The sequence below is a fragment of the Medicago truncatula genome, chromosome 2 (assembly GCF_003473485.1).
Source record: "Medicago truncatula cultivar Jemalong A17 chromosome 2, MtrunA17r5.0-ANR, whole genome shotgun sequence".
Classification (NCBI taxonomy): Eukaryota; Viridiplantae; Streptophyta; class Magnoliopsida; order Fabales; family Fabaceae; genus Medicago; species Medicago truncatula.
This window is the reverse complement of record NC_053043.1, coordinates 35,367,088-35,503,470: the sequence shown is the minus strand read 5'-3', so window position 1 is coordinate 35,503,470 and position 136,383 is coordinate 35,367,088. Positions and strand designations below refer to the sequence as shown.

At 32.9% G+C, this 136,383-nt stretch overlaps 10 protein-coding genes across 13 annotated transcripts; 3 read left to right on the top strand and 7 right to left on the bottom strand.

Annotated features, from left to right (window-relative positions):
* Positions 1-17,784: 17,784 nt before the first annotated feature.
* On the bottom strand, positions 17,785-19,464 carry LOC25487034 (serine/threonine-protein kinase WAG1). Its single transcript, XM_024775879.2, has one exon. The coding sequence runs from the start codon at positions 19,393-19,395 to the stop codon at positions 17,962-17,964; it is 1,434 nt and encodes a 477-aa protein (XP_024631647.1). The 5' UTR covers positions 19,396-19,464; the 3' UTR covers positions 17,785-17,961.
* A 19,110-nt stretch (positions 19,465-38,574) lies between these two features.
* On the bottom strand, positions 38,575-44,533 carry LOC25487033 (kinesin-like protein KIN-14Q). The gene is given in 16 exon segments (XM_013608883.3): positions 38,575-38,971; positions 38,974-39,669; positions 40,041-40,166; positions 40,345-40,508; positions 40,624-40,661; positions 41,022-41,396; positions 41,663-41,948; positions 42,047-42,322; positions 42,422-42,521; positions 42,628-42,704; positions 42,902-43,112; positions 43,200-43,261; positions 43,360-43,698; positions 43,790-43,870; positions 43,977-44,060; positions 44,200-44,533. Coding segments are annotated over 16 exon segments (3,102 nt in total). The 5' UTR covers positions 44,294-44,533; the 3' UTR covers positions 38,575-38,878.
* A 5,400-nt stretch (positions 44,534-49,933) lies between these two features.
* LOC11428353 (translation initiation factor IF-2, chloroplastic) lies at positions 49,934-57,694 on the bottom strand. The gene is made up of 12 exons (XM_003595952.4): positions 55,848-57,694; positions 55,714-55,746; positions 55,510-55,623; positions 55,019-55,168; positions 54,665-54,763; positions 54,504-54,566; positions 54,239-54,394; positions 54,050-54,115; positions 53,598-53,834; positions 52,283-52,558; positions 51,941-52,129; positions 49,934-50,459 (listed from the first exon to the last, which is right to left on the bottom strand). Exons 1-12 carry the CDS (start codon positions 57,372-57,374, stop codon positions 50,304-50,306), a joined length of 3,066 nt encoding a protein of 1,021 aa, XP_003596000.2. The 5' UTR covers positions 57,375-57,694; the 3' UTR covers positions 49,934-50,303.
* Positions 57,695-72,843: 15,149 nt separating this feature from the next.
* Positions 72,844-81,107, top strand: LOC11425451 (uncharacterized). 3 transcript variants are annotated; one of them, XM_039830651.1, is made up of 8 exons: positions 72,844-73,035; positions 73,102-73,294; positions 73,459-73,579; positions 75,748-76,085; positions 76,201-77,871; positions 77,974-78,262; positions 79,789-80,039; positions 80,757-81,107. In XM_039830651.1, exons 1-8 carry the CDS (start codon positions 72,971-72,973, stop codon positions 80,826-80,828), a joined length of 3,000 nt encoding a protein of 999 aa, XP_039686585.1. In that variant the 5' UTR covers positions 72,844-72,970; the 3' UTR covers positions 80,829-81,107. The 3 variants fall into 3 exon arrangements, with proteins under 3 accessions (XP_039686585.1, XP_024632064.2, XP_003596003.3); XM_024776296.2 differs by having other exon boundaries at positions 72,846-73,035; positions 76,201-78,262; XM_003595955.4 differs by having other exon boundaries at positions 72,847-73,035; positions 75,751-76,085; positions 76,201-78,262.
* Positions 81,108-84,906: 3,799 nt separating this feature from the next.
* Positions 84,907-88,629, bottom strand: LOC11421947 (uncharacterized). The gene is made up of 7 exons (XM_003595956.4): positions 88,475-88,629; positions 86,733-86,845; positions 86,531-86,593; positions 86,331-86,378; positions 85,989-86,042; positions 85,254-85,308; positions 84,907-85,150 (listed from the first exon to the last, which is right to left on the bottom strand). Exons 2-7 carry the CDS (start codon positions 86,820-86,822, stop codon positions 85,107-85,109), a joined length of 354 nt encoding a protein of 117 aa, XP_003596004.1. The 5' UTR covers positions 86,823-86,845; positions 88,475-88,629; the 3' UTR covers positions 84,907-85,106.
* Positions 88,630-91,251: 2,622 nt separating this feature from the next.
* Positions 91,252-97,256, bottom strand: LOC11425452 (uncharacterized). Its single transcript, XM_003595958.4, has 9 exons — positions 96,048-97,256; positions 95,204-95,333; positions 93,801-94,294; positions 93,290-93,370; positions 93,040-93,144; positions 92,700-92,813; positions 92,509-92,592; positions 92,357-92,428; positions 91,252-91,980 (listed from the first exon to the last, which is right to left on the bottom strand). Exons 1-9 carry the CDS (start codon positions 96,372-96,374, stop codon positions 91,708-91,710), a joined length of 1,680 nt encoding a protein of 559 aa, XP_003596006.2. The 5' UTR covers positions 96,375-97,256; the 3' UTR covers positions 91,252-91,707.
* A 7,863-nt stretch (positions 97,257-105,119) lies between these two features.
* Positions 105,120-108,713, bottom strand: LOC11418644 (cold-responsive protein kinase 1). Its single transcript, XM_003595960.4, has 7 exons — positions 108,574-108,713; positions 107,830-107,976; positions 107,274-107,389; positions 106,972-107,182; positions 106,536-106,779; positions 106,312-106,462; positions 105,120-105,861 (listed from the first exon to the last, which is right to left on the bottom strand). The coding sequence occupies exons 2-7, from the start codon at positions 107,897-107,899 to the stop codon at positions 105,481-105,483; spliced, it is 1,173 nt and encodes a 390-aa protein (XP_003596008.1). The 5' UTR covers positions 107,900-107,976; positions 108,574-108,713; the 3' UTR covers positions 105,120-105,480.
* Positions 108,714-112,277: 3,564 nt separating this feature from the next.
* Positions 112,278-114,794, bottom strand: LOC11440760 (cold-responsive protein kinase 1). 2 transcript variants are annotated; one of them, XM_003595961.4, is made up of 6 exons: positions 114,503-114,794; positions 114,049-114,155; positions 113,747-113,957; positions 113,407-113,644; positions 113,185-113,335; positions 112,278-112,962 (listed from the first exon to the last, which is right to left on the bottom strand). In XM_003595961.4, the coding sequence occupies exons 1-6, from the start codon at positions 114,570-114,572 to the stop codon at positions 112,594-112,596; spliced, it is 1,146 nt and encodes a 381-aa protein (XP_003596009.2). In that variant the 5' UTR covers positions 114,573-114,794; the 3' UTR covers positions 112,278-112,593. The 2 variants fall into 2 exon arrangements, with proteins under 2 accessions (XP_003596009.2, XP_024631932.1); XM_024776164.2 differs by lacking the exon at positions 114,049-114,155.
* Positions 114,795-121,447: 6,653 nt separating this feature from the next.
* On the top strand, positions 121,448-130,164 carry LOC11438247 (renalase). Its single transcript, XM_003595930.4, has 9 exons — positions 121,448-121,649; positions 121,748-121,847; positions 122,611-122,791; positions 123,549-123,621; positions 123,711-123,890; positions 126,812-126,909; positions 127,569-127,657; positions 127,749-127,922; positions 129,570-130,164. The coding sequence occupies exons 1-9, from the start codon at positions 121,463-121,465 to the stop codon at positions 129,742-129,744; spliced, it is 1,257 nt and encodes a 418-aa protein (XP_003595978.3). The 5' UTR covers positions 121,448-121,462; the 3' UTR covers positions 129,745-130,164.
* A 573-nt stretch (positions 130,165-130,737) lies between these two features.
* LOC11446770 (photosystem II 10 kDa polypeptide, chloroplastic) lies at positions 130,738-133,026 on the top strand. Its single transcript, XM_003595933.3, has 5 exons — positions 130,738-130,952; positions 131,071-131,129; positions 131,848-131,903; positions 132,320-132,372; positions 132,790-133,026. The coding sequence occupies exons 1-5, from the start codon at positions 130,805-130,807 to the stop codon at positions 132,882-132,884; spliced, it is 411 nt and encodes a 136-aa protein (XP_003595981.1). The 5' UTR covers positions 130,738-130,804; the 3' UTR covers positions 132,885-133,026.
* Positions 133,027-136,383: the final 3,357 nt, after the last annotated feature.

Genomic DNA, 136,383 nt, shown 5'->3' with positions numbered 1-136,383 from the left:
GATTGTTATATCGACAAACATTGACAACAATAGTCTCCGTGTAGTGGTGCTAGATTTGATGTCAACATACATCAAGTCAAACCTTTTTTTTTTAGGGAACATCAAGTCAAACTATTTTCCTTAAAAATATACTATTTTCTAAATGTTAAGAATAATAATAATAATAATAATAATAATAATAATAATAATAACAATAATAATAATAATAATAATAATAATATATTATTATTATTACTATTATTATTATTATTATTTCTCCCCGTGAGCTTAACTCAATTGGTAAGGTAAATGCAAAATATATGCAAGGGCCAAGGTTCGAACTTTGAACACCAATAAAAAAACAAATATATATATATATATATATATATATATATATATATATATATATAATTGTTTGTTTTTGTAGCCCCTTTCTACTTTTATCGGTACAATATCTTACCTCTATATTATCTTAGTATTGTTTAGCCCCACACGAATTGTTATGTTTGTTGTCGACTGCAAGGTTGTTGTATCTGTTTATTTTTATTTGTGTCTAAATGGGCATCCCTTTGGTTTTTAAAATCGTGTATGTATCGTTGTGTAATATGTAACACCCTTGAACCCCCACCATTAATATTTAGGCTAAAATGCATCTTTGACCCCCAAGTTTGAAAATAGCACTTTTGCCCCCTTAAATTTCACCCTCTTTGCAAATCCATGGTCCCCTTTGATTTTGACTCAGTCAAAATTGATGTGGATGGCATGTCACATGTTGACTGTGGAATTTTTTAATTTTAAAATAAAATAAAAGCTACATAACTAATTGAAAAATGAAAAGAAAACCCATAAATCATCATATTAAACCCAGAAACACACATTCAGACTAGAAATACCAATTACAAAACAAAATCCAAGCTACTTCAAATCTTAACTCATAAAAATAATTCTCAGATTGGTCCCTGACTCTATTAGTTGTTTTGTATTTTAAGTCATTAACGTATCAAATAAGATCGAAAAGACATTATGTCATTAACCACTAAATAATATCCAAAAGACATTGAGTCATTAACACTCAAAATACAAAACAATTAATAGAGTCAGGGGGACTAATCTGAGAAACATTTGACAAAGACAGCGACCATTTTGAGTTATTAATAGAGTCAATGACCAATTTGAGAATTTGGTACAAAGGCAGAGACCAATTTCGAGATTTACTCATAAATAAGGGGTATATTTGAAAAAAAAAATAGTACGTAATAAATACATTTAGTAATTTGCAGTGAGACTTATATTAAAGGACAAATATTTTGTTGTAAGTAGTCTTATAACTACAAAGACAGGGAGTATTTCTTATACTATTAATCTAGTTATACACCTCTCTAAAACTTTCTTTGGACTACGTCACTTATTAGCTAATTAGGCAACCAAAATCAATTTATTATCCAACAGTTTGTTAATTACATATATCTTTCGCTAGCCAGTTTGGTGCATATGATATGTTAGAGGCATAATCCTCTATAGATACAAATGCAAATGTTCAAAATGCATAATCCTCATGACATTCCTAAATTCTCTATACATACAATTGCCAAGTGTCCTACTTTAAGAAAACATATCAAAGGGAAGTTTTTGGTTCTACAAATCACATGAAACGCTTGACTATACCTATTAATTAACATTAAAATAGAATGAGATTTCCTTTTATTTGAAACCGTTGACTATGATACTAAGAATTTTTTTCTGTCTTGAAACCGTGTAAAGACCACAATAAACTACCATTGAGTGCATTTTAATTTTAGTAACTTTTCAATTTGTAGGGTCAATGAAAATATGCTTGCTACTTGTGCTATAAATAATTTTTCGCCCTCAATAATGTTTTATCATTCACTTCCACTCAATCATTCTTATCAAATTTCTAAATGGCTCCCAGCTATGACTCTCTTATTAACATTAACGACAATAAGAGTAGATGGTGTTTTTTTTTTTGTTGCAAGAATCGTCAATAAGTTGAGGTCTCACTATGTTGAATCTCATGTCATATTTCTTTTCCTTTGTCATTTTGAATCCAAATGAAGTGTCTGACTCATGTAAATAGACACAAAGTTAAACAAATTTTAAGTCTTATGTCCCCCAAATTATGTGTTTAATATTCTATATTTCTTTTCTTAGTTTTGTGATGCATACTCATATATTTATGGAGGATGAATATCCATGAAACATGAGTGGCAGTTATGAGGGTTGGTTTGATGAAGATATTAAATCTTTTCCATCGCTAACACATTTTACAGAAAAACAATAAACATATGCTCTATATTATTTATCAAGCCATTTGAGTTTGTCACAAAATATAAAATTAGGAAAATAGAAGGAAAACTAATAGAAGAAATAAGAACAAAACTTTGATAACACATTTATGTCTTTCAAATGACGAAGACATTTCAAAAAGAGTGAAAGAATATTTACACATTAGTCATATCACTTCTCATACTTTGCGATATTTTTGATTGAAAAAGTCAATGTGACATAGCAAGTGGAATGTTAATTAAACTGGGGCATATAATTGATGTTGTTGTTTGAGAAATGTTGGAGAAATAGAAGGCAAGAGCGCCTGCATACAACGACCCCTTTCCTTTTTTTCATTCACGCTTTGTTGTCGATAATGTAGCACCATTTTTTGATAACTTCAAATTCTTCTTTTTCGTTCCACTTGATCTTCTTCTGCTCTCTTCTTCAATTCCTTCACTCGTCTCAATCTCTCATCCCTTCCACTTGATATAGGAGATATTGAACCTATAATTTCCTCATATGGGATAGAAATAGGATATTCAAGATAAAAAAGCATAGTATATATACTTGCTCTTATGATGATTCCAAAATTTGAATGTGAATTTGTAAGTATCATTTACAAAGCATATTGACTTTTAAATATTATTTGATATATTCAAGAGAAAAAAAGCATAGCATATATACTTGCTCATAAAATGATTCCAAAATTTTAATGTGAACTTGTAAGTATCATTTTACAAAGCATATTGACTTTTAAATATTATTTTTAAGAATAATACAACAATCTTGCATTATGTTATTGTGTTGACCACTTGAAACCGTGTAAGAAACATACTTAGATTTAACAGAAGATTAATGAGAGAATTTTAACTACAGAAGATTAAGAGAGAATTTTAACTAAGAACGTAACTAACATAGAGCTTTCAATGATAAGAAAACTTCAATTTAACTATAAGGAAAACTTTGTTTTTGTAGTTTTATAAAATCTTTAAGACATTCTTTTTGCCAAAATAGTCTTTTAAAACACAAATACAATACACCCAAAGTAAAGTTGGACACAAAGGATAAAACAATTTCTCTGAAATAACGGTTCACATAATTGTAAAAATGAAAGTAAAATGGGCCAAAATGCAAATTTAATTTGAGTACCTGTAAGTAAAAAATTAAGAAATACTTTTAACCTACCTCAAGTCTAATGAGGACGTAGGGCTATCAAGTAAGTACCATATGAGCACAAAAAAAAAAAAAAACTATAGAAGAGTCATTCATCTCTATTTCAAATTAAAGTACTTTAAACATATAAACCCTTAAAACACACATACACAGACACAAAAACACACTTATTGTCTTCATTTACTAATCAAATCATATTTTTTGTTATATTTAACCATATATTAAAAAGGTATAAAAAATGCACCAACATTAACAATGACAGTAGTAAACAAAAGAGAATTAAAAAATGATCACGTATATTAACAAATGACCCAAAAAAACTTCTTAAAAAAAAAAACAAATAACCCAAAAAGAGACAAAAATTAAAAAACAAAAATGCAATTAGAGTAAATTGAAAAATGATAAAGATAGGGATGAGTTGTTACTTCTTTTTGTTTTTATGTAAATAAATCTTGATGTTAATATTTTTGTGTGAATCAATTTTTTACTATTCTAATTTCAATCACAAAAAATGAGTAATTGACAGTTGAAAATAATTGAACAATTGAAATAGATGGTAATTGAAGTGAGATGCACGTTGTTGAAGAATAGTCACTATCAATGTTTACAAATTTATAGTTAAGATAATATGAGATCCTTTAGAACCGTTGTTATATGAGTCCCTCTCATAACATTGAAGTATACATATTACTTTCAATCTGCACATTTTTGTTTCCTGTTGTAATATCCTCCCTCCTCGTTCCTATATGTCGCTTCTAAGAAGAAAAGAAACTGCAAGGTACCAAACAGTTCATCTCTTTGTATAAATCTCCACCATCGTCTCTCAATACCCTTGATTTCAAGTTGTCTCTCCTTACACAAATGTTGTGGATTGTTTTATGAGGCTTGTGACATTCCTTACAAAGTAACCAGAGTCAATAGCAAAAACAAAATATGAAAATTTGATGACATAATAGAAAAAAATGAAGGATATATTTGAACAAACAACCAATTTTTTTTTATCATTACACTGAAAATGAAATGAAAAAAAGAAGAAAACGAAAGCATACGCCAGGGAACTGTTGACAGCTTTTTTCTTTGAGGGATAGGTTGTATCCTTGCAAATGTTACCCCCAACATCGGCTTGGTGCCGAGGGTTGGCCGACACGGTCTCCTTTATTTCTAGCCACCATTAGCCACGTCTCATTTGCATGCTTCAAGGTTGTCGCTGTCCAAGGACCCCAAGTAGTTCCCTTCTTTTTTTTTTTCTATCTTTTCCCATGTTTCCTTTTTGAGTTATGGATTGAGCAAAAATCAGTATGAAAAGTATAAATATCATGCAGTTGTGTTTTAAGTTGTAACAATAGACTATATAATATATTTCATGGAAAAGACTTTGAATTATATAGTAGAAAATGGTAATTATTCACAAAAACGAAATGGTTACAACGATAGAAAGTTTTACCAAAACACTCAAATCTTTTGAACATATCATACCCAACTTTGAAAAATAGTATTATTATTAACTACAAAGACCACCAAAAACAAAACACAAAAGTCTGTTGCAAATTTGCAATCACATTAGAAGAGATAGTAATAGGCACAAATCAAATACATTGAATTTGAAAAAGAAAATCTAACTCACAGAGGGATATTAAATTAAAGATTAATTTAATTTTGATATTGGCATACACCACGATAGGTAGTCCCTTACTTTTTCTATTGATTAAGTTATTATGTACACTGAATTACATATATGGTTAGGATGTATTACCAATTTAATTCACCAAATGATATAATTTGGCTTCACCAAACCAGCCCCCAAAAAATATTGGTTGATTCCTGGCATCCAAAGAACTTGATTTCACTCTTTTAGCCATGGAACTGAAAATACAACAGAAACTAAAAAAATACGACCGAAATAGGAAATAATTAATCAAGAGCAGACCATTATACAAAAATGTGGCACCAATGCTCCCCATTTCCTAAAAAAATAAAAATTGAATCAATAGAAAAAGTAATATTAATTCTCTATCTCCTTGTTCAAGCCATCCCTCTAGAATCTATATTCCCTCTCATATCTTCCTATCAACGTTGCAGATTTCTAAATTTCACTATGCAATTACATTTTATTTCTGAAATATATTGTAACCAACTTTAACATCCAACCACTTTACTTAGTTCTAATTTTTTTTTCTTCGTAAAGTAGTTACAATAGGAGGAGGGTAAGATGGAAAAGAAAATAGGTCACAACAAAAAGGTGGTTTGCCTTTGTATCTTTTTAAAACAATCTATTGGTTTAGTTAATTCCTCATTTGATTTTATCTAATAGTATCAGACGGTGTTAGTGCATATTTGATCAATGCATAAATTTTCCTTTTGGGATCTAACCAATCAATCATACACTAACTTAATGATGAAGAGTATAAGTGATACTTCTCAAATCTTCTAGTTATGAATTTATATTGAAAGTTTTGAGTTGAAAACATATTCTATTATATGTACCTTTGTCTATCTTGTTGCTTATGCAATTATATGTATGTGCGGGTTTAATATATCTTACTGATATTTGTATCAAATCAAATACCAATTAAATATATTCCTCTTATAAGAATAAGAAAACGAAATTGAATTGGAATGAAAAACAAACCTTATACTCTTGTTGTAGTTGATATCCAATGAAAGCACTCACCCTGAAAACACTCTGCGAAAGGGAATTGAAGGAAAATTAAATTAACAAATTATGAATCAAGATAATGAAAAGGAGGAAAGTTTCTGTTGCTACTGTGTTTTTGTTGACGGTTTTTTACTGACAAAATAATCAATGAATAGCGAGAGAAGGAATGAGAGAAGACAAATATTGGAAGAAAACATGATACATATTTATTTCAAATGTAGAGTAAAAACTCAAACCTAAAAAAAAAGTGTAGAGGAAACTGTCAGTTTCGGAAGTTAAAAGAAGTTATTTAAATTTAAAAAACAAAAACCACCAAGGGTATTATTTGAAAGTAAAATAAGCTACACCAAACGTAAAGTATTGCCTTTATTAATAGGTATAGATAACTTACTAAATGTCACCTATTTTTCCTACCCTAATATAATAAAGTAAATATTCATATAGTTTGCTAAAATAATATAACATAAAATAAGACATCAACTAAATAATTAGGAATGAGGATTTGACCATATAATGAAAAAAAAAATTGAAAATATTTTTTCTTAAGAGAGAAATAATATCATCACTTAATAAATCATATCGATAATATATTTTTACGTCGAATCATCATAAAATATGGTAGCATAAAAATAAAAATAAGATAAAATATTGGGATCACATAAATCCTTTAGGAACGATGAACGACTGCTACTGTCAACATGGGGAATCTACGCACCTAGCTATTTCGAGTAACATTAGGATAAAATCAGTCATGTTGAATCGAGATATGCATCCAACAAAACAATGCTAAAACTAAAGAACCCAGATCTTCAATCCAGAAACCAAATTCAAGATATTTAGATCAAATCAGAGAGACGAAACAAAGCTGCCACCCATCTTTATCTCCACGAAACAAAACGAAAAACAAACTCCAATAAACATAAAAAAAAAAAAATTAGCAAAAATCAGATTGAGAAACACACGATGTTACATAACCACCACAAAATACTAACTCATAACTGCTTCAGTGTCAGAGCAGTACAAGACAACGATGATGTTGAACAAAATAAGGACCACAACTGACACGGAACAAATAAATGATTCAGTACAAATATATTTATATGGTGATCATTAATAAACATACGGGACATCATATTTGTCATCATTGCGGAAAAACTACTAACATATTTAAAAATTCATGAGATAAATAATTTTCATCGATAAATAAAACAATTTAAGATTGATAAATAATAGTCTATCACCCGTGCATTGCACGGGTTAACACACTAGTATAATTAGAAAATAGATGAAGATAAGATATGATAGTGACATGATAAACATTTATCCGAACATATGTTTGGTGTACATATGATAAGAAAGATGATAGCATTATTTTATCATATCATATGTTTGATACACACTTGTTATTGACGTGATAAAAATTTAACAAACCGCATATCCATCTCCACCACCACCGTTTGATTCCAGCGTATCTCTATAAGACAAAACATTGAAATAAATTTTCTCAATCGATTGGGAACAAACAAATTATGAGAAAATTAAAATTGGGAATGCATATTATTTCAAATTTTTTATAAGAAATTACAATAAATTCCTGGAATTGGACGAGAAAATTGAAATTCCTAGAGTCGTGCAGGAAAGTATATATTATGGATACTAACGAAAAGACGAATACTCATGTGTCCGTCTTTTCGCTCTTTATAGTGCACTAACATTTGAAAATTATGAATGGTGTTTTTTTATTATGAAATTTTGATTTTGATTAAAAATATAAATATAAATGTTTGTTGCTTTTTTTTTTTAATGACACATAGAAAAAGTTGTTTAAGGGTATAAGTGAGATAATGAAAAAGTAAGTACAAATATACTCATCTAGTTTGTTATATTTTGTAAATGATAAAGGAAAAAAAACTTACATATATATATATTCATACCGTGTTTGTTACATTTTTTAATATTTAAATTTATTCTTATCTATTTCTTACATATGTTATTTGAATTGAAATTTGAGGGCATTTTTTAAAAGAGAAAAAGTTTGCACAAAAGTGTTGAAAGGGATTACTTTATATATATATATATATATATATATATATATATATATATATATATATATATATATATAGTATAGATATATATAATAAGAAATTGCTGAAATCAATTCACATACAATGATGGGATAGATATATTGTGAGATGCATATCTCTATGAAACAAAAAAAAAAATTGAAACAAAAAATTATGTGTGTTGCGGTTAAAGAAAATTGATCAAGAACAAGAAATTGATTGGGAACAAGAAACAATTTTTTAGTTGGAATTGATATCAAATGCGAAGAAAATCGTGCAAAAGAAAAAAAAACAGAAAAAAGAACAAAACATAAAGAAATGTAGAAATATGGAGTCGAAGAGGTCTTGTGAGTAATACATGATATTTGATAACATTAAGCTAAAAATTATGGATAAAAGTTACTACAATAGGATTAGAAATAGGTTTAAACTGTTTTTTCTATTAGTACACCAAACAGTAGGTTAAATCAGAATATGACTAGGTATTAAACCCGTGCGTTGCACGGGTTTCATTAAAATATGATTAAATATTATGGTACAATCTTAATTTTTTGTTGTTGTTATTATATAAGAAAAGGTGGATAGCATGTGGTTTAATCTTTGGTTGTTTTTTCTTTTTCCATCTTTTAGTTATGTTCTTGTAAATTATGCATCAACTTCTCACTTTTAATCTCTTATATATCTTACTTAAGTTGTCTCATATTCATTAAAAAATCAATTTTTGTGGTGACAAATTTTATTTTACGTTCTCTAATTATGTCCCTAAATAGTTGAAGCCATTTTGTTAATGAATTGTATAGAGATGATTGGTATAATTAAAAATACTATTACTATACTTTGGTTAATTTAAAAAAAAAAAAAAAGTGTTGAAGTCATTGTCTTAATGAATTATCGTGACATGTAAAAGTTAGTTTTAGATTTTGAATAGTGGCTTTACTTAAGGTACTCAACAAAGTTTCGGTTACAATATTTAGGTTTAATTGTAGTTTGAATCCCTTATTTGTACCAAGTTTTAGTCCCTTAATTTTAAAATCATTCAATTTGGTCTCACCTTTCGATTATTGGATTTAAGTCCGCAATATAGAATTGTTACCTTCATATTATTGGATTTAAATCCGCGCTATAGAATTGTCAAATGATGTGACATGTGATCTAATAATGTCAAGAAATTGCAAGAATATCCTCAAAGAAGTCAGACAATTATCAACTATTGATGAATTATGTTAGAAAATGTAAACCATACATTCAACGTAGATAGTTTAACATAAATTTCAATTCATTACTTCAACCATTAACCAAATTTAAAATAAACACAATTTAAATTTAACTTCAATAAAAAAGACGATAATTTTTTGGTCAAACCTTCCTCAATTTGAATATTACATTAAAAATAGACAATCATAGAAACAACCTTGAGCCACAACATTCGGTTATAGAATCACTCCCAGTTAACGACGGTAGCATACATCCTATTAGGAGGATTTTTGACTGTGAACAAAATAACGTCACCAACTTTTAGGCCTTTTTCAAGAACAAAGTCGTACCATCCTCTCCCTATGTATTTATGATGCATGCTTTTTGACGTAGTGTGAACATCACAATCATAAGATTTACCGGTTTCATCATCAAAAAGGAGAATTTTAGATTAATTGATATACAAACCATTCTCAGCTACTCGTCGAGGAAAATGCTACAATAGATTTGTCAAAAAATCATACGAATTATAATTAATCAACAACAACTTAACAACATGAAAACAACAAAAAATGCTTCGTAAATGCCACTAACCAAAACATTGTTTCCATCCAAAATAGAAGTAGTAACATTATACTTCCAATAATGAACATCGACATTTTGAACATTCTCTAAATCAGTACCATTGTCTTCAACTCCAATCTCATTCATATTTCCTTCAATCCTAAATGATAAATAACAGAAACAAATATATCGTATTTTTCAGCCATTAAAAATAAAAAAGAACCAAAGAAAGGCCCATCCATTAAAGGCACAAACAAAAAAGTTATGCAAGAATCCACTTATCTATACTTTTTTAGTTTTTTTGCATAAAAAAATTATACTTAATAAACGATTTTTTAAATAAATTTTATCTATATTATAAACAATTTTAACTACTATCTTAATTCCAGTTTAACTAACAATGTATAGTTTAGATAGATAGGTAGATAGATAATGATGTGTTAAGAGGAATAATAATGAATATCTATGGAGTGAAATATACAACTATATCATAGACTGTGGAAAAAAAAAAACAGAAATGACCAAAAAAAATAGATATAATTTCGTTGAAGTAATTCCAAATATAAACAAAAAATTCCGTGATAAATATAACCTTCCAACATACTACTAAATCAGCAAAAATAGTTCAACATAAAAATCAAAAGATTAGTGATACATCGTCTAACAAAGATAATAAAGAGAAAAACTTCAATATCACCTTTTCACATAAGAAATGTTGTTTCAATCAAACTCTCCTTTTTCCAAAACCCTACAAAGAAAGGATATCCATTAGATAACAAAATATTAGAAGGAAATGCACATGAAGTTGGAGGAGAAAAATGAAAACTATCAAAAAAATGAAATTGAAGGAATGGAAGAGAAAAAATAAGTTACAAATATATATACATAGAAGCTTCGTAAAATTTTCCTAATAAACTATAAATGGAATTTTCTTTATAGGCAAAAAATGGATAGAGTAGGAATAATTTTGAAATGTATCCGATCATTTTAATTAAATGGACATATGATGCATTTATTATGAAAGTTGCTTCACATGAAATTGATGAATTGTTCTTGCAACCGATGACAATGTCAAAAATCAAGAATAGATATAGTTAAGAAAAGAAAATGTTTTAATAGAATGAGAAAGGGTGGGAGTTTTATTATTAGTATATTATAGATAGATAGATAGATAAAGATTTGAGAGATGATAGAAAGTTTTTTTTAGAGTGTCACATCATCACAAAGCTTGCATGAGAACAACTCAAGTTTTTTTTTACAAAGATATAATGTTAATCTGTATATATACACAACTCAAACTAATAGAAATTAATAATTTCATTTTACAATTCATCTTTCTATATGGTATCAGTCTGAAACGGTTCAACTCCCCCTCTTCTAATTTAGGACGTCGCTCCTAACCCTAGCTACCATCTTGCCATCCATGGCTATCGACATCTCCCACTTCATCACCAACCTCTATGAGCCATCCAAACAATTTGTCTGCATCATTCTTAACAGTGTAACCAAACTTCTTCCCACCAATATATCAAACAAATTTTATACCAACTATATCAAACAAACTAAGACTAGTGTACAACAAAGTTTATACCATGCAAACAATTCAATTTCAAGAACTAAAGTAATTGACGATGAAGGAATAACAAAATATAGTAATAAGTTATATTAACCACTAAAGTCTTACCAAGAGACAGAAATCTGACAATATGAAGGACTTTATTTGTGCTTGCTTACCTATCGTGACAAAGAATGGTAAGACTTCTTCATGTGCAATAGATAAAATCCACTCTGATTGAAATCTCACACTCACATGTGCACCAAGGGGTTGTACATATATAAGACCTATATATAATATAATTAATAATTAACGTAACAGTTTTTAATTATTATTATTATTATTGAATTGAAAGGCTGAGAGTTTTAAAAGGATACACTTATTAAAACCAAATATACAAATGAAAAGTCATGAATGAATAAGAATAAAAAGTTATCTTTACAATTTTCATAACAAAACCGTTAATGAGTAACTTTCCAAAGAAAAAGGTAGTAAATGTTGATTTATGTTCAACTTAAGTGGAGAATTAAGACAAATACATGAGGAAATTGACAGTTACTACAAAGCTCAATTGGCAAGTTACATAATAAATATAAGAATGAATATATGTAAATATTTAGTAAATAGATGAAAAAAGAAAAGAGAGAGCCACATGGTGAATGCTTATAGAAAATAAGTTAGAAAAGGGGCATTTGTGAGGTGACATGTAAGCAAAGTGTAGCTTAGAAGGTATATAACCCGTGCGTTGCACGGGTTTGATCAAAATACTGCTTTCAATTTGCCCAAGAACCGTACCTAAACAATATTTTTAATTTGATCCATCCATTTTCCCACATTATCCATCCCACCTTGAAATATAATATTGTTTCTAATATTTTAAATGCACCATATTATTGCCAATCAAACCAATTGCTTAAATTTCTTTATGTGACTTTGCTATAACAAAGCTCTAAAATGTTCTCTCTAATTGTTATGCATAGAACAACAAAATTAAAAGAAAAACAACATCAATCTTGTTAAAAAAATAAAGTGCTCTCTCTAAAAATAAAACACAACATCAATCTTTTTAAGAAAATAATGTGCTCTTTCAATGTACAATGATGATACAAAATTGAAGAGTATCATCCAAGAGTTGATTGAAGAAAGTGATAATGATGATCCAATGCCAAAACAATATCACCGAAATTTATACACAGAAGGTTAGGACAATAGCCCTTAATTAAAATTATAACCAACCAATTTTCAACAAAAGTGTAGAAAATTATTTATCGTGAAATTGATATCAATAGAAGGCATGGTGGAAACATCTCGGGATTGAGTGAAAATGAATGTGGTGTAATTCGTGGTTATAAAGGGTGAATGGAAATTAAAAAAAAAATACACTTTAAATTTTTCCATTTTGTAGATTTAAGGAATGATAAGAGATACATCCAATGATGATGGTGTAAGAAATTATGGAACGTTTGAATAGTTTGTTGGGTGCATAAACCGTCACTATTAGATTCTTAGAACATGGCTATAGAAAAACAATGATGTTTCTGTTCATTAACGTAACATCTTTGTTATTTTTTTGTTTAGAGTGAGATCATAACCCATTGTATTCTAATGCATTGTATGATTGATTTAGCATTATTGTGAAGAAAAATAATGTGATAAGATACGTAATAGATTAGTTTATTAGATATAATAATTAGAGAATAGAAATTAAGCCTTTTTTAGAGGTGCCATATAGGCACAATCCTAGCATTAGAGTGAGTCAAGTTTAGTTTACAAAGAGAATAAGATATAGATAGATAAATAGATGCTCCAAAGATGTGACACCTATCTTGTTCCTCAGCTCCTAAAACTTGTCATTCTTCACAAACTTTGTTGGAACGTCTACTTAGCGGTTTCAGTCTCCCTTTATTTACTTGATCTCTAATACAGTGATTCCTTGTCTCATTGTGTTTATGGTAAAATGTCACAATATTTTTTTCGATAGGTAAAATTTCATAGTGTTTAATTTAAATTTAACAATTAGATTGGAGAAAAATATGTCAACTTATAATTTTTTTCTTGATTTACATTGTATTTCAAATGGTTGAAGTAAAAAATAATATTTTTTAATATGGTTCCTAATTTTCACATATTCTTTTCCCATAACCTATAATATATTAAAATAGACCTTCGAAATTATTTGTTTACAACTCATCAATTATACGCTACATAATTATCTCACATCCTCTTTTAATCCAACACTACACTCAAAAAAAATCATTCCCCAACACTTCTTTTAATTCATTTCTCATTCTCTTTTTCTTTTCTTTACTAACTCTTCCTCACATTTTCTACTCTCTATGACTTTTTTAATGGAGGATAAATAATAACTACAAATATATTAAGAAAAGATGATAAATTTTGTAACTGAAAATTACTTGCATTGTTTCAATTATAAGATTAGATAGAATAAGAAAGGGTGAGAAGTTATGCTATATGGGAGAATATTTTTTTAGAGGTGACGCATATGGATAATCATAGCTTAAGAATAATGAGTCAAATTTAATTTATGGGAAAATCTTTAAGGTACCATATCATCATAATACTAGATCAAGAGTAACTCAAACTTACTTTATAATATAAATATAGAAGACAAATATATAATTGATATAAACACTTATACATTCAACCTTAACCTCATACTTTCAAATATATAAAATCCATATAAACTTTATTAAATTAAATCTAAAAATATTGCTAATAAATTTATTAAACCTTAATTAAAAGAAAACAACTAAATGACAATAAAGTCATTTAATTATCCTTAATAAAGTAATAATAAAAATTTCTCAAAAGAATGTGAGTATAGTTAGACAATTTCATAAGATGCACCTAAATTTACTCTTAATTGTAGGAAATTCAATTGATGGAAAGTATGAAGGGCAGCTAATTCCATGGTCAAGGGTTAAATTTCCATGTAAATGATCAAAACATGATTTTGACTCTCCATTTTACGAAGATGAAGAACATTCCATTAGAATTTTGAATAGATATGTGCTTCTACAATTAGTTACCTAGGACTTGAATAGATGTGTGCTTCTACAATTAGTTACCTAAGATACTTGATCTTATAAAAACCTATTCAAGTAAAAATATGATAAGAGTATTTTCACTTATTACAAAGACATTGATACTTGATCAAATTAAACTAACACCTATGGATAAAGATTCTTACTTTATCTTGTTCGACCCTTTAGGATTTTTGGTGTTGAGAGTTTTGAGTTTCTTGTAAGATCCAACCAAATCCTCCTCCATTTATGGCAATTAGTTGAGAAGGAAAAAACTCTAATAGTTATAGCAACAACCACATGTTGGCTTGGAATAAAAATGAATAAAAAAATATTCATTTTTTATGCATTTTTAATATGTTTCCTTCCACATATTTAGTGAACTCTTGATCTCATAACAATGTTAAATAAAAAATAATAATGAAAAAAATACTTTAATTTCAATGAAAAAAAATACAATCACCATTACATATATGAAGTGTCTTCTCAACAAAACTCTATCTTTTCCCAAAACCCGTGTATTTGAAATAAAAAAAAAAAAAATTATCCATTAGAGAATACGAAAAATTATAGAAATAGAAACGCACACACACAAAGCTTGAAGAGAAAATCAAAACTATCAAAAAATAAAAAGGATAACATAAGCAACATATATATAAGCTTAGAAAAAAATGAAGAGGATTAATTAAGAATATGAATAATTTTAAAATGTAACCCCTCGATATTAATAAAATGGATTATAATAATCTTGGTAAAAGGGAGTTACAATACAATTGGCCAGCCGCATATAATAAGTGTTATCAATTATTAATCAAAAATTAAGGAAATGATTTTTTTTGGGTTGTAAATGGGAGTTACAAATGTCAGCCGCATACATGTATTTGTATATATGTGTAACTGACAATATTAGGAGACACATAAATAAATAATAAATATAAATGATGAATGGAAATGGAAAGAAGAAGAAAAAAAGTTAGAAAGAAGGTATTGGTGAGGTGACACATAAGCAAAGTATAGCTTATAATGAGAGAATGCATGTAAGGAAATAGTTAGAAAGAGGGATATTGGTGAAGTGACACATAGGAAAAATGTAGCTTAGAATACATATATATATATATATATATATATATATATATATATAGATAGATATATATATATATATATATATATATAGATAGATAGATAGTTTTATCACATCGTCTTCCTACAATGTGCACCAAACAAACACTCCTTAGAATTTCCACTTGTCACGATCATCTCTCAATCTGAAATCTCTTGCACGCAACTCTCGAGCTCTTCCTTCTCTCATTGCTCTTGCCAAGCTTAATCATGTTAACCTAAATCTCAATTAAATTCATTGTCGAATCATAAAACAATTAATTGATCTTCATTCATTCATATAATAAAAGAAAAACATGCATTATACAAACTTATAGAAAGCCTTATTGAATACACACCTGGATGTCATCTTTTATATTATATTGATCATAACTCACCATTAAAATGTCATTTAAAAAAAATGAAAGAAAGCATTTTATTTTTGGGGGAGAAATTGAAAGAAAGCATATCATTTTAATTAATTAATCAGCAATGTATTTGAACATCAACATACACATCATCAGGCACGAATCTAGTGTGGGAGCAATGGGGTCAAGCGACCCCACTTGCCTTCAAATGTGTATTGTATTTTTAACCCAAAATTATATATATATATATATATATATATATATATATATATATATATATATATATTTTAGTTTGACCCCTCTTTATACAGTAATATTGTCTTCACATTGTTTATTTATTACACTACAAAAAATTACAAAACTAAGAAGGATCCTATGAGTGTTCTAAGAGCACTAGTTAAGAAATCAAAAGAAGTATCCTCAAAAAAAAAATCAAAAGAAGTAGTTTTTCTATAAAAAGTTGTTATAATTATTATATCAGATACAAATAACGCTTATTTTTAAGATAAAATTTTCTTTTATGAAATCTTTAACCAATTATCTCAGCATTCGTTGGCAATACCATAAAACTACTATTATAATATAAACTATTCTTATTTTTTTGAAAAAGGTTGTGACTGAACGCTACGTTGGTGGTGAAAAAATAATTAATTATGGTTATATTTTTTATACTCTAGAAATGGACTATTTTTTATTTTTTTTTTAAATCAATATTTTAAGGCAATTATAAATATAACTTGTATAATTTTTGCACGTTTACGCATTTATAAAATTTTATATAAATTTTTATGGATCCGTCACTGCACATCATGACACTCGATATATATGTTTGTTGGTAGCGACCCTGTATATATGTTTATCTCTCTTACTATGTATTTCAAAAATCTAATAATAATCTTAGTATTATTTTGATGTTCAAAAATTGTTTCTCATATTTTACTACATATTTGTTTGTGGGATAAAATTAAATTTTTAATAGCAATTAAAAATTAAGAGAAAATTACATTCACATCCCCCGAGGTTTATGAAAATAACACTAACACCTCCTCTAGTTTTGAAACTTACATTAACCTCCTTTAAGTTTTTTTGAAATAGACAAACACCTCTCTTGCATTAACACTTAATTTTTCAGTTAACTTTTTTTTAGTATATTCAATTAACTGTTAATGGGGGAAACCTCCCTTGTTGAACTTGAATTCATTCAAGAAACCAAATTCTAATTCAAATGAGTATCAGATCAAACATTCAATAAAGGTATTCCAAACATTCAAGAAATCATTGGTTATGGCTTTTTAATTTCACACCGATTCTAGGCAACCCCATTTCATTCTCATTTTGCTCTTATTATAATCTAATTATATGTGATTATATGATTATGCTCTCTCCAATCTAATCATCAATTTAATTTGTCACTAATCCTTTATACCTTTAGTTCCAGTTCTTTAATGCTTACTTTCTTAATTGAAATTATATAAGTCTGATCTGGACAAACATTCCAAGGCAACTTTGAATCCGAAAAATAGAAAAACATGAAAGAACATCCCAAGCAAGCAAAGATTTCTGCCAAAAGTTGAAATAGCGAGAGAGGGATCAAGCATTGGCGGGTTTGGGAATGAGAGGAATAGCAGCACCCTGAGTAACGGGTTGTTTTTTGCGGAAGTTGTTAACTTACACCCACTTATTTTTTAAAATAATTATTTTAGCAACATGTATGTGAAGATGTATTTATCCACTTTTTAGTTATATCTTTGCTAAAATATTTCTTAAAAAAAACAAATGGGTGTAAAAGCAAAGATGAATTAGCTAGATTGTATCAATATTGTGATTCATCATTCATATACAAACTGTGAATCTGTATGGTACGTGAAAAACTACACACCCAAAATTGAAAATTATAGTCACACTATGAACTATCCTATGTTGAATGTACCGGATCTGCAAATCCATTCAAAATGTAAACTAAACAATTGCTCAATTGCATTTACCTAACCTTACTATTATTAACGTAACAATAATGATTATTATTACTATAGTTTGAAAGTAAATCAAATCTAGCTCCTTTATTTCTCAATGCACATCCAAGCCTCTTCCACCACCCTTTCCTAATTTTCTTACTTGTTACAATCAAATCTGATTTTTTCCTCCTCAATAGTCCCTTTACCTCCGGTGGCTTATAGGTCCTAATCAAAGGCCACTTAATCCCATCAAAAAAGGGGTGTCGTTTCACGTCGGTCGCGCCTCTGACGCACCCTAACCTCTTTTTAGGATCCTTCACTAACAACTTCTCTATTAAATCTCTCGCTTCTACCATCCCTACCTCTTCATTCTCCGCTACGTGGAACTTCACATCATTGTTAGATGCTATATTGCGTAGCGTGCCCTCTTTACTACATCCTTTAAATGGTGTCATTCCGTACAACAACTCGTAAATAAACACCCCAAAAGCCCACCAATCCACGCCATTACCGTGACCATTACCCGAAACAAGCTCCGGTGCTAAATACTCATGTGTCCCAACACACGATCTTGAAAATGCCGTAGTTGGTTCTGCAACAAAATCAGCAACGACTTTCTCTCGAGAATCGCGAGATCTTGATCCGTTACAACCGAAACAACCGTAAGTGGGACCCGCATAGTGTTTGTTAACTTTGCAACATTCGAAAGTAGGTGTCACGTCAGCTTTAAAGCAAAGGTCAAAATCTGAAAGCATGACGTGTCCATCTTCGCGTAGAAGTACATTCTCAGGTTTCAAGTCACGGTATACCACGCCAAGCGCGTGAAGATACTCGAGAGCAACAAGAATCTCGGCAGCGAAAAACCTCGCCGCCGAAATTGTGAGTCGGTTCCCCGGCTGTTTACGTAGAAGAGCGTGGAGATCACCGCCGGGACAATAGTCAATAAGGAGGCACGTGTAGTGAGAAACATCGATCCGCGCATAGAGCGTCGGTAAAAAAGGATGATCCAGCGCGTGAAGAATCTCCGCCTCCGTTTCCGCGTGAGAGAATTTCTTAGGAGTAAGAAGGTCTTTATCAACAACCTTAAGTGCAAAATTTGCACCGTCGTAGTCACGGAGGCGACATAGAAACACACGGCCGAGGTCACCGGAGCCAAGGTGGCGGATAAGCTTTAAATGACGGAGATGAAGTCTCCCATCAGAGGAGAGATTGGTGGCTGCTTTTATTGCTGTCCAGTTGGAGTCTGAGCTTCGGTGAGGACGGCGGATGACAGCGGATGAGACGGTGTCTCCGGCGGTGGAGGCGGTGGAGAGACGGTCGTTGAAACTAAGAGCAAGGCTGCTTGTTCGGGCTAAGCTGGTGCGTGCTGAGGAGGTGAAGGTGCGTTCAGTGGTGGTGCTGGTGAAGCTGAGGTCGAGGTCGGAATCAGGGGGTGGGAATAGAAATGTTGGTTCTTCCATGAAGATTTTGTGTTATTATGAGAATGATGTTGTTTATGAGATTACTACGTTGGTGTTTGGTTTTGGTTTTTAGTATATAAAGGAATAGGAAGAGAGTGAAGGTGGGTCAGAAGGTTCAATAAGTTGACTCAGCTGGATTATTGATGGAGACAGTAGATAGATAGATAGATGCAGAGGTTAGTTAGGTTGACCAATATCATATTATAATTACTAGTTTGAGTTATTAAATTATTATTACTAATACTATTATAATCTTTTCATTATGTCGTTACCTTACCCTTTTTTTTTTTTTTTTTATTTGAATATATATGTATGAATGAAAATTATAGTACATTAGTAAATAGTACTATTGCATGCATAATGTGATTACTTGTTTTGATCAAACTAGTTATGTGATTTTGATAACTTATTGTTACTATAGCTAGCTACCTAGTTGAAGGCCATGGAAAATAAGAGATGCTGAATTATTTCTATAGGTTCTGCTAAATTATACAGCACTAGGGGTTGATTATTAATAGTGGGTGGTAGATAAGAAAGTTGGTACTCCAAATGTAATTTAGCTTATGGTTAAATGAGTGCTTAATTGTCTTGTAAGCATAACTCAATTAATAGTTATAAAGATAATTATAAGTAAGGGTCGGCGTTTAAATTCTGGTCTCTCCATTTTTCACATGTTAGTGCTGTGATTTTAATAGGAGATGATTATGAATAAATTATGTTAATGGCCTATTTTGACCTTAACTTAAGATTCTTGTTGATGACTTGAGTTGAGCCATCTACGTTGATTAACCTCCATTATATCTAATCAAACAATCCTAATTAACCATTTGAGAAGTGTCCTTCAATAGTAGACTGTTTATTAACAATCAAACTCAATTAACTTGTCCATTATTAAGTAGTATTATTTTGTACAATAACGTAGAAAATGAACGAGAAAAATGGGTGGTGATGATGGTCCCATGTGATATATAAGGTGGGGGCAATATACAAGAGTTTAAGGTCTTAATTAAGGGTTGGGACCTACGTGGGAGGAAAGGGATTAGTGATGCTGTCTGCCACGTGGTCAACATTGGTCCTACATTGTCGCAAATGCACAATTCATATTCCAATTTTTTTCCTCATTTCCTAATATAGTATTACTTTTTAGAGTGGGCTATAATACATAGTTCATTAATAAATAATGGACCTCACCTTCCTTAGGCAGCAATAGTATTAAAAATGCTGCAAATAATAATGGAGGCTATACAAAAAATTATGAACCTCCATCTTTTGTGATAAGAAAGAAGTGCTTTTCTTTAATGAGGGTGGTGTTAAATTTAAGAAATGTTAATATTTAATTAATTGCAAACAAAATTGAATTGAAGGGATGGGTGATGCTCTCTTGCCTGACTTGCACATTACAGTCAACTCCAATTTATTTAGGGAATCTCATACCCTCTAAAATTGTCGAAAAAAACAAATCAAATATCTTACAATTAATGTATTTACACAATATTGCAAAAATCTTATGAATTTAATGAGGAAACTATATGCAAAAAAAAAAAAAAAAAAAAAAAAAAAAAACATATCAGATTCAGCAATTAGATTGAAGTGTATATATTCCAATATTTTAGAAATCACGAGGGATATTTACATTTTGGTTGTTATGGGAGTGATGGTTGGTCGAACTGTTTCAACTTGGTTCATAAGTTGATAAAAAAAAATATTGGTTCATATATAAGACTAATTTTTTTTTTTTTGTCAAGTAGTCTAATGGCTAGAGCTCACACAATTTAATTGTGGAGAAGTAGAGTGTCTGGGGTTCGAACCCCGGCCCCTGCATATAAAATGTGATATCCCTACCAACTGAGCTAAGCTCATGGGGATAGACTAATTTCTTTTAACAATAAGAAAACGTTACTTGTTCTTATTATAAAGAGTAGTGTTATTTGAACATCTATTTGCTTGACAACCAAATAGACAACATGTTTTTACAAAGAAAAGTATGCATTTGCACAAAAATCAAAGTAATAGAGAGAGAAAGTAAAAATATAATGTGAGTATGAGAGAGAAAGTTGTCATAAAAGTTGTTATAAAATGGTTTTATTATAAATACTATATTTACTTGAATAGCAAAATAAATTACTTGAATGATTTCTTTCATATTTTCAAACTACTATGTTATAATTAATAAAAACTGAAGGATAATTGATAAATTAATAAAAGATAAATTTTACACTATTAGAGAGCGAATAAGTTAGTTGATAAACTTATAGTGTATATAATATAAGTATACAAAGATAGTTGATAACAATAAACTTTAATTCTCCTTAAATAAAATGATGAACTTTAACTAAATTAATGTTTATATATATGAAGATGTCATCGGATTCTTTTTATGCATAAAAGTCTTCCGATATGAATAATATTTAGAACATTGCATATGCAACTTAATTATGGATGCGCTTAACCACGTGGATTGGCATTTGGCATGACTAATAGTAAGGTAATATGAAATTAAAATCATATTAATGGATCAACAACTTGCTCAAGTGTTTAATGGTATCCAAAGTCATCTAGATCAAATTTCATATCACAGACACTAATGTGCATATATAACAAAAATATTCATATTTCTGATGACAATCCTAAAACTTCATTTGGCTTCATATTAGATGACTCGTTTTTTCTTGTTTTGTCAAAGGGTATATTCCAAGATTAAAGAAAGGAAATTGCCAAATTAGGAGGCTTCTACACTACACAAAAACAAAATCAAAATTGACCAAACTAATAGCACACACAGTATAATGCAACCATTTCCTCAGCATCACATAATGTATGTTTAATTTGGGATGGCCCATAGACATGTGGCTTGATCGGTCATATTAATCTAAATTTCAAGTCAAAGTTGCTCTAATATTATTATTAGAGTTTTTTAATTTAATAGGGTCATGTTAATGTGTCCTCATGACATATGTTAAGGATTTTATAAATAATAGATATTTATGAAAAATAACAACCATTTTAATAATAAATAGACATAATTTCTAATATATAATTTATATTTTAAGGATATTAATATTATTTTTTTTGAACACGCGTTAGTATTTTTCATACTATTATTAGCATTGAAGCTTAAGAAACATGTATTAATGGCCGAATCCTCCATATTATGATGTCACTAATTCATCAGAGTCAACCTTCCTGTATGTATCTTGGTCAATTAATGATTAATTATTATGTGATATCCAAATCACCAAAACTCGTAAAACTGTCCCAAATTAATCTAACTTACGGTCCGGGTAGAATATGGTACAATCCTCCAAAATTATAAGAGAGTTGCGGCATCTCTATCTAAATTCTTAAGATAGTGTATATATATAAGTCATATATTTTATATATCAAACACTTTAACAATTTATAGGTGATGTGAGACTTAATCAGTCACATATGAAATTCAACAATCTCTCTTTTAAATATGAGTTATCAGATCCTATAACAAAATTCAACATGTGATTCAGCTCTCGCTCTTCCACCAGGTCGGATTATGGCTCTGATACCACTTGTTGGAAAATCAGAGGCGCTGGAACATATCTTTTGTTGTGGTTTACTTCATATGCCATATTAAATACTTTAGAAAACAATTTATTCTAATTTATTATATGAAAATTAAATTCGAAGAAATATACATGCGGAATTACGTATTTAATTATGATCAATGATCATATATATTAGTAAAAAAATAGTTAGAATATTATATTGTTACAAATTTGAACTTAATTTTATATGATTATGGGGTACTTAACTAGTTATAATATCTTTGTTAAATTCTGACGGTCGGGAAAAAGTAAAAAGACACACAAATAAAAATCCAAGAAAAAGAAACAAACAATTAATTAAAGTTTTTTTGAATGAAAACAATTAAATTAAGTAAAGTTGTGAAGTATAATTATCGAAAATTTACATTAGGTGTATTTGGCCAATGAGAAGTTCAACCTAAGACAGACATGCTGGCCTTTCAAGCATTATAAGGATGTTTATTTATTTCATTTATCACAAATAGCTTTATAAGAAGTGATACATTGTATTTGGCTATATTCTCATTCATAATTCCAATTATAATTAATTATTGTTAGTTCATGATTTTAAACATAACGATAACACCTGACCTTTCTCTTATTTTTTTAATACTTCCAATTTCCTCTTCTCTCCACACAATCACATGCATCATCTTCCTTTGTCTATATATTATGCAATTTTAATATTAGCTTTCAATCATTAACTTAGATCCCTTTCTATAATTTAATATATCATCATTTAAATAATAATGAAAGAGTGGTTCAATCATGACTCTCAACTAATTAGGGATGCCCCATTTGAAGTTCATGATAATTAAAAAATGAGAAGTAGTGAGATGACAAAAAATAAATTGTGTTACAGTTGGCTAAAAGAAATTATATACATTTGGTGAACCCATTTGGTGCTATCATATGGAGGAAAAAAAAAATTATATGCATTGAGCAAAAAGAATATGCTCAAAGTTGTCAAAGTTAAAATAAGTGCAATGATTCCATTGATTCTTAACCTACAAGTTGTTTGTAGTAGCTAGTTATTTCAGTTAGAAACTACCAATTTTGGACAAAGACATGTATATAATAAAGTAATATTAAAAAAAGGTTAGGCATCACCACTTTATTCAGGTAAGTGAATTTTGTCTATTTATGTGAAAGACAAGTTATGATAAGGGATTTGTCAAAAAAAAAATTTGATAAGGGAAGTTGCTTATAAATATATTGTAACTTGTTATAAATAATCTTGTATATAATATTAGCTTATAATTAGGTCACCAATCCATAATTCAGAAAGAAAAAAAATAATTAGGTCATCAATCCTAACAAGCCGCAAATTTTATGAAAATTGTAATTTTCACAAAGTGGTATATATGACTCATACAAATATCATAAATTGCCTATTTCTCAAAAAAAATGTTGATGACATTAGGTCATGCATTACTTTTGGCTCAGTCTTTATGTAATTTTAGTTGAGTTCAGTTGTTGTTTGCATAAGTTAGAAGCTACAAAAGACAGAATTGATACTTGAAGGAAGCAGGAAAATCGTGCTCCGATATTCAGCATCGTAGCCCGATTTATGGCCTAATTTTGTAGCTTTTGCTACATAAAAAATCGGGCTCCGATGGAAGCCCATCGTGCTCCGATTTGGAGGAGCGTGTGATCTGATTTTGGACTTTAATGAGAAATTGTGCTCCGATTTTATGGAATCGGGCTACGATTTTGGCGAAACCAGATTTGTATTATAAAAGCCAAGTTGTTTTCTGAGGAAGGCGTTCAAAATTTTGGAGAAAATATCATACTTTTGGAGCTGGATCACTGAGCAAAAGGTGGGAGACCATCAAAACTCATAGCCGGTTATCAATTTAATGTAATGAATTCTTCTTTATCATTAGTTATTTATGCTTTAGCCATGAGTAGCTAAATCCTTTGTGATTAGGTCAAGAGATGATTATGTACTAGCTCATGTGGATGTAACCTGAAACTCTTACGTTTATGAATGTCAATCTAGTTTATTCAGTATATTTTGTTCTTAATGCTTTTATGATTCTGACCCAATATAATTGATTCAAGACATTATATGACTATTGACCGTAGTGTGTAACTCGGATATATTTATGCTGTTCAATTTAACGGACAATCTATTGAATTAATGGACTTAATATCCTTTGACGATTATAGGTTCACCTAAGGAATTAGGGAATTATGATTAGATAAGCGGACTTAGGATCAAGGGATTGACCTAAGTTAATGTGTTAATTCATCGTTTACTTTGTGACATTCGTAGACATGAGAAATAGGTTGCTAGTGAGTGAAGTGCAGATGAATCGAATGACCTAGTCATCTCTCTAAATTATTTCAAAAACCAACGTCACTTTCGTCATTTTAATCACAATTGCACACAAAACCAATTTTGCCTAAGGCAACCCCCAATTTAATTACATCTTAATGTTGGAGAAGGTTAAATCAGGCTACTAGAAAGGATCACTTCCCTTTACCCTTCATGGATCAAATGCTGGAGAGGTTAGCTGGGCAGGCTTTCTATTGTTTCTTGGATGGGTATTTGGGGTACAACCAAATTGCGGTGTCTCCGGAAGATCAAGAGAAGACAACTTTCAAATGCCCTTTTGGAGTGTTTTCCTATCGAAGAATGCCCTTTGGAATGTGCAATGCACCAGCCACTTTCCAAGGGTGCATGCTTGCCATCTTCGCGGACTTGCTGGAGAAGAACATAGAGGTATTTATGAATGATTTTTCTGTTTTCGGTAAGTCTTTCGATGATTGTTTATATCACCTGGATGTTGTTCTCAAGAGATGCATTGAAACTAACCTAATTTTAAATTGGGAAAAATGTCACTTTATGGTGACAGAAGATATAGTTTTAGGGCATAAAATCTCTGGGAAAGGCATCCACGTTGATCAGGCTAAAATCGAGGTTATAGAAAAACTTCCTCCTCCCATTAATGTGAAGGGAGTAAGGAGTTTTTTGGGGCAAGCTGGTTTTTATAGGCGGTTTATAAAAGATTTTTCTAAAATTGCAAAGCCCCTCTGTAACCTCCTGGTTAAGGAAAATGATTTTGTTTTTAATGGTGACTATTTAGAATCTTTTTCCATAATTAAGAAAAAGTTTGTCACTGCGTCGATAATCATTGCACCCAATTAGGACCTCCCTTTTGAACTTATGTGTGATGCAATCGATTACGCGGTTGGAGCAGTGCTTGGCCAACACCATGAGAAATTTTTTCATGCCATCTATTATGCGAGGAAGGTTTTAAATGAAAACCAAGTCAATTATTCAACTACTGAGAAATAGTTGCTTGCTATAATATTTGCTTTGGAAAAATTTCGCTCATATCTCATTGGTTCCAAGGTTATTATTTTTACAGATCATGCAGCCCTGAAATATCTGCTTACTAAGGGGGATTCTAAACCCTGGTTGCTGAGATGGATTCTCTTGTTGCAAGAGTTTGACTTGGAAATACAAGATAAGAAGGGAGTAGAAAATGTGGTGGCTGACCACTTCTCCCGGTTGGAGAATGATGAGGTTACCAAGAAAGAGAAGGCCATTGAGGTCGAGTTCCCTAATGAACAGTTGTTTGTGGTAGCTGAAAGACCATGATTTGCAGACATGGAAAATTTCAAAGCCGGGAACTTAATTCCCGAAGAGTTCACCTATCAGCAGAAGAAGAAATTCTTCAATGAGGCTAATTTTTATGTGTGGAACGACCGATACTTGTTTAGAACTAACGATGATGGTTTGTTGTGTAGATGTGTTGCAGGTGATGAAGTGAAAAGCATTATGTGGCACTGCCATAGCTCATCATATGGAGGCCACCACAACGGTGAAAGGACCGCAGCCAAAATTTTGCAAAGTGGGTTCTGGTGGCCAACCTTGTTTAAGGATTGCCAAGAGTTCGTCAGACACTGCGACAAGTGTCAAAGGACAGGTAACATCTCTAGGAGGAATGAGATGCCCCTTAAGGGAATCCTTGAGATCGAACCATTCGACTGCTGGGGCATCAATTTCATGGGTCCATTCCCATCCTCCTACTCTAATCTTTATATACTTGTTTGTGTGGACTATGTGACCAAATGGGTTGAAGTTGTGGCATGCATAACTAATGATTCCCTTACGGTTGTTAATTTTTTAAAGAAATTTGTTTTTCCTAGGTTTGGAACCCATAGAGTTTTGATCAGTGATGGGGGGGGAAGCACTTTTGCAACAAATACTTATAAAGTGTTCTTGCAAAATATAATGTGAAGCACAAAGTTGTTACTCCCTATCATCCTCAAACTAGTGGGCAGGTAGAAGTGTCTAATAGACAGCTGAAACAAATCCTAGAGAAAACAGTAGCATCATCTAGGAAAGATTGATCAAAGAAACATGATGATGCATTGTGGGCCTATAGAACTGCTTTTAAGACTCCTATTGGTTTTTCATCGTATCAATTAGTCTATGGGAAATCTTGTCACTTACCAGTTGAGTTAGAACACAAAGCCTTTGGGCTATTAAATTTTTAAATTTTGATCACATTCTAGCTGGTAAGGAAAGACTTCTGAAACTAAATGAATTGGAGGAAATGAAGTTGCAAGCATATGAAAATGCGCTAATTTACAAGGAAAGAACTAAGAAATATCATGACCGCAACCTTGTCAATAGAGTTTTATGCTGGGCAACCAGTATTATTGTTCAATTCTCGATTGAAGTTGTTTCCAGGTAAATTGAAGCCCAAGTGGTCCGGACCATTCATAGTGAAGAATGTGTCCCAACATGGAGCTGTGGAGGTGATGACACCTAATGGTGAGAGAATTTTAAGGTGAATGGGCAAAGTTTGAAGCCCTATCATGGAGGTGACTTGCCCAAAGAAAGAGTGGGCCTGGTACTTACCGACCTTTAAGAGGTCGTCAAAAGTAAAGCTAATGACAGAAAACGAGCACTGAGTGGGAGGCAACCCACTGAATTTATGTTTCAGGTAAAATTTTACGTTTCATGTTAAAAAAAAAAGAAAAAAAAAGGAAAGGAATGAAATTTTTAACGACAAATCGTAGCACGATTTTAACAATCAGACTACGATTTTGCTTCAATATTTAGAGGCTGCTCACGTAAAAAATCGGACTACGATTTCCCTCAAATCGTACTTCGATATCTTTACTTCTTTCCTTCAAAAAAAAACATCGGGCTACGACGTGTTCCTGTTGGGCTCCGATTTTTGAAAGAAAAATCATCATTTGTCTCGAAAAATATCGTACCATGATTTGAGGGAATCGGGCTACGATTTTTGAAATTGCTGGAATTTCCAACCGTTACAAACAATATCGGGCTACGATTTTGGTTTTTTTATAAATACAATCATCAGTCTCAGTAGTTCCTAGCCCATACCTGTAGCGAAGCTCTGCCGGATTTTCGCCTGAAACCGTTGTTATACCCTAATTTTGGACCTAAAAATACTCATTCAAATTTCTTTTCTACCACCAATATTTGTCAATTTACTGTTGTTTTACTCTGAATCTTTACTTTGTTTCATCTGCATATTTTACTGTCTCCGTCTCGGACTATTTTCAATCATGATTTTGTCTTTGATTTTCTTGCACATAAAACCATCCAAAGTGTGTTTCTTGCATTTTATTTCAAAGCATTTGCAAAAAATCATGCAAAAGGGTATTTTGGTCATTTCTTGCATTGGAGCCCATTTTAGTCCCTGTAATTGTCTCTGAGTCTTTTTAACTTGTCTGTACAAATCATTGTTGAATCTCTGTTTAAAATCGTTTCAAAATTGCATCTGAGTCAAGTTTAGTCATTTTAGTCCCTAGGGGCATTTTGGTCTTTTCCTGTCAAAATTTCGACAGAGAGGTATTTTGAAATACCTCATTTTTGTAATTGGTTCATTTTAGTCCTTTTGTTGATTTTATTTTTGGTTTCACTTTACGTTTTTTCCAAATTACCAATTTTAGTCCAATTTTATTTTTAATTGCATTTCAGTCCCAAACATTTTAAAAATTGCATTTTAGTCCATTTTCTTAATTACAGTCCAGTCCTTCAATTTTTCTTTTTTGCAGAGAGGTCCCTAAGTCCAATTTCAGTCCAAGGTCGAGCCAACTAAGTCCAAAAACAGGTGTCACCATTTCATTGGGTTTCAATCACACATGGCGGCCTATAAAATGTGCATTCACTGCACAAGTCAGAAGGAGATCCACACAATTCACGCCACATCACAAACAGAGAGAAATTTCTCTCTCCTTTCAGTTAGGATCAAAATCCAGAATCACAAAGAACACCAAGAACAAGCTCAAACCCTAATTCTCCAGAATCAAAATCAACACAAGATTCAACAAATTCATCACGGTTCTCAGTGATTCATCGAAGAATCATCATCATTGAACCGGTTTCTCTGCAATTCAAGTGCGAATTCATCACCATTTGGTGACAAACTCCAGCACCGATCACAGAGAATCAGTGAGAAGAGGAGAGAAAGAAGACGAAGAAATTGAACCGGTGAAGAAGAAGAAGAAACATCACCGATTTATTTTCGGTTTCACGCAACAAATCACTCACCAGAAACGATTCAAGTTTTTCCTCGAAGATCTTCGTTCGAATCTCCGATTAAACCAGAGGTAAAAACACTCAAACTTCATCATTTTCCTTTCAAAGTGTCAACAAAGACGAATCAATGTAGATCCTTGAGTTTCCAAAAAGTTTCGTTCAAAAACTTTGAAAACCTAAAAATTATTTTGAAAACCGTAAGAAATTTCCTCGATCTACAATGATTCAAGCCTAGTATGCAAATTCCGGTGTTAGATTCATGTTTAGGATGAAGAAACGAGTAGATTAGGGTTAGGTTTTGTTTGGATCGGTGAGGTAAGGACTCGCCGGAATCTGGAATTCACGGCGGAGTTGATTGATACAAAATCTTAGCAAGTGTACTAAATACTATCGAAGTAGTAAAAATATCGTTTCCACGAGGACTGTGTTAATCTCAATTTAGCAATAAGGTTAATATTTAGGATGTGTAAATTATTTTAATGCCTGAGGCAGTAGTTTTGGTTTGCATAAAATTAAATAAACAGAATATAAAGATAGTTTTGGAAAGAAAAAGAGAGAGATGAGATCAGGTCTTTCGAGTCATCTATGTTTCCCTAATTGGTATACTGCACCTATTCTTATGAATGATTCTCTAGTTCCACGATAGTTAACAAAATAGTCATAATCAATCCCTTGAGTTAGAACCCTCTTCTCAAACTACAGCCCCTAATTCCTTAGGTGGTCTAATAATCTTTGAAGGTTTAAGAACGTTAAGCTAGTATCACTAATAAAGGATTATCCATTCCTAGACTAACCATGTTTATTAGAACAATTCAGTAGTCATTCGTTCTCACTAAATCATGTTTATATTTGATCAGGATATAAAAAGCATTAAGAACAATTAAATTGAATAAAAACTAAATTGTCATTCACAATAAATAGAGTTTCACAGCAACATGAGTCAATTAGGGTTACACAGATTCATCTCAGACCTAATCAAAGGAATTTAGCTAGACATGATCAAAGAATAAACAACATAAGTAAAGAAAATAAATAAATCGATAGAACTCCGATGTCGCCGGCGTTGCTCTCGGTATCTTTTCAATCGCTACTGATGTCTTTTTCCAATTTCCATGTAGCTATCCCCTGCTCTTTTCTTCTCGTGAAGCGTGCTGCTCTTTCTTTCCAAATCGTGGCTTCTCTCTGTACCAAGCGTGAATTCTTGAATCCTCTTGTGCAGCTCCTTTTATAACCTTCCAACCTAGTTCCCTTGGTGGCAAGTCACGTTTTCTTCTCTTGGATCAAACATAAGCCCATATGAATTCTTAATTCCATTGCTTCTTGACACCTTTTATTTTGCTCTTTTTGATCATATTTTCTCTTGCTTACATTTCTTTCCTTATGCCACATGTCCCTAAAATCGTGTCACGAAATAGCCATCGTGACACGTTTTAACCAATATCGAATGAACTTCATCCTGTGCTTCAAATCGTGACACGATTTTGCTTTCTTCGAAATCTTCTTTTTTTCTTGTTTTCTTTGCTGTTTAAACTTGCTTGTGAACTCAACATCATGAAAATGACACTAAAATTAACGAATGACGGACTGTCATCATTGATGAAGATTCCGATGAATCTTCATCTTCTCCGGCCGTCTCCTTCCAGAAACCGGCGGGGGGAAGAGAGAAGACGAGAGCCTAGTGAGAGAACGAGTGAGTTAGAGAGAGAAAGGGGGAAAGGAAATGAATTGGACCGGTGTCCATGTGCTTATATAGGCGCTTAGACCGGTCCGGTTCATCTTCGGTTCGCTTTTCCTTCATTCTGAGCCTTTAGATCTAGGGTTTGGCTTCCTGGATCAATCTAACGGCTCCTGAGCGTCCAGGTCCAATTGAGATTGGGCTTGGGCCTTTTCTTGTGGGTTTCCTGCGTTCTTGCTTGATTCTTGCTATGCACACCCTCTGTCTTTGCTATGTGAACCTCCTGTTTGTTCTAATTTTCTTGCAAAAATTCCTAAAAATTTCTATGTGTTTCTTGATGCATTTTTAATATTTTTGTGATGTTTTTACATGTTAAAAAATGATAAAAAAATATATGTGATGTTTTCTTGTTGATTTGTTCTTTTTTTTTACTAAACTTGTGAATTTTCTTGCCATAATTTGTTCATGAGGTCTTGGCACGATATGAATGATTGATATGCAATTTTGTGATGGATATGCCTCTGACCATGTGTTTGTTTTACTGTTTATGATGTGATTTGTTAGTTTCTTGTGTTGCAAGTAATGTGTATTTTTTACATTTTGGTTATTGTTGACATTTTTACCGTTTATCTCGTATTCCTTTGCTCACTTGTTCTATCATTTTACGCCCTATTTTACTAACCTTTTTACTTCATGTTTCATCCATTTCCTAAGCATTCTACCACCTCCATCTCAATTTCTTGTAGTTTAGGCATTTTTACCCTTCCCAAGAAAAAATAGAGAATATCAAAGATTGAAAGGTTCAAGCCTAATTAATGACTTGATACCCCAAAATCGTGATAACAACCGTGAACTACCATTGCTAACCCTCCTTTTTCATCCAATTTTCATCTTCCTAACTCAAATAACACAAATTCACCATCACAAAGTCAATCCAAACCATCCCTAAACCTCAAACCCAACAAATTTTCTTTTACCCATTTCATCAAACACCTTCAATGCACAAAAAGTCTTCACCCAAACCAACCAAATGGCTAGAACATCTGACAACACCGATGTCCAACCATGCAAACGAACCAGAAATCAAACCGAAGCCTCCGCATCAAACCCTCCACCCCCCAATCAACCACCAACTCAACCACCTCAAACCCAACCACCCACTTATAGGCGGTTCACTTCGGAAGAGGCTGAGGAAAGGTTCAAGGTGATTTAAGAGTTAGAGTTCACTGGTGAAAGAGCATTTGATTTCAAGAAACTCACTGGGTACAGCACGTTCGAGAAAACTTTAAGGGAGAAAGGTTGGGAAAGTTTGAATGCTATGGTGGGCAAGTCAAGTAACAAGTCAATAGCTATGGAGTTTTTTGCCAATGATGTAAGTGAAAGACAGTGAAGTTATGAGACTCATGTGCGAGGGAAGCTGATTGATTTTAGTCCTCGTGCAATTAACCGTATTTTGGGATTACCAATACCTGCAGTCTGTGATGTTGGAAGGAGGAGGGTACCAGCAAATTGGCCTAACAGTCAAGAAGAGTGGGATAGTTTGCTTGTAGGGCTGATGAAGGAAGGGACAGGTTGGATAAGAAAACACCCGACAAACAACCCTCAGAGGATTGACACCGCTGATCTGCTCCTTATACCTAGAGTGTGGGCATCTTTTATTTTATCTACCATTGTGAGTACTTCTACTGTTGCTAAAATGATACTTTCGCGTGCTTTTATCCTCTTGGTGTTGTTCTCGGAGCATGAGCAGATGAATGTGGCGAAGCTGATAGCCTACAACATTAACGAGATGATCACTAAAAATACTGCTTTGGGTCACTCTTGCTTGATTAATTTGATGTGTCACAATGCGGGTGTGTTGCTAAAACCTGCGGATGTGCTTCTCAAATCCCAAGTGCCCATCACTGATTCGACAATGGCTAGGTTGGAGAAGAAAGTTGCAAGAGTTGCACCTCAAGAAGCGCACCACCAGCAACACCAAGCACCACCTCAAGAGGAGTACCCACCTATGCATCCGGCTTTGGCTGAATACATCTATACCTCGGCGAATTGGATGGATGAATCGTCGTCACAGTTGTACATTGAACCCCCGCGTTTCTCACAACAATTCGCGACGATGCAAATTAGGTACAAGAAGAAGCCGGGTCATTCTTACGAGAGGTTTGGTTCTCGAGAGAACATGGAAAACTACTTTCGGGTGACTAGGGAAAGAGTTGGAGAAAGGGAGAAAGACATCGCGGAGGACTATACTTATGGTGAGAACTTGAATTTTACAGGCATCTTATCAGAGGTCCAGCCACAGCCAGATGATTTCCCTCAAGGTGAACACCAGGGGCAGCATGATGAGTGATGTTTCACTTTTAATTTCAGTAGTGTAGTGTTTCTTTTTGTCTTGACTTAGTACTTTTCATAATAAAAAATTCATGTGTGACTGCTGCTAGTGTCTTGATAGTTTACATTCCCCATGTTTTGTAATTGCATCGAAATTTGTTTATTAATGAATTTTCTTTGATTCTGAAGTTTACCAGTTTTGTAGCATATGGTTCATCAATGGTGTGTCAAAAGTTCAAAGGAGGTAGAGCTTGCACAAGGTTCAACGGTGAAGTGTACGGCAGTGTAAATTGTCACGACTTCTATAAATCTCAACTTCTAAGTTCATAAGCCAAATCTTTATTTGTTTTTCAATTTTCACAAACATGAGTGTTCCATGTTGTGCTATTTCTCGGATTTGCGAATTTTCTTTATGTCAATTGGTTGCATCTCATAACACACTAAGGCAAAGTGCTTGTACCTTGAGCCTTTGAAGCTTACCCTTTGCATTGAATATTCCCTTTTCGTAAGCCATCTTTGAGCCAATAGGTTAGACCACGTTGTTTCGGTGACAAACCATATTACATGCCTAGAGCCTTAGGATGTTAAACCCGATTCTCGTTGAAGTTATGCATTGTGATGTGTTGGCACAAATATAAGTTTGGGGTTGCTTATGGGATAACAACTTTCTAAGTTTGGGGTAGGGGATCTAGAGAACAAAGATATGATGAAAGATCACTATGTCTCATATAAAAAAAAAATGATATATAGTAAATGAAAATTAAGTGATCTAAGAGCTTCATGTGTTCTCTAAATTCCCAAATGTTTATCAAGTGGTTCCATATGGTGGGTTGTTCTCTCTCAAGAAAATAGCATAACTTCAAAGTGTTAAATTAAACCTATTTCTCAAATTATCCCACCTTTTAACCCTGGCCCCGTTACACCTTGAAAGTCCTTAAAGTGTGAAATGTGATGCAACTTTGATTGATGTTTAGAAGGTTTTCAAATTTTGGTAATATAGTGATTAGCATGTCGATTGTGTGCACCTTGTATTCATAATATTGCGTGAAGTTGTGGGAGGAATGATTGGTGATAGATAATTGACAAGTGTATCAAAAACTATCGAAGTAATAATAAAGTTCGTATCCACGAGGACCGTTGTTAATTTCTACTTAGCAAGTTCGTTAAAATAAAGGATGTAGTAAATTTTATGGGTTGCACTAGGCAGTTGGATTTGGTTGCAATAAAAAGTAAATAAAAGAAAATAAAATGGTTTGAAAGATGATTGGAGATGAATGATTAAGCCGATGAATCCCCTATTGTTCTATATGAGTAGTTTACCTCCCTTATTGCTAATTACTATTTATTCTTTACGACAAATTAACTAAGTAGTTTTGATCAATCTCTTGACTCAAAACCCTTTCCTAAGTTATAACATTTTAATCTCTTAAACCGATTGAATAACCGCGGAAGCGATGTCAGAATGTTAATTCATATGTCATGATTCTCAATTTCCTATCTCTAGGTTCCTATGTTGAAACAAACAGGATTACTATTTCAGGATTAAAAGCTAGGGTTAGTAGTCAATCAATTCCTAATATCAATTCATGTAATTTCAAGAAGCTAGGGTTAATAGTCATACAAGCAATTATATGAAAGCAATGAACACAAGTAATTCTGAATAAAGACTGAATAACATTATTAATAAGTGAATATCAACTACTAATTCATATATTACAAAGGTTCATCATGGCTCAATCAAACTAAGAGTTTAGCTAGATATGATCAAATAAATAAAGAAAATAAACCGATAGAGTTACGTCGTTGATGACTTTTGCTCCTCAATTCTTTCTCAATTTCTATTGTTGATGTTTCTTTTCATATCCATGTGCCTCCTTCTTGTCTCGTGACGCGTGCCTTTTCCAAACCAAAGGAATATAGCCGCCTGCTGTTCCAAACCGCCAGCCGTATCCTTCTTTTTGTGTTACTTCTTCTTATATATATATAATCAAGTGAACTAGTTTCCTTCCACTTGTTTGCCAATGTACACACACAAAGCCCAATTGCTTTCCTAATATTTCTTTTCTTCACACCATCCAAAAGCAAAACAATTGTTCACGTGGCTCATCCAAGTAATTCATACGTGGTAGTAAATTTATTCAATCATCGTGGCACGTTGCACATCCATCGTGCCACGATTTTTCCAGCATCTTCAGGTAAATTCTACGCTTCAAACGTGCCACAACTCAGGTCCATCGTGGCACAATTTCTCCAGTAGCTAAATTCTTGCATTCTTCTCCAATTTGTGCAGAACTTCTCTTTTATGAATCTTGAGATGATTTAACCATGTATACAAGCAATTGACTCTCTAAATGCCATAAAAATATCATAAAAAAGACCATAAAAATAATGTAATGACGACTGTCATCAATTGGCAAGCATGTTAGCCCTCTAATTGCTAACAAGAAGATGAACTTTTGACACTGCCATTGTTGAGGTAAATGCTATGTTACTGTTAAGTTTCATTTTTAAAGTTTATTCCTTGAGGACAAGTAATGATGCAAGTTTGGGGTTGTGATGACACTAGGTCATGCATTACTTTTGGCTCAGTTTTTATGTAATTCTAGTTGAGTTCAGGTGTTGTTTGCACAAGTTAGAAGCTACAAAAGACAGAATTGATACTTGAAGGAAGCAGGAAAATCGTGCTCCGATATTCAGCATCGTAGCCCGATTTATGGCCTAATTTTGTAGCTTTTGCTACGTAAAAAATCGGGCTCCGATGGAAGCCCATCGTGCTCCGATTTGGAGGAGCGTGTGATCTGATTTTGGACTTTAATGAGAAATCGTGCTCCGATTTTATGGAATCGGGCTACGATTTTGGCGAAATCAGATTTGTATTATAAAAGCCAAGTTGTTTTCTGAGGAAGGAGTTCGAAATTTTGGAGAAAAATCATACTTTTAGAGCTGGATCACTGAGCAAAAGGTGGGAGACCATCAAAACTTATAACCGGTTATCAATTTCATGTAATGAATTCTTCTTTTTTATTATTTATTTGATAGTGTTGATTATTTTCTGCAACATCGTTTAGGTGGCTCAAGAAAGCACATGAAAATTGTTAGACATTTAATTTGGCTGGAGTGATTTGGTGTGTTTGATTATTGAGAAATAAAATATTGCTTAACAATGGGGTAACTAGTTGTGTATTTTTATTTTTTTGCTGATATACAAATTGTAATGTGTGGGTGGTTTATAAGTTGGGAGATTAGCAAGTCTCATTTACTTTATTCAAACTAGTACACACAGTTTCTAGTGTGCCTAAAATCAGACTAATTGTGACTGTTTTCATTGTGTTCCCTCTTTATCTTGGGTTAGAGTATCTATTGTATTTCCTTTAATTCAATTATAATTATAAAAAATAAAAAATTGTTCACATGCTTGAAATTTTATCTTGAATGTTGCAACACTTTGTTGTGAAGCGGCTACACCACTTTGTTGTAACATAGTTTTTTTTAAATGCTAAGCTAGCCGCCAACTTGAATTGACTTAAAAAAGAATTGAATATGAGATATGAGAAGAAACATACTCCAAGGTCACAAATTAACAACATCAGGTTAACTAAGTGGGTTAACATTAGTTAAAAGTCATTTAAACCCATTTTCAGTCACAGTAGAAATTACTATGATGAGTCGCAGACTAAGTCGCTCTCTTCAAGACGTTTTGTAGTACTGTCTAAAATTGTGCAAAGAGACTATTAATTAGGACGTCTTCAGGATAAAAACAACCAAACTACAATTTTATCGTAATCCTACTACATTTTTGGATACGTTACATAAATACACTCCAAAGGTCTGGCACTAGGACCACTCAAATATGATACTTAGACCACTCTAAATTATGACGGGATAAACTTATTAACGTGACAATATTTTGAAGGGACTATTTTCAAAATGATAGAAAGAAAGAAAGAGGAAGAAGTAGCTCGGAAGTGCGTCGAACAGGGAGAAGAGATTAAACTCACAAATGGCAGAGTTTTAGTGTGCTTAGAAAGTGAAGCTGGACACTCTTTATGTAGATGAGAATCTGAGATTGGTTAAAAAAATGGATGGCTCAGATCGCGTGAACATTAGGAAACGGATGGTATGATCATGCCTCACTAAAGCAGACGCAAAGTGAGTTTATGCTCCAAATTCCAATCATAAAAGAGTTTAAACTTTGACCTACTTATATACTCCCTCCGTCCCAAATTATATGTCGCTTTGGAAAAAAAAATTGTTCCAAATTATATGTCGCTTTACAATACCAATGAAATATTTATGTTACTTTTCCTATTATATCCTTAACTATTAATTACTATCTCTTCTTTTAATTATTTCATTTATCTTTTCCATATCATTTATTAGGGATAATTTTGTAAAACAACTCATAATTTTTCTTCCCCATGCAATATTAATTACATTTCTTAATACGTGTGAAATTGTCAAAACGTCTTACAATTTGAGACGGAGTGAGTAATATACTAACAATTAACACTTGCATGAACAAAACAAACATCTTTAACACTTGCATGAACAAAACAAACATCTTGCTCAATTACTTAGTTTTGAGTTGATTAGTCTTGCTTCAAAATTTAAATAATATTCAATTTTACCCTAAAATAATATTCATTTTGAATATTCAAAAACTTTAATTTGAACATTTGAATATTCAAAATAGATATAAAAAAAAAATGGTTTAGATTGAAACCCAAAAATAGTTTTCCTTTATTATTAGCAAAAGTTAAAGTAAATTGGATCATGGAAATTCCGCGAGTCACAACAAAAAGATATGAGACAAAGAGTAACATAGGGACCATAACTAAAAAGATACTAAATAAAACATTAAATTAAGAAAGAATAAAAATTAAGGAAATGTTAACAAATATGAATACAAACATTTGAAATAAAAATAAAAGTAACTATTTTGGCTAATATATATTTATTTCCAAATTTTTTGTTCTCCTTGATGGAACATTTTTGTATTGTCCCCTTCCCTTTTTCACAGTATATTGCCTGTTTTTCTGAAACAAAATTTCAGTCTATATTTTGATTTCAGTTAAAAAAATATATTCCAGAATCAAGATTTGAGTTGAATTTGAATTCAAATGAAAAGAATACTCAGTCATCTTGAGTCAGAAAGAAAAAAAAAAAAAAAACAGTCAACTCTAGAGATGTGGCATCACTGTTTAAAGTTAAAGAAAATTTACACACCCCACATGCAGAATTTACAAATGACTTGCTCCATGCATTCTCCCATTTCACATGAAAAATGAGATGCATTTTTCAAACCTTGAAAAAACACACAAGAAATCAATTTTATCTATCCACACATTGCAGAAAAAAATGAAGTTAAAGTCTAAATCAACTCATCTTTTATATCCATGCCCTTTCCTTGTCCTTGTGACTATTCTTGTGTTGAGTCTCTTTAGCTCCACCACCTCTTCTACTACCATTTCCAACTTGCACCCCCTTTGTGCCAATTTTCCTCTACTTCCAATAGAGACTCTCACTTTCTCCATCCCTACATTTACACCACCAACTTTTCTCATGTGGTGTTGTAGTGGAGACCTCACTTGACCTTTCTTATGTATGCTTCTTCTTAGTATGCTACCTATCTTCTTAACACCACTTTTAACTTCTTTTGGACTCTCACTATGACCTTGTTGTAATGGTTGTGAACAGTTGGTGGTTTCTGATTCCTCGTTCATTTCTTGGTTTGATAACTTGGGAATGAATGGTGTTTGAAACTGTGTTAAGCTTGGGAGTGGAATTAGAGAGTTTCTCCTTGAAGTAGCTGCTGAAGGAATGCGCGGTGTCATCATTGTACACATAGAAGCTCTTGATGCCCTTTTTGGAAGTAGCGATTTATTATCGGCCAAGTCGGGATTGTTTTCTTTCTCACTGTGATCAATGCACTTGATGGAGCTTTCTATTGTAGAAAAGGGTATGCTGTAAGGTTTTAAGATGTTCTCCATTAAGGGTTTTGCTGGATCATTAAAATTCTTGAGAGTTGCTAATGGTCGATTCGTAAGTGATGTTGATCTCAAAATTGAATTGTTTTGCTCTTCTTGGTGTTTCATTTGATGCTGCTCAGCTATCTTTGAGTCTACATGTTGACGCGCTAGTTTTCTCTCAATCATAAGTTGTGATTCCAGCTCCTTCACCTTCAAATTTTTAGAAATTTGTAAGGACAGTAAAAATTGTAACATGTATAAGATAAACACCCTCATTCGTAAGTTGTAATGTTTGGATTGATATTTATTTGAGCTTATCTACTGACATAAACACTTGTGGGACTATTTGGAAGAACTTATGAAAATAGCTTATGACATGTCCATTAGCTGCTTTAAGCTTATCTCTATAAGCTATCCTAGATAGCTTATTATGAGAACAGCTTATAGCTTATAAGAAAACAGTTTGACTTTATTTAACTTTTGTTATAGAAATAGCTTATACATAAACCCTTGTATGATAAACGCTTATACTACAAGTGCCTAATAAATTTGTTTATCCAAATAGGGCCTTAATATGATACCTTATCTTGAAGAGTTTTGTTTTTATGATCCTTCTCCTTCATTTTGGACTCGAATCCATGGATTGTTTCCTCCATCTTCTTGATTTGAAAATCCTTCAGTTTCAGCTCTTGTTTAGTTTTCTCAGCCTAAACAACGAGAATGAACATAAATTTAAAATAATTAACAAATTGAGAATGAAACAAACTATATAAATCTGCTATCTTAGCTATATTGACTACACGTGTTAGCCGTTATTCTATATCCTAACAATATCACAGTTAAGAAGTAAAATGATGATAATACAGAATATTACAGCAATCATACCATCTGTTTGTGTTTCAGAAGTTCAATTGTGTCCCACTGCTTTTTTGGAGGGCCCAATTCTATTCCCCTTACTCTACTAGCAAAATTCAAAGAGCAAATGGTCTCGCCCAAATCATTTTCATTAGGACTGATCTGTACAAACATGAGTGTCTTTGAATCTCCTCCTGGAAAAAAAGATTGATCATCAAATTCTATAATCACATTTGCATACTTGCAGAGAGATAGAAAGAACTCAAGCACACAAATTTTCATTAATTAAGCAAATGGAGAATCAAGTACCTAATGAGTCTTGCAGCAAGTGTGTAAGCTTGGAGTTCCTGCATAATGAAGAACAATATAATCATCAATGCTGACAATAGACTAAAGCATGTTTGAATAAACAACTTAATTAAGCATTTATAGCACAAGTTTTTATCATATAAGAGCTTACGTATAAACTACTTTTAATGACAAAAGATAAAATAAAGTCAAACTGTTTTCACATAAGCTATAGTCTCTCTTCATAAACTATCCTAAATAAGTTATGAAAATATGCTGAAAACAGCTAGTGAATATGTCATTAGTTGTTTCTATAAGCTCTCCCAAACAGTCTCACAAGTGCTTATCATAAGTTTGTAATGTTAATAAGCTGTTTCAACTTTCAAAATTTATGATTGAAAAATAGAAAGGATAATAACCTGAATGGGATGTGTGAACTTTTAGTTGCAAGAGCTGAAATGACATCACCAAGTGCAGAAAGAGACCTATTAATATTTTGTGTCTCCTTCAATCTATCACCTTGCACTTCTGTCTTTGCAACTCTTTCACTGCCTGCTAAGTCCACAAGCCATAACTTGCTTCTAGTGTGTTCTCCATTCAACAAATTTTCTCCCTTAACCATGACACAGTGAATGCAGTGAGATCGGCTACTGTGCTCATTCGCATTCGTTGAGCTTACAGCCCTTGCATTGCTACCAGTTTGTAGGACTTCCCACACTTCAGTCATATTGTTCACATGTGCCTCAACCAACCCTGGAATATGCATTCCTTCACCAGCTTGCCTTATCTCCAATCTACAATTAACCCTTTTTAGTTACTATTACGAAAAACTGCAAGAATAAACCAAGCTAAAGTATAGTTTTTCCATTGAAAATTAGACTTAATTGATATGCACTGAAAGTGGAAAGATGTTTTCTGTTGTCAATCAATCATAACCATTAGGATTACTAAACATATTTTGACTTTGATCATAGTTACCTTAAAAGTCATCCAAATTAATCTCTTAAATTTCGTTGAAAATAGTATAAAAATAACCAAATGATTTTGTTTAGTAGTCTACCTTCTAGCAGACATTCCTGGATGATTTCCAGAAACCAGCAAATCTCTTATTTGCTCATTGTACACTTCTAAGACACTTACGGAGATATCATAACGATAGACCTTCTGTCTTTCCTTGATTATATCAAACATTTTCTCAAGAGTCCTGAAATTAACTCCTCGAGCCTCTTCAGTACCCTCCATTGTGAAGGTTTTTCCAGTACCAGTCTGTCCATATGCAAAAATGCATACATTGTATCCATCTAATACTGAGGTTGCAAATGGTACTGTGTCCTCAAAGATATCAGCTATAAAGAAAAAACAAAAAAAAATTGTCAAAATGAGCATTTATCTTCATTTCAGAACCGAAGTTAAAAAGACTCTTATGGCATTAATGCTTAATTACCTTGTTCAACTTGAGGGCCAAAGACAGCATCAAATTTAAAAGTCTTTTTTGGAGATCCATTTGACAGTACAGTAAGCTCGCCATCTTTAGCAGAATCAAAATCTAAGGCCATTGAGGCTCCTCCTTTCATCTCTTCGGCATTGAGAGGCCTACACCGGCAAAAGACCCTTATGTTTCCTCTCAACTCCAATACCTTATTATAAAGCTCTTTTTGAACCTTGGCACCTTCAACATATTTGGACTTGAGATCTTCATGCAACTCTATTTGTTCATTCACTATGAAAAACGGAATAAATTAAACTATTAAGTACATATGCAAAAGGGAAAACTAATAACACACAAGATAAAGGATCTAATGCAACCCTGTCTACTTACTTTTAGATTTGATTATGAGTCCCATTTCACTTATATCTGCTTCATATTTCTTGTATGCTTCTGCTTCTTCTAATAGCTTCATGTGCTCCATTTTCATAATCTATCCAATCAAATTGTTAAATACATTATAAATATAATTTTACCGTTTAAAAATTTTCATAATCTATCCAATGTCATTCATTCAACTTTTGTTAGGAAATCAGTACCTTCAATCTCCTCATCAAGTCTCTCAGTGATGTAAACCACTTGCTTTTCTCTTTCACTTGCCCCTCAATAGCAAATGCTGCAAAAAATATCAGTGGATATTAAATAAACATAACCTTTGGCATATGGATTTTTTACACTATAAGTGTAAAGATTTTTTAAACTGTCATTCAATCATAATTGTCAAATCATTAAGAACGTTTCCCTTTAATTGTAATTACTTTTAAAGTCACACATATGGTTGGTTGTGATTTATTGATAGAGTAAAATGGTTACCTAAAGATCCTACGTGCATCGACTTGCGCATTAGCTCATTCTGAAGCTCGTTTAAGGAGTTGAAAGCTTCTTGACATTCACTACTTTTTTTATGATTCTCCCTCTTGAGCTCCCCCAACTCCCTCCTTGTTACTGCCAGCTCTTTTCTCTGACACTCAAAATCTCTTTTCAGCTTCTGAAACTTCTCTTCTACCCCAATATCCTCTTCATCCTACAACAATATCATTGAGAATTTAAGATCATACACATTTTCCTTATCAAAGTAAGAAAATTACCAATGTTCATTACAGTAACATACTTCCGAGCCCTCCGACTCTGTCTCCTGAGACACTCTACCATCTTCTAACATTTCATCATCGTCTGAATTTAAAACAAAATTTTGCTTGTAAGTATCACCAGAAATATCACATTATGTAAAGCTAATATTCACATTTAGAGATACGAAGAATTGAACTCACTTAGAGAGTAGTCTCGGGGCGACTCGTCGTCTTTAGTTACCGGCGGTGGATGAAGCTCAAAGGAAGCTTCAGGTGATACTAATTCTTCCTCTGGTTCAATAGTCTGACACACATTGGAGAATTTAACAGTTGGAGTCTTATGGACATTGTAAACTTCAACTTCAGGTCCATTGATTCCATTCTCAAGAGAAAGCTCCATAGATGAATCCAAATTGTAGCAATTTTTGTTCTTCTTAAACAATTCAGGAGAATCACAATAACTGATTCCAGCATTATCTGGTGAGGCAGAACAGATCACCAAATCTGGTGAAGTCATCGAAAACCCTAATATCGACCGTCCTGAAACAGAATCAGATCTTTAGAAACACACAAATACACAATCAAATAGTTCTTGAATTGTATAGGAAACTAAAAACAATTTAAAATTTACCATTGTCGACCAAATTTTTCACAATTGGGTCATCAAATTGCAAGCTGTTCCTCTCAGAGCTTCCATTTTTCACACACAATCCTACAACAAAACACAAAAATCTTAACAACCCATCAAAATTAAGAAAATGGGGTTCATCAAAAACGATAAAAGATTCAACTTTAATAAAAAAAAAAATCATCCTAACCATAACTAGGGTTTCCACCACATGATTGAGGATCTGCTGCCTCCATAGCTGAATTCAGAGAGCTAAATGATGATTTTAAAACTCCTAAATGAAAATAAACCAAAAGGGTCAACGAATTTGATCATAAATTTCATAACTTTGAAGTAAAAATTCAATTTTAATTAAAACCAAAATAAAAATATTCAATTTTGATTAAACCCTAAAAGGGGTTAAAGGATCTTACTAGTGGAAGTGATTTCTTGTTGTTGTTGTTGAAAAGAAGCATCATTTAGAAGAAGAGGGTCATGATCATAGAGATTCAATTCATTATCTTCCATTGATAAAATAATAGTCACAACCCGTTTGAACTTTGAAAACTGAAAATATATAATAAAAATAATAACAATGATGATTAATCAATAAAGGGTTGTGTATGCTTTTTGAGAAAGTTTTGCTATGAAATGGAATTTGATTTTTGTTATGAAAATTTGACCGTTGGAGGGGTTTGAAATTTGAAAGGTGATAAGCGGGTGAAGAATTTGCATTTGTGGAGTTTATATGCTTTGTGCATTGGATTCTGACTTTGGATAAAACCAAGTTAATAGAGTACAAAATAAATACACGTGACGTTACACTCCTTTTTTTGAGTAGTTTGGATTTTGTTTGAAGAGAATGATTTTGATTGACTCACTAAAGAGAGAAAGTGTCATTTGTCCTTTGGTGGAAAATATATAAATGAATTCAAAAAAAAATATTGATGGAAAAAAAGTTTAAAGGGTTAAATGGTATTTACAACCTCTTATTTGGACGAGTTTTGGTTTATCTCTGTAAAAAAAAAACTTGGGTTTTCAAACTTGTGATGCCGATTAAATCAAAACTTGCTCAAATGGCATGTGGGAAAACATATTATATAGACTTCAAGGCTCCAAGAATATTTATAGATATACTTATAAATAAATGACTAATAAAGATATATTCATACGATCAAAATAAACTCTTTAGCAACTAAACCAACATTCCTTATCCACCATAAATTTTATTTTTTTTAAGAAATGAATGAATTCAATTAACATGATACATGAAGCCTATAAATATCAAAATTTGACCTGTGAATATATGGTTACTCAGAATAAAATTACAATTTTTAGTAAAAAAAATCAAAATAAATCGAGACGTAGTCGGAATTCTATGAAACTTGGTGGATCCACTCTATGTATTTTTATAGAGATGTCCGCACAAAAAAATAAAACAACTCAAAATTCAATTTTTAGGTCGAAATTTCTATTTTTTTTAGTTGTTAGTGTTTTAAAATTCATAATTATTTTGTCTCTTGTCGTAAAATTCTAATTTTATAAGAAAAGTCGTACTTTATATCCTGAAAATGTCTGCAAAAATCATGAAAAAAAAATTTGACATTTTATTTTTTGAAGGAATGAAAAGATTCAACAACATGTACATCACTTTTTTTAACTTTATGTCTAGAAAAAAAATAAGAGATCAAAAATAGGAAGAATCTCAAACTATATGTGTAAAATATGTGTTTTTTTACATGTTATTTTCCAAACTTCGCATATAATACAAATTCAATTTGAAAAATTAATTCTAAATTTTATGCTATCAAAACTAATCTCTAATAGTACAATCATTTTCTTATACCAATATTTGTTACAATATATCAAAACATACCTTAATCGAGAAAATATTCAACTAATTTTTTATCTCAATATTTCTCAAATATTGAAAGGAAAAACAAGGTCCAAACACAAATATCGCAAGCTACATTATGTGTAATAAGCATGTTACTCAACTAGAGAATAATCTGCATATTGTAGATGCCTGAAACATGAGGTCTTTTTCTAGGATGCATATTTCGACAATTTAATTGTCATCCTTTAAAGACTATAGACATTTTGTAGATGAAACGTTGATGAAATGCACAATATTATTCCTTCGAACCATAAAATAATGTAAGGCTTAATACATTGTTTGGTCCCTTAACTTATTTTTGGTTTTTACATTGGTCCCCTAACTATAAAGTGTTTCAATTTGGTCCCTTGAATATTCTGCCGTTTATTGTTTTGGTCCTCTCTGTTAGTTACTAACATCAAATGTCTAAGATGAACCATGTTTAAAGGTGGTCCATCATAGACCTTATTAAATTTTTAAATTTTAACCTTTTGATTTTTCCTTTAAAAGAGGATTGTTGGATCATGTAAGGTCTATTTAATTTATTGTAAACCACCTGAAGTAGATAAAATAGTCACAAGGAAGGGGGTTTGAATTGTGACCCTTTAAAAATTATCCTGAAACTTAAAAGTAATTCTCAAGTTGTTTACTTGGAATAGTTAAGTTAACTTTCTGACTTCAGAACGTTCTGAAGTTCATAAACAAAAAACTGTTTAATAAAGTAAATGTGTAAGTGTGTGCTGTGTATACTGTAATTAAAGAGTATAGAGAAGAAGGAAAGAGCACACAGATAATTATAGTGGTTCACCCAATGTGGGCTAGTCCACTCCTCACAATCTTGTGAGAGTTTCCACTATGATGCTTGAGATAACCTCTCAAGTCATGCACCTTACAATCTTTGTTCACCTGAACAATTACAACTCTGTACTCTCTAAGCCTCAACAGGCTTGCACCTTCTTGCTAAGTTAACCACTTAGACTTTTACAACATTTGCTCAAACTAACACTTTAGTACCCCTAAAGTTAGATGAGACTTTGTTACAATTTGTATGGAGGTTGAATGTTTGTGAATCAAACAGGAGAGGAAGAAGAAGAAGAAGAAGAAGTTATCTTTAAGAGAGATGACAAGGAGTATTGATGTGCACTAAGGAAACAAGAGCCTTAGATATTGATCAATTTTAATTTGCAAGAGCTTCAAACAAAATCAAGTTGTTTTCTTGTATGCTTTGCAATGGTGCAAGTTTTGCTAAGGTCATGATCTCTATTTATAGTCTCTGGGATCATATAGTCGTTGTAGGATGCCCAATGGTGTTATGTCATGTGTCCTGGGTCCCACAAGCTTTTACTTGAAATTCTGGGCAAACATTATGATCACTGATGAACATCAGAATGTTGTTATGTTCATGATGATTTTCATCTGGGTTCATAATATATGAATGAACACATGAATTTATGGGCGTGTCATATGCTTTTCATATGAGTTTCTGGACAATAACCAAAGTATGGACTTTTCCACATACATCAGAAAGTTACTTTCCCATATCTGCCTTGGGACCGGTGCAGGAAAGATATAGTGGGATTCTGCATCTTCATGTCCATGCTTTGAGGGATTGTGTGGTACTTGTACTGTACCAACTCCCATACGTGTCTATCTCTTGTTGAACAAGACAGATTTGCTTTGCTTTTGCTTTTTGCTTTTCACCTACTGTATTGTTCATAAAGTAAGCATGTGCTGAGCTGAACATTCTGACCATCAGAATGTTCCATCTGTTTCACTTAGGATGATTTGTAAGACTACCATTTGATGTAATCAAATCCTAATAGTGAAACAATAATAAAGAAGAGTGATATTAACATATGATATTTCCTTGTGGAATATTCCTAGTACATCAATATTCTTCCATAAATCCATACCCAAATGACATTTAAAAAGGAACAGAGTGAGTAATTATCTAGGCCAATTGCGGCCGGTTCAGGTCAATTAAAACCAATTTTATCGATGAACCATAAGATTTTCACGTCAAGAGGTAACCCAAACATGTGTTGAAACTACAGTCTTCGTATAAAAATGCAGCCAAATGATTGCATACAACTATAAATCTGGTGGTCGCTACCTTTCATATATCCAACGTCTCGTGTTAATCCAAAGTTGTATATCTGAATAAATCTATCCTAAAACATTATCATAGGTTTCGATTCCAATGTAAACGATCGAAAAAAGAATTTCTATCTTTGCGTTGAGGGTACACAACCACAATAGTAGTAAGTGAAATTCATTTAGGGCACATGTATGCAACACCTCTCAATCTTCTCATATTTTCTTCAATTGTTTGAAAGTTATAAACAGTCAAATCAATAAACATTTTGTTTAATATTTGGTGTTGATGGATGATGTTTTTTTGTTGATGAATGATTTTTTTTTAATATTTTTTACAAGCATTGATGGAAGAATATAAAAATATTGATTGATGGTTAAAATGAAATGTTGATTGTCTTCCCCGAAATTATGTTACATAGGAGGTAAGCTGAAAAACGTTGGTGTGTTTTATTTCAAAAAATCATTGTAGTTGGAAAGTTGGGGTGTGTCATATTTCAAAGTATTGTGCCATATTGACCATATTGAAATTGTTGTTAATCATCCATTGCAACCCTTGACAAACAAAGTCACTTATCATTTCATTTTTTTATTTTTTTTTGCTTTCGCACCGATTTCCGATCCATCAAAGGTGGACGACTAATCCGGCTCGTGCGTAAAGGTATGCTCATTGGCCAAGTGTTGTTCCCTCTGGAAATCGAACCCAGTATTCCCCGGGTACGTCCTTGAAAGGAGCTCCTTGCTACTGGAGCCCAAACAACTTGGTTTAGTAGAGTCGGGGGGAGTAAATTGATGGTAAAAAAATCGAAGGGACATGTCGCACCTGATATGTCGTAACCGGTCTCCTTTATTAACCATCAGCTGAGCTAAACTTTGTTTTAAAAAAAAAAACTTGAGTTTTTCAAATAGATAGAATTAAGGCAAAATTATATTTTTAGTCCTTTAACTTAATTTCAGGTAACAGTTTGGTCCTTTATCTTTTTTCATTTCAATTTGGTCCTTTTTGTCGATTTTCATATGCATTTTCAAGCTTCAAATCTAATATTTTTATGCAAACATAGACGAGGATCATAGATTTGAAGATTGAAAGACCATAAGAGAATAAAATCATGAATTTTAAGCTTAAAAATTCATATGAAAATGGACAAAAAGGACCAAATTGAAATGAAAAAAAGATAAAGGATCAAACTGTTAGCTGAAATTAAGTTAAGGGACTAAAAGTGTATATAATTTTTATTATAAAAAACATGGTAAGTAAGAGTAATTGAGAAGTTATATAATTGAGTAACCAAAAAAGAAGTTATATAATTGATAAGTTGTACCCTTAAACTATCAAAACGAAGGTTATATAAGAACGTCTAATCTGTGGTAAAACGACACTTAAAAAAACATTGAGAGTAAATATTTAATGTATGATTTGGTCATAACTATCCAATCCTAGAAAAATTATTATGATAAAAAATCATATGAATTCAAACAACAAACATCGAGTCTCCTCGTAATTTTTTTAGAAATATATTTTATTTTATTTTTTTGCTTTCGCACTGGTTTCCGATCTACCAAATGTAGACGACTACTTCGACTCATGCGTAGAGGCATGCTCACTGCCCAAGCGTTGTTCCCCTGAAATCAAACCCGGTAAATCAAACAAATTGCTCAGAAATTGCTTCGATTTTCCATTAACACTAGCAACTATTGGATTGAATTATTCAGAAATTGCTTCGATAACTACATCTATGAGATCACGATGCTACATTGGATCTCCAATAGACATGAGCACATCAGCGGTCAGCCAAATTCGTGCAGTAAATTGTGCAAAGATCATATCTAAGTTGTCAAAGTGCGAGATCTTTTGGAAATTGACAAAGTTCATATCTAAGTTGACATTAAAGTGCGAGATCCTTTGGAAATTGACAAAGTTCATATCTAAGTTGTCGCGAACGAGTTTTCATTTGTGTAAAGCAATAGATATGAAATCCCATACCTGCCAGAAATTTCAAAGAAGAAAAAATCTCAATCGTAGTGAAGCAGAGATTATGGACAAAATCCACATGCACAACAACGAATCTTGTTCTTCCTATTATGACCAAACAACTTGCAAAACAAGATAAAGTATAGTTAAAACTGAGTCTATATACATTTTCTAATATGCCTAAGCTATACTCTCTAACAAGAACAAAGCATAGTAGAAACACAAATTTCAAGTAAAATGATGCATCAATTTTTCTTTTTTATCAAAAATAAGATGATGCATCCATTAATTAAGAGCATCATACAAAAAATGAAGAAGAAAATAAACAATGCAGTTCTTTCTTTCCTTGTCTTATATGTGGTGGTGTTACAAGTACTTCTAGGTCAAGGCATTGAAACTTTTTTTCCCTCTTTACAGAAGAGCTGAAACTAATTTACTTTGTTATATACATTTCTACAACAAGCAATGGAACAAATCATTAATCTTCAGCTGCCCCACCTTCAACAAAAAATATTATGATGTGGGAATTGTTACGTTCTTTTCCCAAGATAGGAACCATTTTCATCATGATGTCACATCATTGTTTATTCTATAATTTAAGATCCTACTCCCTCCACAGCAGCTGCCATTGATGCTGAGGCCTCTTCAAGGGTTCTTCTCTTCTCAACTGTGTTGAAGGCTTCAAGAATGTCGCCCTCTTCCCAATCATCATAATCTTCTAACGCAAGTCCACACTCAAGACCGGCATTTACCTGTTCACAAGCAAACGACATCAATGTTTGTTCAGGCAGTAACTACAATAGCATGGAGAATCAACACACAAACGCAACTATTAAGGGTCTCTTGGGTTCACGACTATTAAGGCTCTGCTTGGATTCACTCTAAAGGGGGAGTCTTGGTCCAACGGTAAAGTTGTTGTCACATGACTGAAAGGTCACGAGTTCAAGTCCTGGAAACAACCTCTTGTGTAAAAAACAGGGTAAGTAAGGCTGCGTACAATACACCAAAATGGCAGGACCCTCTGTAAGTTGTTTTTAATTTTTTCAACTTATTTCCATAAACTCTCTAGGATAGCATATGAAAACAGTCTATAGCTCGTATGAAAATAAAGACATATATGATAAGTTTTTATGCTATAAGCATTTAATTAAACTGTTTCTCCATAGAGGGAATTGATAGAGAAAGAGCAACCATAGCCAAAAACTAAAACAGCCCCACAAGCAAAGGTCAACCGTTCTAATGCAGCAAGACATAAAAAAAAAAAAAAAAAAACTATACGTATTCTAATTACAAAATGTGCAGCATCTAACACAAAATCATTCCTCAAAGCCATGTCATGTGACAAAGGATATTTTATAGGATTAATTAAGTTTTTAGTCCCTATAAATATTCACAGTTTTGTTTTTAGTCCCTACAAAATAAAATCACACTTTTTAGTCCTCGTGACATTTTCCTTAAGCATTTTAGGGACCAAAACTGTTGATGGAAATTTTTGACAGGGACTAAAAGTGCTGATGGAAAATTTTATTGGGACTAAAAATGCTGATGAAAATTTTTATAGGGACTAAAAAATGTGATTTTATTTTGTAAGGACTAAAAACAAAACTGTGAATATTTATAAGGACTAAAAACTTAATTAACCCTATTTTATATGTATGGTTTATTGTAGAAAAATCCCAAACTACACTTGGCCTCAAAGATCCTATAATGCCCCTTTGGGGTTAACATATGTTTGCGGTTTGTTCAACCAAACGTAGAAATAATCCTTCAAATGGATCATATATCTCATTGACAATGTAAATTTTATAAATGGATGCAAAAGAAATCTACTTTCAGAATCCCCTGGGCCTATCCCCAGAGCATTCCTTATGTTGAGCATTGGACGTTGAAAAATAATATGGTTTAAATAGTAGTTATAAGAGGGAGGAAGCTCTCACCTTACAAATGGTTATGTAAGGCTGAATTAGGGTCAATCTATATTCTAAGACGGTATCAAAGTCTATCCTAGATTAGTAAAGTCACTCGTTATTGGACCGCCTGAGTCACGTTTCAGTTGTCCAATCCAAAGGATGAGCAGGATGTGTTAAAAGCCGCACATTGGAGAGTGGTATGACCCGAATAGTGGTTATAAGTGGGGGGTAGCATTCGCCTAACAAGCCAGTCTCCCTATCGCAACAATGTCCTTTTACATGGACAGTAAAAATGCAAAGCAAAACTAGAAGCAGCATCATACCTCTTTAACAATCTCTTTCACCCGTCTCAAAGAATCAAGAATACCAACATGAACTATTTTTCCCTTCCGCATGACTCGAATGCCACAGCCTTTTGTAACCTTTCCCTCTGTAACCATACATCCGGCAGCACGACCGCTACCACTGCTGAATACAGCCCGTATTTCTGCTGAGCCAATCGGTACTTGTTCCTGCAAAATGATAGCAGTAAGAATTGCAGCAGAACCATCAGTAACTTACAAGTTAAAAAAGAATACAAGAGTATTCATCAAGTGCAACTACAGAAGTCTGCATATGCATAATCTATGCCAAGGGTTTACAAATTAAAAGATGTGTTGATTTACCTCAACAGAATCTAGGAGCCCTTCCATTGCTTTTCGTACATCATCAATTAATTCATAAATAACTCTATATAATCTTATCTCAACAGCTTTATTATCTGCATAGCTTTTTACAGAGCCTGGTGCTTTGACATTAAATCCAAAAATAATCGCTTTGCTTGCAGCCGCAAGGTCAACATCACTTGTGCTTACATCACCTGTTGTCTCCATCAAAAACTTCAGTGTGACATTATCTTGTGGTAGCACCTGCAGGGCTTGTTTGACGGCTTCAATGGATCCCTAGTCATGACCAAGAATAATGAAATTTAATTCCAGGTGAAGTAATAACTACAGTGATGATTAATGAAACATATTGAAAAGTGGATATATAGTAAACTGTACAATACAAATATCCAATACAGTAGAGATAATGTCAACTCGCAGTTACCTAAAACGCTACTTTTTGCTATAAGCATGTGGTAGCCTACTTGATAAATGTGGTATGTGAGAGGGGCGTACTTCATAGATACATGATTTCAGTTCTTAAAATATATTAGGTTTAAATGTTTTTGGTCCCTACAAGATACAAATTTTTGCTTTTAGTCATGCAAAAAATTGTTTTGTTTTTAATCCTTGTGAATACTCTTTTTTACTTTTGGTTGTTGTTGCTTCTTTTAGTCCCACAAAAATGTTTTTACGTTGGAATCGATCTTTGTAATATGTAGAATATTTGATTTTAGTCCCTCAAATACCGAGTACATAAGGACTAAAATGAACATTACACACATTACAAGGACTAATTCCAAGATGAACAAATTTTATAGGGACCAAAAAATCAGCAAGGACCAAAAGAAAGAGAAAAGAGCATGTTTGCAAGGACTAAAAGCAAAACGTGGTATATTTGCATAACTCAAAAATGTATTTAAACCTATATTCTCTAATAACTATAACACTATTTCGTCAAAAAATAACTATAACACTATCAATATAGATTTTGAATAAAAATGAAGAAGTACATAATATTTTTTTTTTTTATTAATGATATAACAATTATGCATGTCATCTATTATATTCAATTATTAACTATTTTTTCCCTTCCCAATAACTTGATAAGCTTAAAAGGCCTCTTCCCAATACTAAATTTATCATTAAATCTTTTAAATTGTATTTACTATTTTCTTTCCACTGTCATGTGAATTATGATCTTATGTCTGTGATCAGCTATATAGAAAATTAACACCACAATATCGCTGGAGAAGTCATCAGTAAGTTAAACCAGGTATTGAACATCAACAAGGTGATGTAGAAATTCAAGTAACAGTGGAAGCAGTGACCATACCTGAAGGTCAACCTTCAAAATAATATTCAGTTGGTGCAAGTCTAGTCCAGAAAGCTTTCCTGACGAAACTGCAGAAGCTAAGGAAGAAAGGGTGACCTTGCCATCTCCTGCCTTTGCTGAAATACGCTCATCTCGCAATGACATAACACGGGACTCTGCCTTTTCACGTGCAGTATCAAGGGATTCAACAACCTCAAATACATCACCAGCAACTGGAACATTATTCAATCCAATAACCTGCAGTGATGCACATAAGAACGATAAGAAAATTTTGATTGAGGACAACTTGTAGCATCTATTCAGAACCTCAAAATGTGCATGGCTCTTAAATGATGACAGACAAATGGTAACTGTGAAAATTCGAAGTCCAAAAATATGTTTCACTTTTCACCACTGCAAAATGCTCAGGGAAACAAAAAAGTGGTAAAGTTTTATGCTGGGAATTTACAAACCTGTACAGGTATAGAAGGTGTAGCTACATCGACACGCTTTCCACCATCATCAAATAAAGCCCGCACCTGAAGAAAGTAATAAAAGATGTTAATCGATTCAGATGAAAGTAAATCGGGTAGCTCAGAATTGAATTACCAACAGCTAAAATCGTTAAACATTGAACTTTAACTTTACGTATATACACATACCTTTCCGAAAGCTCCTCCACAAACTACAATATCTCCCCTTCTAAGTGACCCATTCTGCACAATAAATGTGGCAAATGGTCCTTTTGATTTATCCATGCCTGCCTCAATGACTGTGCCCTTCGCACTTCTATCAGGATTAGCTTTCAGTTCTTGCAACTATACATGAAATGCTTAGGTCAGAATGGATAACATCAGATGAAGCAATAGAGTAGTTTGAGGGTTAAGTGAGTTAAACTAGCTTTAACAACAACAGCAAACATGTTACCTCGGCAACAAGCATAACAGTTTCCAAAAGATCATCAACATTCTGACCTTGAAGAGCACTTATCTGTTGATGAGAGAGAAAGAAAGTGAAATATAAGTTCCTAAAAGTTACAGAACCAAAAACAAAATATGAGCATGACCAAGAAAATAAGAAATATAAACCTGAACCATCGGGATGTCACCACCCCAGTCTTCTGGCATCAAGCCAATTGAAGAAAGCTCTTGCATAACTCGGTCTGGATTTGCTCCATCTTTATCTATCTATTTCAAACAAATAATAAGTGTGTCAACAATTCCTCATGCCATCACCAAGTAAATCATAAGTGTTGTCAAAGCCCTATAGGATAGTGGAGTTTAAACAAATTGCTATTGTTCTGTGATATGCCGTTCAGTACAAAATGTTGTCAAATAGTCACTATCGCGGCCCTATAACACAACAAAATTTGAACAAACTGCTATTGATAACACTGAATCATAAGCATTGAAAATTGGGGTTGGAGACATATGTTGGCCTACCTTGTTTATAGCAATAATAATGGGTACTCCTGCTGCTTTGGCATGAGCTATAGCTTCATTTGTTTGAGGACGAATACCATCGTCAGCAGCCACAACAATAATACAAATGTCTGTTACGCTTGCTCCACGGGCTCTCATTGCCCCAAATGCCTACAGGATCATATATAATAGATATCAGATATAAGAAATTATTATTAATAAAGTAACATCAATGGCCATTTTACAACCGTCCCTTGAGGTTACAAGGTCAATCTCTTACCACTACCTCATGGACGATATCAGATATAGGAAAGAGAAGTGCAAAGTTGGGTTACTACAGTAATGTGGTTAATAGTTCAGCTAAAAACTATACACTTGCATAATGAGAAAGCCGTCACACTCACAGATTAAGGTCCTAACAGGATTCAATGAATGAAATGTACAAGCAGTTTTGCATATTCAAAAGGAAATAAGTTAGAAATAAGTTTTTTTTTCATCAAAACCAAGCATACCTCGTGCCCAGGAGTGTCGAGAAAAACACACGGCAACGTTTTTCCATCAACAGGTACTTGCACTTTATAAGCCCCAATTCCCTGTGTGATCCCACCAGCTTCAGAAGCAGCAACCTGTTACATTTGGTGCATCAGGTTTAAATTGAATGTGAATGCCATATGAGCCTAGATGAAGCCTAACCAATAACATAATTCACCATATACCTTAGTCTTCCGTATATGATCCAAAAGAGTTGTCTGCCAAATGATAACGTAACACCAACAAATATCAGCACATGGAGAAATGTAAGAAAAAATAAATCAGAGACAAAGTAAGAATACATAGTGATATCACTTGCCTTGCCGTGATCAACATGGCCCATGATAGTAATAACAGGAGGCCTGTCTTTGAGTTTGTCAAGGTCTTCTTCTTCGAGAATTTCCCTTCTCTTCACTAATCCTTCAACTTTGTAAGGATCGGCATCTATGACTTCCACATCATAATCTTTACAAATCATCTTCACCATATCTTTGTCTAGAGTTTGCACCCCATCTGGCTTAACTCCCTTGGAGTACAGAGAGCCGAGGATATCGCCTTCAGTAATTGCCAAATTGTACGCCAATTCCTCCACCAGCATACCATTATCGCTGACCTCTAGAATTTCAACCTTTACAGGAGCAGCATCCCTGGCAGCCTGAAGTCGTACCGCCCTACGACTTGCTTTACTCCATTTCCGTCCTTTTCTTGCAGTGCCGGGAATAGAGACATTGCGTTCCGAAGTATCCTCGTCAGGAACACCATCCTTGTTCACCACCATTCGTCTTCTTGGTCCTCCTTCCCCAGACGAAGCACCTTTCTTCCGGTAATCATCTTTATACCTTCCTTGGGGAGGGGCCTTCCCTGGTTTCGTAGGAGCTAGAACCGTTCGAGCAATCACAGGGTCAACTGCCGGTTTCTTTGAAGCATGCTTATCAATCAAGATAGGTCCCTTCCTTTCTTTAGACTTAACAGGTGGTGTTTCACCTTGACCTTTATCATCCTTCAAGATAACAGGCTTTTTAACAGGTGGCGGTGGCGGCGGGGCTATCGAAGGCCTAGATTGTAACATCGGTTGAGGTCTCGAAAGAGGCTGAGGATCACTCGACTGAGACATTACCTTCTCCCCTCCCCCTACTTGAGATTCCCCCACTTCACTACTCTTAACACTAGGCTTAGGTACTTCCTTCACAACCTTCTGCACAGTCGCAACCGAATCCCCTTTACGCCAAATACTCTTCAAAGTCTTTGCCTTATGTTTCTGTAATGAATTCACCGGTTCATCATCCTTAGGTTTATCATTCATAACTGGTCTTGCCGGTTCATTAACCGAACCATTACTTCTCTTACCCCCTAACTTAGAAGTCTCCAACTTCTCCGCCTTCTCCAAAACCTCACCAAGTGACTCAATCACCTTACTCCTCTCATCCACACCATCATCACCCTCACTATTCCTCGTCGAACCCCCTAAACCCGAACTCGATCCTAAAATCGAGTCATTATTGGACTTCAAGACAGGCTTAGGAGGAGGTTTAAGTACAAAACTACCACCAACACCACCACCACTATCACCACCACCTTTATTATTACTATCATCATTGTTAGAAGAATCAAGTGATGAAACTGAATTTCCTTGGTCTGCAACAAAATCAGTTGTGGTAACTGAATATCTACAAACAGACAAAGAAACACAATGCCATCTTTTTTTCCCTATACAATTCCTTCTAGAACTAGAAAGAGAAACTCTTCTAACAACAGAATGTGACATTCTAGAAGAACTACCAAAACTTATTGGTGAAGCAAGAGAACTCATTGATGTTCCTTGCACGTTACCAACTAATATAAGCATATTAAGAACAACCCAACAACACAAAAAAACAGCAAAAACAACTGTCTAGTTAAACCTTAACATACCCAAAGTTGAGAATTGAAGTGACCCAGAAAGGAAATTGTGATGAAAATGAAGAATTAATGGTACCTTTGGATTAAAGACAGGAACTTTAAGTTTGAAATTGAAGTAGAACATGCATATGGGTATTGAAAAAGCTTGTTTTTTTTTGTTGGTGAGAGAATGAATGGAAAGAGAAGAGAAGAAAGAGTAGAAGTGATTGTTGTGGATATGAAAAATGGTTTGGTTGGGATAACCTTATGGTATTTTCGATTGATATGTGTGATGCTTATGCACCTGTCATATTTTTTTGTTTCCGATAAGGCTTTTTTCGTGGTTTTTGAAGTATTTTGTCTGTTTTTTTTTTCTTTTTCTTTTTCCCAGCATTTTTTTTTACTCAATTTTTTCCAATATTGGTAAATGAGTTTGCAGCCCATTTTGGTCTCGAGTATTTAGTTCTGCACGTGAAAGATACTAGGTTTACACAAAAAAAAAATGAGGTTTTTAATTGATAAAAAAAAGATTATGTGAATTGAGCTTCAAGATTTATGTTTGAAGCCTCGATAAATGTTAACAAATATATTTATAAATCATTTATCAAAATCGTTGATAATGAAACTTGAACACGCAACATTGCGATAAGTCAATTTTTAATCAATTGAATCAACCTTCATTCATTAGTGAAAATGAGTTTTTACATTATTAAATCACACTGATCATATTATAAAAAGGAATAAATCCACAAATTCTAGCAAAAATGCCGATATAGTTAGGTTGAACGTCGCTACAAAGATTTGAACATCGACCTCTCCATTTATATGTATTAGTGTGTGTCAACGATTATTGTTATTTCATCTATTTATAAAATAAAAATTGTTAACAATTGTCTTTAAGGTATTGTTTAAGTAACTTTTACATTAAAAAATATGTAGATTTTAACAAATATTTCGCTTGTATTTTTAAGATGAAATTTCTTTTAAACGCTTCGAATATTTGTTAGCATTACTAAAAACTTTGAATTTTATACTCCCTCCATTTCAAAATTAATGTCGTTTAAGGTTTTTACACGTATATTAAGAAATGCATTAATTAAAAGGAAGAGATAAGTTATTTTACCAAATTATCCTAATCAACTACTCCCTCCGTCCCAAATTGTATGACGTTTTGGTCATTTCACACGTATTAAGAAATGTAATTAATATTGTGTGGGGAAGAGAAATTATGAGTTGTTTTACAAAATTATCCCTAATAAATGGTATAAAAAAGATAAATGAAATAATTGAAAGAAGAGAGAGTAATTAATAGTTAAGGATATAATAGGAAAAGTAACATTAATATTTCATTTCATTGGTATTGTAAAATGACATATAATTTGGGACAAAAAATTTTTCCAAAGTGACATACAATTTGGAACGGATGGAGTATTGGTTTGTTTTTCCTTAGAGAAAAAATAATATTTTGAAAGTAATGTATATAATATTAATTGAAGGGTACAATTAAAAAGAAAAGGTTATTATTGCATTGAAAACTAAAAGTGACATTCATTTTAAAACAATTTTATCTAACTAAAATGACATTCATTATAAAACGAGATAATATTAACTATCTTAAAATCACACATATGTGTAGTTGAAATGCGTTAATATTATAAAACTTTCTAGATTGACGTTGTATCGAGATTAAAGCAAAACAACGTCAAAAAAAAAAAAAATTAAAGCAAAATACCTAAATATATTATGCAGGGTAAATTATTATATTATATATCATAAATATAAATGGTTTGGGTAAGAACACGTTAGCAACTCTTGGCCCCAATTATACCCTTTATTTTTAAGGGTGTGAATATTCCAATATTTGTTTTGATGTCAGGATTCCAATATTGTTGTGATGTGATTGAATAGATTAACCAAATTTCACCCAAAATGATGAAAACTAATATATTTTTAGTGGAAAACTTATTTAAAAAGTCAATAATTTTTTAGGATGGTTGTACCAAAAATGAGCAGAAAACAAAGAAGCTATGATATTTAGCTTTCATGTCAACGTGGATGAGCTACCAATCGAAGGCTAACTCTAAGCAACCAAGGTTTTCAAAAACATTCATGAAGTTTAGAGATGATTAACTTTCATCTTCAAAAGGAAACATGTTAGATTACAAAAACTAGTCATAATTAATATTTTTATGAGAGTAAGACAACTAGGATTCTTAAAAAAACAAATGACATTTTCCACTCGATATCTACTAATCAGAGCATCTATAATCTTAACAACAAAGAACCATAATCTTTCAACTGTTGATCTCACATTTTGATGTTTTTTTTGTTTTTCTACAAATTTTTGTTAATTTTTTCTATTCTTATAATATATTTAAGTTTTTTTAAAATCTTCTTTTGCATTGTCATAATTTTTATGCATCTTTATTTAATGTTTAAAGTTTTATCTTGCATATTTTTGTTGGATGACAAAATAGAAGTAAAATAAAGTATTTGAACTCTGAGCTTAATTGAAAAAGCTAAGGAACTTAATTTAAATTCAAGTTAATTTGCGCTTAATTGAAAACTTGTCATACTCAAAAGAAGTTAACATACTTGACTAGACTAATCATACTTTAGTAGTTCCGATGTGTCTAAGAGTCTGATATAAGCTAAAGTTCTAATAAGTTTATTCTTAATTTAACTTGTCCTTAATTAATAACTCATCAGACTTTGGAAACTGTTATCAGACTTGGGTAAATGAAACAAACTTCAATAGCTCTGATATGTTTAAGAATCTGATATAGTTTGAAGCTCTGATGTGTTTATATTTATGTACTCTGATGCGTTTCATTATGATTAAAAATGAATTTAATTAACGAGAATAAAACTTAGGGGGGACTTACAAACCTCACCTTAGAAACTATCAGATATGACTTATGGGAAGCTTGCAAACCTCGCTTTGATGGACTATCACAAGCTCGGGGAAAGCTTGCAAACCTGAGACTTTGAGGTTGTCAAACTCTAGGGGAGCTTACAAACCTCATACCCTTAAGTCTACATGTTAATTAGATTAACAACAATTGTTTCAAATACCTGTGTTTGTCATCATCAAAAAGGGGGAGATTGTTGGAACATAATTGGTTTGTACAATTCCTCTGAAATTTTGATGATAGCAAAGTATTGAAGAACAATTAAATATGCTAATATTTGTTAAAGTGTGGAAGATCATAAAATATATGCATCAAAGTATTGATTATGTGTTAAAGCATCAAAAGTACAACAGAAGCTTAAAAGACTATGATCTGAAGAAAGTTCAACCAGAAGTCAACATCTTGGATCAGAAGAAAAGGACGCCTCTCAAAAGTTGAAGATTAACCTCGTCAGACTCTATGAAGATCATCAGACTCAGAAGACCGCATCATACGTGGAAGACCCCTAGACTCAATAGATTATGAGGGACCTCCTTCAAAAAAAAAAGATTATGAGGGACCCAGACTCCACATCAGATTTGTCGTCTTCTATAGTTGTCTCCATCAAAGGAAATGAGTACAGTTTTGTCTTCTTCTGACCACGTGTAGAAACGGACAAAGAACTTTAGGGGCAAAGAGAATGAACAAATACTTTCAATTTCAGCAAAGGATTTTCAAATGACTATCCAACAAAATTATCCATATCATGCAATGCCCCACGTCCTTGATTTGAAGTTTCTCAAAGACTCTTAATGCGCTGGCACTCTTTTCTAACGTCTCTCAAATCCCTACCAATAAAAGAAGCTAAAGACCTTAAGAAGATTAACGAGACATTTCTCCCCTTGTGTGATTGCACTACACTTCTCCCTATCCCCCCTATTGATTCTTCTGATTGATTGCACGTCTCCCCTGTTGATTCTTCTGATTGATTGCATTGCACTTCTCCCTATTGATTCTTCTGTTTGGTTAATCATCTCTCTATTGGCTCTTCTGTATGATAGCTTAATAAACTTTAGCCTGAGAGGCAGTGTTAGAAGTTTATATTGTTTAGTATGTTTTTCATATTTTGTTTGACAAGCTCACAGTGCTTCGTGTTGATGCATCATGAGTTTGAGGGTAGGTGTTAGATAATAAAGTATTGTGCTTAAGCTATTGAGCATTTATTTTAGTAAGTTAGAGTCCATTAAATTTTATTGTATATATATATATATATATATATATATATATTCTCTTATAACTTTTTTGCAATGTTAAGTTATTATTATTCTATGAAATCCTGACCGTCTTTGTTGTTCTTATTCTCTCTTTCTCTATTTTGTATATGTATTGTTAACACTTACTATATTTACTACTCCCTCCATTCCTTTTCAAGTGTCTTTTTAGGGTGAATTTTCCGTACCTATTTAACTATCTTTTTTATATTTTAAGTGTACGATTTGTCAATTACTTTTATCTTTTTCAATAAAAGTAATTAATGTTATCTATTTGCAAAACTAAAGTTTGTTTTGTTTTAAACAAAGTTTATTTGTTTTTTTAAACAAAACTTGTTTCTTGTTATCTTCAAATTTAAACAAAATTTTGTTCTAAACAATGGTTCCAATAAGAGTTAAAATTCTATAAATAAAATGAGTAACAATTGTTAAAGATTTCAAGTGTGACTCTAGCATTGGTGGATGCCTTAACTTTAATTAAAGGAGTTGGAAGAAACTAATTTTTTCTTAACTTTTGATTTATGTGAAGTTGGAATAATTTTTATATTGACTTACAGTAATTAAAAAGATGTGCACAATATTTATAAAATTGACAATTGTTTGTTATGAGAGAAAGATAACATATTAAATTTATTGAAAAGATAAAGTGTATGAAAAAATAAGAATTTGTTGGTGGATTAAAATGAGGGTATAATAGAAAGAAAATGTGCAAAAATACACATCGTTATTTTGGTGTTAATTTTCTAAAAAAACATTTAAAAAGGAACGAATGGAGTATTATTATTGTATTGTCATTACTAATGGTCTTTTTTCAAGCAATTGGTTTGTTCCTATCTTCTACAGAAACCTCTCGATTCATTTGATGTCATGCCTCATGTTTTGGACAATCATTATTTGAAGCAACCATTTGAAGATGGTAAAATGAAATCAATTAATGAAGAATTGAAAAGTATTGAAGAAGTTACTCTGGAGAATTTTTTTTATAACGCTGGTAAAGGGAAGCTAGAAAAGTATAGTGGTTATGAAAAGGAGAGGAGCTGCTACACAATTGATTAGTTATGAAAAGGAGTATTGTTGTTGACACATTTGGTTTAGTTGAGAAATATGAGTAAATTACTCAAATGTCCCTCGGCAGTTAACTGTCGAAATTTTAAAGAACCGGCTGCAGTTAACTAACGAGGAAAACTTCGGCAGTTAACTGCCGAGGAATTTCAAACCTGAAATTAAATAAGGAAATACACCTAAATTTTCCTTAATTAAATTTAATTCTTTAATTCTTTTAAGGAATTAAACATAATTATTTTAATGATTTCATTCATATGATTTTGTTGCCATATATGATTTTGTTGCCATAAATGAAGAAATATGAGAGATGAATAATATCTGCAATCGGTAGTTAATGGACCTAAAATGATGATTCAATCAAAAAAAGGCAACAACAAAAACGTTACAAATGAAAGAATAATTATATTTGTAATTATTAGTAATTAATTTCATTGATGTCTGTCATTATTCATAGATTTGACTAACCTATTATTACTTTCTACTAATATTTCAGATATTATTACTTTAATTAACATGAAAAACGCAACAACAAAGAAAAATGTTTGTCATCGGTAATTAATGGACCTAAAATGATGATTCAATAAAAAAAAAATGCAACAACAAAAAATATTATAAATGATAGAATAATTATATTTCTAATTAATTTAATTGATGTCTGTCATTATTCATAGGTTTGACTAACCTATTATTACTTTATAATATTTTAGATATTATTCATCTCTCTTTCAAATAATTATATTTGTAATTATTCTATTAATAAAACCTCTTTCTTTTTTTATATATAAAACTTCTTTTCTATTACTAGTAAGAAACGTGATCGAATATGTAATTCTAGGATCTCATATTTCTTCATTTATGGCAACAAAATTATATGAATGAAATCAACAACGTTATAAAAAGAATCATGTAGTAAAGAATTAAATTTAATTAAGGGAAAATTTAGGTGTATTTACTTATTTAATTTCAGGTTTTGAAATTCTTCGGCAGTTAACTGCCGAAGTTTTCCTCGGCAGTTAATTGCAGCCGGTTCTTTAAAATTTCGGCAGTTAACTGCCGAAGGGTATCTGGGTAAATTACTCGTGTTTCTCAGCCAAACCAAATGTGTTGCAATACTCGAGATGAAGAAGCCAAAGGTCGGTAAATATATTCATTTATGGTAGGTGTTGTCTATTTTGTTTTAGGGGACCGCTAACTTACACTCACCTAAAAACACTAAGGTAAGTTAGCAAGTTACACCCACTTGTTATTTATAAAAAGACCCATTTATCACTATTCAAACTAGCGTCCAAACGGGCACTCATGTGCCCGTCTGTCCGCTTTTTCTACTGCGCTACGTGTGTAACTTATAAACATTATGTTTTTGTTTTATTTTGGTTGACTTTCAATACGTTTTGGACAAATTTATTAGAATTAAAAGAAAAATCATACGTTTAGTTGATATAAAAATTCAAACTTGATACAAAAGGTAAGATGATACATGTCTACTTTCAATACGTTTGTAGTAATCCGCTAATGAATTTTGATCAATCAACCCTGCAAATATTAGTGCTTGCCAAACCAGTTATCAATGGAAAACTCATATTACGATTAATCAACACTTTCGATATATTCTATAAATGTTAGTCATGCTTTTGACATTGTACCAGATTATGTCATAATACTTGATCATTCACATCTTCATCTCATCACTTATAGACCTTTATACTTCACCATGTGTTTCTTTTTTGTTATCCGCATCTTCTCCTGAAATTCAGCTATATAATGCTTCCTTTCAGAATTTAAGAAAACTATACTTCTTATGTTAATGAAATTAAAAACCTTTAATATATGCAAGCAAGATGAAGACAATAAGAGAATAATCAATATCAATATGATAAATATGCAACCAAAACTAGTAAAATTAAATAGAGAGCAGAGCCAATTTTTTCTTGTTACAAGGTACACTGGCATGTTGCATTACTCGCCACCATCTCCAAGGAAAACTCCGACCTTCTAGCACCAACAATGTTGCATGTGAATTTTGCGGTGGTGGTGCGGTGGTCCCATATCCTAGTCGCGGTATGATGTGATTGCAATGCTCCGCAACTCCGTTGAGTGTTCAAGCAAAGAAGGAAATTAAAAAAAATTCATATCATCATAAATGAAAGAAAGATAAGCCTCAATGAATTTTGTCTTCTTCAGGGATGAAGTCTAAAGTCTACATCATTGATAGCATAAAACCAAAGATGCATATAGAGTGATTAACATTTCAAGATTTTCTCAAATTATTCAACTTATCAAACAACAAACAACAAATCTTATATTAAATCTGTTATATTGTCTTGAACATAACAATGAAAAATGAAAGAATAGACTCATAAATATTCCCTCACTCATGTGAATGAATAGACTCCATCGATTTTTATTTGTCATGCAACAATATGAAGACTCCTTCCAATCAAGCAAAATCAATTACATTATAGAAGAAAATATGTACCCAAATTATCTATGATAATCTTAGAAGAAGATTGAAGGGCTGGTGTATTAGTCCTCTAACCTTAATAACAGGGGCTGATAAGTCACAACTTCATCCATTCACTATGAATCATATATTTTCCTTTACCCTTTAAATATATTAACACATAGACAATAGTTAATTTCATGAAATTACCATCCTTAAAAATAAAAAAATAAAAAAAGAAGAAGAAAGTACCGAGAGATTGTGAGAAAACAAAAAGAAAAGTGACAATAAATTAAAGGATGACTTCTTATGTAATCTCCTAAATTAGAGTTTTGCAAAGCACTATCAATCTTTGATGTTTCACACCAGTTGCCACCATGAAAGGATCCCGCTACACACATCCCTCCCTCTCTTTTTCGATTGCCAGTTTTTTTCCCTTCAAAATTTGACGAAATCTTTCTATTTGTTTGTTTGATTTTATTTGAAGCCCCTTGAGTTTAGTAGAAGGAAAAAAAAAAACTGCTCAGTTCCCAACCGTGTTTTTTCAAGTTAAGGGTATTTTTGGTAGAAAAATAGGCTACACCAAAACAAAATTTTGCCTTTATTAAAAGGTACTAGTATAGATTAATTTTAAATGGGAGGATAATTTTGTAACTAACTAAATGAGACACTCCTTGTTTTCTGGTTTCTCGACAGATTTGTTCAAATTAAGGAGCCGTGTTTTTTTTTTTTTTTTTGACAATGGAGCCGTGTTTTTTTGTTCTTCAAACAATGAATGAGCACCGATGAAAGCAAAAAAATTCACTATTAACGTCAATGTTATTTGCAGCTTAATAATTGTTTTGACAGTGTTAATAATTTAATAACCAAAATCAGTTTTTTTTTCTTTGGGTACGCCCAATTTAATGAAAAATGAATTTTCAGTTGTCTATTTTTGTTTGACAAAATTTTCCCTTTTGTCTTTTTTGTTCGAAACATTATTTTTAGAGAAATTCAAAACATTTTAGTTGAATCCAAAAAAAAAAAATTGTTTCCTTCATTTTTTTTATTTTTTTTTGTCAGGATCTTCATTTTCTTTTTAACGAGTAGTATTTAATAGATAGTTATAAATTGAAGTTTTTGTTTTGACATTAATTTATTTTGCTACTAGTTTTTTGTTTTGAAAGGATATTTTGCTACTAGTTAATGCGCTGAAGTTTAACACTTGAAACTACATTAAAAACATGTTCATTAATTGGAACAAATCAACATCTATAACGGAAATGCCGCCGAAAAATCAGGGAAAAATTATGTCCATGTATTTGTAATTACTAAACTGCCCTTTAGTTTAAAATTAATTTGAATAGATAAAAGGGTGTGTTAGTAAAATACAAGTGGGTGTAGCTTGCTAACTTGCACTTAGTGTTTTTAGGTGGGTGTAAGTTAGCAGCCCCATATATATATATATATATATATATACACACACACACCTTAAGGTGAATGTTGCTAAAACACTAATTCTAGAAAATAAGTGGGTGTAAGTTAGCAACTCTCACAAGCATTTGCTAAAATACACCCACTTATTTTTTAGAATGAGTGTTTTAGCAAATGATAACTAAAAAATGGTTCAATGCACCCTAAGGTGTAGCTTGCTAAAATACTCCCACATAAAAACTAGTGGGTGTGTTCTACTTACACTGGACTTCATTTAGGTTACACGAAAAAGTGGTTCAATACACCCTAAGGCGTAGGCAGATAATCTTAAACCCTCGTAGGCTCGCTCTACTTACACTGAAATCCATTTAGGTTACACGAAAAAGTTAAAAAGGATCGTGATGGAGCTTCCGACTGTTTATTTTCACACTCAACGTTACCTTCGAATTTCCTTCTCAATGTACTCTCGTTATTTTGTCTAGATATCTCCCATCAACTAGGCTTAGCATCACACAGTGTTCCTTGTCACTAGGTTTGTCACATCTTTTTTGTATACAATTGAGAACATGCAAATCTGAATCACTCATTTTGCAACAAACGTGATGAAATTATTTTTACCCAAAATGCATAAAAGAAAGCTTGGTGAGTGAACCAATCCACCTGAAATCAAATCACAAAAACACATATCAAACGAGAAAACTCCATAAATGACAGAGATTGCATGTAACACTCTAGAGTCAAAATCAATCGAAACTAGACATCATCAAAACTCATCAAACCCATAGCACAACAACGTCTGAGATTAAAAACCCAGTAACACCACTTTAAATGGACGATGCAAATAATACATAATGAACCTGTCGTCCGCCAACTGGGAAACATGTCCAATAACCAACAACTTACTACAAAGCTGTAAGCATCAACGACCAAAAATCTAGTGTTAAAAAATATTAAACTTTTGCAAGAGAAATCTCTATAATGTACTAAACATGATTGTAAAACATAATTCAAAAATTTGAAGGATACACACAAGTTGACTTAAAAACATGGAACAAAAGTGGTGACAAAAAATATTTTGTGGAGCAAAACTTGTTGAAAATTTTAGAGAAACTAAAAACGAAATAAGAAACTGCGTCTGGTGAAGAGTAAAAACAACATCACTAATTTTAATTTTATTTCCATCTAATATGTTTTATTTTATGCAGTTTAAATATTATGAGTAAAAAATTAGTTTAAATATTTCATATTTTTTAATAAAATGATAAAAATAAAGGAAAATATTTTCATGTTAGGTGAACAATAAGAATGATTTCTTTCCATCATGGTGAGAGACCTAAACAATGAAGAAAATACTTTTAACTAACTTTCATTTCTCTTCACTTACTTTCTTTCCTTCGCTACGATGGTAAAAAAGAATTACTTAACCATGCTAAGTGGACCTTGAAAACATATGACAAGACATAAACAAGCGAGTATGCAAGTGAAGTCATCCATCATGATTGTCATATTGACACATGATAAGTGGGTGTCGCGGAATCTTTATGAGCCACCTCTCAATAAAGACACATGGGAGACCTTGTCTACCTTCATGTAATTGGACTTATAAGTGGTGCCAACCTAAATCTCACAATGATCTCCCACAACAATTAGAAGCGAGAATACACTTGTTCGAGTAAAAGTTTGTTTAAATATTGTTGAAAAAAATTAAAGGTTTAAGTTCATCTCTTTATAATTGTAACCGATGGGCATCTTATTCATATTGTTTTTTATTGTTGATCAAGATGATTTAAAAAATAATATAAGTAATTTTAATCATACACGTTTTAATTTTACTCTTATTATTAAATGAAATTGTTTACTACTCCCAATGTGAGGTTCCACATGGTATGAAAAACAAAATAAGAAATATTCTCGACAATTTATATACAGTGTTGCCAACTCCTCTTCTCAAGGTTATTGTTGTATTTGTTTGACCTATTTTAATGGTGGCGCCTCTCTAGTTGGGTTGGCGGTGGTACTACTACATGTGATGTTGGTACCTCTAATGTGGTGAGAGGTCGAGTCTCAACTTGGCTTAACAAACATCCATGTGTGAATGTCACCGGAACCTTCAATGTGTGTGTGTGTGTGTGTGTGTGTATATATATATACTCTTGATAGATGATGACTACGACTTGACACACGTGAGGACTAGATCGATTTGATTGAATGATTAAAACATGTCTAGCCAAATATTCGATAACAACTTACACAAAGCATCAATCCATCATATAAGCTCCAATAAAACTTTTTGATAAACTTTCACAATTAAACGTTAAAATAAGGTTATTCAAATGTCTCATTTTAGCACAAGTTACTCATGTTTTTAACACAAACAAAACTTAATTAAATCGAAAATAAAAAAACCACTACAAGTAGGACTAAAAAGAGTATTGTTGTTGACACATTGCCATTGGCCGAGACACACGAGTAATTTACTTAAATGCCCCTCGGCAGTTAACTGTCGAAGTTTTAGAAAACCGGCGGCAGTTAACTCCCGAGAATTTCCTCGGCAGTTAACTGCCGATGCGAACTGAACATAACAGAAGCAGAAACTCAGTTTTCTGAGTATTGCTTCCATTCTTCAAAATCTTTCCAAACCAACCAACTTCTCCAATTTCGATTTTTCAGCAAAATCAAGTGCATCATCTCCATTTAATCACAAGTAAGTATCTTGACTCATTTTTAATCATAATGTTAGTTTGTGTAGGTTTTTTTTTTAAAAAAAAAATGGTAGTTTTCATATGGTTAGGGTTGATGTAGGAATTGAATTTTTTATGATTGCATGTAGTTTATAATTGAATGTAGTTGCTTTAATTGATGATTGAATGATGTTAGAGTATAATGTGGTTTTGAATGGTGGCAAAAGAACACATTTTGAGTATGTTTGATACTTTGCACACAAAGTGTTTGATAAAATGCCTCAATGACAATTTTATTGATTATTTAGTTAGTTTAGCTTATGGATATGATCTTGATTGTAATTCGAAAAAGTGTATATTGAATTAGGTTGAATGTGGTTTTGATTTTTCAACGAAGATGAATGTTTATGTTTAGTTTAGGTTATGTTTTAGGTTGAATGTGTATGATAATGCATTTGATTATTTACGTTTGAATGTGAATAATAGTGTGTATGATAATGTTTAGGTTCAATGTGTTTATTTTGGTCAAGTGGTTGAATGTGAAAGTAGTTATGTTTAGGTTGAATGTGAAAGTTTAGGTTATGTTTAGGTTTAGTGTTTTTGATAAAGTGGTTGAATGTATAAGTGAAATGATGTTAATTTTATTATTTTTTGTGTAGATATAGCCGATCAGGACCCCATTGATCCATCTAAGATGATTGGTGGTAGGCGTGCGATGACTCAGAGCCACCGGAGGGAGAGGCAAAGCAGCCACATCCCAAAGAGGGGTAGAGGTCGGAGGGGAGATGGTTCAGGAAGCTCTCAGGCTACACAGCCTGAGGAGTCACAAGTTTGTGACCCGTCACAGATTGTTGACCAGTCTGGGGTGGAGTACCTGAATTGTTGACCAGTCTGGGGTGGAGTACCTGAATTATCATGATCAGGTACACCACGATGTGACGGATGGTGGGTATGACCAGAATCATATACCACAGCAGCAACATGTAAGAGACGATGATGACATTGCAACAGCTGCTGCCCCGGAGGTGTTACCTGTGGACCCTCCCTTTCCTGGAGGACCGGCAGACTTATCTTTGCTCCACTCTTATGCCAATCATGTGGCGTTGCCACATTGGTATAATTCAGATAACGTAAGTGTAATTTTTTTAAATGCTTTTTCTTTATGTTTAATTATTTTCTTTATATGTGTGTTTGTTTAATTATTATACCCACTTTTATATGTGTTTTTTTTTAAATTCTTTTTCTTTATGTTTGATTATTTTCTTTAAATGTGTGTTTGTTTAATTATTATATCCACTTTTATATGTGTTTTTTTTTAATTCTTTTTCTTTATGTTTAATTATTTTCTTTAAATGTGTGTTTGTTTAATTATTATATCCACTTTTATATGTGTTTTTTTTTAATTCTTTTCTTTATGTTTAATTATTTTCTTTATATGTGTGTTTGTTTAAACTATGTTTATTTTTCTATTATTTCAGGTTCGTAAGCTCCGTGTGGTAAAACCGATTAATCATGGGGCTAAGATCTTGAGTCTCGGACACCCAAACGGGAATTAGGATTGATTTTGGGATCTGCTTAGGCAGAACGGGTTACATGACTTGGTTTACCTAGGCTACGCCACCGTGCCTCATGCCCTGCTGATGACTCTATGCGAGAGGTGGCATCCCGAGACCAGCACCTTTCACATGTCCTTGGGGGAGATGACTGTGACATTGGATGATTTCGCATGTCTGATGCATCTTCCGATTGAGGGGCGGATGTTGAGCCATGGGAAGAAGATGCCGAAACATGAGGGAGCGGCATTACTTATGAGGCACTTGGGTGTGTCGCAGCAGGAGGCGGAAAAAATTTGTGGGCAGGAGTACGGTGGGTATATTAGCTACCCAAGGCTGAGGGACTTATATACGAGGTACCTTGGTAGGGCCAACTTATTGGCTAATACGGAGGATCCAGAGGAGCTGGAGGAGTTGGTGAGGGTCAGGACTTATTGCGTGCGGTGTTACCTTCTCTACTTGGTCGGATGCTTGTTGTTTGGCGATAGAAGCAACAAGCGCATCGAGTTGGTCTATCTGACGACCATGGAGGACGGCTACGCAGGGATGCGTAATTATTCCTGGGGAGGGATGACACTCGCGTACCTATACGGCGAGTTAGCTGAGGCGTGTAGGCCTGGAGACAGAGCTCTTGGGGGGAGCGTGACACTGCTCACTGTAAGAAAACTTATATTTTATTTTTTTGTTAACTTTATTTTTTTGTTAACTTTTATTTTTTTTGTTATATTTTCCGTGCGTAATAATTTATAAATGTGATTTGTTTGGTTTGTGCATGCATGATTTTGGACGCATTTTCCTGGCTTTTACAGTGTTGATCCCAACACTGACTATATGGAAAACTATCCGGTTGCAGCGAGGTGGAAGCTTCAGAATGGTCACGGGGAGGGGGTCACGTATCGGTCACTGCTTGATCGTATACAGTTTGATGACGTATGCTGGAGGCCGTACGAAGAGCACAGGGAGATCCAGGACTTTGAGGAGGTTTTCTGGTATTCTGGCTGGATTATGTGCGGTGTTCGTAGGGTGTACCGTTACTTGCCCGAGAGGGTTTTGAGGCAGTACGGATACGTCCTGACCATCCCCAGACATCCGACGGATGTTGTAGACTTGCCACCGCCTTACATTGTGCAGGCGTTCGTCGACTTCCGCACTCACACGCTTAAGGCGGACGATTGGGGTGAGCAGGCAGGAGAGCAGACATGGCGGATGGCGGATGACTATGTGCTATGGTACACTAGGGTGTCTCACCCTCAGATTTTGTCATCTCTTCCAGGAAATCTTCCTAGGCCTGCAAATGAAGAGCAGATCATTGCAGAGCGGTGGGAGCGGTATGAGGCGAGAAGCTCGCCTGACACCTATGACATGGTTTACGGCGCTGTTGCCTACGCTGATGCGCAGTTAGGCTAGGAGGAGGTCATGAGCATGACCCCTCAACAGTGGTTTCAGGCCATGAGCCATATGAGGGAGCATATCATGCCGATTTTGACCAGGAGGTGAGGCCAGAGGCCGAGGAGGAGGCACCATCAGCAGGACCAGGATCAGTAGTAGTATTTTGTTTTTTAGGACTTGTTTTTTAGTTTTGGTGTTTTCATGACATTGATTTGTATATTTGTACTTTGATGACATTACTTTTAATTCCATGAGATTTTTTACTTTGTTTAATGTATAAAAATATTGGTTTAATTAAGTTGTGCATTTGTGCCAATATTTTTTTGTGATTTGAACCGTTATGATGAATTTCAAACATTTGTGTAATTTGAACTAAATGTCGGTTTAATTTAATTATGGACAATTGTAAAAAATATTGTATTTTTCTTATGTCCGAGTTTCAATGTTGTATGAATTATTTTGCCTTTCGAAATGCTCTGCTTTAATTACAGGTAAAAACTGGCCGAAAAATGATTTGAAAATGTTTTAGAAAGTATCATGCAGAGCTCAATGTCTGCTTGTTTTCCTCGGCAGTTAACTCCCGAGGTTTTCCTCGGCAGTTAACTGCAGTCGGATTTCTAATTTCTCAGCAATTAACTGTCGATAGGGCAAAAAAGTAAATTACTCGTGTGACACAATCTTGTCAAATGTGGGAACAATAATTCTCAATAAGAAAAAGTGGGAGAATATGCGTTAATTAATAATTAAAAAAATGGATAAAAATAGGTAGATCACGCCTACCCAAAACTAGCATAGGATAGAAGTAGAAGTAGAAGCAGAATCATAATCGATAAGCGAAAAGCTTTCCAACTTATTTAAAAAATGAAGGAAGACGATGTTGTAACCTCTTCGAAGAAGAAGAATCATAAACCACATTCTGCTGCTAGGTAACAAACCTCTCTCTCTCTCTCTCTAGGGTTTCTCTCTCTCTAACATCTTCTCAATTCTCTCAGCTCTGCCGGAGCTTCATCTCCGCCGTACGACACCACCGGAGAAGCTAGCCGGCGTGACAAATCCAGCGCGGATTCGTACATGCTCATTGCTTCAGCGCTGCACGGTGCTTCAAATCCTTCGTGCAGACCATGGGAACGCTGTGATTTGCTTCGTCGCCTTTCCACTTTCAAAATCGCCGGAAAATTGCCCAAGGTTCGCTTAATTGTGTTCTAAGCAACTTGATTAAGATAATTGTAGTGAAATTGGGGATAATTGTAACAAATTTTTGGAAGTGAAGATTGTGTTCTAAGTAATTAGGTTAAGATAATTGAAGTTAAATTGGGGGAAATTGTAATGAGTTTTGGTGAATTTTGTAGGTTGGTGGTCCTTTAGCTTGTGCTAAAAGAGGGTGGGTAAATGTTGATGTTAGTAAGATTGAGTGTGAGTTATGTGGTGTGCAGTTAGATTACGCGTTGCCCTCGGCTTCCTCGGCTGAAGGTGAGAATATTCTTGTAATGGTTTAATCTTTTCTTGCTTTGTGATTGTTGGTTCTGCTAGGTTTCGATTGAACTATGTCAAGTTTATGTGATATAGAGGAGAGGTGATATTAGCTTTTTAATTTTTACATGCTTGTTTTGTTTCATGTTTAGGCTGTGGGGTATGTGCTTTCCTTAATTACTTATAGTCAGTTTTGTTTAATACTCCCTCCATTTCAAAATGAGTGTCGCTTTAGTCAAAAAAAATTGTTTCAAAATGAATGTCACTTTCGGTTTCCAATGCAATAATAACTTTTTCTTTTCAATTATACCCTTCAATTAATATTATGTTACACTACTTCCAAAGTATTATTTTTTCTTTAATGAAAAACAAACCAATAGTTGATTAGGATAATTTGGTAAAATTGCTACGACATTTGACTACTTTATTTCATTCCTTAATCTGTGTGCAATTGGCTAAAACGACACTCATTTTGAAACAGAGGGAGTAACAGATATAGCACAGCGGAATATTTGAACAAATTGCTATTGTTCCACGATACGCTGTTTAGTGCATAATCTTGCCAAATTGTGGCTACAGTGCCGCAGTAGCATTTTTGAGTGGTGGAATTTGAATAAACTGCTATTCTCTGCGGTCTTCAATTGACCACCCTGCTTACAATGCATTGTTTTTTTATTTTTAGCTCAATCAGTGTAGTTCGCTAGTCCTGCCGTACCCAAAAGTTATCTCTTCATGATGGTTCAAATTTGACACAATAGCTAAACTACTTAAAATTTCATAAGAGCATGGATAAACTTAAACTAACATGTCGTATTTGAAGTTTTCATTGTGAGGTACTGGGAGGAGTTGGAATGGAAGCATATTAATGCTTATTGCTTTGTAAGGGAGGTTATAGTGTTTGGGCTGTGGGGTATGGTGCTTTCCCCAACTACTTATAGTTAGTGATGTTAAATAGCGGATATAGCGTGGCAGAATTTGAACTAATTGTTATTGTTATGCGATATGCTATTTAGTTCATAATTGTCAAATTGCGGCTATAGTACCGCGGTAGCACTTTGAGTAGCAAAATTTGAACAAACCGCTATTTTTTGTGATCTGCAATTGACAACACTGCTTATAGTGCATTATTTCGTGATCTCTTCATGGGGAATCAAATTTGACACTACTGCTAAAATGCTTAAGTTTTGTAAGAGTATGGATGAGCTTAAACTTACATGCCAGATTTGTGATTTGTATTGGGAGGTACTGGGAAGGAATTGGAATGGAAGAATATTGATTCATACAGAGACGGAAAAAAGGGTTAATTGTTGATTCAGAATCTATAGCTAAGAGCTCTGTTATCAATAGCGGCCGCGCCGGCCGCTACACCAGAGCGGAGCGGAAAAATCAATACCACCGCACCAGGCCGCGTCGGCGTGTGTCAGAAGTGGAAAGCGGCCAAAATGGACCTATAAATAGTAAAACAATAACTTGTACTGGTTGTATATAATTGGTATTAGCCATTTTCGATTTTGCTATCCCTTTTATTTCATATTATGAATACTTCATGAAATTTTGAGTAATGTTTAAGGTATTTTAGTATTTCTCTTTGGATAGTATGGTACCAAGTATTAAATTTATTAGTGGCCGCACCACCGAAAAAGCGCACGCTACGCGCCCCGCTCCCGCACCCCGCCAATTATTGGGTTGGCCGCGCCGCATTTCCGTATTGACAACAGAGGCTAAGAGACAGGGATAGAGGAGGAGGAAAAACCAAAAATATCACAGTACTTTTGATCATGAAATCAATCTGATTCATTTTGTACCTTTCAATCATTGAAATAATGGGCCATGTTCTGCGTGTCTAGTTGATTCTATCACATTGCTTTACAACTGTTGCCGGGAATGGGAAGTCTGTTTAACATGAGAATGCCAACTGGATTGAATTTATTAGATGTTTTTAGTTTAACAGATTGTTGCTACATTATGCTTTCAACGATGGGTATCTTAAATCTTTTGATCTAGTTAGTATTTAATAAAAAATATTTTATCATCCTTGGCTCTTTTCTGTGTACGATATATTTTCTTATGTTTTGCTTCTGCATCACTACTCCCCTTATCTTGACCTTTATATTACTTAATTTATTGCTGCTTCTGGGCCTTGATTGTTTTTTCTCATATATTTGGAGAAGCTGATGCTTCCAGTGAAGAACTTTCTAAACAGCTTGATAGAGGACACAAAATCAACTGTCCCTGGAGAGGTAATAGCTGTCCAGAAAGCTTGGTGCAGTTTCCTCCTACCTCACATTCAGCTCTTATTGGAGGTTTCAAGGACCGGTGTGATGGACTCTTGCAGTTCTACTCTCTTCCGATTGTATCTTCATCTGCAGTTGAGCAGATGCGGGTTACACATGGCCCTCAAATCGATAGATTTATTGCTCAATTGCAAATTCAGACAGCTGGAGAATTGGGGTACAGAGCAGAAACCAGCCTTACTGGAGAACAGGCTCCTCATTCATACTCACATGTAAGGTTTTCTCAAATACATCATTTATCTTAATTTTTTACTTTATTGTATTTTATTCCAATTTGGTTTTTGTTGTTATCATCTCCATCCTTACATTAATGTAGCATTTCAATAGGCACAAAAGCTTATAAGTCTCTGTGGATGGGAGCCACGGTGGCTGCCTAATGTGCTCGACTGTGGAGAACAGTCGGCTGAATCTGCTAAAAATGGGTACAACTCTGATCCAGCCAAAGGCTCTGCACCAGGTCCGGCTCCAAGCAAGGAGTTTTCAAATTCGTCCAGGAAAGATACCGGGGATAATGATGTACTGGGTTCAGAATTTAATTGTGAATCTAGGTCACCTTTGTTAGATTGTAGCTTATGTGGAGCCACAGTTAGAATATGGGATTTCTTGACTGCCCCCCGTCCAGTTCATTTGACTCCCTGTGGGACCGATACTCCTCAAACGAGCAAGAAAATAGCATCAATGCGAGGAATAAGTGCAGCTAGTGGTATCAATGAATGGGCTGCTGCTGATGGTGTTGAGAAAGAGAGAACTGGAGATCGTGATGAGGCGACAACATCCGGTAAAAGGAAATTAGTATCCAATAAAGGTTTGGATTTAAATCTTAAAATGGCTAGTGGGCCACGTCGTTCTCTAATAAATGTGACTTCAACCTTAGATCATGTGCAATATGCTGGTGAAGGAAGCAATTTAAGGAATAGGGGCCCTTCAGGAAGTGATGTTGGTGGTCCGGCAGCTTCTTATGAATCACAAGGCCCCAATGTACGCAAGCGCAGGTTGGATGATGGTGCAACCAGAGCTGACAGGCCACCTCTAAGCATGCAACAGGCTGATAGTGCTGACAGAACTGTAGTTAACCATGATAATAATGAAATCAGTGGTGGTCAGCAGTATTCAGCTGGCCCATCAAAGCGTGCCCGTGATGCTAATCATTTAGAAACACTCCAGTTTTCATTAAGAAATACTTCTGGTGCTGTACCCAGCTATTCAGCGAATATTCAATCAGAAGCAGAGGAAAACACAGTTAACCAGTTGAACGCAGAGAAGGACCATGTTACCAGCATGCCATTTACTAGAGAGTCCACTCATGCATCATCTGTTATTGCGATGAATGGGCGTTATCACAGTTCAGATGATGAATCAATGGAAAGTGTTGAAAATTCTCCTGCAGATTTTAATGAAGTCAATTTCCCTTCTGTTGATTTGAATGAAACATCAGAGTTGAATAGCAGCTATCAAGCGCAACAGAGTGCTTGTAACCAACCTCCTTTAGAAAGAACAGGAGGGGAAGCAGGTCTTAGCAGTTCAAATGTTTGTGGGGAAGTTTTGAACACAGAGATATTGACTGCACAGGCTAGGGATGGTCCTAGTTTTGGTATTAGCGGCGGAAGTGTTGGTATGGGTGCAAGTCACGAGGCTGAAATCCATGGGACTGATGTCTCAGTTCATCGAGTTGATAGTTTGGGCGATGCTGAGCAAATTGCTGAAGTGATCGAAAATCACGGCCACGTTAGTGAATTTACACCATATCATGGACATAATGGCGATTTTGTGCCAGAGGAAATGAGTCGAGAAGATCCTCAAGGGGATAGTCAGGCTGTGGTATCTCAGTCTACAGCAAGGGTTGATAGTGGCTCAAAAACTATAGCTTCAACCAAGGTCGAGTCTGTTGAAAGTGGTGAAAAAACCAGTTGTAGCATGGAGACGCCAGGCCTTGAAAATAGTGCGCATCCGTCCCTTTCTTGCAATGCTGTTGTATGTTCTGCCTATGAAGTGTCCAAGGAAGAAGTTGCTCAGACTGGGAAGCCATCTTATATTGATGATGGGGCTCATCCGTCTCTTTCTTGCAATGCTGTTGTATGTTCTGCCTATGAAGTGTCCAAGGAAGAAGTTGCTCAGACTGGGAAGCCATCTTATATTGATGATGGGGCTCATCCGTCTCTTTCTTGCAATGCTGTTGTATGTTCTGCCTATGAAGTGTCCAAGGAAGAAGTTACTCAGACTGGGAAGCCATCTTATATTGATGATGGGGCTCATCCGTCTCTTTCTTGCAATGCTGTTGTATGTTCTGCCTATGAAGTCTCCAAGGAAGAAGTTACTCAGACCGGGAAGGAATCTTATATTGATGTTAGTACATATCATGAATCAGGCAATTTAGATGCCGATGTTGTGGGTAAGCCTGCTGATAATTGTTTTTTAAAAATTTCATACAGTTCTTTCTATCTCAATTATGTTTTGATATGCTCTTCCAGTCTTGCCCCCTTATCCTATCATTCATCCAGATTCTCAATGTGACTAGTTAGTATAATCTGTTTTGAGGTATGAATAATTCATCGTAATATGACTGCCAGCCTCTCTCCTAACAATATGATTATGTAGTGTTTAATTATACAAAGTTATTTGGTGATTGAAATTTGAAATATATAAATGCCAACGACAAGCATGAGTAGTAATATCGGAAGGCCTTATAAAAAATGGCTTGATTATTGGAGTGGAGGGAACAGTTTATAGATCCAGAGGGAAGAGAGTGGAATATAGCTTGTTGTTTGGATGCTTAGTGAAGTAGGGGAAAACATGCGTCCATTCTTTGTTTGGGAATCAAATCATTTATCTCCATTTCCTGCCCCCCTCCTTGTCTTTTCTATTTATTGCTTACAATTCAACCCCCCCCGCCTCTCTCTCTCTCTCTCCCCTCTCCCTTTTAGGAGCCTTCTTTTCCCATCCGAACACTCCCATTTGATCATATGTATAGTACCAGTGTTTATGTAACTGTTATAATGAGTATATTATACATAAATATACTTATTATATTGCATAATCATAGTTCGACGATCCAATAATTATCATGTTTATGTTATTATATATGAGTTATGAAACCTATTTTAGATGATACTATCAACTTTATGACTTAAACCAGTTTCGTGGTGGTCGCGTCAATCATAGTAGTCAATAGCGGCCGCGCGGTGCGGTGCGGTGCCGGAGCGCTACGCAAAAAGCCATAGCGTTGCGGTGTGAGATAGCGGCGCAATGCTTCGTAGCGGTTTTGCGGTTTAGAACCGCTATTTCATTTTAAGAGAAAATACAAAATTGTCCTTGGTTTTAAAAAAAAAAGGGTATTTCTGTAAATCTTCCTCTGCTTTTCTGCTGTTCTGTAAAACTTCTTCACCTCTGCTGTAAATCTTCCTCTACTTTGTCGTGTTTGCTCTGTTATCCTGTTATTTTTTTGTTTAACAATCTCAAAACTCTGTTGTCCTGTTACTTTTTTGTTCTAGTTTTCTTTGTTATTATTGATTCCAAACTCCATTCTGCTCTCTATGTTTCTGTTTGTAGTTTGTACAAACAATCCTCTGTTTTGTTCATATAAAACTCTATTCTGCTCTCTCTTTTTCCTTATTTTTGTTGTTTTTGTTTTTATGAAATAGCGGTCATAGCGCTATGCGCTATCCCACTATAGCATTTTTGGGGTCGGCCGCTACGCGCCGCTATCCGCTATTAACTACTATGGTGTCAATCAATAATGAATGATCTTTGAATTAAATTTTGAACTATTAACCATATTTATGCCAACAGTCCCATAAAAATCTCTAATATTATGCTGATTAATTTATTTAGTCCAAGAAAATTCCCCCTATTTTGTGCTACCTTATTCTCACAGCTGTTTGTTGTACATTAACTATTTGGCTTGGTTCTAATGATCAGGGACTCCTTACAGAGACAACAGTAGTGGACGTGTTGAATTTGATCCAATCAAATTACATAATGACTACTGTCCTTGGGTGAATGGAGTTGTTGCGGCTGCTGGCTCTGATAGTCCTTGTTCCACTTCTGATGTGGGTCCTGCAGCTCGTTGTGGCTGGCAGCTGACTTTGGAAGCCCTTGATTCTTTCCAGTTGCTTGGGCATCTTCCAGTGCAAACTCTGGAATCCGAGTCGGCAGCATCCATGTGTAAGGTTTGTTCTGGTTTTCTCACCCTTGTTTTATTCCTGATAAAAGTTGATACTTTATTTTCATGTTGATATTTTCTCGGTGTTACTCGTTTATAAACAATTTTCTTTGAATTGTGATAAAAATGGTTTTACAAGCTACAGATTATTCATATTAAAGGTAAGGAATTAGAACTGACAACAGATGTACGAAGGAACAACAACAATCGTTTCACAAGTCACTATTAAAAGTTAGGAATTAGCACAGACAACAGATGTAAGAAGTGAGGAACAACAAAAACATGTAAACAAGGATGCAACACTTCAAAAATATAAATAAGTTAATAAAAATTTTACTTGCCAAATACTTCTTCTGGTCTCTCATAATATTAAGAAAAAGTTACGAACTTTGCACTCTTTTAGAAAAGTAATGTCGTTTAATTTCTCTGATTAATAAAAAAAGTAATTGTATTTTTCAAATTGCTCCTCATGATAGCTTGTTCCATGAGAATAAAAGTTATGATCAGGAAATAAATCTAAATTAATTAAAAAATAATTTATGAATAATAACATTAAATATTATAGATGTAGCAGAAAACTCAGGAGTATTATATATTTATTTTTTCGCTTGAAATTTGTTTTTATTTCTACCCAAGACATAATTTTCTGTTTAATAGTGTAGCATAGTAGATTATAGTGCTGATGGATGTGAATTTCTTTTGATACTTAACATGTTTCTTGCAGGGTGACCGGTTCACTTCCAGCCAGAAATTGTTAGCGCGCAACTCCTTTGTAAGACACCAAGGAAAAAACTAAGACATTCAGAAAGTTGTCACAAGTTTCATTTCAGTTGAACTGTTTCTTCAGACTGAGTATTATTCCTTTATCCCAATTAAGGTTTTATGTTTTTAATCAAATGTCTGTCCAATTTTAAATGTTCATTTTGTTGTCATAATATTTTGATTATTTATTGGATTTTGGTTTTGTATTTTCTAGTTTAATAAAAGTATCATTGGAATTGACATGTACAAATTGTTATTGGATGATAGAAAGTGATAGCGGGTGATGAAGTACCTTCATTATTATTTATTGCAATTTCAGTATGTAGTCTTGCCTGAAAGGGCTATATTGTCTTTTAATTTGGAGCATGATACCTTTAACCCAAAGTAGTAGATTAGTAATCTTCAACCAAGATCATTCATACCAGGAATACGAGAATCGTAATTCTTTTCTTATCATTAATATACTCTCTTTGTTCCATATCAAGTGTTACTTTAGATTATTTCATAAGAAAAGTTGCAAATAAATAAATAGTGTAACAAAGTTAAAACTCAATTATTATTAACCATTAGATATCTAATCATTGTCATGAATGCATAATGGAATATAATAAACTTGAGAGAGTAGTCTTGAACAAAACATAAAACTTGAGAGAGGAACTTTATAAACATTATTTTTCAACCACTCATTCTAAACTTGAGAATGATGCACATAATATTGATATTAATTTGAGACATTTGTTATTGTGACAGTCAATATAGTATGGATGATGTAGTTTTTAGCACTGCTGTCAAATTGTGATTATACTCAATTATACAAGACATACATGATTTGATTTTTTTCCCCATAAGTTGCATGTATTACATGTACATGTGTGCACTATTATCGAGTATGGGTATATTATATATAAGATTGGTATAATGTCGAAATTATGGTATGTTAAAATAAATTTTAAAATAATAACGTAAGGAAAGGTGGATTTTAGGGTGAGGGCTCTATTAAGTCCCTCACCGATGTACCATTTAAATTGGCCGTTGGATGAAAAAAAATGTACATAATATCTGTAATCACAAACCACACAGGATTATGCTTTACAACCACTCACTCTTCCTTCTCTTTTTTCTTTCGCTGGACACAGTCTGCACTTTTTTTTCTAATGATCTTTTATGCCTCTTTCACCCTATTCCTCTCATAGTGAAAATGTCAGAAACAATCATATTAAAGGTTAGCACAGATTTTGATTGTCTTAGCACCATCAACATAATTTATTGTATCCATGGTCACAAAACTTCACATCAAAATCATTTTTAGATTGAAAATTTCACAAAATTTATTGTACAAGACGGACGGGTAATGAAAAATAAGAGTGATAAAATGAAATTTATTGAATCCAGTCTTCAATCATCATTTTTTAAGATTTCTAAAAGTCAATATCAGAACTGAGAATCATAAAACAACAATTTCAAGGAACATAAAATGAAAGAGAAGAAAGGATTAAATTTATGTGATATGGGAGAAGATGATGATTTGGAATCGGTGGTGGTTGTTTGGAGCACTAGAGAGAAGAAAAAGCATAATCCTGTGTGATTTGTGACTAAAGATATCATGTACACTTTTTTCATCTAACGGTCAATTTAAATGGTACATCGGTGAAGGACTTAATAGAGCCCTCACTCTAGAATCCACCACCATATATTTTTAGGGTGAGGGAGCAATTAAGTCCCTCACTAGTGGACTATGTCTAACAACTATTAGATTAAATGAGTCCACATTTTTATCATGCACCTTCCTGTATTTGATCTCTTTTCTTTCTTCTCCTCTCCTCCCTAATTTGCAGTTTTGCTGTCTTCCTTGTTTTTATCTATCACCTTCTCAAATCCCATTGTTGTTCATTCCTTAATAATACATATCATTTGAATTTATGAATTATCTTTCAAAATTTAAATATATCATTCTCCCTCAAATATCACATAAAGAGTGTTGTTCTATAACTCAATCATTCTATAAAGATCTAACGGGAAACTTATACCCTTTTATTCTTCTTAACTTCACTTGTAAAATAAATTAAATTGATTAATTTCTTATTCAATGTGTTTCTTTCAGTGTGTAGAATTCAAATAACTCATTTTTTAATGGGAATTCAAATAACTTATATTTCTTAGCAAAACCCATGAACCTTTGAAAGCGGCACTCAACTCAATTTTTATTGCAGATTCACATTGTTGCTCCTAAATTGGAATGGACGTTGAAGATGATGATTTCAACCAAAAGCATTAAAAAAATTAGACAAAAGAATTAATATTTTGAAATTGATACGTGATTGAATTTCCTTTTAATATCTAAATGCCTGCAAAATCAGGGATTGTGTTTTTAATCCAGGCAATACAACCTCACCCTAGAACCTGGTTTTAGGATGAGAGAAAAATATATTTGTGACCCACAGTAGATAATGTACAATAAGATGTGTGTAGTTTGATTAATCTGATGCCTATTAATAGTGGTCCACCGGTGAGGAACTTAATAGCTCCCTCATCCTAGAATTCACCTTTTTTTATTATGTGATTTTTTTAAGGGTTAAATATGTTTTTGGTCCCTATAAATATACCAACTTTTCGTTTTAGTCCCTCTAAAATTTTCCTTCAACTTTTAGTCCCTATAAAATTTTCAATCCCTACTTTTGGTCCCTATTTTTAAGTAAATTTTTGCATTTTTTAATGAAATTGTGCAAAAATGTATGAAATATTGTAAAAATCACTCCAAAAAAAAATAAAATTTTTTAACAAAACATGAATTAAATATGAATTTTTTACCGCCAAAAATATAAAAATTCATATTTAATTCATGTTTTGGTAAAAAAATTTAAACTTTTTTGGGAGAGATCCTTGTAATATTATACATTTTTTCTGCAAAATTTTATTTAAAAATATGAAATCTACATATGAGTTTACTTTAAACGAGGGACCAAAAGTAAATATTGAAAATTTTATAGGGACTAAAAGTTGAAGGAAAATTTTAAAAGGACTAAAACGAAAAGTTGGTATATTTATAGGGACCAAAAACATATTTAACCCTTTTTTTAATACACATAAATTAGAGATAGTTATGCATTTTTTTTTGGGTTAAATATGTTTTTAGTCCCTGTAAATATGTCAACTTTTCGTTTTAGTCCTCTAAAATTTTTCTTCAACTTTTAGTCCCTATAAAATTTTTAATTTTCACTTTTGGTCCCTCTTTTAAAGAAAACTCATATGTAGAATTCATATTTTTTAATAAAATTTTTCAGAAAAATTCAAAATATTATAAGAATCACTACAAAAATTTTTAACAAAAAATGAATTTAATATGAATTTTTATATTTTTACGGTTAAAAATTCATATTTAATTTGTACTTTGTTAAAAAATTCTAATTTTTTTTAAGAATGTTTTTTAGAATATTTTGCACAATTTTATTAAAAAATAAAAAAAAAATTAAAAATAGGGACCAAAAGTAGTGATTGAAAATTTTATAGGGACTAAAAATTGAAGGAAAATTTTAGAGGGACTAAAACGAAAAACTGACATATTTATAGGGACCAAAAACATATTTAACCCTTTTTTTTTTGTCAAACAATGTTTACCCTTAAGGTGAATAAGTAATAATCTAATGTTTGAATGCCAGTTTCTACATATCATAATGTCCTTACCAAGTGAGTTATGCTTACAGAGACAATGAGATTTTTACATTCTATCAACTATATTGATGTCAACTTTCAAAATATCAAAACTTGGTTTTACCAAATATTATAAATTTTCAGTTTTAATGATACAAAAATTCATTTAACCCCGTCTTTTGTTTTAAAAAAACTGCCCAGAAAACATTAAGAATTACTTTTTATTGTTTTCATCACTATGTAATAAACAAATCTATCAAGACAACAAGCAAAGCGAAACAATGTGACATTTTTTGTAATTTAAAGTGAAAACAAAAAATATAATCCGAAACCAAACAAATCAACAGTATTTTAGTTTTAATCTTGTTCAATATTTGCCTAATCTATTTTTACACCATGACCACTATCCATCATTAATTTCTTATTGTTCTTTTTCCTTTTCAAAACTATGAAATAAAGAGGTATGAAGGGAGGGGGGAAGAAGAGTAAAACACAAATCAAAATCACAGCAAGTCCCTACAGAAAAACTGCAGGTCAAATAATTTGTCTTATGCTAATATAATATGAATACAAACTTCCTTTATTGTTGAAAACAACAAAAAGTTATACCTAATGAGGTATCAGAACAATAATCAGCACATCATCAAAAGCCTGATTGCTGCTTTTACTCATTGGAAGCTGCATCCTCAGATGGAACACTTCCACCTTCTATAAAAAGAAGAATTTAGTTAGTTCATTGTGAAGATGCTGAGAGACTATATAGTAAGAAGAATGGGGGAAATTCTAATTTAGCCATAAAAAACAAACATACCTTCACCGGAAGGAGCGTAAGGAGATTTCCGGTAACGTGTTTGCTGCTGTGTTGGCTGAAAAACAAAAGAGCCAAACAGAACTTCGTCAAGCACATTACAATAAAATGGAAGGTATGAGTGTGATTATATTAAGGCACGTTTGGATAAATTTTGAAAGAAAGAACTTCTATGATATAGCTTGTTTCAGAATTAATTCTTCCTAGCCTCTACAAAACAACTTATTTTTTGCAGCTTTTGAAATACAATCACATTCATCAGAAATTTTACTTTTGATGAAAAAAGTACTTTTTCTACAAAAACTTCAAACAAACAGACCCTTAATTGTGTTCAACTATGAATGTTAGATGGAATGATTAAATTTGTAATATTAAATACTCCATCGGTGGAAGCTTCACTCCAACTGGGATTATAAAACAATAGAGATCCGCTTATATTCTTTATACACCAAAAAACTGTAGTAATAAATATCTCCATTTCTTTTGAAAAACGGAGATAACCCACACAAACTATTTTACTAGGCACATGCATGATGCTACAATTAGAAAATTTATGTGTATGCTTTATCCCATAGATAAGCTAACATAGCTATGAGTTAACTATTTAAAAAAACTGTCAAAACTCAAGAACCATCAGGCAACAAGCAATTCACCCAGCAGAACAGTTATTATCAAGCCAAAAAGAAAGTATGTTGCCATATATAAATCAGATGTTGGGATGTTGATTAAATTAAATACCTGTAGTTTAGGCCGAAGAGCCTCAAGTGGTCCCTTAGGCTTACTACCACCTTGCTGTTTCACATGAGGATAGAAAAAGAGTGTGAGATAGTTCAACAGTATTGTCAATTGCAGATCATGGAAAATAGCGGTTTATTTAAATTCCTCTATGCGAAAGTACTATAGCGGCGCTACAACCGTTATTTGACAGCATTTGGTAATAAATACTGTAACATTGAACAATAGTGATTTGTTCAAATTCCACTAGGCTATAGCATCACTATAGACGCTATTTAACAACATTGGTTCAATTCAATATAACTATATTAGCAACTATTGTGAATGTGTGTTTTCCAGAAGTACCTTTCCCAATGCCCAATCCGCAGAATCGAAGTAAGCACGCTCATGGTCCTGGCACAAAATTTAAATGTCAAATGAGAAATCAAATGAGCACTTCTATCACCAAATATTCACGTGGGCATTGCATTGACCGTCTTGATTTCATAAACTTCGTTACAAACAAATGAACACACAGAAATCAGCATGCGTGTACGGTGGTGTACCTTAGAAATAAGTGGTGGCTTTTTGGGTACAATTCCTCCATATTTTTTCTTTAAAGTTTCCTCCTACAAGGTTTATAAACTCATGAGACAAAAAATAAAGAAATTCATTTGGAAGTAACAGCTCCATAGTAAAGAGAATACCTAATCTGAAGTCAATTTAACTTTAATTTAAACATGCAAGAAAGCAAGATATGAAAATAACCTGCTTTTGGGGTGACGGCATGTTAACTGACCCATCAGATGCATCCACATCCATCTGTCCAATGTCTTTGCTATCCTCTATGTTTGACATGTGATCCTTTAGAGCGTAAAATACTGCAGATGCAACAACAGGCCATGTTAGCAGAAAATTCTCAAGTAGGTAGGTCGGTCGGTGGTAAGTTAAGCGACACTGAAGGAGATATAAGCAGAACATTTGAAGTTCGCTCCCTGGAAACTAACATAACCACTAAGCAGATAATTCTCAACTACAGAAACTACAGCATTCGTGAATGAGTTATAGAATCTAGCAATAATTAGATTTTAGAACGCACTTTAGAACTCAAAAGTAAGGAAAACATCAAAATCTAGCAATGAATACAATTTGATACATGTAAGATGAAGAAACCACACATCTAAACAAATAGAAAGACCTGCACTGACAATACAACAAACACATACGCTCAAACAAATTCTAAATCCTAAAAACTTTGCAACTATACCGGTTATACTGCACAAATTCTGTAAACCCATTCATGCCCTTAAACATGTAATTGGAATTTTGGTTTGCAGGGTAAAAGAGAGGCAACATAAACTACAGCTGAAAAATTTATTGAATCAACTTGTACTACTTACATTGAGATCAATTGGACATAAATCTTTCTAAGAAAATAATATTGTGCCGTCATATAAATGTAATCATGCAATATAAAGAAAAAGAAATAAGAGAAATCAATCCAAGTATACTGAAAAACTGCAAAAGTGCAAATTACAGTTTTTTGTTTGAGATTCCAGTGTAAGCAAATGGGAAATAAAAAATGCATTCCAATGCTCTTCTAATTTGAAGTTTTTCTTGCTACCACTGATATCCAGATTGAGATTACTCAAAATTTAGTGGATGCTGTAAATTCTAGATTCAAGCAAAAGTACCCCCAAACGTGAAATTTTGTCTAATGAAAGCTTAAAGAACATGCTAATATTTCATTTTACCAAACTTTACGTCTCCGTGTCAAGACAAAAAAAAAAAAAAAAAACTATCCTAATCAAAAGTAAAAGACATTCCAATGAACAATGCTACCTCAAAGAAATGTTATCCAAGTTACAAGTGATCTACTTAGTCTATGTTCGGTATAACGATTGAAACTATGAGAAGTGATTATTCCTGTCAAGCATTATTGTAGTAGAAAATACAAATGATTGATTAATGAGTAGAGGTGATAAAAAGTAGCTTTTGTATTAGATCAACAACAACTTTACGCGAAGTTTTACATCAAAGCTTCTTTTAGAGTATTTAAAAAAGTGTAAATCACTTAACTTCAAACTCAATTATACTTTTGAAAAATGCTAGCTACTATTACAAATTTACAATCAAGCAAGGATAAAGAAGAAGAACATGATTGTGTGGTCTTCCAATATGTCAAAAAATAATTGGCTATGAAACACTGAGATGGACACCGAACACGACAGTGACACCGGTAGTAATAATTTAAGAAAAATGAATTAATTGAACGTAACGGTTTTGATCAGAGGTGTCGGTGCTACAAAGCTAATTGAACAAACAAAAAAAAAAGTCAAAAACAGAAGAACACACATCTGAGCATTAAAAATGATTGCAGAGTTAGTTAGAATTATTGTTTGCATAGAAAAAAAAAAACATAGATTATTGAAAGCTCAACAAAAAAAATTGCAGGTAAATCGGTATTGAGAAAAGGAAAAGCACAGAAGAAGATTGAAGAAAGAACTGACCGGAGACAAGCGTGATGAGCGGAGCACCGAACGTCCGGTCGGTGTTCAGTTCAGCTCTTCAATTGTCTCTCAGATCCTAATCCCTTTTCTTGCATTCAATTCAATTATTTGTTTCGTTTTTATTTATTTATTTATTGCTGATATATACACCTACGTTACGTGTAAGGAGTTTTTATTTTAATTAAGGTAAAATAAAATAAAATTTATCATTGGTTATCGGATAAACAATTGAAATAAGATGCTTTTACTTGTTAATTTGGTTTGGATAATTAAAGAATGGGTTTGGCGTGTGATTTGATTAAGTGTGTATATGATGAATTGGATGGATTGCTTGCTTTTCACCTACATGTAACCATTTATTCAGATTATAAATATTTTGTCAAAAAAGTAATGAAAAATATGTTTGCCATGTGGCTCTGTAAAACTGTTTTTTTACGTCTAAAAAATTTATTTTATTTTGTGCCAATTGTGGTTCTTAATAAAGGTAAAAGTTGCTTCTTTACTTCGACCAATCATGGATGGTAGCCTAAAAAATTTACCGGTATTTGTAACAACATGTACGTCGAGGATGGATGTGATAGAGTCTTGAGTAGGGTCGGTCACACTCCGACTATAATAAACTTCAGATTTAGGGAGGCTAATTGCTTGGCAGAAGCTTTCTCATAAGTTTCAAGAATGTGTTTCATCATAAAAGCTTCTCTTTCCTCCGCCCTGAAAAATAAAAAACGGTCGTATGCCAATAACAAATGAGAAATAATAGGAGCACTAGTACATATAGATATGCCATGAATATCCCTCTCTCATTTCAGCTTGACGAATAAGAGTTGAGAGACCTTTTGCGCATAAAATAAACAAATAGGGAGAAAGAAGATCACCGTGTCTGAGTCCCCTACTAGAAAATACAGATCCCACCGACTCATTGTTAACAATTACAGAATAATCGGCTAATCGGTTGTTTCTACGCACATCATAATCCACCTAACCCAACAACTTGCAAATCCCATTTTAATCATGACCTCATTTAGATATAACCAATCAATGTGATCGTTGGCCTTGCTATTGTCCAACTTTAACCTACCTTTTGAATCATTTGTTAGCCTCAGTTTGTTGCTTTAACCTGCTCTTTGACTTTCTCAGAACCATCAGTTGAAATGGTTGATTTGTGATTCCCACCAAATATGCTCCATTTACACAAGGCTCCATTTAGGCCCTTTACAATCATGGATGCAACACACGTGGCAAAGGAAAAATTAAGGGTTAAGATTTAAAACAATTAAAAAGAAACAAATCAGGCATCCTCTTCCCTCACATTCTCTCGTTTTTTTTTTTTTTTGACAAAACTCACGTTCTCTTCTTCTTCACTGCTATTGTCTCTATGTCATAAATTGTGCTATTGTTTCAATTTTGGCGCCGGAATGGTTTGGGACGGCGGCGAGATGGTGTTGGGACTATAGGGGTAACGACATGAGCGTTGATGATGGAAAGAGGGGAGAGAAGCGATTTTGTGCTTGACGGAGTGGGATGGCGATGGGCTGGAGGTACTGCAACGACAGTCAGAGGAAGAAAGTAATGCTTGACTGATTAGTTTTTCTATTTTATTAAATACAGTAATGCTTATATTATAAATAAAAACTCAGCCCTTGGATTAATTTCTGCCATATGTCTTACGTCCGTACCTTAAATGGAATAAATGGAGCCTTGTGTAAATAGAGCATACCTGAACACACCAAATCAACATCTCATCATTTTGAGCCATTTTAGACCAAGATTCACTCAATAATTTTGTAACTTGTTGGGCATCATTAGGAACTAGCCCTAAAACTTGTATGTCGCGAATTACATTTGAGGTAAAGTTCGACAAATTAAGGTTTGTTACCATCATAGATCTACCAAAGTCCTCCTGACTTGAAGGAAAATCTTGAATATAATCAACAACAAAGGAAACCACAACTTTGATTGACGATCGAAAGCTACAATCAAAGCTTTGATTTGCTTCAAGATTTGATTTAGATGGTGAAATGGTTCGGCGGTTACTGTTCATCTCCATTGTCACATGAAAATCTAATCCGCGTGAAGATACCAAAATGGGCGGATCAAAGAAGGGTTTTTCGGTGGTTTGGCGGAGGCGCCGCTTGCTCTCTTCACAAAAGGGTTTCTCTCTCGCATTTCAAATCAAATCCAAAACTGTGAATGTTCATTCTCTTACTCTTTTATTTATTTATACTACATCAAGTAACAAATTAGGCTAAATTACACCGTGAGTTCTTTAAGTTTGAGGTTTGTAATAAATTGGTCATTTAAGTTATTTTGGCCTCACATAATTCCTTTAAGTTTGACGTTTGTAACATATTAGTCCTTTAAATTATTTTGGTCACACATAAGTTCTTTAAGATTGTAAACATTTTTTGATTTAGTCCTTCTGCCACATCATCATTTTTATACTCCTAAAAAAAAGATAAAGGACTAAATTGTTACCTGAAATTAAATTAAGAGACTAAAAATGTAATTTTGCTTGAACAATTAACAAATAATTAATTCGTAAAAAAATAAATAAATAACTAATTGAAAAATATAAATTAAATCAACAATTTTTTTACATGTAAAGAGCCCTCTTCTTTTAGGTCCAAAGGACCAGAATTTGGAAGGCATATAGAGAAGCTATTCCTCTGATGTGAACCAAGCATAGACAAAGATGTGACTCAAATAAATAAAAGGAGTTTGAATGAAAAGTAAAAAAATTCGTGGATGTAACATAACTCTAAAATGAATGCTGGTGATCAAATTTGAAGTCAAATGAGATTTTTTTTATTAGCATGTATATACAAAAGTACCAAAAGAAATCCTTAGTATCCATTGAAAAGAGCACTTTCTAATTCCTAATATAAGAACAGAGATACTTTAAGGATACATATCATTGTCAACCGACTCATGCTCAGTTCTGAAAACCTTAATGATCAATGTGAGTAACTCCTATAAACCTAGGTTTTTGCACTTTTGATACCTTAGTGTACATATATTTTATGGATATGAAATGTGGTAAAGAAAATTGGCAACCTTGGCTCTTATAATTCACCACAATGCTCTCATGACTCATCTTGTTCTGAGTGTTGCTAGCAATTCCTTCTAGTTTTGATCTCAGTAATCCATTTCGATTTTCTTAAACAAAATGTTTACTCCATCCAATCCCTTAGGGATGTAGGCAAATGAACTATGAATTTTCCCTATTGAGCTTTTCAGCAAGACGTTCTTCGCCATTGCTTTTTCCCTTTCTTTTGAGGTAATTTGAATGGACTCCAACTCTTCCTGCGTTTTGAGGACTCGCAAAAGAGACCAGATGCTAAAGCCTGTTGAAGCCACAGGTCAAATGCCTCTTCGTCTTCATCCATCATCATTTCGGCGTCCAAATCCCATGGGAATCTACTTGAGTTACAGGAATGGCTTTTCTCCAAGCCAACCATGTTTACATGGAAGCTCGGTCGGTGGGTGTTAGGCCTACAAGCCATTCCCTGCATGAAATAAAGTAAGTTGTCAGGTACAGAAAGTGGAGCACATTCACCTATAAACAAACTACTATATCAATGCAAATCCAATCAAATGGAACACTGTCTCTGGAGTAGACTGAGTACCAAATCAGGTCCAGTGTTGTCAATCGCGGATCGTGGGAAATAGCGGTTTGTTCAAATTCCACTGCGCGCTACAGCACTATAGCGTTTATATAGCCGCTATTAGACAATACTTTGTACAAAATAGCGTATCGCAGAACAATATCAATTTGTTCAAATTCCGCTACGTTGTAACACTGCTATAGCCGCTATTTGACAACACTGATCAGGTCAAGATGAATTATGTGTACCAAAAATATTGCTTGTAGAGTACACTGACCTGACATATAGCCCATTCTGATACATCAAATATTTTGCTCTCCGCACAAACAAAAGCACGCGGAATCTCGACCTATGAAGACAAGATCAAAGTTCAGAAACTAAATACAAACAATGAGATGAAGTTGAGAAAATTATTTGCTAAGAATATACTTTTTGAGGCCTGTCAAAAACCAAAGATCCCTTATATTCAACCCATCCATCTCCATCCTTTGCTTGATGAAACTGACAGCAATCCTGCTTCCAGAGAAGATGTAAATTCAGGATTAAGATACAGTAAGCATGAAATTAAGAGAAAGAAGGAATGAATTCAATAATCAGAATGTTAATGAACGAAATCGGACCTGACACCATCTTGCTTTGGCCTTGCTCCTGTTAGTGCATACCCAAACATGTGAATTACCGCACTTTGTGCACTGTATCCGTCTGGATTCTTCGGAACGATATTCAGTATTATCCTGCAATAGAGTACCTTTTTTTCTTTAATTGTTCGGAAGGTAAATGAAGGGAAAATTCTTTTGCATTGTAATGAACGGATATGGATATTGTGAATGTGATAAAGAATCATATTTCTGAACTCCTAATAGATTATATATTTGGAAGAAACTTATGATTCTTCAAACTCGTGGACATAGAATTCTAGTAGAATATGTCAGTCGTTTACAAGAATATTGTCAGATTTACCTGATGTGAACTGCTGTGGGATTTCTGGCACACACTTTTAGCCATGGATTCTTCTTTTCTTAATTGTTCATCATAGTCTCGCTTCTTCACAGAGTCAGAAAGAACCTGGAAGTTTCATACTTGTTAAAGAGGAAACCAGTGCAATCAAAAAATATTTTATGTTTTAGATATTATAATATCAAATAAATATGCATTAAATGCCTATATATCAATTATAAGATAGCCTCTGCAGCTTTTAGACAAAACTTACCTCATATGCACATTGAAGTTTCTTGAATGACTCACTTGACATAGAACTGCCCATATTTTTATCAGGATGCACGAGCATAGCCTACATGATGAAAGATAACAAACTGGTTATTGTCTTGATTTCTGTTATAATTGTAATCAAAAAGTTTTTAACTACTAATTACAAAAAATATCATCTTGTTTTCTTTACTGTTCAAGTTTTTAAGAAGGAAATGAGAAATATAGAAAACAAAGTTTAGATACGATATGTCATTTTTGAACTTATTATTAGTTAAAATGAAAATGAGAACAGAAAATAAACCAGACAACACCCATTAAGTCGGCTAGTAAATACCACACTATACCATAGGTCAAAATTTGATAGCACAACATTGTAAGGTGGTACTACTGATGCTTAAACAAATTTACAACAGCATGAAACTGAATGCATATTTTGATAACAATGAAGCTATTTTGATAACAACGAAGCAAAACAAAAATAGAGGACAGCAAAAGAAAAACTTAACAAATACCTTTTTCCGGTATTCCTTTTTCAAAACTGCTGCATCAATCTTTTTGTGGCGGCTAAATCCAAGGGCATCATAATGATTAAGACTCTTCAATATCCTTCTCATTTCATCAATTGAATTTGTTTGCTCTTTTACAACTTTGTTAACCAAAACTTCTTTCTGCTTATCAACAACTGATGTGGTGACAGCAGGTGGTTTACTGGATGATTTGCACGAATGCAAATTCTCAGATTCAACCGGCGGGATAGGATATTCACACTCTTCAGCGAAGTCGTCTTCCATAACTGTCTCAGATTGCTTCTGCTCTTCAGGATGTGAACTTTCACTCACATTATCAAACCATTGAAGCAGAAAATTCAAAATGTCATTTGAAAGAAATGCAAGGTTTATGGCAAGGAAAACGCCAAGCCATCCCACTTTTACTTGAACAGAGTACATAGCATATGCAGTTCCAATTAATACCACTACGCGTGCACGATTTAGGGAGAACAAGCAACCTGCATTTGTGATTGACAAACAAAATTTCAGGATTGTAGGAAGAGATAATGAGCATAGAAAGGGATGTGAGAACACTGTAATGGGATGCACTGTGATCATATTTAAATTATCATAAAAAATAGGTTAAGAGTGTAGTACACAAGAAAGACATATGGGCTGAGCCCATATACTCAAGATAAAATCCCAATGACTTTATTATAATAACTTTTAACAAGGATGAAAAAATGGATAAGTATTCGACTAAGCACATAAAAAAATAGAAACATCTTTGCCCTCATAGAACATTATATAAACAAAGATTCATGAGAATTATAACTAATCAAAAACTTCAGAGTCATATACATTAAATAGAAGCTAAGCCTCTTTGGTTGGGAAAAAATAGTCAAATGAAGAAGTGTCGACAACCAATATAATGGAGTGGTAGCAATACAATCAAAAGTACAAACATATTTATTGTATCAATGACGTCAAACTCAAAATCCTACCTAAGATAGGGGGGAAGAGAGAAAGACTGTAACTCGAGACTGTAGCACGGATCTTAAGATAGTAAAAAGTAAAAATCCTACCTAGGAGTGAGGAGGAAAGCTTGTAACTTAAGAACTGTATCACAGATCATATGATCCTGCTTAAAATACAAATCAAAACTAATCTGAACTGGTTACAACTATCCAAAAGCATAAAAAATTGAAAATGGGCTCAGCCCAAATAATCATGCAACAGAAAGGAAATCCAACACGGTTCAGAGGCAAAAACTCGTAAAATTGTGATCTTACGATGTGCCTCACAATTTTGATAGTGGAGTGTATACAATACAAAAGACGGTAATACAATAGGCATATCCTCTCTTCTTTTATGGTCACTAAAAGAGAACATGTCTAGAAACCCAAACAACAATAAAAGCATCATACCTCCAACTATGAGTAATAATCCTGTGATCAGAAAATTGGCATACATCCACAAAATAAGGATAGCAAAAAGCCCTACGATAAAAAGCCCAGGAGTATAACCCAAGTATTGGACAGCAACCCCAGCAGTAACCTGAAGCATTCAATTGAACTGTGAGAAGCAATGTATTCTTAGCAAAATTATTTGTTGCTGTATTAAACTAAAGCAGACATATCTATAATCTATAAATAAAAATCTATCACGATATTTTGAACTCAAATTAGGATAATTACAAGACTATACAAATTATAAAATGCCAAAATAAGTAAATCAACCCCTAAATGGAAATAACTGAGAATAAACCTGAAGCCCTTTCCGGAAAAAGAAAAAAAACATGCATTTTTCGCAGAAATAAATTAAAATCGTTGCAACTGAATAAAATTAGAACTCAATGACATTAACATCAAAATAACCACCTGAAGCTAACTTTGCTACAGATGACACTAATTAACAACTTAACACCATCCATTACTCTCCCAAATTTTGAATGGCAGAGTCTTATTTTCATAAATTTTTGCATCAATTTTATTGCTTAAAACTTGCCTCTACATAAAATTTATATAATGTATTTCCATTTTGAGACAAAAAGTCAAAGGCTGATAGTATTCTTCATGTACCACTTTATATTCTAGAATGACTAATAAGGTAATTGTAAAATGGCATCAAACCATTAAATGATAAGCTTAAAGCTACTATTCTAAAACCGCAGTTTTACTGAAAATTCATAAATGGAATATAAGCATTAAGAACAGAGATCATAAACAAAGCAAGAACAGAAATTCAGACAGGTTGAAAATGAATACTTACCATACTAACAAGCACGTAAACCAAGCAATACATCGAAGTCAGACTAAGAAAGCAGCTCCACATTATAAGCAAGAGCATCACTGAACCAAACTTAATGAAAGACTGAAACCCCCTTACAGCAGAGTCCTTCCAAAAAATCAATGATAACTTAAGTAAGCTCCCCAATTTCGAGCAACCCCTACACACCATCGGCCAATGCCGTTCAATAAACATCGCAGTTTTGTCTCTACAACAAACCACCACAGTTCGAGCACGCCAACAGGCATCTTTTCGTGACCGAAGCCATCCCCAAACTTGATTGAACAACCCTATATCTTCCATCACCATGACCTCTACAGATTCCACTTACAAACTTGATGAAAGTGAAACCTCACTACTAAGGCTAAAACTAAAACATCATCAAAAGCTATTGATAACCATCGCCATAAATCCAATGACCCTTTTGTGATGCTAAATCATCAATGCTACCCATCAAATAAATAACCTTGATCTACAACAAATTTCACTAAAATTAATAAAACTACCTACTCCAACACCATAAATAAAAGACTCCAAATTCACGGATTTCACAAGTAAAAATGACTCAAAAATCCAAAAAAGAGAGAAAGAGGTAAAATGGATCAAAAGAGAACATTGTGTGAGTCCATGATACCACTAAATACTCTCACATTCAAAAGTGAAGTAAATTAATTGCTTCCGAAATAAGCTTCCAAAAAAGCAACCACTATTCATAAAAGCCTAAAAACCAAACAACACAAAGCTAAAAACCATCCCTTTTTCACAAAACACAATGTCATACTGATTCCTCTACTTTTTCAACGACCCTACTGAAAAATCTAACACTATAATCCTTGACCCTTTTACCTGTTTAAGATAAATCACTTCAAAAAAGGAACAAAAACCTGTAAAAAATATGAACTTGAAGGTGACCCTTTTACAGTGAAAACCCTAAAATCTGAATGAAAGAAGCTAGGAAATTGGGTGATGAAGATCAAGGTTGAAACTTTGAAGAATCAATGAGGAATGAGGAAAAGGAGTTTCAAAAGGGTGAAGAGAATGAAAAAGAATATTGGATTTGGATTGAACAATGAAAACTTTGGATTTTTTGTGTTTTTTTTTTTAATATTTTTTCTCTCTGAGAGATTGCTTGTGAAAAAGTGTTGAAAAGTTTTGTAAAGAGAAGAGTGAGAGAGTTGTTTTTGTTACAGAGAGATTGATGTGGAGAGAGAATGAAATTGACATCATATTTTTTTAATTTTGATTTTTAATAATATTATTATTTTGTTTGCTTTGTGGATTAAGGCTGGAGAGTTGTGGTAATAATGAGGCAGTAGGGTCCATGTCCAAACATTAAGGTTTGTGATTCTCATTATTTTATCTCATTTAAAATTAAGACTTCTGATATAAGAAAAAAGTGGCAATAAGATATCTTCAATAAATAAATAAATTAAGTTTTTGTTGGGGAATAAATAAGGTTTTATCTTTATAGAGAAAAGGTGGTAAGAATATATAGAGATGTAATTATATAGATTTTTAGATACTAGCTTTTTGTTTATTTATAAAAAAAATAAAGAATTGTCTCGTGGATTTAACTCAATTGGTAGGGGTGTTGCATTGTATACGTAAGAGTTGATGTTCGTACCTCGGATACCTCGTTCATTCTCCTTTAAAAAAAAGATGAATTTTTCCCCGTGTAGTGATATTTTGATACACTTTTTAATACAAACATGAGACATTGTATGTATCTCGTATTTGATTAGTAAAAAAAATGTATTTTGTATATATTTTAAAAAAATTGATTCAATCAGACTTGAAATTTTTAGACGATGGTGTTGAATGACCTTTGAGTATGGTACTTTTGTCAGAATCAACCATCTTCTCCTAGCGAATGAGGGTGGTATATCTGCACATATTTTAACGATTAAGTTAGTAAGTGTCAAGGTGATGATGTATTTAGGGCAAGAATATGTATATATATGAGCCAATGCTCTTGAGTTGATGTTTATAGTGTAGGTTTATGGTTTTGGTTTTTGAACATTTACCTTGACAAGTTGACAGTTATCCTCGAGGGATAGTTGCAAGTAGATTATGAGAAGATGACATTGGATCCGGATTAGATGGTCCAGATTGCCCTCAATGTCATGGTCCTTATAGGCCCTATGGAAGGGATATCCATAACCTATCAAGGGTTGGGCCTTGGCTCAAACTAGAACAATTGCCATCAAGCTTTCAGATGAGGGGTCAAGTGATAGCTTGCTCCAAAAGTCAAGTATGAGGTCTGACCTGTATGAGTCAGTTCATACGTTTTTCAAGGTGTCATGCCACCATATCCGATATTGTGAGTTAGGGGTCGTCGGTCCATGGGTTATGAGTTTGTGACGTATGGCTTAGGCGTTTTTAGCGTGACTGCCTTCCGTATTGAGTCGTGGTCCGTATGGGGGTCGACTGTGTGTATAGGGGAAGTTCGTATATATGATTCTTTGTGTTGATTTTTTCTTCTACGTGGTAGTAGTGCCTCGTTTGTGGATCACACTTGGGTTGTTGAAGATTTGAAAAGGATTTTGATCCAGTCCTTGCACCATATTTGGCTTTCGATGTGCTAGTTACACATCGTCCATCCTTATCTTGGTTCCTTGAAAATTGACACCTTGGCCGTCCTTTTTCCTTTTTCGACGTTTGACTCTGTTATAATCGAGGAAAATTCTACGGTCGTAATCAATGTTATTATTGTTTCAACATGCTTTTATTACTTTGACAACATTATTTACCAAGGGGGATTTTCTGACTATAAATAAAAGTTTTCTCTATATGTTATCGCATCTTTCATTTTTGTTCTCCATCTATGTGTTTCTCCGTCTCTTTAGGGAAGACTTCTATAACAATAGATTAGAGCTTCATTATTTTAGATTTTATTAACCTTTTGTGAGGGTAAGTTTTTTTTTTTTGTCTCCTCATTCTTTATACCTTCTCTTTTATCAATATCTTTTAGGGGCATCATAACCCTAATTGCAAGTTTCCTTTGTTTTAAAAAATAAAATATTTTAAAATTGGTCAAAACAAAAGAAAGTACTTGAAAATTTAAGAGAGATGAGTCTCATAACTCAACAATTTGAGCTCCCTTGTCCCTGTGAACTTAGCTCACTTGGTAAGGGATAATACATATATATGCAAGGATCAGCATTCGAATGCTGGACACCTCATTTATTCATCTATAAAATGAATTTCTCTAGTCACCGACTAATTGAAAAAGAAATCAATAAATTATTTTTACACTAGTCATAAAGACTCCGTGTAGATAAACTTGTACCAACATTTTGAGAAGGTTCCCTAAAAAAAACAAAGAAGGTACAATATCACATATAGCAACAACACAAACCAGTGTCGCTACAGAAGCCACCCTTAGGATACCTCAATTGTTTTAAACAAGAAACATTACAAATGTTTTTGTCTTGTGGACATTTGCCATAACAATAATTTAAAGCTTCTCCTGCAATCAATATAATATTATTACAAACTCCGCACATATCAGATTTTAAATTTAGATAATGACAAATTTGAACAAGAAATATATGTTTCTAACATGTTACATGGACAAATTAATGGTTCATTACATAATTAATGTAAAACTGTACGGTTAACACATCCAATCCTTACTTCTGTATTTTTTATTTATTTTTTACAATAAGTTGCGATTTTGTCCCCTAAACAAAATAAAATATAAAATTGTCTCTTAAGTATTGTCCGTTTTGCAGTTTTGGCCCTTAGGCCAATTTTGACAAAGTCAAAGCTGACGTAGACGCCACGTGTGTAATTTGTTTATTTTTTAATTAAAAAAAATAAAATTAGTAATGTGGCGTCCACGTGTGCATTGACTTGGTCAAAATTGACTTGGGGGCCAAAACTGCAAAAGGGGCAGTACTTAAGGGGCAGTTTTGTATTTTATTTTGTCAGGGGATCAAAATCGCAACTTCTTAAAACATAGGGGGCCAAAACTTCTATTAAACATTCTTTTATAGAGTGAAAATGATGTAGATCTCAAAAACTTTGGAAATGGATTTTATAAAATCCACGTTAATTTCATCTAATAAGACAACAAATATTAGAGAAATATAACATTTTTAACATTTATTATAAATTAAGAACACTTAAATAAGATGGTAAGAAATCTATCAGCTTCATCAAAGATTCTGAATTAAAATTCAGTTTTTAGAATTTAAGAGTGTTAACTCAGAGAAATCTTTAGTAACTCATATATGTAAATTTTTTGACAATAAAAAACTTATATTATTTCACTTCTCAAAAGAGTTTCAATACAAGATAGAATCTAATCAAATTGTTGTAAAAGAGCTTGAGAATCAAATATAATACTATTGAACTCAACTTGATTAGTATTCCTATCAATTATGCTATCAACCACTAGCTTACAATCTAGTTCTATAAGCACCTTTGACAAGCCTAATCTACCAAGCCAAGAAATAGCATCATGTAATCCTATTGCTCCCCCTTCTTGTGGAGGGGGCTGCCATCCTGCCAAAATGTTGCTGCCTTTGAGAAATGGTCTCTATAATTCCGAATGCACATACCTATACCAAAACACCTCTGCTCCTCAAACATCGCCGCATCTACATTGGCTGTCACACTGCTATTTGTTGCTGCCGGTTTTGTATTGTTGTTGTGGGTCTGGTCCGCACTTCCTGCGATTGAAACAGAGATTCACATGCAAGCTGGACAACTATATTGATTGACTTTAAATCACCGTCTCACACATTGTCATTGCGACGGCACCATAAACACCAAAGCATCATAGCGATGTCATTACTCTTGTCGATTGTTAACCTGCACAACAAACAAAAAAAGCAATCCGCAAAGCTAATAGCATCATTCACAGTGTCTCGAATTAGTTTCCAAATTCAGCCGTTCGTCAAATAGATTTCGCCTCTTCACACCCAATAAAGACGTGCCAATCATTTTTATTATCTGTTTGACAAAACGGGCAGCTGTCAGTACACATTACACCTTCATCTTGAAGACGCATACGCGTGAGAAGCACTCTTCTTAACGCCCTCCATAAGAACACTTTTATTTTTTGCGGGATCTTCATTCTCCACAACGTTGTCCATAAAAACACTTTTATTTTTGCAGGATTTTCATAATTTACATATATCTAAATGTTAAATATCTATTCTCAACAAAAGGAATATAATATATCTCTAAAAAAAAAAGGAATATAATATTGATTTTTTTGAGCTAAGTATATATTTTTTAACTAAATATCTTTTATTTACCATACCGTGGTGCCCACCCAAATTGTTTCTTGGTTGCTTGCTACCCTTATCCATGAATACCTAAACATGTAAGACTTTAGTTTTGGAGTAGTTGTGTGCTTGCTAGTTCATAGAAAGAAAAACAAACCAATTTCAGCAACCATACTTTTACATTGCTGCTTGTGGTAGGGTTATTGTCAGAGTCATTGGTCGCATTCACATGAAGTTAGTCATGTATAAAATCATACATATTCCCTTATTAAAAATATATAAAAAAAATACACATTTGCACAAATATATATATATTTTATAATAAAGTCATGTATTATTTTACTATTGTTATAGGTTTTATCAAGTTTTTTTTTTTTACAAATAACTTTAGAAAAAATAATTCCCTCAAATTTAAACAGATAGATATCAGTTTGTCTTCATCTTCAAAGTAGTTCTTATTTGGATTCTTGGTTAATCCCTTTCACTTTGCATAGTAACTTTCTGCAAATGTTATATATAGTTACAATTTTATAGTCCTATCCTATCCCTATCACCAATATACTTAATTCTTGTGTAATTTAGGAACAAAAATTGTGCACATGTTTTACTAATATTAAATAAAAGAATTTGTATTAATAATAATAAAGACAAACATAAGCACGGTTGTTTGTTCTAACTTTCTACTAATAAAAGAATTTCGTGTAATGTTTAAGACTTATGTAGTTTTATTTTTACCAAATTGATCAAGAATTTCTAAAAATATCTGTTATTTTTACCTGTTGATAAAAATTATTAAAGACACTAGTTGGTTGTATTGTAACCCAAAATAGATGGATGAATTTATTCTCACGGTGTTTGTTTGTCAGTATCCTCTAATTGAAACTTAACAAAATAGTCCTTGTCACCCATGTGACCATAAAGCAAACATTTCTCATTCCTCCAAAACTATAACATTTTTTTACTTGTAGATTTGTTTATGGAGCTTAATTCAATAAAATGAAAACCAAACTAGCAGACATAATTAATCTTGTCTGTTCTCTAATTCCCAAAATAAATAAAGATTCATGTATCTTACACAAATATAATCTTCACATAAATCAGTCGCTATAATGTTTAAAGACAGAAATAGCGATTGATATTTCAGTCATTAAAATATAAAATATTAAAAATCAGTTGTTATTCCAATAGCTACTTATTTAGCCACACTGAAAATAAAAATGTATTTCTGAATCGGGTCCTAAACCAGTTGTCAACTCTAATATGAGATATGTATTTAACTAGTTGTGAATAGTTTGTTTAAAGCACTTCATTTGAGTATATTCTAATTCTAATTCTAACGTAAATTAAAGTTAAAGTCTCTCAAAACCAATATAACTAACTAGTTAACATTTTCTGAAGGAGTTTTATATGTACAAGTGACATTTTCTATATTATAAACAAAAGAACAAGAACAAAAACAAGACACGTTGGCATTCCATCTTTGATTTCATTAATTACAGGTTCTGAAGATCCAAATTAGGAGTTACATGTTTACCAAAGCTGGGAATTTTTATATCAATGAACTACATTTCTCTAACCATACTAATCTTTTTCATATAAAATTCCTACCTTGATAGTGACATAATTTATTTTCTACATTGAAGGCCTTAAAAACCTTACCAAACAAAAGTTAAATGGTGAAAAAAACAAATCAAGAAACTCTGAAATTTTGACCCTTCCAAAATGAACATCTACTTGTCTTTAGCAAATAGTATTTATAGGGGAGTGTGTGACCCTTTTGTCAGGAAAATGACCTATTGTACAAAGAGGTTCAACTTCAAAACATAGGGTATGTCTGGTCAACAACAGTCACAGGCTTACAAACAAACAAGTTGAGATCATGTTCCATCCTACTACAGTTGGCCAATTCAACTGAATTGCAGACAAGGGTTGTTCCATCTTTCTTAGTATACTTTCATTTTTTTCTTCAAGTTTATTTATCACCCTCAAGTTAATGCCTAATTAGCTATGAAGTATGGATACAGACACGGACACGCCGGCACAATTAATAATTTTAAAAAAATCACATAATTCAGTGTAATTACAAATCACATAATTTAGTGTAATTACAAATGTCGGTATCGTGTCGGTACATGTGTCCGACACCGAGACATGCCTAATCCGAGGAATGTTTGTGCTTCATAGATAATTAACTACTTTCTTTTGCTTGAATTATATGATAAGTTGAGACACTATTGCTCCTTCCTATACATGCTATGTTTAACCTTTGAAAAAAGTGACTTTAAGATATTGTACAATTTTATTTTATGAAAAGCATAAACTATTTTTAGCTGATTACAATTATAAAGATCACTTTTTATTTTTAAAAAAAGTTGTTTTAGTTACAGCTTTTTTCAGAAATTTCTCTAAGTTGATTCTTAAAAGAATTGAAAATATGTATTCTTTTCAAATTCCAGTTTTGTTTAAAGTTTAGACAAAATCCCTAAAAGTTTTTCAAATTATTATTATTATTATTATTATTATTATTATTATTATTATTATTATTATTTTCAAATGAAAAGAACTTTTCTTCATAAAGAAAAGTTAATGTAACATGATGAATGCTATGCTATCAATCAGCATTTTCTCTTATGATTGGATAAAATTTATGCAAATTCCACTATTTTTTTGTGTCTCATTTCTTAATATTAAAGAAGTAAGACTTATTATCAAAGTGGTGAAACCTTATAAATTTCAAATTTCACGCAATCATAACGAGTATCAAAGAGTATATTACATACATTTCTCTATGCAACATACCAAGGCAAAGGAGTAAATAGTCAATTTCCCCCTGAAATTGTAAGTTTCGTCAATTACCTATCCTGAAATTAACAAAACTTCAATTACCCTCTGAAATTGCATAACGTTAATTAATTTACCCCTCCGTCAAATTTTTCTGTTAACTGTTTACGGTTATGATCAAATACCCCCCTAAAATTTTGCACTTATGTGCAAAATGCCCCCTAAACTTAAAAATTTAGATTTTTTTCTTACCAAAAATCATACATTTAGTTCTTCAAGTAGTATATTGCACCTATTGTCATAAAAATTCTATTCACAAGAAAATGAATGAATATATGCCAAAGAAATCATGGTTTTGTCATGTGCAGCCTTTTCATTCATATTTCATATTTATCAACAAGCCTTGTTTCTTCTTCCTTTTGCAGAGATTAACCTATGGGCACACAATTATCAACGACTTGTGTACTTTATGACGGCATACTCTAACATAATTATCAACTTGTGTAAAAAAAAGTCTTCTATATATGTATATATTTAAAACACATGAGAGTAATATACCTTCCATAAGGATTTATATGACCAATAGCTGCATAAACATACATTCCATACATATTTATATGATCAATAATTGTTAATTTGTTTGCCTTTAATATCTTTTGAGTCAAGCATAAAAAAAATATAAATTTTTAAGTTTAGGGGGCATTTTGCACATAACTGCAAAATTTCAGGGGGTATTTGATCATCCGTAAACAGTTAACAAAAAAATTTGACGGAGGGGGTAAATTGATTAACGTTATGCAATTTCAGGAGGGTAATTGACGAAACCTACAATTTTAAGGGAGAAATTGACTATTTACTCCATAGAAAATAGATTGACAACATTATTATTTAAATCTCAACAGATGACAATGTAGAAGGATGTTGATAATCCTAAGTGTGTTTGGACTAGAAGGTATTTTCATATTTTTGGTGAGAATTTCATAGGCTATTTTTGACAAAGACAAATTATGAGAAGGAGAGAAACAAGAAACATAACAAAAAGAAAAAAAAATCATAAAAATTATTATTGTACAAGCCTTGTCCATATTTACACAACAGTACATTTAGCAACCACCGAGGAACTTTTCCCACCCCCAAAACCACTACGTATGTACACATCTGGAAAAAAAAAAACACAGTTTTTGTGCGGTCCGGATGTATACTTCGGTGCAAAATACAATTTTTGTTCCGTCCAGAAATGCACTTCGAGAAGTTTTTTAGCACTATGGGGATTGGGCAAAGTTGTAACATAAAACTCAAGTTTAAGTATTGAAGCTCTGCAAAATTTACATGGGATACAAGCCTAAGAAAATGAAATAATTTTTAAATCAAAGGAAAAAACCATTGTGAATTGATGTTTACATGCTGTGATCATATTGTGTAGTGAAGGTTGAAGTGGCAGCTGATGATATAATGGTAGTGTCCTGATGCTCCGAGGCCGAGGAAGTATTATATGAAGATGAAGTCTTCATATCAGTTATACTTTCTTGTTTATGTCTAACTTTTAGGTCCATAAAATCAGAAATTAAGGCAGGTTTTGTCATCATACTGTCATCGACTTTCATTTCTCCTGTAAGCATCTTGACCACAGTAGACATGGACGGTCGGCTCTTAGGAGATTCCTGAGTGCAAAGAAGGCCAATCTTCAGAAATTTACATGCCTGCTCGGCATCAAATTCCCCGTTTAGCGATGTATCTACTAGTCCAACTAATTCCTTTCGCTCGTAAAGATCCCATGTCTGTAAGAACAAAAGTTTAGATTAGAGTAGGTCTAGAAATCTCATATCATGCTTTAGAGTACGATCATTCTTATCAAATGAAATGCCAAAGCCTATACAAAAATGATTTAATTCGTATACACTATTAATGTAAAAAAGTTTACATTGCCCATCAATCACAATCGTGATATCATGAAAAACATTTGACTTCAATTAAACTGCTTTTAAAATCACACGTATCAGTGAATAGAGATTCTTATTTGTTGTCAATGTAATTTTTTTACACTGACGGTATATCTAAATTAAACTAAAATAATGCGAAATAGGAAATTGTGGATATAGGAAGGTAAACTTTTACTTAGAGATGAGCACAAGCATTTCAAAGGATTGAAGAAACAAATAGGTTGTAAAGAATTGATGGCATGGCTAATAAAAGATATGTGAATATGATTGGGAGGGAGATGTCCATACCCTCTCTAGAATGAATTGTTCTTCTATTGGCAGTCGCGAATTTGTGTTACATCTTCCGCTGACTATCTCTACAAGGAGAACACCAAAACTGTAAATGTCTGCCTTTCGTGTGAGTCTCCCCCCTATTGCATACTCCGGTGCCAAATAACCTCTGAAATAGACCATGCATCAGTAAACTTCTGACACAAATCGATTCATTAGAGACTGTGAATTATAATACTTACAGTGTTCCTGCCACACGTGTGCTGACATGAGTCGCATTTGCTGGAATAAGCTTTGCAAGACCAAAATCAGAAATCTTCGGTGTAAGGTCTTTGTCAAGGAGAATATTGCTAGCTTTTATATCCCTATGAATGATAGGAGGCCTGACTTCTTCATGAAGAAAGGCAAGCCCACGTGCAACGCCAATACATATTCTACACCGTGTTCGCCAATCAAAGTAGATACTATCACTATTGTGACCTCCACCTGAAGAGAAAACGTAAAAATTGATGAAAAAATATTTGAGCAATGTTGAGAGTGAAAGACTAGTTAATAAAACAAATCCATGAAGCAAGTCGTTCTTTTAATTTTTCTCGGACAATATTTCAAAGAAATGTGACTACTTTCAATGTCTCAGACTGAACATCAACATATTTACACAAAAATAAATGCATTTACCTAGAAGTGTTCGTGAAAGACTGTTATTCTCAAGGTAATTGTAGACTAATATCCTGTTATTTTTTTCAACACAACAACCATATAACTTAACCAAATTTTCATGCTCTACTGCGGAGATCACATTAATCTCTGTCAAGAACTCTTTCACCCCTTGTCTTGATTCAGCCGAAAGAACTTTTATAGCAGCGAGTTTTCCACCTTTAAGTCGTCCCTGATCATCCACACCGTAATACAATTAAGGTTTCATACTCATTGATAAGAAAAGGGAAAAAAAATAATGATGAAGTAATAGTTTAGTTTACCATGTAGACAGAACCAAAACCACCCTCTCCGATTTTATTGGCCGGACTAAAGTTATCGGTGGCATTCCTTAGTTCTTTGAAGGTATAGATTTTAACATCATGAATGCTTGAGATATCTGTTCAAAGTACATTCTATTAAAATCTAATAATGTAAGTAGATTTTTCAATGTATTATATCATAGATATCCTAATTCTAGAATATAACCACGTCCCTAGAAAATTAGTCAAATTTAAAAAACTACAATGATACAATTGTTAGAACAACAACCCTGGTTCAAAAGTAAACGGATACGAAAAAACACAAACAGATAAAACACGAGATTTGATCATAGTGTTCGGCCAAATGTACCTACGTCTCTGACTGCAGAGTGGCTACAGCTTCCCTTTATTCAAGTTTAGATTATAGATTAAAACTTGTGTCTAAATACTACGGTCCAATTTACAGGATTAACCCTTGAATCGCAGCTCGAGCGAACCTGACCACTTATTACTAAACTATGCACCATACCTAACAGCAATCTTAATATTATCTATTGCAATTTGTTAGTTATCTTACCTTCATCGTTGTCTGGATGCTGTCTTGAAGAAGACGGTGTCTTACTGAACGAGAAAGGGAAACAGGTCATGACGGAATGATGTATCAGAAAAGTATGTTTTAATGTCAATCAAATTGCTTCAAATGAAACAGCAATTCCAATGTCACCTGGTTGAATCATAAAAAAGTGTCAGTGTTGTGAAGAATAATAAAGTCCAAATCTTATACAAATAATTGAAAATGATAAAGATGATGCAGAAATTTCAGCCCTTAAAAAAAAACAAATCAAAAATACGTACATTCATTTTAACTCAGATATTACCATAACAAAATCTGAATAATTTATGCAAATTAAACTGATTTATCAAATGTGTAAGTATGAAAATAACTTGTAAACTAAGATTTTGACTTTATTATTCTATAATTTCTCTTGCTATAAGCATCATGCGTTTATCACAAGCTATGTTTAGAAGTCAAAGTCATCAATTATCATAATAATTATTCAGTTTCTGATATTTTTCACAGCTCAAAGAAGATTAAGAATGAAATATATATCTAAATTGCTCAGAAGCTAAACCAAAACAAACACAATAATAATAAGAACATCCTAAAGAAATGTCTAGAAAAAACCATCATACCCATCAACCAAACATGAAAAAGATTGCAACTTTCAGAAGGAAAAAAGAGAAGAATAAAGAAAACACAAAGTTATAAATAAAGGGTATGCATAAAAACAAGGATGAAGTTAAATGAAACAAAACTCACCTAAGAAAATGTTGAAGTAAAGAAGAAGAGAAAGAAACACAGAAAGATAGGAGAATTTAGAGAAGACAAAAACGTGGTGAATGGTGTCAGAATTCAATGTAATATACTAATAAAGGGACCATGAAACATTGTACACGCGTACATTAAGGTTTGAATTTTCTCATTTTTTGTTTTCTTTTTTTGTTTTCAGACTACGTAAGAGTACCGTGTGTGCTTGAATCATTCTGTCTGTGTCTGCTATGTTTTTTTTTTACCGTGTGTGCATGTAGACCAAGTGAAAAAATCTACTGAAACTCATACACGTAACTATGAGATTTTGACTGGTTTTTATCGTTTTTTCTTTTGTTTTGAACAGCAGTTTTTACCGTTAAGTTAATCAATTTGGTATCTTAAATGGTAAGAAAACGTATCGAGTGGACGTATCTTAAATTGTTATGTATTTTTTTTTTAAAACTCGATATCCGATCCAGGAATCAATTAATCCGAGGAGATCAATCCCACTGCCCACTTGCGGGGCTCCGTTTAAAGCCACGGCAAGCTCTGGACTTAGTCCACCGAAATTGACATCAGAGGAAATCGACCTGAGATCTTTGGAGGAGCAAACTCCAAGATCCCAATCCAAAACTCATCGGTTGGAAAACAGCGTCAGTCAAAACAGCCATGCTTGATAATGCAAATTGTTGATGGATTGTTTAATATTTATTTAGATCAACAAACCCATGTTGATGTTGCATGATTTTGAAATATAAATATATATAATGTCAACCAACGATTGTTTTTTTTTTGAAAGGCAAAGAAATTTTATAAATGTCAACTAACTAATTAAATAATGTGTAAGATTTTTCCTTAACAACTTGTGTGCGTTATTGGCATACCGCCAGTCTTACAGCATATCCTTTTACAATATTGGTATTTTACTTTTTTCTATAATATTATAACAATTGGTGTTAGTATTCCTTAAAAAAGAAATTGATGTTAGTATTATTATATAGAGGAGTGTTATTTGAACAATCAATTTAGTTAATAACTTGTCTGACAACATAATTTATAAAGAAAAAGTAGGTATTTGTACAAAAATCAAAGCAATAGAGAGATAAAGTAAAAATTTATGTGAGTATGAAAGAGAAAATTATCACAAAAGTTGTCACCAAATGGATGTTCATACTCCCTCCGTCCCAAATTATATGACGTTTTGGGCATTTCACACATATTAAGAAATTTAATTAATATTATGTAGAAAAGAAATATTATGAGTTGTTTTACAAAATTGTCCTTAATAAATGATATGGGAAAGATAAAAGAAAAAATTGAAAGAATAGAGAGTAATAAATAGTTAAAGATATAATAGAAAAAGTAAAATTAATGTTTCATTGGTATTGTAAAGCGACCGGTAATTTGGGACAAATTTTTTTTCTTCTAAAGCAACATACAATTTAGGGCAGAGGGAGTATATCATTTCTCTATTATATAATACCGATAGAAAGAATCTCATAAGTCCTAACTCAAGTGACAAAAATGCTTTGTATATGTGAGTTTATGATGGCTTTGCCATCTCGTCTATCTAAAAAAAGAACCTGTAGAAAGACGGTCACTAACATACATCTCTTCTTCATTGCGTTTGATTGTATATCTATTTCATCTAAATTTGTGATTAATTGAAGCTTATTTTAAAGTGTTTGATATTATTTCTATTATAATGAAGTTTAACCGTTTTTTACTAAAAAATTAGTGAATTTTATAGAGGAAAAACATATTGGAATTATCAACACACGAAAAAATTAGTGAATTTTATAGAGGAAAAATTAGTGAATTTTTTTTTAATCATGATGGGTGTATTTGCAACTTTTACGAATACAATACAACAAGCAAATGGATTAAAAGAACTAAAAAAACAGCCACATCCATAAACTACATCCAATAATCAGGTCATGATTTGAGTCACACGACATACTTATTTTTTTGTATTACTTTCGACATTTACATCATATCAATATCTTCGAGCTGAAGGTTGGAAAATAGATTGAGTGTAATCCACTTTGATGCAGACAAGTTGCAATTAATTTTTGAAAGGTTTGATTTTCATCGATGTTAATTTTCATAGATTAATAATGATTTAAATATGCAATCTGTCCCTGTAATTTAGATGCGTTTTGATTTTTGTCCTTGTAAAATATATTTTTTAAAAACATCCCTACAATTTTTATTTTTTTTTGTTTTAAAAAGGTCCCTGACCCCACTTTTTTCCTGACATGGGATGACTTTGGCCACGTCATTAAAAATCTGAAAATTATTTTTTAAAATTAAAAAATCATAAAAAAATTCCAATTTTTTTTTTGAAATATGAAGAAAAAAAATTGGAAATTAGTGTTTTTAAAATCTAGAAATAAATTTTTGAAACTTATATAATCTCATAATTTATAACTTTTGAAAATATAAATTAATTTTCAGAATTAAAAAAAATGAATTTTTGAAAATTTAATTTTCAGATTTTTGAAAAAAAAATCTTTTTTTTAATTAAAAATCAAAAATTTAATTTTCAGATATTTTTATTTTTTTAAGATTTTTTTAACTTAAAAAAAATGAATTTTCAGAATTTTAAAGGAAAAAAATTAATTAAAAATCAAAAAATTTAATTTTCTGTGTTTTTTCCGATTTTTAATTTTTTTTATGATTATTCTATTTATTTTCGGATTTTTTAATTTAAAAAATGAATTTTTAGAATTTTGAAAAAAATAAACAAAAATTAATTATGTGGCATGCCACGTGGCCAAAACCATGCCACTTCAACTGAATAGTGGGGTCAGGGACCTTTTTAAAGCAAATTTTTTTTTTTACAGGGATGTTTTTAATTTTTTTTTTACAAGGACGAAAATCAAAACGCGTCCAAATTACAGGGACGGATTGCATATTTAAGCATAGATTAATTTTACTTATTCAAAAAGAAAAAGAAATGTAGTTAGGTTCTTACGGTCATTTGATCAAAATAAGACAATTTAGATTTTTATATAGTTTTTATTTTTTAAAAATTTGAAAATTTTGACTTTAAAGTATGAACCATCCGATCTCGAATGAAAAATTATGATTTAGTGGCTGCATGAAGTCAGGGGTGTCAACCACACATAATCTCGATTGCAAAGGTTGTTTCCTTGCTTACAATGTTTAACATTTGGAATGAAGTGTGAGCCACGTCTCTTGTGATCAACTGGAGTAACAAGTTACTTCCATGTATTTTGAATATAAGTAAAAAATAGAAAAGGGAAATATATTGTTATCAACCATGGCCTTCATCATGATGTTCAATCCTTCCACCGCCAATAAAAATAGAAAGAGGATTGCCTTGACACAAACCTCCTTCAAGCGAAAATTCATCAATAATATTATAACTACGTAGATTAAATTTGAAGAATTCATGTAAACCTCCCAAAATCCTCCAAAATTCTCCATCAATACAATTTTTGAGTCCCCAAATGAGTGGATTTTGTATTATGAGAAAAAATGATTCTTTCTCAATGTCATCTATTTCTTCCACTTGATCTTTCATTTTTTTCAAACCCCTCCCCTCCCTTCCTTCCTAAATCGCAAACAAAGCCTAAGTCTATTTGGTCTAGAAGGGCTTTTCTCATTTTTTATTTTGAGAATTTAGTAGAGTATTTTTTACAAAGAAATAATGAAGAGGAAAGTAACACAACACAACAAAAAGCAGAGAAAAAAATATCTTCAAATTATCATTGAATATTTACACAACCTTACATTTAGAACTTGGAGGAACTTTTCTCACCTCCAAAACCACTTCAGATGTACACATTCGGAAAAAAAAAAACACAGTTTTTGAGCCATTAAGATGTGTATTTCCGGACAAAAATGCAATTGTTATCCCGTCCGGAAATACACATCCAAAGGCTTTTTATCACTCCCTAGTCATGAAGCCTTACCAAAATATATAAAAGAAAAACTAACATAAGTATGGAAAGATTTCAAAATTTATATGAGATATAAGCCTAAGCAAATGAATTAAGAATTTTAATTTAAAGATAAAGCATTGTAAAAGGTTGTAGTTGCTGCTGATGTAATTGTAGTGTCCTCATGCTCTGAGGCAGAGGATGTATTGTAGGAAGTCTTCATATCAATTATACTTTCTTGTTTATGTTTAACTTTGAGGTCCATAAGATCAGAAATTAAGGCAGGTTTTGTCATCATACTGTCGTCAACTTCCATTTCTCCGGTAAGCATCTTTACCACAGAAGACATGGATGGCCGGCGCTTTGGAGATTCTTGAGTGCAAAGAAGGCCAATCTTCAGAAACTTGCAGGCCTGCTCGGCATCGAATTCCCCGTTTAGTGATGTATCTATCAGTCCAACTAATTCCTTTCGCTCGTAAAGTTCCCATGTCTGTAAGAATAAAAGTTTAGATAATAGTGTAGGTCTAGAAATTTCAGATAATTCTTTAGAGTATGATCATTCTTATCAAATGAAATATTATGCAAAGCTTATACAACAAAGATTTTATTCAAATACACTGTCAGTGTAAAAAAAATTATGTTGTCAATCAATCATAATCGTGACATCTTGAAAAACATTGGAATTCAATTATAACTGTTTATAAAGTCATACCCTCTCTAGAATGAATTGTTCTTCCGTTGGCAGTCGCGAATTTGTGTTACGTCTTCCACTGACTATTTCTACAAGGAGGACACCGAAACTGTAAATGTCTGCTTTTCGTGTAAGCCTTCCCCCTATTGCATACTCCGGTGCCAAATAACCTCTGAAATAGACCATGCGTCAGATAATTTCAGACACAATAACTCATCAGAAACCGTGAATTACAATACTTACAATGTTCCTGCTACACGTGTGCTGACATGAGTCGCGTTTGCAGGCATAAGCTTTGCAAGACCAAAGTCGGAAATCTTGGGTGTAAGGTCTTTGTCAAGGAGAATATTGCTTGCTTTTATATCCCTATGAATGATAGGAGGCCTAACTTCTTCGTGTAGAAAGGCAAGCCCGCGTGCAATGCCAACACATATTCTACATCGCGTTCGCCAATCAAAGTAGATACTACTGTGACCTCCGCCTGAAGACAAGGTGAAAAAATTGATGAAAATATTATCTAAGTAATTTTGAGAATCAAAGACAAGACAATAAAGCATCCATGAATTTAGAAAAATTTATTTACCTAGAAGAGTTTGTGAAAGGCTATTATTCTCAAGGTAATTGTAGACTAATATCCTGTTATTTTTTTCAACACAACAACCATATAACTTAACCAAATTTTCATGCTCTACTTCGGAGATCACGTTAATCTCTGTCAAGAACTCCTTCACCCCTTGTTTTGATTCCGCTGAAAGAACTTTTATAGCAGCAAGTTTTCCATTTTTCAGTCGTCCCTGATCATCCACACCGCAATACAATTAAGGTTCGTAATCATCGATAATAAAAGCAACGAAAAAACAACGATAAGATAGTAGTCTAGATTACCATGTAGACAGAACCAAAACCACCCTCTCCAATTTTATTGGCAAGACTAAAGTTATCAGTGGCATTACTTAGTTCTTTGTAGGTATAGATTTTAACATTGTGAATGCCTGAAATATATGTTCAAAAGTATATTCATTAAAATCTAATACTAAAAATAGATTTCATTTTTCAATGTCTTATATCATAAATATCAACTAGTCAAATTTAAAAACTACAATAATACAACTGTTAGAATAACAACTCTAGTTCACAAAGTAAAGAGATATATAAAACACAAACAGAAAACACAGGAAATTTGATAATAGATTTCGGTCAATTGTGTCCACGTCTCCGACTATAGAGTGGTTGCATGCCTACTATTCAAGGTTAGGGTTAAATACTGCGGTTTAGCTTACAAGATTACCCTTGAAACGCTAGCTCGGTCTTATCAATTGTAATTTGTTAGTTTTCTTACCTTCATCATTGTCTGGATTTTGTCTTGAAGAAGACGATGTCTTGCTAAATAAGCAAGGAAAACAGGTCATGATGGAATGATGTATCAGAGAAGATGATGCAAATATTTCAGGCTTTAAAAAAGCATACTCACCTCAGATGAAGGTTGAAGTAAAAAAGAAGAGAAAGAAAGAGAAGATTTTAGAGAAGAGAAAATGTGATGAAGGGGTTAAAATTCAATGTAAATAAGTACGTAATAAGGGACCATGAAGGTATGTACACGCCTACATTAGCTTTGAAATTTCTCACTTTCCTTTTTACCTTTTCAGACCATCGTGTCTGCTTCAAAAATTCTGCCTCACCTATCTTCATACTATATTTCTCGATTTCATAAGGTTTGCCAATAAAAAAATCATTAAAAGTGTGAGTTTCATAAAAGTGTTTTTTTTCCTTTTCAAGAACTCAAAATAATTTACTGAAATTGATATTGAAGAACACGAGACTTTGAAAGAAACACTTTTCAATGTCCCTAGCAAACCACCAGATCAATCTAAATAGGCCGAGTCATAAAAGTTACATTATTTCAAAAAAAAGAAAGTTACTTAATTTTTTTTTATCATTGAAGCAAAATATGTTTGAGTTACATAAGTGTGATGTGTTATAGTGGGAGCCAATTAATAGTAGTTATGGAACCAAGTTCGAGTTTCATACAAACTCACCACATGAGATGCTTTAAGAGATTACGTTATATTTTACCTTTCTTTTTAACGATAACCTTATATTTTTCATGACATTATATGTTTCACATATTCTCATCATTATGGTGATATCCTCTATGATCAAACTTCAATGTTTCACAAGTATGTTACGATGATCTAAGACAAAAAGTCTTAATCAAGATTGACATATTTGCATCATTTCGGAAAGAAAATAGTTGTGCAAACTTCCTAACTAAGTTAGAAGTTTATTCTAGCATTGATCTCATGATCCACCGCTCCTCCTTGGTCGGTATTTCGGACCTCTTCTTGGTAGACTCTGTCCGAACTTGGTTCAGTAGAGCTTAGTTTTTCTTTTTGCTTTGTTTTTTTCTTGTTTTTTTTTTCTTTTGACTTTTTAACCAAAAAGGGGTTTTCTACCATTGTCAAACATTATATTCTTCGCCAAAGTCCAACCACGCCTTCGCCAAAGTCCATCTCCGATTCAACCTTTAATAGTGAATTTTTACATTATTCTACGTACTAATGAAATTAACATCTGTTTGTTAAAAAAAAAAAAATGAAATTAACATCTAATCCAAAATATTTATATCTTTTAAAAAAAATTATCTTTTCTATAAAGTAACTAAATCTCAAGTATCAAATTTTTACAATACTATACAACCAACACTATTTATTCATATCAAACATAACACGAGTTTATATTACGGTATACATTTCTTCCGGAAATTTTCTATATGTATCATGTACAATTTTATAAAAAGTGAGATCTTATACAATATTTTTTATGAGCGAATAGATAATAAAGTATTTTTATTTTGGGTGAATAGATAATAAATTAAGTTTATCCTAAAAGCATAAAATATAACACTTAATTTTTTTGATCAAGAAAATATAACACTTCACGTATAAACAAATATTGTATATCGTTTCTTAAAAAAAAAAAAAAAAAAATAGTGTATATTTTACACCTAAAAAAAATGCTGTGTATGTGAAATTGAATAGTATAAAAGTTTGAAAAACAACTAATTAATATACTCCGTACTACTCGTATAAAAAAATTCCTTTCTTCCAAAAGAATTAAGTTGGTCAAAACACCCATGTTTGACAATGCAAATTGCTTTTTAATTTGTTATTGTTGAATGTTTAACATTAGTTTAGATCAACAAACCCATGTTGTGGTTGGCTTGTTGCAAGTGGAATGTATGTTCTGTGCATTTGTCAAACCTAATATTCTACTTTTGCATGTCATGAATTTGAAAATATAGAATAGTTAAGTTAAAGTCAAAAAAACGGTTGATTAATTAAATAATGCATAATAAGGTTATCCTTAACAAATTTTGTAATACGTACGTTATTGACATTCCGTCAATCTTACACCAATTTTTTGAGATAGTCAATCTTCCAACATATCCTTGATAATAATTAGTATTATTATATTATAATAAAACTAGTTTTTTCTTTATTGAGATTAATTGGTTTCTTTAATATATATAACCTTCAAGTTTTGTCTAAACCATATTAGAGATTTTTATTTTTTTGACTAAACCATCTTAGTGATTTAAAGCTTGAGAAATTTAATAAAACTAGTTTGCATTTTCTTTGGTTTAAAATAGAACGGAAAGATCGGTTACACCGTTAAACAAAGTTTTTTTTCTTTCTAAAAACTAAACTAGCATATCTAAATTGGTGGCTGGGAGAATCGAATATGAGATATTGAGGAGGACACTTCAAAGTCTCAAATAAAGTTGACAAATGTTGTTTTGTTGATGTTATTAAAAAATACAAGAATTTATATTATATTTGTTATATCGTTTTAAGATAAGTATAGTTTGTTTTCCTTAAAAAAGAATTTATATTATACTCGTTATATTGTTTTTTTTTTCAAGATAAGTATAATTTGTTTTCCTTAAAAAAATATATAGTTTGTTACAATATAAAATTATATGTGAGACTTAACCAACTTCATTAAAATTAGGAAACAGATAAGTATTCCTCGTGAAACAAACTAAGGTTATGAATTAAGTATTCTTTGTCAAACCCTTACATATGAACTAAGTATTCAAGAACATTGTTTGTTTATAAGCACAGAAGCACACGATCAACCTTGCACATCCTCTCTCTCTTCCGCAATAACGATGGCCGTAAAAAAGGTTAGAAACCACATATCTCAAGATCTTGCATTATTAGTTTTGTCAAAACTTCCTTTAAAATCTTTGAAGCGTTTTGGATGCGTAAATAAAACATGGTCTCTCTTATTTGAAAACCCTAATTTCATCACCATGTTCGGGGATAATTTCATATCTATTTATCACTCGTACTACGATGATACATCATTCATCCTACACCAGTTTGTCTATAAAGCTCACATTAGGTCCTATTTGCACTTACTGTCTAGTCGGAGCTTTGAGAATAGACTCAAATTGGACTTGCCAACTCCACTTCAACAGGAGGACCCTGTCCTTTATATTTGGGGTTCTAGCACTAATAACGGAACCCTTTGCCTTTCCAATGGAAATCATAGTAAACTTGTATTGTAGAATCCAACAATAGATGAAGTCAATGTCATTCCTCCCAGTCCAATGGAGTCTGTGTCACCTTATTGGAGCTCTTTGATTTGTTTTTATGGATTTGGTTATGACTGTGTTAGAGATGACTATAAGATTATTAGGCGTCTAGCTTATTTTCCATTAAGTGAAGAAGATCTTCTTTATCTCAATCTACTAGAAGATGCGCAATCGGAGGAAAAAATATTTTATGATGATGTATGGGAGATTTATAGTTTAAGATGTAACACTTGGGAAAAACTTGATGTCGATCTGCCTCTGAATTCAATAGAAGATATATTATATTCAAAAGAATATATATTATACACGAATGATGGAATTTGTCATTGGTTGAGTAAAAATAATGATCAACTTTGGTTGGTATCGTTTGACCTTAGCAGCTATGTGTATTTTACAACGAACACGCCCATACCCACAACAGATCCCAGTTTTGATTATGGTATGGTGGCACGATTGGTGATGTTAAATGGGTCCATCGCTTTGATCTCTTGGTATGTAGGCAAGACTACCTTTGACATATTAATTTTAGGTGAACTTGGTGTGAGTGAATCATGGACTAAACTCTTCACTATTGGACCTTTGCCCTCCTATATTCAGGAACCTATTGGAGTAGGGAGGAATGGTGATATATTCTTTCAAAAAAAAGATAAAAAAATAGTCTGCTATGATTTAAGTACACGCATGGTTGAGGAGGAACTTGGTCTTGAAGAAGCACCATCAAATAGAATAATTTACAAGAAAGAGTGGTTTGACAAATCCAATAACAGATTAGTTGGTTTTCTTGTTCTAAACTAAGAGATTTACGATTCTGTTTATTAGGATCATTTTACCTTGAATAATAAAAAGTGGTTTGTAAATCACTCATTATCATAATTATGGTTATGCAGCATTTGAAAAATCAATAAAGCACTCTATAATTATGAATATTGTTGCTTTATAAATTATATATTGAAAGTCTGTTATCTTTCTATTTGAAAGTATACGTTTGACTTGATGAAAATATCATGTTATTTGAAATGCTTCAAACAAAGATGTTTAACTGATTGTTTTGCCGAATGCAAATGAATGATCCAAACTCAACTATAGGAAACATATATTACAAAGAAGGAGTCTCAGTAAAGTCTTGATTTTGTAGTGTATGCTTTCTATAGATTCTAACATTTGCGCCGTGTTCGATTTTGCTAGAATATTCTCTTTTCATACTCACAAGTTCCATGAACATTGATCATTTGATCTTCATTTCTATGTAATGGACCATTCTAAACGATTTTCATGTGCCTAACGTCCACATTTTTTTTCCTTCTTATTTCAATGTGTGTATACAACAATTATGTTCGGGAGCCTAATTGATCTTAGTCTAAATGAACTATACTCATAACTCCAATTGAAAAATATATAGTTTGATGCCTAAGCCTGATTTGTTGTACCTTAAAATAGATATAGCTTCTCAAATGAAAACCCATTTTGTGTCTAAGCATATCAGCAAACAAATATTCTGAATTCAGAACCTCAAAGTGTTGTCCTTGTGAAGTATGACAGGATCTGTATATGTACAATAAACTAAAAGAGGTGTGACCGAGTGACAGATAAGCCAATAGTGATCTATGAAATGAAAATGTTCATTCTGTGATAGAAACATATACCAGTGAAGCTTATCAGAAAGAACAAAAGCACATAGAAAGAACAAAAGCACATGACATGACAAGACAAATTATTACAAATGAGCTCCTTACCCTACCAACTCTCACACAAAATGATTAATCAATAATCATTTCATGACATATTACATTAGCTCATGTGGCATATTGATTTGTATTACAAGTGCATTCAAAGTTCAAACACATAGTACCCTACAAATGCAACCACCCAAGAGTTCATAATACAATATAATTATCAAGAAAATAGTGAAAGATAATATTTCACAACCTCATTCTTCTTGTTTGAGTCATCTTCTTAAGCTTGCTCATTGTCACCGGGGAGTGAAAGCATAGACTCTCTGTACATGACCACTTCGGATCCACATCCATCATTGTAATAGCAGCGATGCTCTAGCAACTGTCCTTTGTCATAATACTTCACCAATTCAGTACCACCATCCGTTCCAATAATATCACCACCTATTGTAGAGCACATTGGGGCAAAATACTTATTGGAAATGCCATCAATAGACAGAACAAGAGTCTTATTGAAAATTTAGAGGGGGCACATGCCCACATTCTTTTGGTTGTGCATCCGTCCCCCCTGGTAGAAGGATATGAAAGTTTACCAATTGGCTTGCATTCCAAGTGTTTATTATCAGATATAAAAAATATATGCAATACTTCCTTTCACAAATGAAAATTCCTTTCTCAGAGGGTGCTACTTCAAGGCATAATATGTAAATGCACCTCGATCTTTAATTTTTAAGGAGGAATCAAAGATGAATTTGATTCTTGAACATTCCATCAAGCAAGTTTCAACTTTACTAATAAGAAAACAAGTTTGCTTGTGAAAAATCAGTAAAAGAGTGGGGAAAAATGTTGTTTTGACTTAGATGACGGATAAACTTGGTGCACATGTTTATGCAAAGTGATAGAGAGTGCAATAAAAGAGATAGAGCTCCTAGATTGTATTTAGTGAAAAAGAACCATGATAAGATTTGGTAGAATGATTTAGTCTAAAGTGAAGGAAAAAAATGCGGTCTCTCATGGACTATTATTATACCTCCATGGATCAAATTTATTAGGACCCAACGTTTCAACGCACTTGAACAAGAAAAATTATTACTTCTATGATTTGTTCGCTTTCAAAAATATTGTAAATTATAAATATACTAAAATGTAAGTATGAATATTTTAAATTATAAGAAATGTTTTAAATTAAATATAAAATTTCATAAATTAATATATGATCAAATAAGTCGTCCTTATGAGCTTAGCTCAGTTGTTAAGGATAATGCATAATATATGTAAAGTCCGGACACCAATAAAAAAAATGATCAAATAAGTTTGTGGTCCTAAAAAATATAGCATATCAATGATTTTTTAAATGCGTTCGGTCAACATTTTTTGTCATTGCTTTTAAATCAATTAATGTTTTTAAACAAGCGGTCATGTTTAAAATATTTGAAAAATATATCTTCCAAAATTTAAGAATTTTTTAATAAGGATTGAATTAATTATGAATTTTTTAAATAACCGTTGATGCTTAAATATTCATATTCAATTCATCTTTTGTTAAAATATTTAAATTTTTGTTAGAAAGATTCTTACAATATTATAAACACGTATGAAAAAAATTATTAAAAAATATGAGTGATACCCATAATTATGATAATATAATAAAAAGTTATGTTATTTCAACATCCATTTAGATGACAACTTTTGTGACAATCAAAATTTTACAAAGAAAATAATGTATCGGCACAAAAATCAAAGTAACAGAGAGAAAAGGTAAAAACATAATGTGAATGTGAGAGAGAAAGTTGTCACAAAAGTGATCAAAAATGGTTGTTCAAATATCATTATGTTTGAAAATAAAATAAATGCATTTTTAAAGAATAATTTTTAGGTAGAATTTATTTAAAAGAGTAATTGTAATTAGGAAGCTAAAAAGTAATTTGTCCACTTATGATGCATGTAATCTTAATTCTTAATCCAGATGTGATTAAGCTAGGAGGTTAAGAAATTTCAATGATAATGACTCATTGAAAAGAGGGTTATGCAATGCATATACACACCCTCATATTCAATTCAAAGCCACCACCATGATGACTTTTTCCACTGTTACAACTACTTTCCATCTCCTTCTCTCTCTATTCACTTAGTTAGCATGTCTGTTTCAGAATCCAACAGACAAAATACAATGACTTCCACTGTCTTTAAGGTTGCTGTGTTGGGTGGTGGAAGTAAGCTTCATTTTGCACCTCTCTCTTTCTAACCAACTCATCATTTTTTTATTTTATTTTTTTATATATTATGATTATGATTTTTGAAATGGTTGCAGTTTCAGGAGCAGTGTGTGCATCAACTCTTGCTAGAAATGGTGTTTCTGTTACACTCTTTGAGTCTGCTAGAGGCCCTGGTGGACGCATGTCCCAAAGAAGGTTCTTTTCCTATTTTTTTATTTAATGGGATTCTGTTTAATTTTTCTTATATTTCTTTGGTTTAGCATTTTATAGCTGTTAAATTGATGTTGTCGATCGTGGGTCGCAGAAAATAACAGTTTATTCCACTGTATCTTTTATTTGACAATATTTTGTACTAAATAGTGTATCATAACCATTGCGGTGGAGGGATTAACCTTTGCAATTGCGCGTAGAGGTACCTGGTTCGCAAAAAAAAAGAGTGTATCATAGAATGATAGTGATTTATTTAATAAAACAGTGTTTCTTGGACAATTTTATATTATGCATCGTTAGTACGGAATTTTGCAGTTTCTTTCTGTAAGATTTTGGTTTTTTGAAATAACTAATTTGAGTGTTTCTAATTGGTATATTTGATTATTTGTACTGATCATGGGAACCTAGGAAGGTCTTACCAAAGATTTATTGGTCCGCTGGCTTAAGTATTGCAATTGCTCAGTTTAATAACATGTATTGTAGCTGATAATCTCTGTTTGAAATCATTATTTCAATGTTCAATCTTTTAGTATCCATTGTTTTAATGCATGTAATTCAAATATATTCTTCATTTTATAGATTGTCATTGTTTGCTTAAAGAAACAGTGCTTGTATAGAGTGAATAACTTCAGTTTCGAGCATAACACAGTTAAAGTTGGTATTTCCTTCTGAATGTTACTGGAATTCATTTCATTGGCTTAGTTTTAATTTTAAAGAGTCCTAAGTTTCTTATTTTCTGGAAATCTAGAGAGAAAACTGAAGATGGCAAAGAGCTGCATTTCGACCACGGTGCTCCGTTTTTCTCTGTTAGCAAGCCTGAAGTGGCTCGTCTAGTTCAAGAATGGGAGTCGAGGGGTCTCGTAGCTGAATGGAGAGAAAAGTTTGGTTCATTTGATATTCAAACCCTTAAATTTGACAACATAGAGCAGGTTCACAAGTATTCTTCATATGTTTGATTTTTTTGTGTTGTACATAATATGCCATAGATTGATTAAGTAGTACTTTGTGCTTTCAGTAATGTTGGTGGTTATTGGTGTCAATTATTCTGATTGAAAGTTAGTATTATAGTGTACCTTCCTTAGAGTTGTTGACTCTCACCATCATGTTTACAAACATTGCATTAATTTGGATTGGATATATAATTTAATTATTGTACAATTGTCATTCATAATCAAGTCTTTAACTTGTAGAAAGCCTTATGATTTCACAATTGAATCTATTACCTCCCATTTAGTCAAAGGCTCCTCTATTTTTCATCTCACTAATTCTATGAAAACAGTATTGATGCAAATATAATAATTGTGTTTTTTGTGCTAATGACAAGTGGAGTGTGAAAAAAGCAAAATACCCCTCCCCTGCCCATTAAAAAGTTCCTGGCTGGTGAACATACATATCTTTTATGTAGCACCAGCTCGTTAGATTGAAAGCATGTTCGGTGTCCGAAACGAATCATGTCGGTACTCCATTATCTTAAATTATTATTGGTGTCTATGCATGTCAGTGCTTCATAGTATATTTCAGTTGCACCTCGCATATTAGAAAAACATAGATAATCTGGGAAATTTGTCATATGTTCCATTTTCAACATCAGCTATGCATGTACAAGGCATGGCTTGTGACAAAGCCTAGTGCATTCAGGATCAGATTTATTAGAATAGTTTTTTCACTGACTGGCATATTTTTTAGGAAGGACTAAGCAAGAGATTTGTGGGTGTTCCAGGCATGAATTCTATATGCAAAGCATTATGCAACGAGAGTGGTATCTACTTTAATATTTTTATTGATTACTTTTCTTGTTCAGAGTTGACCGTGAATCCAGTGAAAATGATTATTATTTCTTATTATTAGGTGTGGAAAGCAAGTTTGGTGTGGGTATTGGAAGAGTTGAATGGTTGGATGATGAGAAATTGTGGTCATTGATAGGTGTGGATGGACAAAATCTTGGTCAGTTTAAAGGACTTGTTGCATCAGATAAGAACATAGTTTCTACTAGGATTGCAGATGTCACAGGACGGTTGCCACCACTTGGTATGAATATGCTTTCTTTCCTTGGATTTCTTAATCTCTGATTCTCTTAGAAGTTTTATTTTTTTTGTGAGGAAATTAGTTGTATAGAAAGCCATCTAGCTTATATATATTAAATAATTTACTGAAGAAAACTGACAAAAGTAACAAAAGTGATTGGAGAAGGGTAGCCTGTATTAGCCAATTGCTATGCCAATAAGCTTGTTAGGTGCTCCAATTCTTACTTTGATTGAAAAGCATTTTCCAATTTTTTTTTCTTCTTGAATTGCTGATTAGTTATTTTTGAAAGAGTATTGTCGGTGTTGTTAAATAGTGGCTATAGCAGCGATATAGCTTAGCGAAGTTGGAACAAATCGCTATTAATTTGTGATTCCTTATTTAGTACAAAATACTGTCAAATAGAAGCTGTGGCCTGTAGCGACGCTATATTACTCTTGTGTAGCAGAATTTTAACAAAACGCTATTTTCCGCGATTGACAATACTGAATATTGTCTACTATAACATATTAACATGTTGCTAAGAAGAGGATACCAGTGAAGTCAAAAAGAGGCTTTGATGAATAGTCACAACCTGTTTAACTTTATCATCTTTCCTTGATCTTATTGCTGCATCATTTTGATATATTTCATCTGATTTTGGTTATGTCTTATTTATGAAATTGATTCAATGAAAATAAGTTAAAGTTGTGTAGACAGATAGTAATCTAATTGATAGAACTGTAGAACAGAAGAAGCACAGTAAGTAGATTAGAGATGAATAGTCTATCTATGGACGAAATAAATGACTATTTTATGGCATTAGCTGATCCATACTGACCACGGCTTGGTTGTTGTTGTATTGATTGAACTTTTTTTTATCAAAGCAAGAAAATTAAATTGCAAAACAGGAGGAGGCCTGAACCTTATTAGTACATCAGAAAGACCCTATAAAGGAGGCCAAGTCTATCCCTAGCTAAGCCAACAAGAAACAAAGAAATATGCAGGCCAACCATGATGTTGTCAGCTAACACAAATCTATGTTATGTGAATGAGTACAGCTCAAAAGAAAGCTCATATCCTAGATACTGCAAACCTTCCTGTGAGGTAACCTTAACCAACCAGAACCAATGGACTCTTCCAGCACCAGGAAAACTCTCACTTTAGTTGGTGATGTTCTTAGAAATCCCCTTCTTTGATCGGGTTTGTATACAGAGTAGGATATAGGATATCCTCCTCACTAACATCATCTAGGTCATGTGACCCCTCCAAAGACTGATCATCAGAGGCTAAATCACCCCAATTTTCTTTTAGAATTTCCCCACTTTTTATAGCTGCTGCATTGCTAGAAAGAATTGGCTGAGTTTCAGGAACTATACCAACTGGGTATTTCTGCCATCAGTGCTGTTTGAAACTAATTGAACACCAAAACTTGTGTTATTTAGAGAATTCTCCTTAACCATACTATCAGCCTGTTCAGCCAGCAAGTTACGATGTGCAATAGGATTAGTGTCAGAGTTAATTTCCACAGTCTATTTCTCTGCTTTCTTGCCCTTAGCTATCTCATCTTTTCTAGCTATTTCGGCATTCAAGGCATCCCCAAATAACTCAGGTTATGGAGTTCACTCTTTCTCATACAAGTGCTTCTCCTTGTTGATAGACTTTGCAACCTTAGCAACCCTTTTGGTAGCAGCTGGGGCCTTAGCACCCTGAGTAGGCCTAGACTTAGGTTCTTTGCCCTTATTAAGTTGATTAGCTCATGAATGGTGTGACCAATCTTTTTGCAATTGTTACAAAATTGGCGTTGTTTTTCGTAAACCACCTCCACATTGAAGGCAAAACCTTCCCGTTCCACTAGAATTCTTGCAAGTGACCAAATAGTCTTTTTTTGGTATTCTCATCTATTGAAAGAGGAGTTCCTATGGCTGAAGCAATTTCAATCAGGGTCTTATCCCTCCAATACTCTTGAGGAAGATCTAATAAACGGATCCAGAGTTGAGTATGTGTTTGAGTTTGATTCATAGGGTTAAAATCATTGGTCCATTTCATGAACCTTAACAAACCAGGATTTAGGTTTACAACCCCTAAAGCCCAAATTTTTCTCATATCTTCTATGGAATTGAATTGAAACTCATAAAACCCTTTACCAATTAAAATAATTTTCCAATTTGTTCCTTCTTTCCAAAATAAGGATAGCTTCCGATGCAAATACCTCGTCATCAATGGCGGATTTCCTTTCTGCAGAGATTATCTTCCGTGAAGATTTCTCTTGCACTCTTCAATTCCCTTTTTATATTTCGATTGTGTGATCTTAATGCGAACCGAATCACCACTAACGGACTTCGCTGGTAAGGGGCAGACCGGAAAATCACCGGCATTCGAGAGGGCTTGTGCAAACGATTTCGATTGCTCTGGAAACATCGCCGGAGCAACCGCCTCTGACGGGGCAAGAAACGGCCATGGTCAAACCATTATCAGTAAAGCTTCGGTTGAATAAGAGAGAAGAGAGAGAGAGATCCAGACAAAACAACCGCTTGGAACAACGTTCCACCGGGGAAATAGCAAAGAAGCAGATTCACACGGAGGAGGTTGAAGTACGTTTGTCGGAGAAAGAGTTTTCAGGGAGCAAAATTGATGGCGAAATCGCCTTCGGTGAAACCTGACGAAGAGAAAGCACCAGAAATGCCCGGAAATGGGACCGGAAAGATGGTCGTTACGGCGGAGAGAGAAACCATTACGGTGGACGGAGCAACTCATCGATGACTAATAATGGATCACTTTAACGCTTAACTTACAATTCAGTATTGTATCATTATTTTAACCATCACAATTTTCTGTTAGCTTATGGTTGTTTGTATAGATTGAACTTGAATTTTAACTTGATGAACAGAACGTATGAAATATATTTTGATGTTTTACACTCGCCTACGAAATTTGTGAGGATGCAGATTTAAAGTTGTTGCCTGAGTTGTCAGAAAAGTTGCACAATCTTCCTGTTAGGCCATGTTTCGCAGTTATGCTGGCATTTGCAGAGCCTCTGTCAACGGTATGATTATGCTATACAACTCTGAGCTTCGTTATATTCTATAGTTTGCAAATACGTGAGTTTTACATGGTTCATTTGATTTTGAAACCATTTCATCTCATGCTTGGTTTTGGCGTGATGATTCTTTATTTCTTTTTTAACTGTGAAGATTGATGTCATATTTGTTCTTCATTTTTTCATTCATGAAATTATGAAGCTTGGTTTCCTGTTTGAAACAACTGAAAATAGCTTGGCAGGAATAAATTTGTGGTAATTTTTGTAACTCGCAAATTCATAAAATATATAATGTGAATTGACTATTACAATGTAAAATATGGGATGTTTGTCCTTATTTTGTCTGTGTAAGATTGTTAGTAAAAAGAAGGCCTCCCATTGTGATTAATCCAAGAGGGCATGAGACAAAAGTTATGTAGCGGTTATGAAATGGGACAGAAGTTAGCAGTTATTGTATTTTATGTAGTTATAAAAGTAGCTTATGTATAAGCACTTATATGATAAGCACTTATGTTTTAAGCGCTTAATTATTTTGTTTATCCAAAGAGGGCTATAATTAAGTTAAGGCTTAGTTGACTATTTTTAATCTTCCATATAGGAGTAGGACCATTTATTGTGGTATAAAATCAAGGATCTTAATCTACAAAATTCAATTTTATGTTCAGATTCCAGTTAAAGGCTTCTCAATTAAAAATTCTAAAGTTCTAAGTTGGGCTTACTGTGATAGCAGGAAGCCAGGCCGTTCTACTACAAGGTATTCGTTTAATGTCGCATTACTCGATCATATATGTATATATTGTTAGTTCAGTTTTCATTGCTTACAGGTTGACATCCTTATTTTACAGTGAAAGATGGGTTCTTCATTCAACAGCAGAATATGCAGAGAGTATAATTGCTCAAACGGGACTCAAGAAACCCTCAGACGTTACATTGAATAAAGTGGCTGAAGAGCTTTTCCAAGAATTTCAAAGGACAGGGACTAAAATATCACAGCCTTTTTTCAAGAAAGCCCATAGATGGTAAGTCAATCTTGGTTGAATGCTATTCCCATGTCATGGACATACATAATATTTCTAGCTAGCATTACATTTGATTGTTAGAGCCTTGAGAGAACTATCTCAAGTTCTAGACTATAGCTTATGTAGTATCTAGCACAACACTTTACTGGATAGTGGATGTTGATTCATCCGTAATTATCTAAGTATATACCTAAGTGCACCCGGTCCAAAACATGGATCTCTTTGTTGAACTTACTATAGCAAGTTAAGTAAGTTGAAAAGGTGAAGTGCTTTGTGTCCGTGTCCATGGAGGTCAAAACCAAAATCTAGTATTCCAAGTGCCAGTGTTTGTTTCACTCATTGAATCAAATAACGGGCAAGCCTCCGAAATGTGAAATGTTCCTACACTTGGTGTTCATGTCTATCAGAGCTGCTGAGACAAATGCTTTGCTCAAGATGTTTGCTTTTTATTAACAGATGGACCCATTTTGTAAATTTAACAATCATGGTTGAGCACTATCTGAAAAGATTTTGGAGTAAATTCTGTCTTCGTCATTTCGTGAAAAAGAGAGATAATCATCTGTATTAAACATTCTGCACATAACCTATAATCATAGTTCAGTTGAAACATTCGAAATCAAAATAGTAACAGAATTTACACAAACCCCGAATAGAGTGAGCCAAACGCAGATGACCCAAAGAATAAGGCAGTAGAATCAAGCCAACATCTATGCTTGACCTGACTTTCTCAATAGAAAAACCTAACTCTCTTAAAGCATCACAGAACAGCAATAATGAACAGAAAATTCCAAACTCGTGACATTTTAAGCTATCGAGTCTCATCGCTGAAAGTAAATCCCAAACTCATGACATTTTAAGCTTTGAAGTCTGGCTTACCAACCATCCTGAATAGCAATCGAAAGATAATAAGAAGTTTGGATCCTTCATAAGCCAGAGAAAGCTCTGAGCTCCAATTGAAACAAACAATACCACACGAATGCTTATCACAGATCTCTCTTCAAAATCATATAGAGAACTCTACATTATATCTCCCTAACCAACCAGTTATTGACGAACTCTACTCAAACCACTCACCACGGTCTAAGATAAGCATATAATAATTACTGCCTAGTTAGTGGAAGAATACTAACTTTTCAGATAGCTCTACAAACTGAATTGGTGTAGGATATGACTTGCACACAGAAAGGGCTATTATTTATCAAATTATACTTTTCTAACTACTTTGTTCTGTTTTTTTTTTTTACTTTAACATTTAAAACCAAAGAGAATAAAAAAGAAAAATTACTAATACTATTATTTGATGCATATTTATGTCCTGTTTGGATAAACAACTTAATTAAGTGTTTACAGCATAAGGAATTACCAAATAAGTACTTATGTCTAAGCTATATCTTTAACAGAAGATAAAATAAGGTTAAATTGTTTTCACATAATCTATAAGCTGTTTTCATCAGCTATCTTGGAGAACTTATGGAAATAAGCTGAAAAGAACTTATGAACATGTCATAAGCTGTTTTTGTTAGTTCTCCCGAACTGTCTTGAAGTCGAAGTGCATATATAAGTAAATATGCTCAAATAAGTCAATCCAAACATGGTCTATAAGAGAAGTTGAGAACTATTTTGTAATAATGTTGGTTGGTATTGTAGGGGAAGCGCATTTCCAGCTGCTAGTATTGCCCAAGAGGAAAAATGTCTCTGGGACAGAAACAAGAGACTAGCCATTTGTGGTGACTTCTGTGTTAGTCCCAATGTTGAAGGTGCCATAGACAGTGGATTGGCAGCAGCTTTAAGGCTTAAAGATATTAGTTCCAGCTGTTTATAGTTGAAAGATTGAAGCCTTGGAACATTATCTTTTCTACTTCTCCAAACTTGGGTGTGAATTTAATCTGGTTTACTTTTTCCTGAGAAAACTTGTTTAATATTTTTTCAAGACATGGTTGTATTATACTAAATTACGGTGGACCAAAAGCTACATATTGGAGGTTCTAAAAATTACGGTGGGAGAACTATAAATTCACGGCGGCGATTGCTCACGGCTCAACCAAGGCTAGTCTACTATAGCTATGAATTTGTGATCATGATATTGTTGAAAATGCAAGTCTTGAGTTAAGTGATGACAATGTATGTGTAAAGATTTGCACACTCGCTGTCTTAAGGTTTCATTATTATGCTGTCTAATATGATTTGTTTGGTTTGTAATGACTTATCTCATTTGGTACTAATTAGTTATGTTTTATTGGACTATGAGACTTTTAAGAAAAGGAAAAACAAATAACACAAAAACTTTGGCATACAAAACTCAGTATTCAATTATCCATTATATCAAGGCTTGTGGTTGTTTTTATTGATTTTTGTGTCAAATTTCCCAATTGTTTACATAAAAAAGAAGATATGTATGCAACTAATAATTCACTAATTCCATCATTAATCTCAAAACTCATCATATTAGTCCCCTGAATAGACAAATTTTTGTAACATTATTTGAGATCCAAAAAAGTTCTCTACGAATTTTATTAATTAATTCTTTTTGTATAATTATATCTGATATTTTTAATGGAAAGTTAAAACCTTTGTACCAAAAACATTTCCCCTTTCACATATTTTTTCTGCTGGATAATAATTAAAAGAGGTAATATCCACGTCTGATCCCTCAAGATGAGTTTGAGGATTTTGTTTGTTTTCATCTGCCAAAAAATTCATTGGTGAAAATTTAATCTCATTATTTTAAGATAATGTTTGCAATACCATATCCTTCATATACCATAAATTACATGCCACGTGGCACAAACAAAATCACAAATCCATGGTGTCTACTCTATAATATTATCACATAAAAAGACCTTGTTTTGTTGCCCATACCAATTACCAAAAAAGAATTTGAAATGGCATCTTCAGTTATGGCTTCTGTGAGTTTGAAACCAACTCCTTTTAGAGTTGAGAAATCTTCAGTTAGAGGACTACCTGCCCTTTCAAGACCCTTCAAAGTTGTTGCTAGTGGTGTCAAGAAGATTAAGACTGACACACCTTATGGTAATTCATTACCACTTTTTTTTCTTAGTTCAATTACATGCATGCAATTGCATACATATATATTATTGTTGATTATGATTATTTTATACACTTTCTAATTTTTTTAATATGATTTTAGGAACTGGAGGTGGCATGGCCTTGCCCGATGGAAAAGATGCTTCTGGCAGGAAACAAAAGGTGTGTTTAATTTTATTTATTTATTTATTTTGGTGGAATTTTATGTAACATATATAATAGTATAAAATATATTAACATAGGCTTGTGGTTGAATTCAAGTATTTAACTTAATAAACTTTCTTTGAAATAACCATAACCATAAGTCAGATTTTAGTTATCTTTTGATCAAACTACGGATTATCAAGATTTATTTCCATGGGAATGCCAGAGGGTTAAAACCAAAAAAATCTTTAACTGATATAGTAATTTATTCAACTTTTGGATTTGGCCTCTTGATCTACAATTTCTCTCTTCTATCTAGTTTCTATCTAAAGTATAGGAAAATTTATCATTATAGTCCTTAACATCTTAACCACATAGGCTAATTAAATGGATTTCACATGATTCAGAGATTAAGTAGAGAGTGATTCTTAAGGGATTAAGTTGAAGATTTATTGTTTAATTTAAACACTTATTTATATAGGTAGTAAATACAATTTATGAATATGCATAATTTTTTTTTTATTTTTATAAAGTTTCTCACAAGATAAAGTAAAGTGGATTTTATATAGGATCTAATGAAATACATTAAAGGAAAAGAAAATATTAATTAACTTAACTTTCATGTTTATGATAACTAGAACATTGTTATCTATTATTTGAGTGTCCCTTATACTTTTGGGCTTTCTAGTTTTCATCTCTTCTCATCTTCTAACTTCTGAATTTCAAATTTATTCAGGGAAAGGGTGTTTACCAGTTTGTGGACAAATACGGTGCTAATGTTGATGGATACAGGTAACTTACTTTCATTTTTTCTGAATTCTAGGTCCAGTTTTGTTTACATATTTAATAACATAGTTAAGTGAAATAATTATTTAATGAGAGGAACTCATCTCAATTATACAATCATGATATAGGTGGTCAAAATTATAACAATTTTTTTTTTTTTTTTTGAATTTGAATCAAACTATTATGATTTATGATCATTAATGCATTATTATGTAATCAAGACTAATGTCTCTCATATTTGGTCTGATACTCTAGTAGCTCATACATATAAAAAAATAATTGGAGTTCAATTTAATTAAGTAAGTAATGTCTCTCATGTTATGGATATTGATTTTAATTTAGTAACTATTTTCATTCAATTATATAGACTTTGACCTACTTATTCAAAAATCAAAATGTAATTTTCCTGTTTTATTATGCAGCCCTATCTACGAGCCAAAGGACTGGTCTCCAACCGGTGATGTCTACACTGGAGGTAAGAAACTTCTTTTTTTGGGTAACTTTGATGTCTTAAAATTGACTCCAAAAGATAAAATAGCATGAATTGTAGGGATTACTTGTCCTCTAAAGCAATGTATTAATAACTGGATCAGCCGATCAGTTCAACTAGTTGAACTGAATCAACTACTTCACCGGTTCGGAACTGAGTAATTCGTTTTAACCGATAAAATAAGTATACTGATGAGCATACCTATTGTTGATGTTATAATATGATTATGAATGTGTTAGAATATTAACTATTGTTTACAAATTACAATTGTTTTGAGAGTCATGTTATCAACTCTTTCAAAACCGTGTTGGTTATACAATGATTTTCTTGATTCTAATTTAAATTCAAAAGAACAATTTTTTTTCCTAGCAATAGTATGATAACAAATTTTATTAATTGCAGGTACGACTGGTTTGGCTATCTGGGCAGTAACTCTAGCTGGTCTTCTAGCTGGTGGTGCACTCCTTGTCTACAACACAAGTGCTTTGTCACAATAGACTCTGCTAAGTTGATTATTTGTGTTTCAATATTCCATGTAGCTCTAAAAATGAAGGATATACTCATCAATTACTTGTGGACATAGTTCCTTCTGTTCTATAAATATTGTGTGGATTTGAAGAAAAATCTTTGTTTATATAACCATGCATCTCTCTATAGGTTCACCAAAATGTTTATCAACATGTTAATCCATGAACAGAAAACATGCATTGTTTATAAGTGATGGTCTACTCCACTTCTTAAAAAAACAAGTATGAATAATAAAGTATATATGCTTAAAGCAAACATTATCACAAAGATTGTAAAATTTAACATTGACAAAAGCTACATTCCTTGTTCTTTCGAGAAGTGGAGTAGATCATCAATTACAATTACAAATGAGTTCTGAAGTGAAATCTCATTTTGTATAACAGGAAATCAATGAACTAACTTTGAATGAATTGAAGGAAAAAAATCAATATCCTCTGGAAAGCAAAATTGAAACCAAGAAATATCTCAAGAATCAAAACCTCAACAAAGCGTGGATGGAGCAACAAAAATTCAGATTGCAAAAGCTAATAAAAGAATAAAATCATATAGAACTACAATGAACACAATACCTTTGATTAATCAATTTCTTTGAAAATGTGACAAGAGAAAGAGAGGAGAGCTATCTGAGATCTAAAGAGATGAATTTGAGAGAATAAAGAACACAATCAAAGAGAGGGTTCATAGAGAGATGCTCAAGCAAGTGGGAGAGAGTCGGGCAAGTGAGTTCGTACACACGAGAGTCACCGACAGTCTAATGAAATTTGAGTTAGACATGCTCAGATAGGATCAGTGAAATATTCACCATAAATCATTACAAGAACAATTTTCATTTTTGAAGTGATAAAACCTCAAGGGGTCGCTAACAACAATAATCACTCTAACAACCTTAGACATATACTTAATGGCATTGTGACAATCACCACATATTCTCAAATTCTTATAAACCATATCATCGACTGTCCATTCAAATTAAGTATCCCGAATGCAACCGCAAGCTTCTCACTATGGTCATAAAGATTCTCAGCTTTTTCCTCTTGATCAATATCATGAAGAACATGATCAGAGTCAGGCTTATATCCAGCCACTTTTATTTCATCACTCTCAATATTACTTTTGTCTCCAGCAACAAAAGTGTGAACTCTATTTCCCACATGAAGCCAGCTTACAGCCACTGAGTTTTTATAATTCCTCTCTCTTGAATCAATATTTTGATTTTTGAAGCTTCAAAAAAAATTTGATAAGTCATACGTTTTCGATTGCTGTAAACCAAACCCAATATTGCTACGAAATAAATTGGATTTTCAAGCGCTAGCTACCTATAAATACGCCCGCGAATCGCGATCCCATTAGGTATTTCATTCATGCAAACAAATTAACAATGTGTGATTCAATTCTATGCTTTGTTTTTGTATGCAGTTAAAACACTAAACTCATTATAAAACATTTCTATTTTACATGATTAGTTTTTTAAGGGTTCTTTCTTACTTCTTCTCATGCAGGAAACCATCCGCCATCAACATTCGCACAACACAACGATGAAGAAACAACAACTAAATCTTAGCTTTCTCAACTTTATTTATTTGTTGTTTGTTCATTGTTGTGCTGTGTGAATGCTGATGGTTTCTGCATGGGAAGAAGTACGAAAGAACTTTTAAAAAAGGCTAAAATATGGTTTTAGTCCCTGCAAAAAAACAGAAACTAAAACCATATTTTAGCCTTTAAAAAACTAATCATGTAAAACAGAAACGTTTTATAAGTATAAGTTTAGTGCTTTTAACTACATACAAAAACAAAGCATACAATTGAATCACACCATTGATCTGTTAATTTGTTTTCATGAATGGTATACCTAATGGGATCGTGGGCGTATTTATAGCTAGCCAGCGCTTGAAAATCCAATTTGTTTCTTTCCATGAGTGTGTGTGACCCAACAGAAATGAACAATGTGTATTGGGTTTACAACAATCGAAAACATACGACTTACTAATTTTAAGACCGTTTAGAGATATGATTTGGTGATCGAAAAGTAAATTTCTTCTTAATTTTTTTTTTTTTGTGTCACGCATGATTAATTTTTTAATTCCATTTCGTTTAATAAATTTTAATATTTTCTAATTATCAACTTTTATGGGGTAATATTATCAGATTAACTTGGAAGCTCAGTACTCTATGCCCATGGTTATGATCATGAATAAGGAGATTATAGAACAAAGAAAACTATACATTACTATCAATATTACTTATATATGAATAGAAGGTAATTAGGCAACAAACTGCGCCGTTAGATGAACACTTATGTTTTAGTTTATATGTTTTCCTATAGTCTTTAATGGTGCATATATACCAGCATATCTTGTTATTATTATGTATCATATTTTTTGAGAAGCACTTCAGTGACATTGGAGAAATAATGATAGGCGACATTCACCAATCAGGGGCTGCCACGTGGCACCTTGTTATTTAAAAAATAAAAAATAAACAATAGTCAGTTTAAATGAAATAGAACCAAACTGAACTCACAAACACGAGATTATTCCTCTTTTTAAAGTGCAAATTATTCCTACGAATCTATTGATTTGTTTCTATACTCTCAAAAACTGCAAATTATTCCTTTTCTTTTTAACAAGAGATTGTTATTTTAACATATCCATAATCAATGCTATTTGAATATGAGCATTAAACAAATGCATGTTTATTTAACAAGTCAAAATGAGATATATTAAACCAATACAAGTGGCATACCCCACACATGTAAAAGAAGGCTAAAAAAAAGTAAATACAAAGTTGGTGATGCCAAAACAACAAAAACAAACCCACGGTAGGAATAACAAAACAATTTCAACGTGATTCTCATGCAAGATAAATGATGGCGCCACCATTCATCATGGTCAAAAGCAAAATTAAAATCATTATCAAGCAATGGTGTAATTTGAAAGCTTCATTATCGAAGATACTATATGGCACACCCATCAGCGCAACTGTTAGCTTCTACTTGAATAATACCTCGACACAAAATATTACCCTTTGTTGGAAGTCGATTGCAGGAAAGACGACACACAAATAAAGAAACCTTTAGAGGAACGTGTTTATGTCAAATAGAATCAACATGAACCCTATCAACATTCTATTCTATTGCGGTAAACATCTTATAAACACCGTCGACATAATAACTTTTGATTGGATCAGGCAACCATTTTCAAAGGTCATAGGCATTCTCGTATGTAGTTATTTTGATTGTATTATCTTTATTTCATCATATAAAAGAATCTTGTTTTTCGTAAAAAAAAAAAATAAAAAAAAATAAAAAACTTTAATTATGTCACATTTTTATCTAAAGACACTTAAATGAGATAATAAAATCTTGATAATGCCAACAACTTTAACTTTGGTTGGTATAGAGATTTCCTTTTCGTTTCGGTTCACACGCAATCGTCATATGGTTACAAATTCACTTTCTTAAGATATATG

Coding starts and splice junctions, on each gene's coding strand:
- LOC11440760 (XM_003595961.4), bottom strand. CDS start 114,572: ATGACCTGTTTTCCTTGCTTATTTAGCAAGACATCGTCTTCTTCAAGA. Junction 113,645..113,746: donor CCTTTCACAAACTCTTCTAG/GTAAATAAATTT, acceptor CCTTGTCTTCAG/GCGGAGGTCACAGTAGTATC. Junction 112,963..113,184: donor AACAATTCATTCTAGAGAGG/GTATGACTTTAT, acceptor TTATTCTTACAG/ACATGGGAACTTTACGAGCG.
- LOC11418644 (XM_003595960.4), bottom strand. CDS start 107,899: ATGACCTGTTTCCCTTTCTCGTTCAGTAAGACACCGTCTTCTTCAAGA. Junction 107,390..107,829: donor GCATCCAGACAACGATGAAG/GTAAGATAACTA, acceptor TACTTTGAACAG/ATATCTCAAGCATTCATGAT. Junction 105,862..106,311: donor AACAATTCATTCTAGAGAGG/GTATGGACATCT, acceptor TTGTTCTTACAG/ACATGGGATCTTTACGAGCG.
- LOC11438247 (XM_003595930.4), top strand. CDS start 121,463: ATGCAATGCATATACACACCCTCATATTCAATTCAAAGCCACCACCAT. Junction 121,650..121,747: donor TGCTGTGTTGGGTGGTGGAA/GTAAGCTTCATT, acceptor AAATGGTTGCAG/TTTCAGGAGCAGTGTGTGCA. Junction 122,792..123,548: donor AATTTGACAACATAGAGCAG/GTTCACAAGTAT, acceptor CATATTTTTTAG/GAAGGACTAAGCAAGAGATT.
- LOC11425451 (XM_024776296.2), top strand. CDS start 72,971: ATGAAGGAAGACGATGTTGTAACCTCTTCGAAGAAGAAGAATCATAAA. Junction 76,086..76,200: donor CTCCTCATTCATACTCACAT/GTAAGGTTTTCT, acceptor GCATTTCAATAG/GCACAAAAGCTTATAAGTCT. Junction 78,263..79,788: donor TTTAGATGCCGATGTTGTGG/GTAAGCCTGCTG, acceptor TCTAATGATCAG/GGACTCCTTACAGAGACAAC.
- LOC11446770 (XM_003595933.3), top strand. CDS start 130,805: ATGGCATCTTCAGTTATGGCTTCTGTGAGTTTGAAACCAACTCCTTTT. Junction 131,130..131,847: donor CTTCTGGCAGGAAACAAAAG/GTGTGTTTAATT, acceptor AAATTTATTCAG/GGAAAGGGTGTTTACCAGTT. Junction 131,904..132,319: donor GCTAATGTTGATGGATACAG/GTAACTTACTTT, acceptor TTTATTATGCAG/CCCTATCTACGAGCCAAAGG.
- LOC11425452 (XM_003595958.4), bottom strand. CDS start 96,374: ATGGTGATGGAAGATATAGGGTTGTTCAATCAAGTTTGGGGATGGCTT. Junction 95,334..96,047: donor TTTACGTGCTTGTTAGTATG/GTAAGTATTCAT, acceptor TGAATGCTTCAG/GTTACTGCTGGGGTTGCTGT. Junction 92,429..92,508: donor TTTTTGACAGGCCTCAAAAA/GTATATTCTTAG, acceptor TTGTCTTCATAG/GTCGAGATTCCGCGTGCTTT.
- LOC11421947 (XM_003595956.4), bottom strand. CDS start 86,822: ATGTCAAACATAGAGGATAGCAAAGACATTGGACAGATGGATGTGGAT. Junction 86,043..86,330: donor CGGATTGGGCATTGGGAAAG/GTACTTCTGGAA, acceptor CATGTGAAACAG/CAAGGTGGTAGTAAGCCTAA. Junction 85,309..85,988: donor CTCTTCGGCCTAAACTACAG/GTATTTAATTTA, acceptor TTTGTTTTTCAG/CCAACACAGCAGCAAACACG.
- LOC25487034 (XM_024775879.2), bottom strand. CDS start 19,395: ATGGAAGAACCAACATTTCTATTCCCACCCCCTGATTCCGACCTCGAC.
- LOC11428353 (XM_003595952.4), bottom strand. CDS start 57,374: ATGCTTATATTAGTTGGTAACGTGCAAGGAACATCAATGAGTTCTCTT. Junction 54,764..55,018: donor TTATTATTGCTATAAACAAG/GTAGGCCAACAT, acceptor TGTTTGAAATAG/ATAGATAAAGATGGAGCAAA. Junction 54,116..54,238: donor GTGGAGGAGCTTTCGGAAAG/GTATGTGTATAT, acceptor TACTTTCTTCAG/GTGCGGGCTTTATTTGATGA.